Below are 144,179 nucleotides of genomic sequence, written 5' to 3' on the forward strand. Positions count from 1 at the left end.
CTGGGCAGTGCTGACACATTCTTCACTTCTGCTCTGTGCCTCCACCTCTCTGGGTCTATGCCTGAAACGAGTTTATTTCTGGTTCGACAGCTGCGCAAATGCTGAGCACTGAGTCAGGACTATGCTTCCTGTGTCCCTTGCATGTAGTTACAAGGAACCTCAAGTCAACAGTTTGGATCTTTCTTGTTGTAGCCTTGTGTAATTCATCCCCAAGACTGTGGGCTTCAGGCAGGCAGGATCTGCTCAGTGCCACAGAGCACAAACACACAGTGAAATGGAAAAGGTCTGCTGTCCACAACTGCTCCTCCCCTCTATCAATCGCTGTACTGCTGCTGCATCACAAGCTTAGCATCACCACCACTCCTTAAAGTGCACACGGTACCCATGGGGAAGATCAGTAGTCACCAAAAATTCCATGTGTAAACAACTTGAAAATAAACCTGAATGTTTATTTAACTCTATCTTAATGTTCAAAAGAAGACATTTTATATCTGAGTGTATTTTCAAATGACAAAATAGTTGTGCAAAGTTACTGGTGCCAGACTTGTTCAGTGAAATGGTGGTCTAGGCATAATTTTCAGAGTAAAATTTTCTTTCTCAGTATGATATGGTTATGAGTGTTTGCCAAAACACTTTGGAATTGTTATAATTCACACAGAGCTTAAGAGATAGTTTTGCTAATATTTTTCATCCTTTTCAGATGTCTATTTAGTTCAAGATTTTCTACACTTGCTTATTTGTAAGCACAGCACCAACCCTGTTTACTATAGCAACAGAACTTCAATAAACTTTATGCTTATTTTTTTTAAAAAACCAAGCAAAACTAACATAGAAGTGCTGTGCTGAACCAACACACATTGAATTCAAGCCTTTCACATTTCATGAGAGATTTGCAAATGCTGTCCTATTGAAAATCATGCCTAGGTGTCAGTCAAATTCTGCAGTTTCAAATCTGTTGGTTTCAGAGATGGAACCTAAAGACAAAATATAGGTGCAGATCCTGATTCTTACATTTTCTTTCCAACGTTCATGTATTTGTCAACATATGACAATATAAGTAAGAGTGTAAGACTTCACCAAGCCATAGTTGTAAATAATAGGACAGTAATCAAGCAACTTTCTCCTTTCTCCTCCCCTTGCTGTAGATTTTCACTTGGTCAGAAGTGACTTTACACAACAAATGTGCTCTGTGTGTAAGGTCTGATTTTTCTTACTCTGTTCCCATGCCAATTATTTTTCTAGCAATAATTTTTTGTGTTTCTTTTAGAAAGAAAAGCATCAGTGAGTTACAAAATGAAAACAAAAATCCAACTTCTTGTAGTTTGGAAAAATCCCAACAACACTGAGCAAGCAGCAGCAGAGTGGAGGAGCTCAGCTGGCTTATCCAACAGTAGCCATTTGCTTTAATGCAAGACACGTTTCTTTTGTCCGTGTGCAGTGAGTATCCTCTAGAATGGATATGAAAAGTAATAGGGAATTGTATGATTTCATGGTGACCCTCAGTGCCATGCTTTGAACAGACCTATGTTGTTCTATGTTGTCAGCTGTGGAGTGGGGCTCTCTTCAGTCATCAAAGCATTTAGTAGAGTTTACAGTCTGCTGTTTACATTATTGGCCAGTACTTTACTCTCCTGAACACAGTTTTAACTATTCCACCACCCCTGTGATGAGTATTCTTTTCGGCAGCAGCAGTCCTCACAGCCTTGGAACATTGTTTTTGGACACAAACATACACAAGTTATTAGAACACAAGATCAAAGGAGGTGTCCCACTGTCTTCCTTTCAATGCTCCCATTGTGTTTGTATGCTGAAGCCTGCTAGAGAGTTAGAACCAGAGAAGGGGGAGAAGGGGGGAGGAAACCTTTGTACAAAGGTACTTGTCACTGAGAGAAGCCCATAAAAGATGATGTGAGAAAAGACACCAGGTGGAGTATAAACCACCCTTATTGTTAAGAAATGCAAATAAAAATCCTCTCCTATATTAAAACTTTCTTGTCATTTCTTAGATGCTACAGGAAAGGTTCTGAATATTGAAGTCATGGCAGCACTTTTAACTTTGCTTCTTTTCTTTTTATGTGTAGCACACTATACATGATGTTGGCAAAAGTTATTTTTCCTCTTTCTCTGCATATTGTTACAGTTGTTAGCAAATTTCATCTCAGCAAAATGTCCACTGGAAAAAAAAAAGCAGAAAAATTACACCTTAAAATATCTCAAAGATTTTGTTTTATGAAGGACATCCACAGTTTTGGATTTGTAAATAAGCTGCAAATTCATTTTATTTGGATAGGAACTATGTTTTCCTTAGGGAAACTTTGACAGAAAAATTCCAGGTAATTTTGTATGATCTTTGAATTCATTTTGGCAGATCTGCAGTCAGGTTCCAAGCAAACAGATCCTAGATCCAACACCCAGTAAAACATACTGAAAAAAACAGTTGCTTCTAAGTTGATGGAACAGCCCTGGCCTAGCTTCCCTCAGCTATAGAGAGATACATGGTAGCAAGAGTCTCTCACTTGTTGTAAGCAGCACAAACTGCTTTTTTGGTGGGTTGGTTTTTTTTTCTTTTTTTTTTTGCCTTGCCAGTTTCCTAATGAGTTGAAATCTGGATTATTGAGTTGGCTATGCAAAGTCCTTTGAGAGAGAAGTCACAGATCACAGGACACATGAACCTATCCACATCATGGATTCTTCCATTTAAAGAATTCAAAGATTCATTTCCCTGAATACAATGAAAAGAAGATGTGATACTACCTGAAAAGGAGTATTTTAGTGGAGGCAGTACAAAGGACAGCTAGCTTTCTCTTGGTGGTTGTAGTGGAAAATATCTCATCTACTGAATCAGCACTTGTCACCCTGAACTACCAGCACTTAAACCCAACAGCTATCTCTACCTGAAGTGTTTTCTTGGTTTGAAGAGAGGTAATAAAAAAAATACTTTGATAATGGAAGTTTTTTTCACTGGAGTAGTGGTTTAACAATCTGAGACTATGAAGTTTCCCAGGACTGTCTCTAGTCAATCATTATAGGCTCTCAGAAGATGTACAGGGATAATCTTGAAGAAAGCCTGGAAAAATTTCTCATGGTACCTCAGCATATGCAATATTTGGCAAGTGATGTAGTGAATGTGCTCATTTGTGATAGACATCTTTCTGCTGCACAGACACTGTTTGAACTTGCTGATCAGTCTTTCTTCTCCCTCTAGGGTCAGGGCAGTTGCTGACATCCTAGGAAAACCCAAGGAAAACCTGTGAAACAAGTATGTTTAGAGTTGAAAGGATGCCATAGTGCAGACTCATGCCAAAGCTTTGAGGCAATAAGCCAAGATTGCAAAGTTGTTAAAACCAGTAGGTGCTAATGCACCAGGCTGGAAATATGCCTGAGGCAAAAGTGCTGAAAAAACTGCCAAGGACACAGGTACCAAGGATGAAGACCCAAGTTAAAATAGCGTCTTATGACAGGCATCCCATTTGTGTGCGTTGGGAATGAGCAATCAAAGCACTCATATGATCATCAAAACAAAATTTAAATGTTCTTAAAAGGATTGGTCATAACTTTGAAACTAGGATTGTGACATTAAATGCATCAGGAGGATAGTGACTGAGACAATTGTTGAAGAGGAAACAGGGCTGTGGGCAGTTCTTTGTTGATGGAGTAAAAGGGGGTTGGTTGGAAGGGGGCTGAAGTGGAGTTTGAGTGTGGTTTGTGAGCATCTGTGATTCTGAGAGAGATGAGGATAAAAATTGTGTATCAGCTGGATCCTGGAAATCTTGAGAGCTTAGATATGTTTTGTGTTGTCCCCAGCAATGGTGCTGAGAACACCAGAAGCATCTTTAGAAACATGCAATTTTATGTTTTTCTTTTCTCAGCTGAGCAACATTTCTTAAAAGGCTTCTGTACAATATGGACTTAGATTATTTAATGCAGAGGAGTAGCCACACAGCTTGCAGTTCAGTGCCTGTGTGCACATTGTTTTTCAGAATTACATGGGGTTTTTCCACTTTAAAAAACACATGTCAACCCTCACTACCTCTGGAGGTGGTATGGTATGACCTGCATGCCATTTTCAGGTGGAAGAGAACAGCACCTGATCGTGGGAGGCCCATACCTGACTTCTTTCATCTCCAGCTGGATAGAAACATGGCAGGAGGAGGGAAGAAAAGGAAAGAGATAAAGCAGAAGAACTGGAAAGCAGTATCCTACCACTTGCCCAATCACCCAGACAGGAATATCAGCATGATGCTTTCATCTGCCATGTACCCTCCTACAGAAGCAGCAGGCTGGAGGGAAGGAATGCTCTGCTGCCATCCTGTCTCAGACACCAAGGAGGACCCTATTCTGCTGTGGGTGTCAGTGCTTCTGGCCACAGGGACTTTCTGAGTGTGACAGTGAAGCCAGCAAAACGAGGAGGTGAATCCCATCAGCTATTTACATTTGGTGTGATGGGCTAATCTGTAGGTCCATGTCGGTGTGTTCTCTGACTAAATATATACCACTTTAAGCCCAAGTAAAGTCTTAGGGTGGAGTGCAACATTTCTGGCCTCTAAATAACTGTTTTAGGACACTTGCTTTCATGTAGCCTTATATCATGTTTAGTTATCTTTAGATACATGTCAAATCTGAACCTTTTAAATGCTGGTTTACTTTACCATACACTAGGCTAGCATGGATTTTTACTCACTCTTTTGTAGTTAATATGCAAATATAGAATCAAACTAGACATGCTAATTTGGCTGCTATGATTGCATAGAAGTACTTCACTCTTGTCAGAACCAACCTTCAGGAGTACACACAGGGTTCTTCTCAGTGTAACCAATGCTATAACTCTTGCTATTGCAAGTATTGTCATTAATTTTGCTATGCTATTGAATATTGAAAATTAATTCCCAGAGTGGTCTTATTCACTTGCTCCTTGGCCAAGCTACATTTCCTGTCATCAACTAGTTTATAGTATAGCAGGGTTCAAAAGGGTTTTCCATCTTCTGAAGAAGTAGAGCATAGTCAGCATTAATGAAAGGCTAATGAATAATACTCTACGTCATAACTTTCTAGCTTTAAGAATTCCACTGAGGTCACTGGGTTGAATTAGAGACCCTTTAATCATTAGTACTGTTCTGGGAATTGTGTACTTTACTCTGATGTTTTACTAAATGTCACTACTTAACACACTTCTGGCTCCATGAAAGGAAAGACAAAAGGTTTGTATACCTCGAGGTCCTTGTAGTTTGAGAATCATTATAAGTCTACTGAGTCAAATCTTGAGGTCCCTGTTTAGTTACACCATGCTAAATCCTCCTGAAATCAACAGGAATTTGTCTGAGCAAAACCATGCTAAGAATCACAAGATCTGACTCTTCAAGAGTTGCTAAAACTTTCTCTTTCCGAGGTGGAGGAAGAATTAGTTGCAGTTGTGATTCATACTCAGAGTAATGTAACCAGCCTGTAATTGTGTTATTTCTGTGCCCAAGCAGTACAGTCATGAATCCCATTGTACAGGGAGTCAGTTGTGACATTTGGGGTTCTCCTGTCACATTTGCTCTCCTGTGAAAACCTTGGTTTTGCAGGGTACGTCATTGACTGTATTTAAAAAGGGCTGGCTTTAAACTCTGACAAATGTTGCACATGTGAAAGAAGCATTGGCACAAGAGTGACTGTGTTAGAGCGCAAGTCCCTTCGTCTCCATAAGTGGGACACAAGTGGACCTCTGTAATCTGCTGTGAAAGCAAGGGCTTCTTCCCCCAGCCACTTGTTCAGACCTGCTGAACTCATGACATTTCTAAGGTCTGGTTTTGTTCCCAAGAGCTGAATGATGGGACATCATTTCACAAGAAAAATGGATACATTTCTTGTACACAGTGGAGATAAGTGATAATAAAAATAAAGTATTTCTCAGTGAAGTTTTAAAAGGGTACTTGAGTACATGCCAAGCGGAGAAGAAAATAAAATTATTATAATTTTGAATTTCTTCATACGCATCTCAGAGTTTTTACAAGTTTTTACAGCTTAGGTGAGACTCATGCCCCAAGGAGTCTGCTTCATCTAATTCACTTTCTTCCCCTCTTTCTCCTCCCCAAAAGAAGAGGCAATCTTCAAAAGAACAAATATGTCACTTTAAATACACAACATAAAAAATGGGCCAAATAAATTATTAAAATAAATAAAAAAGAGATTCATAGAAGATGCATGTTATTAGCCATTTGACAAGTGATTGATGCTGTCACAATGGTTGCATTTCGCAATGCAAGTGTTTCCTCTGCTAGACAGCTAAATAGTTGAAATAATGTGAGAAATGACTTTGCAGTCATCCGAAGAACAATTTGGCTTTAAATGGTTCATTTAATGGCATTGCATTGGCTGTGCTGTGTAGTTATTTCATACCAGACCTTCACCACATCCATGTGCTTTGGAATTTCTTCTAAAAATGAGCTCCAAGCCTGACCCTCCTCTCCCCGTCCCAATTCCCTGCAGAAGTGTTACTACATATGCTTTGAATCTTTATTTTTCAGATGAGCTCCCAAGTCTAACTCCTTCCTCCCTGTGCTTAAAACATATGGATTTGAAAGCACAGATGTGGCCTTGAAGTTTTTGGACCAGGCCCATCTGGGTCAAACCCTACATAGTTTGACTAGTAGTTTCTTGAATAAAATTCTCAGAAGTCTTCATTTTTTCTTGTTCTGAATCTACTACGCACTCCCTTTTATCTCTCCTAGTTGAACTACAAGGATCTCAAGGGAGATGTGATTTTCATAAACAGAAAAATAATGACCAGACAGAAGAAGGAAGGAAATTTTTAATGACTGTGAGAATTGTCTTTATGAAGCAGTAAGTTTCCTTTTAGTTTATGCTATATGTAAAAAATACACCATTCATAAAATGGAGTAAAAAGGGAGATTCTTTGAAAATCTCATCTACTTCAATAATTAAAAAAAAGCTGAAGAATACTTAGTCCTCCTGCTGCCAGCATTTTGAGTCACTGTGAGAGGGTTCCGGACCTGACCCTGAAAACTGCATTTTGGCATTAACAGTGACTTCATTACGATCACTTGTGTGCGAAGGGATGCCCGTGAAAAACAGTTTGCAGGACTATGTCAATAGAACAACTGCTTTTCCAGACACGCTGGCTTCCTTCGCAATCCAGACCCAGCCAAGCAGGCACACGAGGGGCTCAGCACAGCGCCCGAGCACAGGGGTGCGGGGAGGCAGCGTGCGGACACCCCGGTGCGGGCTGCCCGGTGTCCGGATCCCTCGGCATCCCCGAAGAGGCGGCCGGGAGGCGACCCGCACCCTTGCGGGGACGCTGCTTTTGGGCGGGCGGGGACAGCGGGACCCGCGGGGGCAGAGCGGCCCCTGCGCACCCGCGGAGGGCGGCGCTGCCCGGCGGGCGGGCGGGGGCAGCGCCGCGGATTGTCCGCCCGGCGCCCCCGGGGCTGCGCGGGGCGCGGGGCGCGGAGCGGGACCGGCCCCGCCGCCCGTGCCTGGCTGGAAGTGAAACGCGCCCCGGCTGCTCCTTTTTCTTTTTTCTTTCCTTTCTTCTTTCTTTTTTTTTTTCCTTTCTTTTTTTTTTTTCTTTCTTTTCTTCCTTTTTGAGCCTCCAAAAGGCTCACTCGCCCCTTTCATCTGCCGCCGCGGCCCAATGGGAAGGCGGAGGCTGCCTGCAAGTGGTCTAATCTCAATGAGGTGTCAATCATGTTCCCCGGTGGGTGAAGTAAGGTCTTTTGTAACCGCCTCTGTCTTTGGGAAAGAGAGGAGAGAGGAGGAAGGCTGGAGCGGAGAGGGGGACGCCGGACCATGCTGCAGGAGAGGAGCTGAGATTTGAGCTCGCTTGTGCTTAGCAGGGAAAAGCGGAGCACATGGATTTCTAAACACGCTGGGATTTTATATATCTACAAAAATAACAACAAGCGAACCTGACCCTACTGAACACAGTCAAATGAATCTTAATTGCAGATCAATGCAGAGAGATGGGGAAACTTCACTCGAAACATGGTTAGTTCCTTTCACTTGCTACTTCCTCAGCCCCTTCCCCTTTTCGGATTTTACTCGGTTTGTTGCTGTGATTTTATACTGGTGTCTAACGATCTTCCTTTATTATTTCCCTCACACACTTTCCTCCGGATCTGCCTAGCTGCCGTTTGTAAACCCAGAGAAAGTCCAGAAGGTAGGGATGGCTCCTTATTGCTAGTAACTTTGAACGCCTTCCTCGGGTCCGCCTGGCTGCCCCCGGCCCCCTGCCCTCTCCCCTCAACTTTCCGCCGCGGTTCGCGCTGCCCGAGCCCACCCCGGCTCCGGCCCCGGCTCGAGTTCCAGCCCCAGTCCGGCTCCAGCCCCAGCCCCACTCCAGCCCCAGCCCGGCCGGGCGCGGGGACGGCCGCGGGGCCGAGCGGGCTCTGCGGGCTCTCAGCGACGGCATTGTCTCCTCTTTTCTAGGTGATAGTTTTGCGGTGAACGCCTCTCTGGCTCGCAAAGGGCTGGAGGACTGGATGGTGAAGCAGAAATACTCCGGGGGCAGCAGCAGCGGCGGCAGCAGCTCGGGACTCCAGCAAGGCTGCCAGCACCGGGCCGTTTGCAGGCTCTCCAGCGCCAGGGTATGTCAGCTTCCTCGCTGCCCCCCCGCCCCTTCCTTTTGAAATAGTGAACAGCAAAAGCTCTTTCTACATCCCTCTTTCCCTCCCAAAGGGTGGTTGTGCAAAGGAAGGTTTTCTTTGCCCTAATGTTGCTCCAAGAGGCTGCCCCGTGGGTGGTTTCTTTCTGTCCTTTGATGAAGTTGGGAGCTGCAGAGCAAACTTGGTGAGGGTACAAAAGCCGGAGGAGTAAGGGAACCTGACTGCTAGTGTTAGGGCACTACGATTAGAACAAAACCCTTTACAAACGCGAACAAACAGAATCTCTGGGAAAAGCCCAGCACCCATCCAGTATGCTCACGCTTGTGAACCCTGTTTAGTGCAGAAGTTTGCCTGTGACATTTTGGCAGGAAAGGAGAAGTCTCTGAAGAGTGTATCGTTATTTATTTGCTCTTTGCTAGTAATGTGTGGCTGACTTCCTCCATAAGAGTTACTGCACATGTCACTTGTCCTGGCTGTTCCCACACTGGTCACTTTCTAGCCCTTCACTTTTCTTCAGTCCTCCATGTAAAGCAGGGCTGGAGGAAGTATTTGAGTTGCTTTTTTCTTTTATTTATCCTTAATGTTGTCTCTTTAAACAAAAAGGCATGATGGGAGGTAAACAGACTTAACAATTCTTAGATATGGTCCTTGTAGTGTTCCAGGGTATGATCCAGAGCTTATTCATGTTTACTGAAAGACTCTGACTTTGGATCAAGCCCTGAAAGCTTCATCACTGGAGAGGTAACCTGAGAGATGGGGAGATTGGAATCTGTGCTTCCCAGCAAGCAACATGACTCTGAAAGCACAAGCAGAGCAGGGCCACCAAACCTCCTGCAGGCTCTTCTCTTTGTTAGCTACCAGTTGTATTGTCAGAAGCCTGGACTTCTTGTGTCTCAGGAAAAATTAACTTGCAAGTGAAGAATACCACATTTTTTGGTATGATGTTAAAGTGAGTAGAGGCTGTGTAGTATGGAAAAAGCTGCTGATGACTTTTTAGAGTCCACTAGTATTGTATTTGGAGGAGGATAAATTGTGAGTCACTAGAAGTAAGGCCAAGGGGGTAAGATATTGTTGTGTTTTAATTGTTGAGCATAATCACCTTTAACTTGGTATGGTTGGTTGAAGTGATTTTTATTGTGCTTTACTTGGAAGCAATATGTCCAAAGAAAGAAGTTGTCTTTGGTAATAGTACATATGTGTATGATACAGATGTGAATAGTAGAAACACGTGTTTTTAATTATTTTTCAATTATCACAATTTTTGTAAGTCAAGCTTTTTAGATGTGTTCTATCTTTCACACGTATATTTTCTAGAAAAGCTCAGTTTACCAAACTAAAACCAGAGGTTTAAAGTACGAGTTTGTGAAGTGTATTTTCTTCCACAAAGTTAATTTGCTACCTGAATAGAAGGAGCAAATATCTTTTGTCAAAGAAACTTTCTATTCCGGAGACTCTTCAGTTGTCAGTTTCACGAGGTCTGCTCAGCTGGAATGACAGTAGAAAGTGTTTCTCTTCTTACTCAAGAGGAAGTTCTCCTCATGATGCCTCAGCAATTAGCAAGCCATTAACTAAATATTAGTCTATGGTTTTAGTACATTATAAAACTGTAAATAGGTTTAAGTGTTTTTAAAAGCACTGTTCCCATGAGGCTTTTTACTGTCATCCTTATAGAGCTGTTTCTGAATGTTCAAAAATATTTGCCATTTATTGCCTAATATACTTGGAAGTGTCTCTATGCATATGTAGCCTGCTAATTTATTTAGTTTAATTGTCATCCTGTCACAGGCACACTGGGACAGCTACATTAAAGTTCCTTTAATATATCAACTTTTGGAATATAGGAGGATGCATTTCTAATCTTACATTGGAACCAGATGTGCCATATGTACAGTCATTTTGACAAGGATTATGGAGTCACAGCTATTGACTCTATAACAGAGATTGCATGACTGCTTCTCTTCTGAGATCTCTTTGATCTCTTGTATAATTATACCAAGATAAAGTGAATTGTAGCTCTTGGTTCTTTGTTCACCTCAAGATATAGACATAGTAGTGACTTCCACTAATGGTTTACTCATATGGAATTGTGTGGGACACTTGTGTAGTCCCAGCATTAACCAATGGCTCTTCTGTTTACCACTTCAAAATTCATCCTAAAATGTTCAATAAGCTTACAAGGCTCTGTGAAATGGTACAGTTTTATTGTGTCACAGCTGAAACTTTGGCTTCTCAGTAAAACATGGGGTGTTTGCCCCCAGATAGGTCCTAATGGCTGCATTTGTGATTTATGGCAGAAAGAGTTAGATCAAACACTGATGAAAACATCTGCATTTGCAGAAGCATCCAGCTGAATTAAAAAAAAAATAACAGCCCTAGAAATACTTCTCCTACAGGGAATCCTTAACCAGAGCTTTGTAGATGGTGGTTTTGTTGGTTCTTAGGGCATATTTAGTGAAATCCAGTTCACTCCAAACACCTGTTGATGGGAGAGGAGAGCACTTAATTTCCAAGTCTGAAACTGCAAAGATTTGAATAATTTTTACCAGAACTTGGATCTGATAGTGCAATTTGTCTTAAATTACTCTATATAAGACAAAAATTCTGTCTAGGTTGTAGTTGAAGGCAGTTTTCCTCAAGAGCAGAGGCACTGAATTGTTTTGGTGAAGTTAGTCATACAGGGGAGATGACACTGAAGTTCAGGGGATTCATGCAGCGGAATGAGTGACTAAAACAGGAAAACAATAAAGTTTCATTTGTACTTCACTCTAGAATGATTGAATTTCAGTAGTTGTGGAGGGGAGGTCTTTACATCAGTTCACTCAAGGGCTGTTTAACTCAAGGAGAATTCAATTATACAGCATATTTTCTCTTCCTGAATGGAAGTTTTGAGAGTTTCTTGGTTAGAGCAGACTTCCCTCCGCTGGGTGTTGTCCATATTGTGTCCTATCCATCTGTGTCTCTCTCCTCCAAGTCACTGAAAGAACAGTAATTAGTGTCCAGCTATTGCCAAATGCACCAGTCATCTGAGAAGGGTCTCCTAGTAAACTGGTGGGTGAAGACATGAGCCAAGGGAAGGGGAGTGTGCCCAAAATATGCACTTGTGGTGCGTATGCAACTGGCCATGCTGGGCTGAGAGCTTTGATCTCATTAAACCATTGCCACCCGCCCAGCAGGGGCTGCTCTGCTCTAAATGTTTTAATGACTGTGGAGGCTGAGAGCTGTGCTGCAGCCTTCCACACCATGTAGGATTAAATAAAAAAGGAATTCTGATGCATCCATGAAAAATACGAGGTCCAGAGTCAACTTCTAGTTTCAAAGCTAATTGAAACCACTGAGGTTGTAAATCTGTTAGAGCAACTGAATACACATCTTTTGCTGCTTCATGATAGAGTTGCACCCAGAACAGTTTTCTGGTGCTGTGAATTATCCTGTATAATCCTTAAGCTTAGATTTATTCAGTGTGTTTACTTTTACAAACTATTTTTGGAGATCAACATTGTTTGCAAATATTCACGTATTTATTTGTTTAACTGAGAAGTAGTTCTGTTCTAGAGGGGCAAATATTAAATATGACATTTCCTTAGTTCAATTTACTTTTATCTTCAAAGCCATAAGAAATTTTACCAGTTTCTTGTGTGTCTCATTGACATCTGTACTTGGTAATGGAAAAAAATAATTAACTTTCAAACCAACTCTCAGTGAGCTGCATTGAAGGTAATCAGTTTAGGTAAAATAGAAAAGACTGTATCTTACCACTTGTGTTGAGCTCTTTGGTGCTAGTGATCCTCATATTCAACCCTAATTAATGTTAATTAGAGTTGAATATCTGGTTTGGGACTAATACAGTGTGAAATGCTGAGGCACATCAATACTTCAGAGGTGGGGCTTGTTCTCCATTTGTTCTGTGCGTGTAACTGCCAGTGACATTAATGGGCATTCCTTGCATGGCTGAGAGGAGACAACACTAGTGTCAACTTCTCTGCTCCTCTAGTGTGATCAATCTTAAATAAAAAAAAAAAGCCCTTTCCAGTCCTCCACTGCTGAGCAGTGTGTGTGTGTGTGTGTGTGTGCATATTAAAAATACATAGCCTTCTGGAAGACACATCTGAGGAGGTCCTTCATCCAAAATGAAAATAATAAACATGGAAGACTTTTTTAGTGGTACGTGCATACTGTGACTTAAAGGCTGTTGAAATGGAAGATGTAATTGTAGCACTACTTTGGGGTGATTTCCTGGGTAGAATGACATCTGGAAGATTGCCTTCTTACTGATATGGTGACAAGAGCAATGGAAATTCCTGTGGATGCTATCTTGTGTAACTGCTTGAAGAGATCTTTTTGACTGAAATATTTTCAAGTCCATTAATGTCACTATTGTATAGATAATTATTCTTATTGACTCTGAGGATTAGAATAAACAGACTCAGCGGTGACAGATATTGATATGGCTAAAAATATTTTAATAGACAAAAATATTCTGTATGGCTTTTAAAATAAAATTGCCAAACTTTGTATTGAAAGACAGAAAAGCAGAATCTTATTTAGTGTTGAAATTTAGTGCCAACAAACCAAGATAATTTAATTAGTGGTGTGCATAGTATTATCTTGACAGCTCTGGTTTGGGAAAATTATAATATGAATATTAACAATCAAAGAGTCTCTGAAAGTATTAGTGCCATGGTGATGAGATTAGTGAATTGGCCAATACTCCAGCAGAAAGCTGGATTCCAAGGGAATTATCCTTGAATGATACCAGTTGGTGCAATTAAAAGCCACAATTCAGTTGCCATATGGAAAGTGTTAGGCATCCTTACATGGTTTCAAAGTTATGTGCCAGAGGTTAAATTGACATATGAAGAAAAGCATAAATTAAATATTTTGTGTTATGAAATTAAAAGTTGACTTTGCTTCAGCCATATGGAGGAGGTGGATGGAAGACAGTCTGCATTTCATCAGGGCTTGTTTTATAGATGTTTCAGATTTAATGTGGTGCACTTTTAATTTGGCATGTTGATTGGAAAGCCGAATGGCCCGTGAAGTTTCTGCAAATAGTCTCATTAAAGTAACTTTTTTTTGATCTCTAACAACCCTCTCTCTCTCACCTCCTCTAAAGTGGAGCTACTTAGGTTGGTATTTGTAAGAAGAAAGCATATTCTGTGTAGTAGCTGACTGAAGTCCTCATCTATATCTTTTGGGCTATGGATAGTCCCTGTTGGCTCAGTGAAATCTTAATTCTTCTAAATGAGAAGGCCTTGGTTCTTGAGCACACTTTCTTCTGTAAATTGGGATGAAAAGTAACAACAATATTTTATATTATTTAATGTCTTAAGTGTAAATAATGTAGTTGAGACTTCACACCAAAACTTTAGTTATAACAAAAATGGCACACTTGCAGCACATGATTGTCGACATATGGGAATGTTTCTTACACAGCATTCATTAACAAAAGGGTTTTCTGTAGGTTTTGAGATCTGTAATAAGACCCAGGAGGATCTTGGTAAGTGGCTATTTGCAGGCACCCATCAAAAGAAGATCTTAGTTGACTTTTATGGTTTCTTTTGAGTTGGGTTATAAAGAGAAAAGAGAAGTCTCTTGAGTATTGAAACTTTGTATGAGTTAGTTTTTGCAAAGTTGGGAAAGTAATTGTTCAGTGGTGATATTTAAATCAAAATGGAACATTGCTCCCAGTGCTGCAGATGTTGGCCTTTATAAAAATCTTTGCAGATGGATTTTGTTTTGTGAATGTCAGCAGCAAAACCTGGTTGGAAAGTAAATGGGAGATGTTCCCATGTATACAACACTTGAAGTATTTTTATTATTTTTTTTTGTAATGGAACCACTTTTCTAGTTAATATACTAGTTACTCTGAACACTTGTGAGTTTTTAAACTATGTGATATTTATAGATATCTTTTCATGGAAAGTGAGGCATAGTTTTAACTAAAAAAAATGATGTGATGAAATGGTCAAGTATACTTTCTCTGTGAATTTATTTAGTCATATCTGCCAATACTGGCAGGAAAACTAAGCTTGTATTTACTCCTACAGAGTAACTACAGCACTGGGAGACTGAGTTGGACTGTATTCCATTCAAGAATTACTAACCAAGTTCCAAATGCAAAAATCTTCATTGTGTCTGATTTCTGAGCCAGCAAAGTATGTTTGTATTGCAGTATCTCATGACATTTGTCTTGTGGTGGTGGAGCGCCAGTAGTGTTGGCTGTGCTGAAAGGGCTGTGCTGGCTTTTAGCATAAGCTAAAAGAAAAGGGAAATGATTTGTAAAAGTTCAACTACTGCTCTCCTGGTCTCTCTGCAAGGGGGGCAGTTGAACAGTACATTTGCTCTTTGTGAGCTTCTGGATTTATTGTCATGAGAGCAATATGGCATATAAATTTGAGTCTTCTAATTTGAGAAATATCAATGACAGAACATGTGAGAGATCCTTTTTTGAGTTGGAAAGTTCTGTATAGTTAGTGTCTTCCAAAGAGACTGTTGTCCTGTACCCGCATGCCCACTGTTTCATAAGGAGTGATCCGTTGGCTTGCCATGCGAGTTGGCTTTCCAACAGGCTTATATCTGCAAGAAAGTGCTGAGATAGATTCCTTAACCCCTGTAAGTCCCTCCCGTGACTTGATAGGTGCTCATTATATGTCAGAAATTCTTCTAGTTTAGTTGTACAGAATCTAATTGTTTGAGGAAGGGAGTTCTGAAGTCTCAGGTTGGAACATCCTGTAACACCTGTGAAGTTGAGTGGCACTGTCTTCATTTGTGTTTGTCAAAGTAGAAATGAGACAAAGAAGGCCAAGGCCCATCTGGAATTAAATCTGGCCAAGGATATCAAGGAAAAGAAGAAGGGCTTCTTCAAATACATCAGTAACAAAAGGAAAACTAAGGATAATGTGGGCTCATTACTAAATAGAGAACCTGGTAACAGAGTTGGAGAGAAGTCAGAATAATCAAATGCCTTCTTTGCATTGGTCTTCACTGACAAGGCCAGCCCTCAGGAACCTCTGACCCAGAAGACCAGGGTAAAAGAATATTCAAAGACTGACTTTCCCTGGGAGGAGTGGTCAATACCACAGAGTGCTTGGCAGCCCTTTGGAAGCCCTTTGGAAGCCCTTTGGAAGTTAAGAGAGATGGACAGAGAAGAACTGTCCGAATTTCAACGAAGGCAATGCACAATCCTGCACCTGTGGAAGAATAACCCCACATATCGGTACAGACTGGGGGCTGACCTGCTGGGAAACAGCTTTGCGGGGAAGGACTTGGGGGTCCTGGTGGACAACAAGCTGTCCCTGGGCCAGCAGTGTGTCCTGGGGGACAAGAAGCCCAATGGGATCCTGGGATGTGTTAGGAATACTATTGACAGCAGGTTGAGGGAGGTGATCCTGCCCCTCTAGATAGCCCTAGAGTTCTGTGTCCTGTTCTGGGCTCCTCAGGACAAGAGAGGCACAGAGCTCCTGGATTCCAGCAGAAGCTGCAAGGATGATTAAGGGACTGGAGTATCTCTCTTGTGAGGAAAGGCTGAGAGAGCTGGGTCTGTTCAGCCTAAAGAAGAGACAACTGAAGGGTGACCTCAACAATGCCTGTCAGTGTCTGCAGGGAGGGTGTTGAGAGGCTGGAGTCACGTGCTTTTTTGTGGTGCCCTGTCCAGCAATGGGCCAAGAGGCAATGAGCAGAAACTGACGTACAGGAGGTTCCACCTGAACATGATGAACTTCTTTACTCTGCAGTGACTGTACCCTGGAGCAGATTGCCCAGAAAGGGTGTGGAATGTCCCACACTGGAAATGTTCAAGAACCATCTGGACATAATCCTGTATCACATGCTCTGGGATGATCCTGTTTAAGCTGGGAGTTTGGACCTGATGAGCCACTGTGATGTCTTCCAACCTAAACCATTTTGCAATTCTGTGGCATGACCTATTGTATATTACAGGGCAATAAATGATCCTGTTGTTTAAGTCTATAAAACTTCTAGTGGAGTAAATATTTTTGCTCCTCAGATGACCAGACAGTGGCCACAGTGCCATCAGTGCCTGAGAAGCTCCTCAATGGCCAAGAAGAGCCCTGTAAAAAATACAGATAAAAGGTCCCACCACATGCTAACATCTCAGCAGGTGTAATAGAAGACACTCTGGTTCCCTGGTTCATACCAAGGTCACTGCTAAACAGATATGAGGAGTTGTTCCTTAAACCTGAAGCTGTTTGTAAAATTTAATACTTGTAACAAGCCTCACCAAGCAAGCAGATTTTCAGCTTTTTGTTAAAGCTCCAGTAGTTTTGTAATTTATTTGGTCTGAGAATTCGGTGGAACCCTGAAACTCATTGGGCTGACTATGAGAGGGTATCTTGCTTGCTTATAACTTGAAAAGGGCCATCTGTCAGTCTTGCTTTCAGTTTGAACGGGTTTGGATTTCAATGCAGGCTCAGTGGCTTTAGTCCCTTGTATCATTTGCAATAAGAATACCTTGAGAATGTGAGATCCTACCTTAAATGTGGGAAATCACTAACGTTTTGAGGAGAATGTGAGATCCTGCCTTAAATGTGGGAAATCACTAATGTTTTGAGGAAAATTTGCAGCAGAGAACTTTTAAAGTGCCTGGAATATTCAGCCATGTATTCTTGGACTTCTAACTAACAAATGCAGGCAGTGTATGTTGCTTTAGCTCAGAGGTGGATTGGCATGTGGTCAGAACAGTCTGTACACTGTCCATCCAGAGAAATACTTCGTATTTTGTGATTAGGGTGGAATTTAATGCATTTGGGGGCATTACTGTGGCAGCTTTAAAGGGATTACGTATATTGAGGTTCCTATTAAAGTATAACATTGTGATTCAAGATCTGTGAAAGAAAATCATGCATGGGTGTTTGATCTTGGGGTGCAGCCACACATGCTGTGAGGCATAAAATAAGGGGATAGACTCAGTAGGGAAGTGACAGAACAAAGTACTGTCTTGCAGGAGAAATGGGATTTGGGAGCAGCCTCAGATCTTTTGATCCATACTCTGATGCGAATGATGAGTGGTACGGAGGTGACAGATTTGTCTTGGGGGAGGAAGGAGAATGGTGGGTAGTGTGTTGCATTGCCCTTGGAGATAGTTTTATGTCTGATTCCCCAAAGGTTTGATAGTGGTGGGTAAGGACTAAGCATCTTCTTGTCCTATCTTAAAAAAATCTTTTATAGTTCCAGGACAGTTAGTTTCAAGAGAGTTAGGTAAAGAAGGTAGTAGCTGTAAAGCTAAGCCTTATCCGTTAAGTGCATATAAAGAACAAATGCCTGTTTGGGGGAGTGGGAATTTTCTCTGAGCATAGGGCGTCCCAGTCCTGAGCTCACAGAATAACAAGCAGTCTCTGTATTGCGTAAGATGCTGCGGTTAAGCCTGTATCAGTGTTTCTGTAATAAACTGCTCTTTTTGAAACAATAAATAATAATTTTGCTTGTGAACTTTCCAAGTCTCTCTCTGTTCATATAGTGTACGTGTGTGTACTCTACAGACACTCATTCCCCTGTAAAGAGAGAACATCATAGTCTAGCAAACAGAGTATCTGTCATTCCAGCTGAGCAAAGGTCTAAGGCAATAACCCAAAATATCCTGGAAGAAATTCTAAAAAGCATTGAAGAAATCAATCGTCTGATCCTAGAGGAAGGTCTTTGATGTAATCCGGGTAAGTTTATACTGGGAGCCTGCCTATTTCTTTATGGTCAGCCCTAGACTTTCTATGTGAAAAGTGGATCAAATAATTTCATAAGCTCCTGCTATAAAAAAAGATGGTTGATAATTTTCTAAAGCATACACACTGTTTAAATGTAGATTGTGGCTTTTAGCAGAAGCCCAGGTGGGGAGGAAAGGCTTTTCAAAACAAGTACTTACAGGAAAATAAATAATACTTTGATATTTTTTCCCATGGAAAAACTGTGCCTCATTTAGCCATCCTGAATATTTAATTTTATTTTGAGGATAAACTTCATAGGTTATCTCAGTTAAAGCCATTTTTATTTATGCAAAGCTTATGTGCAAGGTCTTGTTCCTGATGTGGATATGTATGTAAAAGTAGGTTTTTTGGAATACCATAAATAAATTACATTTAATGTATATTTTTAACTGATTCAGTGCAGTTAGGTAAGACTGCTTTTACAATTTTTAAAAATTCTGCATTATTTCTCTGTTGTGCAAAACCCCTGCTGCAATAGATGAGAAAGTTCTCATTGCTTTTAATGGTTTTGTATTGGGTTCTCTGCCACATCAGTGGAAGATGAGGGAAGGTTCAAGTAGTGAGACTAATAGTCTTTTTATCTGGCAGCTACATTGCTGGTGTAATGGCAATGTATTTTCCCCTGAAGATGCAGTTTATCTGATCATTTTATGACAGGTTCACAAAAGTTTTTCCCAGCTGTACTGCCACTTAAATTCCCATTTGTAATTAGCAATGTAATTTTGCAGATAGGTTTAAAAAGCATGTTTGAAAGAGGCTATTCCCACAGTACTGCTTAATACCCATTAAAATGGCATATTTTTATTGTATGAAGGTGCTTTTTTATCTAATTAGGTTGGTTTGTTATAATATTGCAGCACTGCCTTTTTTTTTTCATTTCATTTGTACTGAAAGGCAGTTTTCAATTGTTTATTTATGACCAATATGAAGCACACAAAATCTTTAATTCTGAACTAATGTGTAGCATAAAGAAGTAAATGATATCTCTTCTTATATAAGATATTTTGCAACGCTTTGCCTTGAAAGACAGTTGCTCTTGGATTAAAACATGGTCACGTGTAACAGAAAAGAAAGAAACAAACCCCAGCATTTGGAAAAGAACTATTCACTGATGCTGCATAAGCTTCATGGGAATTTGGTCATCAACCTTACCATGGCACTCTTTTCCAGATGTGTCCATTTATTTATTTCTTTATTTAAAATACCATTTAGAAAAGGAAAGAATGAAAATTTGTGTGAGAATTGTGTGATGAAAGTCAAAATTAAGACATGTTGAAGTAGTTCTGTGTCCTTGGACATCTGCTGTTACCCAGGAGGGACTAGATAGACTGTAGCATGCAGGTGTTGCTTGTGCATATTCATCAGACATACGTGTGCTATTTAAATATGGAACAAAACTCTGCTAAAACAATTTAACCTTCATCTATGACCACCTCTGATTGTCCCCACTGTGGAAAGACAGAAACCAAAGGCACTGCAGTGGAAGCCCCTTAGATTTGCCAGTAATTGAATAACAGACAATGGGCAATGTCCTGTGGGAGAAGCAAAAAGACTGCAACAGTGATCTGCCCCTCCTCCTGTGTTTCTGACGGCAACATGGACAGTCTTGTCTCCTCAAAAATGAGGAGAATTTCACCACCACTGAGAAAAGTAGGAAAAATTGTCAAACACAGAAGAGCAGAATGGTTAGACAAGAAGAATGCTATTCTTGTGCCTTTAGGGGTATGTTTTAAGAAAGAAAAAGGTCCTGGCCTACTGTACAGTCTGAGTGACTCCTGATATCAGCAGGAGCCCTGTCCAAAGGCAGAGTGAGGTTTGCTCCTTCCACGCTCTCAACTGACATGGAGTCTAGTCAAAATCTACTGTTACTTCGTATCAATTCCAATGTCCAGTATCAGAACTGGATAGCCGGTGCTGCCTTCAGTTAGAGATTGTTTTCTGAGATGCATGCTAGTCTGAGAGACATGCCAGGTCGGGGTGGATTTGCTTGAAATTGTATTGGCATAGCTTACTGATGCCAGTGGGCTGGGTGCTCATAGCTGATGGCAGGGCTGGGTGGAGGAAGGTTACTCTGCTGGAAAAGCAGTCTTCTGATGTTCAGTTTTATTTGTCTGTAAATGGGGAGGGGAAAAAAAAACATGAGTTACCTGGACTTAGCCATCCACAGCCAAGTATCTTTCTTCTCATGATGTGTCATACCTAGCTGCATGCCAGACTGTATTGTAAGCTTTGTGAAATGCTCGTTTGCATTGGCCCTTCTTGCAGGGTGATGCCTTCCTTCTGTGTCAGCAGGTAGAGCACCCTTTCGTCTGCTGACCGAAGTCTGCATATGGCTGGGCTTAGCCAAACTTTGCATGTCTGTTGGAACTACCTGCCTGTGTTGTACAGAGAGTCAAATGGTACATGTGTTGCCATGCAGGTTTTGACTGTATGGTGTTGATAGGACAGATTTTTGGAGTGAGTGATCTTTGTGGAATAGAAAGGGTTACGTTGTTGAAGTTACACAGGCGCCAATCCACTGGCACACCGCAGGTGATCTTGGAGTGAATGTTGTTTAAAGCGCCTGTCCCACGGTTTCACAAATGTGCTCTGACCAGAGGATGTTTTTCTAACTTCAAAGGGCTTCTCGGGCTGGCTCGGTGCCTCACAGACTGAGTCCACAATTTCTCTCTGCTCGTGATGTGTTCTAACCATGTGTGATTTTTTTTTTTTTTGGTATGTGATGTTTTCTTAAAGCAGCATTGACCTGTGTTCAAGTGAAACTTGCTCTTAAGCTTGTAAACACAAACTTGTCGTGTGGGCAGTTTTCTTAACTTGATGTGTGTATTTTTTTTTAAGAGCAAGAATAGACATCAAAAGGAGGAGTAATTTATAGGGAAAAGAAATAAACTTTAGCAGTCTTTTCAGTTGCACCATCCAGAGGCTTTGCCTTGAAGATCAAAGTGTGGGTCCTTTGCTGGCCATAAGGAGAAGAGTGTGTTTCCACCTTGGCACTGTTAGTGTTACAGTAGGGGACTTTGTCTGAAATGTGCCTCTGCACCAGGAGTGTGCAAAGGGGGAACACAAGACAAAAAGGAGTAAAATGTGGAAAGAACTTAGGACACTTACCAGTGATCCAATTTTTTTTCTTTTCTTCTCCCTCTTTTTAACAATGATATACTAAAATAAACTTTTAGGAACATGTTTATATGGTTTTGAAATACTAAAGGCTTCTTTTTCTTCTGTAGTACTCTATGGTATAGTTTTCAGAAGGGGATTACATTTGCTTTTTAATGCTGAGAATTAGAAATGGCTGGTACTTTGTGGGCCAAATTCTTTTACTATTGAAATCCATTAACTCTGCTGAGAGCAGGACTAGACCCTGAAATATGTGCTGAGGTACATTCTTCTGCAGTGGCTATGGTTGTGCATCTGGGAAGATGTAGTTAGTGTTCGCTGGATTGCATTGGTGGAAACTGCTTTTTTGCAATGTTTTTTGCATTCAGTAAGGCATAAAAAGTAGGCTAGTTTGAGGTTTTAAAGTAATAATTTTTAACAGCAGCAAAACAAACCTTTTCCTCAAAGAAACCAATACCTTACAAGCCAGACTATAATATACTCTGGCAAGGGATTGAGAAGTATCATCTGCTGTGGGAGTAAAACATCACACTCTGAGTGGTGTGCTGTGAAGAATGTATCTCAGCTGAGCAGTGAAGTTTTGCGCCTCGTGAGTAACAGTACTGCAAACTAGCACTTAATAATTAATCCAGCTTTCAGAGGCAGCTTGATCCCAAGGTCTTCATCCAGATGAGATCCTGGAGAATTTAGTGATGTCTAGGACCTAAGCCCTAGCAGCAAACAACCTGTGCTACCCTGCCATCCCATGATTATCAACAGGAACCATCCCACCACATTTATTTTGGCTGATTTTAAAGCAGGTGGCCAGAATGAGTTCCTAGTTTCAAAGTCACAGCTGCTGCTTTGAAATTGTGTAAGAAGGGCTTTGGTTTCTTAACACAAAATAACTGAGCTGCTGTTTAGTATTAGAGCATCATTATTCTGGGAAATGCACTCTTCGTTTTAAAAATATCTTCTGTATGGAAGTTCAAAGTTTATACCTCATGATTCTAAGGTCAAAGAGCTGAAAAGCTTCCTTGTTTGACTGATGATTGTAAATACTTAAGGATTCCTCTGTGACTTGAAATGAAAGGAACCTGGAGGTAGTATTAAATTGACAGCAACATTAGAAACACAGAGTTACTGCAGGGATCTCTTGTTTGTTGGTATTAAATAATTGGGGGGGAATTTTTTGGTAACTATAATTTATGACTTTTCTCCTTTTAACTTGATGTCTTTGTGAAAATTACCCCCAAAATGTTATATGTTTATCATTAAATCAATTAAAAGACCAAGTGGACTTTATACCATCCCAGTAATGATGCTGTGATTAAGTAGAAGGACATGCTCTATTATAAATCCCCATTTCCTCTCCTTGTAAAATTTTATTTTAAAATGAGACTTTTTGTGTGACTTTTTCAGTAGAGTCAGCAACAGTGTCAGCAGAATGGTGAATTTGTGTCGCTGAAAGTATAAAGAGAATTCATGAAGGAGTTTGTGTTAAGCATAGTTTTCTTTTTTATAAAAAAGGATTCTATTCACTGTGGTTTTTTTCTTCTTTTGTATTCCTTGCTACCTTATGATATTATAATGTTTTTTGCCTACTTTCAAAATTTCATAGGTATATATTTATAAAAAATATATGTCACGTAAGCCTTTTTCTAGTGTAAGAGAAAGTACATTTTATGCAGGGTACACAGCATGGGGGTTTTCTGGGCCTTCAATCTCATTTGATCCTGTCTCACAAGAAATATATCAAACAGGAATGAGCAAAATGCAATCCCTTCAGACTGGGTGAAAATGCACTCTTAAGAAAGAAGACAAAAGAAGGTTGGTTAGAGGAAAGGCTAGACTTTTTCTCTGAAAGGAGGCCTGAAAAAAGCAAGTGGACAGAAAAGAGAGTGTTTTTTCAGTTTATGTAGACAGGCTTGGTGAAGGAGGGAAAGGGCAAAATTAGGGTTCATCTGGTATTGGGGACACAGTCAAAGAAATTAATGCAATTTGCATGCATAGGATTTAACAAAATAATTGACTTGGTTGTTATAGAAGAGGTCAGAATGGGCACATTGGAAGTACAGGCAGTACAAATGGGATATCCGGGCTGTGCCCTTAATCCTTTTGGCTTCAGTCATAAAATCATTTTTGCTTGTATTTTTATTTTTGTGACAGTAATTACCAGTAGCTCAGTCTGTTGGCAGCTGCTTGTTCTAGCACAGCACTTCTTAGATTTAGCCGTTAGCACATGGTACTGGACCTTATTTTATATACAGGTATACATGGCAGAGAGATCCCTATGAAGTTAAAGCTCTCCGTGGTTCAGACACAGGTTTCCTGCATTCCTTGCACCTCTGATAACAAGGTGTGCCTTTGCTAACTGGTCTGGCTGGTGTTGCCCCTTGGGTCTCTGCTTAGCAATTGGGATTTCCATGGGGAGAATGTCAGGCCTGTTGTATTTAAGGAGATAGGGTAATAGGTTAAATACAGCTTTCTTAAGCGCTCTGGATCACAAGGTAGTAGGCTTTGAAGTCATCTGAGATTAGAAGACTGGTCTGACGGCTGGGATGTGAAGCTGGGAGGTGTTTGTGATGTGGGTGGTCAGAGACAGGTAGCCATTGCTGTGATGCTACCTGGTCTCTGAGACTGAATTTATGGCTTAAGAATGAAGTCCAGGAGCCGTGTATTTCAGTACAGATCCCAGCTTCAGCAGTATATCCTTTCTAAAAGTTGCTTAAATCTTCATAGAGACACGAAATAACGAAACACTTGCCACTCATTTAGTCTCATATGTCTTCTCTTAGAAACTACGGATTTTATCCACTTTTCCCCACTTTCCCACCAGAGAAATATTTACAGTTCATTAAGAACTTCAGTGCCAGCTGTCCACTTAATTAATTGCTATGCTTTTATGAACAAACCAGGTATTTATCACCTATGAAGTAAGAAAAGAATGAAAAAGAATGTTTGAATTCCCCTTGAAGTTTATAGAATCTCCCCTTGCAAAATAACCCAACCTGTTACATTGTTTCTTTTGCTCTACAGTAATCTTCCTGCAATGTTTCAGAAAGGAGCCTTTCTGAACGGTCCAGCTCTTGTCACAATCCAGTGGCTTGAGAAGTCTAATTCTAAAAAGTTTATATTAATCAAAGCGGGTCTTATATATGCACAAAAATGACATTTTCCTTCTCGCTAATTGAATGAGGGCTTGGATGGTGGTGAGACAGAGCTGAATCTCCCCTCTTGTGGAAGCCTGTGCAAGGACACGTGCATTCAAGGAATGCAGACTTCCTGCTCATTGTGGTACCTTGCTCTTGGTAATGCACATAGATTCAGTGCAAGAATAACAGGAATGTAGGGATAGAGAGTATAGCTGGCATATGTATAAATCATAATAGGTGTATAATATAGGATGAGGAGAATGCCAGACTTTTACCACTGTTGCTAAATGAAATGGACTACACAGACATAACTAAAGCGGGAAGGGAAAGGTTTGTTAAAAATTCGACTGAAGATCAGCTCTACACCAGATAGACTTGAGACTTTGCAGGAAGATGAGCTTTTTTCTTCCGGTGTTTGCTTGAATAATGAAATTACCCTCTCTTGAAGGTTATTCTTTGGAGTAGCAGAGTTTGTACATGAGTGAAACGCATGTCAAAATGTTTACAAAGAACTGAAGTGGAGTGGTGAGTCAAAGCAATAGGCTTTTCTTTGCACTGGCTTTGTAATGGAGAGCCTTATAATGAGGGTGAACTATGCCTCCTATTCCGGTGGGCCTTTGTGCTATCTAGAGCACAAAGTGTGGAGCAGGTTTACAGGTTAATTAACACCTCTTTCCTTCTCCTTTGGTGCTGCCTGTGATTTGCCACTCACGGTCATACTTAGCAATGGTGACTGATGGTTAGTGATGGGTACTCCCAAGCTTTTTAGTTGTTGCAGCTAAATTCTCTGCTGCGAAGTTCGAAGTTCGTTTGTTCTTTTAAACAATAGAGAGCAGTTAAATGTGTGGTGCTGAAGAGGCACTTAGTGTCCTGTCAGCCTGGCAGCAGCGAGCACACTCCCACAGCTGCTGTGCTGCAACAAGACACATCCCAGCCTGTAGCTTCCCTGCTTCCCACTCCTTGTTAATATGAGAATTGAGGCAAATTCTGCCTGTCTAAAGGTTTTTGTGGCATCTCAAAACCTATTATTATGTATTTAAGGGTGATTTTTCTGAATATTGAATTGTAAGGATGGTTTTAATCTAATAGCTCTGTGGTTTTGAAGAGTTTGGTCAGTGTGGCTGGAATCACCATGCTTTAGTCTATGTGTTGAATACAAGGCATTTGTTGTTGCTCCCCCGCTTTGGACACTGCAAGTTTTCTTTGTCACCTATTGTCCACAGATCACACTTTCTCAACAGTTGCCCTTTGCTTCATTCTTTCCCTCCCAGTTCCTCAGGTCCCAATACTATATGTGTTAGGTGCTTCTATGTTAATAGCTATTGCCTTTCTCTTAGCTTGAGTGGTTCAGAAACTAAATCTTGGTGAGAAACAAAGCCACGTGGTGGCCTAACTAGCAGGGTGCACATTTGGATGTGGAACACCAAGAACCCCTTTGCCATCTTGTGCTATCACCCCAAACTAACATCTGAGGTACATACACACCACATCTACTGCCTGACTATACCTTACCATCCCATACCTGCTGTACAGCTATACAGGTTGCTAACAAAAACCACGTGTATCATAGACATATTTTTGGAGCTTAATAAGTATCTCATCACACCTCCTATGTCCTTAAGTGCCTGTTTGTGAGTTGAGAGACAGTGGAGCACAGCCCAGCTCAGGAGCAGAATCATTTTGGGAAGAGAACAGTGCAGAGGCAGTACTTGCTGCCTTCCTTGAGGCAGAGTGGAAATTGGAAAGGAAACTGTAATTCAGTGAATCATAGTCATCTCTCAGACAGCTCCAGGGCAGTGCAGCTCTCAGCTGCTGCCTTGCTCGCAGTGGATTATAGGGTCATAATACAGCCCACTATGCTGAAGCATAAAAGCAGTAAATTTATCCTTGGGAGCTGCTTTGTGTTGTCTAGAAATGAAGAATTCCTCTGTAAGAATGTAATACTTTTTATCCAACTTCCCAATTCCCATGCTTCAGCAGTATATTTATCTTCACCATTTTCATGCTGTGAATACAGGAAGGCCAAGAAACATGTATAAAGGACTTCCTTTACAGCCAATGAGATGTGCAATGTAGCATCCTATAAAGTTAACAGGGATTAAGGTGAATGACCATGTGAGTAAGGGAGGCATCCCATCAGGAAATACCTCTGTTTCTGTGCAGAAACTAAAGCAATACTATCTACAGACTTTGAATTACAGCCTTGGACAGCTAAACAAAGCTAATCCCCAAAGATGTTCTATTAAACTCATTTCCTGTGTATGGAACAAATATTGTAGGAGTTTTGAAAAACATTTTCCAACCATTGTTAGAAGAGAGTTGGTTTGTGAGTTATAAAATTCTGATCTGGGTTCAGACTTTCCCCATATTTGTGGTTTTGGTTTGAGTCTGGGTCTTGTTAGCAGGGATATAAATGTTAAAATTCACCCATGTGACTGGAGATGTTCTATGTTAGTGGTGTAAGTCTCACTTTTTCAGCATGTCTTTGTTCTAGAAAATATTTCTTTCTGCTGGAGGCAGATCCTTTCTTTTACTGGGCAAATTCTGAATATTCAGGCAAATACAGGCAACTTGACTAGGCCTAGTAGAGCTGAAAATGTAGTCTTAATTGTCTATTAAAAATAATATTTTTCTCATCAATTCTCTTGAAGTCAAAACTTGTATGTTCTTACAGAGAAGGCAGTCCTATTGTTCTGTCTTTCTAGGAAATATTTATTGTGTTGTTTCTTGGTTTCAGTTTGATAGCTTGCTACATTTCACTACTCAAATAATTGAAACTAATTAATTTCTAGATGGGAAAGGGTTAAACTAAATAATGAATATCCTTGGTTTTGGAGAACTTTGGGTGAAAGATGAGCACTAAGGACTAACTCCTGCAGTAAGCAGAACCTTTAGAACCATTCTCACTTTAGGTAAAAGAGCTGTCTGCTCAGATCTGTTAAGCTGGGTCTGACTGGGCAGTATGTTTATAGTGTGGGAGGTTAGGGCTCTAAATTTGAATTCTTGTCAGAAGACATGATTTATGAATGGCAGTGAGAATTAATTACCCAAAAGTGAACAGAACAAATTAGCTAGATGTGGAACATGCTTTCCCCTGGGCTGTCACCCATTGCATCTGTAGCTTGATGTGGGGCACTTAATATAATTTCAGACTGGCTTCATTCTGAGCAAAGGCTGATAATGTGTGAACACGTGTGGTGGTCCTGGGAAGGTGGCAAGTGAGCCCATCGAACGCTGTATGGTGTCTGTTTTCAGAGAGAGTTTTAGTGCTGACTTTTGTAGAGTTAGGCTCTGGCAGTTATAATTGTGTAGTAGAGAATATTACAGAAAGAGTGATTTCAAATACTTGGCACTTTGTCATAAATTTAATCTATTTACATATTTCCTGTACCACTGTACAAACAAACCAGTGGGCAGAGTCCCGAAACCATTTTCTCAGGCAGAGTTCCAGTTGATACCAAAGAGGTCAGAATTAAAATAATCATTTGTTTGAAAGCATTTGAATGTGACCTTTAGAGAAATCCTTTTCCTTTTGCTGACTTTTGCACCCCTTATTGGCGAATTACTGAAAATCAGTAGGAAGTTTCAATGAGTGCAGGCTATGGCTCCACCTGAGGTGTTACTTGCTCTTCCTTTTGGATTATCACAGGGAACATCACTTCCTAGCATGGATCTAAAGTATTGTTACTCTGTCACATTGAATTTGCAAGTGCTCCTCTTAGCTCTTTCAGATGTGTGGTGAACTTACATGTATTTTAGTGTAGATGCTGGGGCCAGACCAAGCCTGGTAGCGTTTTGAATGCATGTTAGAGATCTTATCACACAGGCAGTATGTAATATGTGGTTCTCTGCCACCACTTCAATATTCTTTTGTTCCCCAAGAAACCCCAAAAAAGCCAATGAGTGAGCTTGAAGAAATTCACAGAGGAGCTGAGAGTGATGACTGAAAGAGCAAATTATTTCCTGCTTATATAGGTAGGGCCACTGATAAGAAGGCTTCTTATTATTGACATAGAATTAAAATTACTTTTATTTATCAGTAATTTATTGCTTACTTGTGCAGTTTTTTATTGTGATACATTGTGTTTGCACAGCAGCTCTTCTGGAATATCTATTGCAATGAGTTTCCACATGTAAAAATGCCAGTAAGTACTGAGGTAATGACCTAATGGGAAATTAGTCTAGATTATTTGATGCTTGTAAAAAGGTTACTTAGAACTGTGAAGGAATATGATCAGGAATAATAGTGGGGGAACTTGGGAAAAATTGTGTGTAAAGACATGGTAATGGAGGTCTGTTTGAATGGGGAATAATTATTGGAAAATGGTACAGCTTTTAGTTCCACTCAGAATTCTTAAAACTGCACAGTTTACATCCCTTAACCTTTTTGAGTACGTAGCAGAAAAGGTTCTTCAAAGTTGAGTCCATTGAACTCTGTCCGTTTCACTTTCTTCTACTGAAAATATGGACTAATCCTGTGCATCTATGACAGCAAAATCGAAATTTATGAGATTTTTATCCCTTCAATGAATAACTTGTACATGATACCATTCAACATAGAAGTGTTGTTACTTTAGGTATGGCTTTAACAGATTATGTTGATGGCAGTTAGTTATAACTCAGGGATTTGTCCTTTATAAAGATTAATGATCCTTGAAATAATAAATATAATGGAAATGCCTACCCTGGACGTTGTTTTCAATTCATAAACAGAATTGTTTGTGTAAGAGCAGACATCCTCCCCTGCCATTTCCTATAATAGAGCAGTAAGGTTTTGGTATCTCAGAGGTGCTATTGGAGAGAAAAGATCCCTTCATGAGGAACATGTATGTGTTGGGAAGGTCAGAAAGAGGGTGATGACAAGCCATTTTGCAATATCACATTCGCTCATGGCTTATGGGGAGGGCTGCAAAGAGCTTGAAGCTCTTAACACATCTGAGAATTGTTGACTTTTGTTCTGATTGCCATCATTCAGTGGGCAGAAAACAGTTCAGCAGACACAGGGACCAATAGCTTGACTTCTGTGGGTGGGCATTGTTTTGGGGGAGAACCAGTTACTTAGAAATAGGTTTGTTACAATATAGTCCTAGCAGTAAATTAATCATGACATTAAGAGGGAATGTATGCATAGACATTACTTCACAGAGTTGTCATAAATTCTGCTCTTGCCATATTTTAATTTCCAAGGCTTTTGAATCTTAGACAAGGTGCTATAGATGTAGTTATTAAATTCTACGGAAATATTTTTATTGGGTAAGATATTGCTTGATGATGTAGCTGTGAAAGCCAAATTCAGAGACTAGCAAAAGGTCCTTTATCCAGCCATTTAGGAGGAAAAATACCATTTTGTAAGACTCACCTATTATTGAAATTCTCATTTTAATATTACCTTCTTTTTCCTGACTGTATACATGTGTAAATATATATATTCTTATTTATTTATATTGGTCACAGTCTTGACAATGTGGGGTTTGTTCTCTTTGTTACTGGGTCATCAATAACATTGTCATCAATAACACATAAGCGAAAACATTGATTTGGAAATAGTGATTCTGACTCCTGTGGCTTAGAAGACAATTCCTACTGTAGAGTCACCTGAGGAGATGCTGCCCCTTTTCAGCTTTTTTGAATACTCTTGAGAGAAGACATTGGGTAGGATGTAAAGGAAAAAAATGTTTAAAAGTTTACACAGTGTATTTCTTTCAGCGCAAACGTTAACGTAGGTGGAGGCCGAGTTAGACTAAATATTGTTGAGAAAACAGTATCTAGTTCCCTGCATTTCCAACGTTTTTCCTTCATGTCCTTGAAAGGGAAAGCCATGTTCTCTGCACCTTTCTGTACCAAAACACATGTTGCTAATTATTTGGTTTCTCCTGGAGGCTGTTCTTTTGGATGGTGTTTTGCCTTTTCCTTTTAAGCATATGGTTACAGCCAATGTCAGTGGAAGCTTAAAATAGGCTGTCTGCATTGAGGATGTATTGGCAACCAGGCAAAGAATGGCATGGCACTGCTGGAGGAGTTAAACCTCACCTCCTCCCATCCTGTCCGTGTAGCACACTGTGCCTGGCTAGGGTGGAGGTGTCTCAGGATCAAGAACCTTTAAGGCTGATATGGGAGGTCTCTGGGTCAGAGAGGCTGTGGACACACTGGTAGCTGGCTGCTCCGTGGAGTGCTGCCTGCATTCCCTTATACCCCATGGTAACTATAAGGTAATTTGAGGCAGCTTATGCCTTTATTTACCCCAGTGGAAGTGTTGACACGAGCTATTACTGGGGAATGCCTGCCATGTAGCCATACTCTCAGATGTCCTAATGTTGAGAAACTAGCCTGAAGCACTTCACTGAGATTCCTCCAGTAAAATTTCATGGCTTAGTCATTTACTCCATAAACCCTGACAGCAGAGCTGTATCAAATGGCAAGGTCCTAGAGCTTCTAGCTTTGAACAAAATTTAAGATTTATGTTTCCAGTTTAATTTGATGTAATAATAATTTATATAGTGTAAACACACCAGATATATGTTCTGCTGCTGGAATTAATCAGACAAAAGTCATGTATGTAGAATTCTCCTCTTAATCTTTCTCTTGAAAACACAAGCTTGCTCCCAGTTCATATTTAACAGCCCTGGTTAAATGAAGTTTGGCACAAAACAGGTGTAAGCCACTGTCCTGCCCCGCCAGCACACCTCGGTCCTGGCTTGGAGAGCCAGGATTTGGCCTGTCTGACCAGACTGCCAGTTGTGTTGCAGACACTTACTTAGCAGCAACTGGAAGTGAAATCCTTATTTCATTCAACATTGGCCAACTGTCAGATAATAACTTGCAGCCATCATAAGATTGGGCTGGATTTGGAGCAGCAGCCTTTTATTGAATGACACCATTTTCGTTTTGGATCTGCTGAGCCAGCTTGTCCTTCAGAAGCATTTGAAAAATGTGAGTGGTGGATAAGAACATGAAATTTCCCTCCTGCTTCAAATGTGTTTCCCTGTGTCTTGTTCTCATACACACTATTGAAGTCTTGAGTTCACTGTTCAGTCTGTAGTTCTCTGGTGCCGTTTGGCTTCAATTTCCATGAAGGATATTTGGAAACCAGTGATGATTTGGGAGGGGATGAAGCTCTTGTCTTACAAGACCCTTTCCCAAAGCATGCAAATGGTTTCCTTTCTTGTAAGGAGCAGACAAATGCTCTGAGCCCTTGAGAACCACCTTTGTTCCTTGCTCTTGACACACACAACTCAGGACATTTCTGCCAAGAGTTTTACTTGCACTTATGTTAGTGGAAATATCTCTGATAAGAAGCAGTTGTTGTTGCAGTCTTGTGGCTTCAACCGTGAAGGATTTTAACTTTTTTTTTGGATGAAGACTGCTGATCCATTTGTTGTTATGTAAAAATGTGAGTGAGGGTTTATCTTTTCCTTTGAGATGTATGGCACTGGCTCTGCAATTGCTTCCAAGTTTACAAAATGAGTCTGTGGTTTAGACCTCTCTGATAAACATTTTTTGTTGCCGTTGCAAAGTTGGATCAGATTGTTGTTGTCATAATGGTTGGTGCACTTGGCAGCTTGCATTTTAAATAATTAGGAGATAAAATTGGACTGTGCTTGAAATCCAGCATGTCTGGTATTTTCTTGCTTTACTTAGTGATGTTTTTAATCCCCCTTTTAACTTTGAAGACTAATGTAGAGGCAGTTAGGAACTGAGGGTTGATAATTTTTTTGTCATTTTTGAAACCTAGATCCAAGCCAGCTTCTCTTGCAATATTTCAGTCTCAACCTCCCAGGACATTTTGAGATAAATCAGTGTCTTTATCAAAAGAAGTAGGCCTTTTGTGGTGGTAGCTGTGTAACATTAAATATTCATTCTAATTTGCAGAGTTGAGACAATTATTCTGAGGTTCCCCATAAAGTTTACTTTGGAATGTGAAGCTTTAAAAATATGCTGCTTGTTTAATTTGAATTATCAGTAACCAGTAAAGGAGTTTACTGCTCAGATGCATCAGAATTAAGATGTTTTGAAAAGCTCGTTGAAAGGCAGGCATTGAGGTGTTGAGGGGTTTCTCTCCATTTTTTTTTTAAATCTTCCTCTCTTTTTGTTGGCCACAGTGCTATGAGAATGGTTAGGGAAAAAGCAGAGCAAAATAGAAGGCTAAACTGAGAAACAATCTTCCCACTTAAGGAATCCTTGCTGCATGAATTGTATACCTTGGAAATGTTCTATATAGAATTTTGAATCTAGTCACACTGAGGAAAGAGATGCTCATTTGCAATACTGCTCTGCACCTCTTAGAAGCTGTTGATTCCAGTTCTGGCTTAGAAGTGGATAGATTTTAGCAACTGGAAAAGTAATTTTCTGTATCATTAGAATCATGTTCTTAACAAAAAAAAAAAAAAGGACAGCCTTGGCCTAACTGACCACAATTTGGCAATATACTCTGAAATCAACACAGGATGAACAGGACAAAAGTTATATGATGTGGCTAAGACTGTATCTCATATATCCAGACTTGGGAAAGGAACTGTATTTTGTAATTAACAAATATAGACTGCAAGCATCAGAGCCTAATTCATATTTTTATTTTTATGTTAAATTATTGTCTTGATTTTACTGAGTTACCTCCTTTAGCCCAGAATCAATTGTGAAGAAGGAGAACTAGAAGTCTCTCATTCATAGGCTCTGGTTCATACAGCTACAAATGCCACTTTCAAGGAAACAATTTTTTGTTAGCAGTCTGCCCAATGTGCACCAGAAGGACAGTTGTGACACCTGCTCTCACTTCACATTCTCGTAGGCATCTTCAAACTGAAAACATTGAAATTCAAGGACTTTGAAGTCAACTTGTTTCTTTTATATTGATGGTCCCTCAGGTACGGAACTGAACGTGGTGCCGTGGCAGAACATAACCCTGCTGTCATCTGAGCTGAGTCTGTTCTGAGGATAAACTGACTGCTCAATCTGCTTTCTTTTAAAGGATCTAAATTCACTTTATTGCTTTTACAGTTGATTTTCTGTATAGATTGGGCCTCTCAGTTTTTTCCTCTGGGCAGCATATGGGAGGACATCCAGATGCATAGGCAACTGGCAAAGTGAATTTGTTCTGCTGCTGGTGGCCTTAATGAATTGTGTCTAGATTAATTAGCTGATCCATTTGTGGATGCAGTGTTTGGGGAAGAAAGTAAGTGGGAGTGTTGTGAGCCAAGAGTTAGGGCTCTTGCCCAAATATGAATAAGAAAACGTACACTAGTTGATATTGAGAGCAAGTGTGTTCCCTCTTCGTGCTTCTTGTGCATTCACATACACAGTTTTGAATGGTGAAAATAGAAGCTTAAAGAAATCCCACTGAAATTTGAATGGTAAAAGTATATACATAAAATCAAGCTGTTTCCTTGTGAAATGTGACTTATGGAAAGGAACACCCAAGTTTTAAAGTTCCTCCTTCAAAATTTATGGCAGCCTCAGCAACTTTTTTTTTTTTAAATATGTCCGGATCTGTTTCGGGGTTTAACTTTTTTAAAAAAGCACTTAATACCAAGTATGTTTCACAACTTGATTTAATGTAGCTTCCATGTGTCTTGAATACAATAGTAACTTCTGAAACCAATATTTCTTTAGAGAGCAGTAAAGTTGTTTCTTCATGACACCAGTAAGTAGTTTTCTTGCCAAGAAGTATATTATAAGATTTATTAGACTCTCCACTGCCCTCCCCCAAGTAACCCAGATTTTAGCTTCAAGTAAAGCAAACATGTTCAAAAACTGCTCTTTAACTTTAGGCTAGGCGGATACAAATAAAATCCTCCAGGGGTACATTACAACTAAAAGATTCACAAGCCCTCCAGGGGGTTTAACTTTTAAAGTAGGCATTTCACAAGTATTTGTTGCATAAACCACTATATGCTCCAGGCTGAGGTTCTTGTAGATTTTTATTTTTTCTAAATATTTTTTAATATAAGACATTCAGCAATAAATGTATTTTTGTGAAAAATAATATTCAATCTTTGCTTAGAAGCGAAGTTTTGTTCTTCAGAGCATATGTTTTCTTGGTTAGTATTTAATATCAAATTTCTTGGACTGTTGTGTTAGTCTACTCAGTACCTTGAGGTGCTGCTGTTGGAAATGGGGATCATATATTCCAGTTCACTCCTTTCACTCACTTTTCAAAACGGAATGCTTTTAGTCTACTGCAATTCCATCTTTGGCAGTTGGTAAAACAGATTTTGGAGACTGCAAAAGCAAGGGACAGCCATTTGTACATTGGTGTCCCATAACTGAATTGACCAGATGGAACTAGGAAAAGAGAGTATCAGAAAGAGGAGATAGGTAGCCTTTCAGTTTTAGGAGATCTGGCTCACATTCTGTGTCTTTCAGAGACTTCCTTGTAAGCTTGGTCAATCTTCTTTCTGTATTATGCATGTTGTTCATCCTTCCCACAAAGACAACTATCCTTTCTTTATTTCTTTCTATTTTTAACTCCTGGGGCAGAGCCTCTCTATTCCAGTTCTGTAATGTGCATACCAGTGTCTACAGTTTCATCGGGACTTTCAGGTGCTATGGAAATGCAAATGACAAATAAGTATATGAGAAATTGAAAAAAGTAATGTAAGATAAAAAAGAATCCTTTTAAGATTGCAACAGGAAGAAATATAAGGTGTTTAATCCAACCTTGATTCTTTCAGAAGTGAATGAGGAGCTGTAAGTCAAAGAGATTTTGGAATAGAAGCCCTTGAGTATAATAGGCTACCAAGTGACAAGAAAATGTAGGAAAGGGAGTCTTGATTATCTTTTTAGACACCTTGATAGGTGGAATGTTGTATTTAAATAAGAATGATGATCAGTTCGAAGTCGAAAGAGTAATAGAAACACTTGTAAAAGGGAAATGATGCGTCTGTCAGAACAGTGGTATTCAAATCACCAGACATGAAGGATAAAGACAGAATACCAAAAGCTTCAGAAAAGCAGAAAGGAAGTATAAATCCCAGCAAATTTCTTTCTTTCTAGATCTGAGACCCTTACAGAAGAAAAGGGAGAGCCCTGATACATGTAAGAATGCCTTCTTGAAAGAGGGGTTGAAACTGATATGTTGTGTATATCAGAGTTGAGAGTCATGTAATAGAAAGCTCTTTGATGGACTGTCAGTCTGTGATGGACAGACACAGTCAGCTTGTATCCAGAGACACTTTGATATCCAAAGGTAGGAGAATGACTACTGGACATTACTGAAGTGAAATAGTATTTATCTTTAGACTTTAGTGTTGGCAGGGCACTTGAGAACACAAGCTCTAACGTGGCTATTCTTTGCTTTCCCAGAAGAGACAAGTTGTGCCTGGTTTTTGTGGGAGCATCCTTATCTCCAACAGGAACTCCCCAAGCTCTGGCAAGAAGGCAACTATGTTTCTACCAACCACTACTTTCAAAAATGTAATTCAGGAGCAAGCCTTGCTTTAAAACCCCATTTTGAAGGACAAAGAGTAAGCTCTGCCTGGACTATAGTTTAAACATGTCTACCCTGACTGCGTGAAGTTCAGTGGTGTCTTGTCCGACTGCCCAAGGACTCTGCTCATGCTTTGCCTCGCACAGAAATTGGAAAACTGTCCATGAGAGAGCAGATTTGCTCAATTATTGATTCATTTGACATGCTGTGTCATTTTTAAGTCATATTTTGCATAAAACGACGTGGCTGGCACAGTCATGGGGACATCAACAGTTAAACTTACTGGCATAGTAACCTGCTGGATTTGTGCACAGCATAAATATGACTAGTTTTGGTGTCTGGACAAGTATGAAATTGTTCCTGTTGAGGGCATGTACTGGCTAGGGAGGAAAGAGGAGGCAGTAGAAGGTTACCATTAATTGGAATTGTTTGTTTGTTTGGGGTTTGTTCGTTTGTTTGTTTGTTTTTTGTTAAGCAGAAGCATGCTACTTGTGATATGTCTCTGCTTTTGCACATCCTGACTTCTGTGCTCCAATTTACTTTTTCTGCACTGGAGGAGTTAATTATATTAACAGGCTCATCTTCAATTATTTATCTTCAAGGATGTTTCTGTGTAATTTCTGTAAGTATTTTGATGTCTGTTGCAGATCCTCTTTGAGGTTTTAGTGTTCTGTGTCTGTCATTTCCATTTGCATTCTTGCATTTGGGCTTGACAAATTATATCCATTTCTGTTGTGGTTTTAGCTGATGCTGGTTTTCCATTTTATGGGCCAAATGAAGTCCTTGGACGTATATGTGCAGTTCCCATTGATTTCAATAATTTCTGTATTTTATTTATAGCCTTTTTAATCCTGTATGATCGTGATTTCAGTATGACAGTAATATCCAAATGTTGCCACCTCCTGCTCTCCTGTGGCCTTAAAAAAGTGAAAAAGAGCTAAATTTGTTTCATATTTACACAAACACTTTGGGTATGAATGTGTGAAAAGGAGAGATTTGTTTCAGAGTGCCTGAGGCTTTTATGTCTCATCCCTGTTCTTACAACTTGTGCAACTTTTGCAAAGTCTAGCTGCATTAATTGCAAAGCAAATTTGGTTATTAGGAAGTAGTGCTGTTAGTCACATAATATGCAGGAATGAGATAGTTGGCAATAAGAACCGGTATTGTTTCAACTCTGTCTCATTGAAAATAACTAAAGTGAAACATAAATTGCATAAATAAAGTTGCTAGAGGGCCTTTGAGGGCATCATTGTCTTAGAGCAGCTCATTCATTGTTCGTCTGGTATGGAAAGAACTTCTTGAATTTGAGAGGACACATGGACTATAATTCAACCTGTCCTGCTTCGTGGGTGGAAATAAAGCATAGTGACTGTTCTACGTGTTTGGATATGCATTTCTAGTGTCTTAATGATCCTCTAGGACTTTATTGGGGTTTTGGAGGTTTTTTGTTTTGTGGGTTTTTTTACCAGATACTTACTAGAAATAAGAGGCACTAATGAATTCATTTTGCATTTAACTTGGTGAGTGTGTTGTTCATGACAGTCTAAAGAGCAAACATTTCTACAAACAAACTGGAGGTTCAGGGCATAAGATCAGATTTTTCTCAGTCTGGGGGAAATTTTTTGGAAACTTAACAGGGAAAGTGGAAAAATATCTTACATATCCTTCTGGTGAACTTTGTTATCTCTGTGAATTCTTTCTGAAACAGAAGGAAGCCAAGACACATTTGTAGCCAGAGAGGTGGTAGGATGCTGTCCCAGCTTTGGCTCCTGATAGCTCACCAGCGCCTCTATGGAGTACCCTTATGGCTGGAACAGTTTGCCTAGATTTGATGGAAAACCTAAATCAATTTTAGATTGCAATATCCCTTCTCTGGGACTCAGGAAGATTAGGAAGGGAGGCAGGATGATGAACCTTGTGAGTTTTCTTTCTCTATGGGTTTTTCTTCATGTAAGTGTGATACGAAGCATTTCCTTACCAACTACAGAACAGCAGTCAGTGCTGTGGCTACAGTTGGACCTCATTTTTGTGTTGCAGATCCAGCTAGTCTCCTTCCTACATTTACTTACAGGAGAAAGGGAAAAGATTGACCTCATTTTGCTGCCCACCTATTACCTTGAACAGACTGCACTGAAATCGGAATAGTGTGCTGTTGAATTCTTGCTGGTTGATTTCTGTGGAAAGCTTTCAAGTCTCATTTTAAATTTTCTTCATATTTTTTAAATTTCTTTTTTCCCCCCTTTGATTCTTCCTTTTTTTCAGTAACTTGAAATAGGGAGTGTAACTTGAAACTGGAAGAAAAAATTTGCTTTGAGAGATCAAGAGTCTTTTAAGCAGCTTACTGGATCAGCAGTTGCAAAGTTATCATGAGGCCTGAACTCTTTCTCTGGGTTTAACGGAGGCAGCACAGTGCAGGAGCAAACATCACAACTCGGTATCCTCAAGGGAAGACTTAGTGCTTTACACATACAAGCAGAACTAAATACTGTACTTTGATGTACTCCCTTTTTTCTTTTTTTTTTTTTCCCACCTTTTTTTTCCTTTTTCTTTTTTTTTCCTTTTTTTCCTCCCCCCCCCCTTTCTTATTAGTTTCAGCCTGTTGGGAAGAAGTTTTTCTGCACTCCTGGTTAAGATGTCCCTTGATGATTTTTGGGTCTCATATCCATTATATAAAGCTGAGAAGAAGGACACTCCCTGTGGATAGTCACCACCCTAATAGCTATTAGCCATGGATTTGTGTCAGTGTGAGTTTTATACAGCTCCAGGTGTAAGACTGTAGTTATCACATGTCAGGATTGTTGCAATGTGTAATATTTGATGTTTTCCTGGCATTCATGGCAGTGTTTAGTGAAAACAAAATGGATGCCCAGTGTCCATGTCACAGGGGTGGGCTGAGCTGTTGTTCTGTGTATTGAGTTAGACTCAGAGGGTCTCGGATCAGATAAGGTATCACTGCTCAGGGGTTCACGCTGTGAGCACAGTGAGTAGTTACTACAGCACACTGTACGTTGTCACTGGTCAGAGTTTGCTAGTTGGTATTATCTGGGTGCAAATCTGAGTGTTGACAGGTAGCCATCATACAATGGACATCACTCCACTGGAAACATACTTCTAAAATTCAGGATTCCTCATTCTATGTGCTGTCTTGAGGTAAGAGCACAGCAAAGACAAGGTGCTTCAGCTTTACCCAAGGGCTGGTGACACAAGGTCAGCTGCAGCCAGGGGGTGACTTTATCTAGTTTACCGTATACTTAAAAACTTTGTTTCTCTATCTTGGATTATCACAAGTGTATTACAAAAAATGAGGCAAAGGGCTGGAGTAATCCTCTGGGTTCTCAAGGTTATTCTCTGTGGTTGCAGACAAACGTGCTTTGTAAGCACAGTTATAAACTGACCAAGATCCATTAAAATGAAATAACCCAACAACACTCCAGGGTTTTTGACTGCTGTGGAGGACAGGGGAAGGAAAAGATTGTCCTGTTTTCTTGTAGAAAAGGTGTTCTGTTGCTTACACTTTGGTTAGCAAACTAAATCTAATTTTACCCCAATCAGTTGTCTAGAAGTACAGAAACACACCTTTTTAGCAGCAAAAACAAGGCCTCAGAGAAGGAAAACTAATGGCTGATTCATAGAAGCATCAGGTTTCAAGCATTGAAATGCCCTGGTGCAGCAGATCTAATCCTTGCAATGTCTGTGTTTGTCCTTCAAAGGTAAATAAATTAAGAACAATGGATTTCACTGGCTGGAAATCTGTCATGGGAGTGTAAAATTTCCTTTTATTCCTTTTCTTTTTTTTAAGATAGTAGGATAGTTTCCTTAATAAATACAAGTTGCCCTGATGTCCTTGATTTAAATTTTCTTTCCTATTCTCCACTGTGTAAGGTATGTTGAAAACTTCCATGATATAATGCTGTGGAAATGGTAGCAGCTGAAATACATGTGTTTGTCAACATAACAAAAAGATATTTTGAAACCTTTTCCAGGGTTGCTTTGGAAGGGAAAATTTTACAGTAAAAAGTCTATATGTATTCCTTGTGATGTTCTGCAATGCCTGCAGTACTTCTTCATATTCTAAAATCTGGACTTAACCGAATTTCTTACTGAAACCAGTAATCTTGCTTAAACAATGTCACTAAAGATAGTGGGACAACCCAAAGCTGATTTGGGAACCTACTGTGAATTTTGTTTTCCAGACAACATGATTTGTCAAAATAGACTCTGTCACAAAGTTTAATTTCAAGAAATGTCACATTTTATTCAAAATTGCTGAAACATCTGATTTTATGTGTTTGAAATGAACGTTTATTTCTAATGTTTGAGCAATTTTTTTATTCCACTATTTCATTTATAGCAAGGAAACATGTATTGAAATTGAAACATAACTGTTTGAAAATTATCTAAACAGATCAGTGGATGCTTTATTTGAACCAGGAAGAGGTTTACGGGGGAAAAAAAATGTTACTCTTGACTGTTTTCATCCTTTCTTAAGATGTAGTTTTTCTGAAGTTTTCAAAATTATTGTCCAGCTGTGGAAGTTTGTGACTCACATTTAATCTGTAGAATCATCATAGAATCATAGAAAATTGGGTCTAAGGGACTTTAAAGACCATCTACTTCCATCCCCTCTGCTACAGGCAGGGACACCTTTCACTACACTTGGCTGCTCAAAGCAATTTTGCTTTGATCTTTCCTTGTGTGTAGAACTATATACTGTGAACATTTTATAGTTTGTTTTTTAGCCAAAGTAATTGGGACCTACAATAACTGTATATGCAGCAGCACTGTAGTGAAATAATGCTGTGCTTCCCATGTGCAGTGCAAATGTTGCCTCAGATCCAAAGACTCACGTGACAGCTCTTCAAGAAGGTTTAACTATACTTGGCTTTAAAGGGTGTCTTAGCTAATTAGTGTATTAGAACTCATGGGCCACGGCTTGTGAGTTCAGAGCTTCTGCTAATTAAGTTTTGAATGTAATTTTAGTTAAACTATTAAAGCTTTGTCCCAGGGCTGTTCTCATTAAGCAGAACTCCAGCTCTCCTGGATTTTCTTTGTTCAGAGCTCTAGCAAGTGTGTGGAGGCACATCTGGTATTGGCTATGGCATTCACATGGGTCTAAAACTGCTGCAAAAGAAACAATGCAGTGAAATTTATCTGGGAAAACAGTGAGATCACAGCATAACATTTCCCTAGAGAAAAGCCTGAACCTTTTTTTATGATCTGTCTTAGTACTTAGTATGGTACGCTTAACCATCAAACTTCAGGGTGTATGAAATCCCAAAGGATGGAAATGGAAATATTTTTTTGTTTAGTGAGGGCTAGAGTACACCAAGATAATTATTTCATCTCCTCCTCCAGGAAACATTTAGGGGCACTAAGTCATACTGAGTAACATGTACAAAAAAAGTACTGTAGGTAGTTACTGCAAAGGGCTGTGGGTTCATGGGCTATGAGTGACTTGAGTTATATTGAAACCTTGCAAAACTCTGTTGTATTTCTGGTGTAATAATATCACTTTGTTTACTAGCTTTGGGCTTTTAATTAAATTTTACAGGATACATACCCACAATACGGATTAGGCCCATTATGTTACTTGGGAGGAAAAAAAATATTATCAAACACAAGGCTTTAAATTTGGCAGTTGCTCAAATTTATTTTTTCTTAAGACTTAATAGCCATGTCCAAATGAACATGGCAATTTCTTTAGAATAGAAATGAATATGCTGTTTTGTTGTATCCGAGGTCTGTGTAATAGACTGTGACATTTCCTGCTGTGATACCAGGTGGAAAACCCCTTTCCAAAGGCCCAGCCGCGGCCGTTCCCAGTGGCCGATAACGCCGCGGTGGGTGGGGGGAGTGCAGGTGGCTGCACTTTAACACCAGTGCTGCTGGCTGCCACACAGTTAGGGAAAGATAAAACCAAGGAAGAAACTTAGAAGCTGATGTTCTGTGAAAGTGAATGGAAGTAGTTCCTTGTAATTAGAGGCAAACTTTTTCCCTTTGCATCTCTATGGAGAGTCCTACGTAGCAAAAGATAGTTCTTGCTGTGTATCTTCATCTTCAGCTCTTTGGTGCCCACTCTAATGCCTGCCTCTCCCTCTGCCCCTTCTAAACTTGTTTTCTTTCCTTGCTGTTGTGCAGCATGTCTTCTTTGTAATTATTATTTTTTTCCCTCTGTGTCTGCCTTTCCCCAGATATTTCTTTTACCGTCTCTACTTCTCATTTTTCTTTTCTGTTGTCTTGCCTTTTGCTTATGGAGCAAGAAGCTGCTGAAGTGACAGCATAGTTTGGATGGCTCTGCTGGGGCTGCAGCTGCTGGCCATGTGGTGGTTCACCACTTGGAGGGGGCTACCAGCTGTGAAGCAGAGAGGGACGACAAGAGTATGTATTTGGTCTGCCACACATGAACACTTCGCAGCAAATGGTGCCCTGCAGCTCTGCTTGGCAGTCCTGCCCTGGGAGATGCTGACAGATCATTGCCTTGTCCTGGGTATAGCTTTACTGGGGTCTTCAGCTGTGCTCATGTGAGTATGATGAAAGTGAGTTTTCTCTCAAGTGTTGAGTTTGTCTTGGAGTTCTGAATTGAGCCAGTCTGAAACTCCAAATGAACTTCAGAAGCTGTGCTCTTAGAAAACCATAACTCAGGGTACTCAGCTCTCAGAGAACCTTTTGATTATGTTCAGTGGTGGTATTTGCCCTTATATCTGACTAGTGGACTTACCTTCTTAACTTCCTTTCTTGTCAATCATAGTCCTCTCAGTTCTTCCTGGGGCAAGAACTCAGCCCAAGCACCAGGTCATTTCAGACTCCAACTCTTTCTTCCTGTTGTTTCTCTGACAGCACTTGTCGAGACTGTGGCATGTTTTACTCAAATTCTGGTTTTCTTTTTTACCAAGGAGAAACCACATCATTCCCTCAGCTGGCTTGGCAGACTACCACAGGGATTTAGCAGTCTGAAGCTCTTTGAGTCTTCTTTTACTGCTCAAATTTTGAACCCTTTTATTTATTATGTGTCAGGGAAGAGTTGTTGCTGAGTTGTTTCTGAGACTGCAGAAAGATAGCTCAGCTCTCATCCTGTGAGCCCATGGGCTGGTTTTGTGTGTTTACTTCACCCAGATTGGCAGTACTGAGAAACAATTTTGTATATAAGGTTTGTTTATTTCACCGTGTATTAATTTTTCTCTTCACATATCCCAGGTTAAACATCAGAAAGAAGAGAGTTCATTGTGGTTTAGTTTGTCCTGTAATAAGTCTGATCTTTATTTGCATCTTTGCTATTAATAATATTTGATTCATTTTGGGGGGGAATAACAAGTTTTAATGACCAATACAACTTGGTGAATATGAGACAAACACAAGGTATGAGGTAGATCCTTGCATGATGGATTGCATGAATTGATGTATTTATTGGATATTGCATTGGGATGAGACTAGAGCTCTTGGAGGCAAGAAGCAATTTGGCTCTCATTTCCTGTCAAAGACTAGCACATGTGGTTTATGGGAAAAACAAATGCATTAGCAGATCTATGTTTTATGTAAAACCTGGTTATTGTATGCTTTAATTAACTCTAATTAGTTAGTGAAGGGACTGGAGCACAAGTTCTACGGGGAGAGGCTGAGGGAGCTGGGGTTGTTTAGCCTGGAGAAGAGGAGGCTCAGAGGTGACCTCATCACTGTCTATAACTACCTGAAGGGAAGTTATAGCCAGGTGGGGGCTGGTCTCTTCTCCCAGGCACTCAGCAATAGAACAAGGGGGCACGGGCTTAAGCTCTGCCAGGGGAAATTTAAGTTGGATATCAGAAAAAAATTTTTTACAGAGAGAGTAATCAGGCATTGGAATGGGCTGCCCGGAGAGGTGGTGGATTCACCATCCCTAGAGATTTTTAAACACAGATTGGACGTGGCGCTGGGTGCCATGATCTAGTAAATGAACTAGAGTTGGACCAAGGGTTGGACTCGATGATCTTGGAGGTCTTTTCCAACCCAATCGATTCTATGATTCTATGATTCTAATTGTTATTCCTAAGGAGTGTGATGTCCATATTGAGGCAAAAGTTCACATTAATTTGGTGGTGAGAATATAACTAATAATAACTGTGTCTAAATTTTCTCTGACATGATAGCCTGTGACTGAGTGCTACTGTGGCTGGCAAAGAAACTATTCTTTGAATGGCTGTAATTGTGGTCAGAAGGGGCCAGTGTACACTTGTGTGTCATCCAGACTGAGGTGAAGCATCACTTTCCGTGGGAAAAGAGTGAATTGGAGCTGAGCTTGTTTCCTCAGGTTTTTCATCCTTGTATTCCTTCCCTCCACTACAGTACAACACCACATATAGCAGTACGGAGCAGGGCTTCATCAGCTCAACTTCTGTGAGACTGCTCCTTCCTGACTATGCTCAATAAAGAGCTGTTTCTTATGATGTTATAGGCATATCATTGATAAATATGCTACAGAAAAATAAAATGCCTCACTGAAGTTGTTTTGGGAGCCTCATATTAAGAAGACCTCTCCTAAAGCCATGGACTAACGCTTCATTTATCCATATTAGGTCTTTTAGCCAATATTTTCCTTTTGTCTTTCATCACTTTTTCTAATTCTTTTCTTTCCAACCAGCCTCTAACCTCAACCTGTATTGGACATTCCTTTTTCCCTTTCTTTTCCATGTCTGCTCTTCTTTTCCATGTCCTGGTCTCTGAAAAACTGCAAAATTTCTTCTGTGTCCTAGGGCAAAATTATTATTACTGTAATAAGAGATTTCTGCTCCAGCACCACCAAAAGTAGACCTGAGTCTGCCTTTTCTCCCGCTTCCTCATAAGCATAAAATATCCAATATAGAGAAGTGGGGAAGAATAAAAGTTTAACTTTTCTTTGAATAATGCTAAAACTGCTTGGCATTGTGTCTGTGTCTATTCAAGAAGGATGAAAAAGCAAGTATTACATGGAACATTTTATTATACTTCTGTAATCATGTACAGCCTCAGGGTCATCATTCTGGAGATGGGATAGAGGGAATTCCATATTATTTTCAATTTTCTATGGAACTCTTCTGTGACTGGGAATAAGTAGTTTCACTCTCTTTGGATCTTTTTGCCCTAGTACTATGTTTATTTATGTCTCTTACCTCCTAAGATTGTGTATGGCAGGATATATCTTCCACTTGTATTTAAACTGGGAATGTTTGGATTTTTAGACACTTCCAAAATGCACCTGTAATTTCAAAGTTTGCTTAATTGTGTAATCATCTGCATTACTATGGTCATAAAGTTCTCTGTTGTCTTAACCATGATTGAATCTATCATATGTTTTGTTCATTTTAGAGGAAGTAGTCTTCCTCTTGTTTATATCAGATTTGTTTTGTGGAATTAACCGTCTTCCTTACCAGAGTAATTTTGATGGCTTAATCTCTATGGAATTTGATTTAAAAAATGTAATCTTGTTCTGGTATGTAGCACTTCAGTTATGATCTGCACAGCTGTGACCTGGGTTTCCCTTATGCCTGTCTTACTGCCCCTGTCTCTGGCAATGCGAATTTGGCCAAGTGTGGTTTACAGTTAGATTTCATGCTCATTACAGTGTGACATGAACTGGTAGCTGGCTGAAATGGGCATTCAGGGACTTGAGAGCCGGGAGGCTTTCTAGTGCATTCAAAAAATAAACACTGTGAGGACGTTTCTTCATCAGATAGAGCTGGGAACTATAAACCTTGGGAATTTGAGAATTATCTATGTCCATATCTGAGCACTTAGAACTAAACCAGGGAAGGTGTGAGATTTCAGCCTTAAGTCATACCTGTCAGGGGTTAATGGGAGTTGAAGCTGGGCTACTTCCTTTGCAGCAGTATCTTTTTACATACATGCTTTTAAAAAAACCTGCTAACCAAATACAGTCTGGCCCTTGCTTAAAAACTCATTCTCACTTGCTGACTGTCCAAATCTGCTCATGTACCATTTGATATCACATGCAAAAATCATAACTTCCAGTGTAAAAGGCCACACATCTATCCAAAGAGCAAAGTTTTCCAAGAGTCCATCTCCTCCATGACACCCAAGCTGAGAGCTCAGAATTACACCTACTTGGAGACATTCCTTTGCAAATTCAGTTTCCCTTAAATTTGGTATTTGTATACAGATGTGTCCAACATCTTATTAATACATAAATAGGTGTATTTGGAAAGACATAAACATGAAAAATATTTTCTTTAATATTTTTCAGAATTTGCCTTTACCACATATGTTGCTCTGTTCTTTATTTTTTTAATGAGGACATCTGATTGCTTGTATGATTGGCCCAATGAAAGGAAAACTCAAAAAAGAAATGCAAAAGCACACACAAGAGGATAAAAAAATGCCTTTTTATGAATTTTCATTTAGGAAGATACTCTGCTAAATAAGGGTGCAGATTTGTCTACTACAGACTTCTGCTGTGACTAAAGTTGTTAGAGGAAACCATTCTCTTTTAAATCAGATGCATGAATGAGTATCATTCGTGTCGAGAAAAGCTGTTCGCCAGAAGAAAATTGATTTGTAAGAATTCTGCAGGTTGTGTGTGAGTTCACTCATTTTAGAGTACATGGATTAATAATCCTTTCCCTGGGACAGGTGTAAATGACTGCTCAAATCAGTTTGAGGGATAGATGTAAAAACCTGTTTGGTTTTAGATTTTACAGGGTGTGGTTAATGGTGAACAAGCCTCTGAACTCTGTTATCCTATTGCAAGTCCAGGATGTGCTAGAAAACATGTAGTGCCTGAGCATATCTCTAACCAGATAAGGGTGAGAGTTGTTTTTCCATTTTTTTGCTTTAATTAAAGATTTTTCTTCCTAAATTATACAACAATTATTCAATCATCTTGTTAGTTAAAAAAAAAAATTGCTCAGTGTTTATAAAAGGGCAGGGGAGTTTGACTCTTACCTTTCATGTAACCACAGCAGATGCTGCTAAAGATACTCCGCTTCCCAATGAAGTCATTTACCTTGAAGATGAGAAGTGGAAGCACATTGTTTAAACAGCTGACTTGATTGCTCAGAAATGAGGCTGACCAAAATGAGCTGATGACTTGTATCTTAGGATTAGGCTATTAAACAGAACTAAACATACAATAATATCAGCAAAAGCTATCTGGAAGAATTAGACCTCATTGCAATGGGGATGTTAAGAGTATTTCTTTAAGCAAATAATCATACTGAGTCAAGCAGGAATGAAAGTAATGCTGTGATTTGCCTGCAAAACTACTGTTAGAGGTCAGAAATGGAAATAAGTGTGAAAAACAGCAGAACACCAAGAAAGAGGGTACTGTGGGTATGAGTGTCATCTGTAACAATGAATAAGAAAAGCAAGTGTGTTGCATATGACCCAATATAGAAAATTATTCTGGATTTGTTTATGACCTGACCTAAAAAAATTTTGTAAATTTTAACTAAGGTGGAAAAATTGTAAATACTCAACTCAGTGAAGCTGAGGTCAAAACCTGCAGTATCTACTCAGATAAAATCCCATAGCTGTCTTTATTCTAAGACTTTCAGCTTTTAAAACTAGAAAGTTCATTACTAATTTGTCAATAATTTTGTTATTTAAGAAAAATGGGCATAAGAAAATTTCCGTATTTTATAGTACTCACATGCAGAATCTGTATTTAATTTATGGTTACACTTTGTCTTACCAGCACCCCTTGTCACAGCTGCTGAGGCGCTGTGCAGTCCTCTGTACTCCTTGTCATGTCTGCAGCTCAGTTCATCTTGGCTAACTTTAGATATTTACAAGGTAAATGTTGACATCTGAGCTAGTCATGCTGTCTCCTTTCATCAGTGGAAAGAAACAGAAACTTAAGTGAGGTCAGTTTTAGCACTGTGACTGTTTCTGGGAAGCCACGTGAGCAGGAATGTCTGATCTGCTGTTTGTGTTACGCTGAGCAGAATGAGACCTCCTCTCTGGCTGGCTCCTCTGGGTGGAACTGATATATATAGACCAGGGGTGAGAATTTTCTTATAGCATTGAGAACGTTGTTATTTTTGAATATATAGCAGGAGGTAAGTAAGGTAGGATTAGCTGCTCAGTGTCTAGCTGCTTTGAAATTTTGCAGTTAGTTGTGCTATTTTAACCAGAAGAGATATATCAGGTTTACAATGGGTAGACTCATGTCCACTGTGTGTGCTGCAAGTCACTGCTGGTTCCAAAACTGCAACCCTCTCTTAGGAAACAAAACCCAAACCCAACCATGTTTAATGGCTGAGAAGGGAGAAACTTAACAAAAGAAACACTGTGATAAAAATCTGAAAGAGGACATGTATGAAAGGAGAAGAGCTGATGAGAGAAAAAGAAAAGGAAGTTGCTGACTGTCCTTTCTTTATTCATTGCTGCTTTAAGGAAGGCCTTTAAGCTGGAGAGCAAATTGGAATGTCAGCAGGGACAGGCAAGCATTAATCTCATCAGTCTGAAAAGGGGTAGATTTAGTAACCTTTGACTGTGAAGCTTGGCCTCAGTTGCACTTTAAATGTGGGTGTTTAAGGGACAGTGTGTTTGTGTGTTCATGTGACAGAGAGAGAGAAAACAAAGGACCAAGGACTTTGCAGAACCAGAACATGACAGCTGCTATCAACAGTGGGTGCTTCTCCTCTACAGATAGAGAACTTTTGTCCATTGATCATCTTGTTCACTGTGTTTTCAGTGTTTGCCTGTGTGTCACAAAACTGGATAAGCACTTGCAGTACTTCTCAGCTTTGTGCTAGTTATGACTTCTTCCATATCTCTTTGTATCTGCTTTTTACATTGAACAAATTGAAAATCCATGTATTTTCCCCAGCAGCACAGTTCAAAGTAACAGCTTCTGTATATTAGAGATGAGATGTGCTCTGGTAGGAAGATGTGTGTTTGTGTAAATAACCTGAAGAACTTTAAGCTGTTTGTTTGTTTTACCAGAACTGAAATGGTTGAAACTACTGAGTGCTTTTTTTGCCATATGTATAATTAGCATAAAGAACAAGTAATAACCCTGGACAGTATGCTTTGGAAGGGTTATTGGCCCATGGTTATAAAGCAGGTGAGGATGTAAGAAATCCTGGGTTCTGTGATTAGCCCTCCTGAACTCTGTAACTTCTGCATGCCTTGCTTTATCTCTCTTGAAAATATCTTTATGCGTTTTCAACCCACATTGCCCCCTGTACCATCCTATCACTTGCCATTGCTGCTTACTATCACAGGTTTTGTTAATGTCTGTAAAGCTGTTTGTGGTTACTTTCAGTCATGGATTTCAATACTTACTTAGTATCTTCCAGGTGGCATGGTATTTAAGGACAAAATTTTGTCTGTTGAATAACTTTTCACTTGAGAGTGAGTAATACTGCTGCATGAGACTTTCTTGAACAAAAGATGATGGCAGCCCTTTGCAGGAAGGAAGAAGTCTTGCCTGTATTTCAGTGACATAGATAAGAAGGGGGAAAAATTCCTTCCCTGAATAGTTGTGCTTGAAGTAGGAGGAGCTCCTATTACTCAGATCTTGAGCTGCTTTATTGTAGCCTGGTCTTCCTCTTTGATGCCTTTTTTTCCTTTAGAGCCTTGTAGTTAATTAACTCACTTGATTAAAAGCAGAATGTCCAAACTCATGGGTCACCACACTTGGGAAGTTTAGATGTCCTGTTTAAAAATAGGCCTCAGCACCTGATATGCCTTTGAAGACAGTGGGAGCCGGTCCTGCATGAGCTGGCTAAATATAGTGGCAGCCCCACCACTTGCTGGAGAGATTAATAAGGGGAAGAAATTCCATTTGGGCAGGTAGGGTGCAGCAGAAGATCTCCCAGCTGTGCTGTGTGGTCATGTTGTCTCTTATTAAAAGAGAATTGCTTTGATTTTTATTTTTTTCAGTGCAGCAGTATAGAGAAATTTGCTTTGTCACATGTCACATTGCAGAGAAAGGACTTTATATCCTTTTTACCCAGGTATTACTTGGACAGAGCAGAAATACTTAAATATTGCCCTTTTGCTTCACAGTTACTTGCAGAGATCAGCCTTGTGAGCAACCTTCACTTAGTGAAATAGAAAATTAAATGATCCTAATTGCACAGTGAGCCTTAACTCCATGTTTCAGGTGTCTTTCATTTTAATTTTATTTTTATTACCATTCTACACAGACCTATTTTTCATCTCATTTGTATTATTGCAATTTACTGGTATCAGCTGAAAGGGAGAGACAATGAAGGTGAAGTTAAAAGAACTGGGCTGGTAAATTATTTAAGCTAAAGTTTAATTCTGAAAATCTATTTCGTATGTTCCTAAGTTTAGGCACACATTTTAACTGTGTGAGATTTGGGAAGTTTTGTCATATAGCCACTTATGAACATAAAAACAAGTCACCAACTGTCCAAAAAAAGGAGAAGGTAATCCAGTGAAAAGGCTGAGATCTGAAATGAGAAATAGAAACAGTGGGTAAGAGGAAAAAGTGAAGAGTTTAGCTTGCACCAGCCAAAAAACAAACAAACAAACAAAATAAACCACCCCAACATCAAAAAAACCTGTGACTGAAGGGGCGGAAGAGTCCTACTGAGGAAGTTTTGATCTGTATGATCAATATAAACTTCCTTTGCCTCACTGCACACTTAATCTTCCAGTTTTGGACAGGGTACTGCTGTGTGTAAGGTCCTATCATCTGCCTTAAGTCTACAGGCAACACCAGAGCTTCTGGTTGCTTCCACAGTACTCTTACATTTCAGAAGAGTGAGCAGTTAAGTGTCCAGGACAGTTTGGAACTGCATCAAACAGTCATCTTCTCCTAAGTAGAAATGTGTAAATCCTTCATATGTCACTAAAGGTGTAAAGTAAACTTAGTATTGACTAGATTTCAACACACAATTCATTACTGTGGTTCACTGTCATAACTCAGATTCATCAAAGATCAATCAAACACAACAAAAAAATCCAACAAAGGAGGCCCTAAAAAAGTGTCAGAGACGACACTTCTGGAAGTGTGGCACCTTCAGCAACTGAGAAAGAGATGGTTGAATAGTTTCATGATATTATCGCTATACAGATCTAAAAATATGTTGATATAATGTCATTTGACTGTATCATTGCATTTGGTGTGTAGTGAACAGCATACAGGTACCATGTTCTCCTTGTAATTATAAAGCAAGTCCCTTGGGAAAGAGCTAAATCTGAAAAGAAATTTTCTAACCTGGATTGCTAGGATTAGCATTTGAAGTAAGTGGTATGAGTAAATCTTTCACCTTTTTAAATTTGTTGATTATTTCATCTCCAAAAATCCGATATTTAGAAACACACCTACTTACTGCATACAGATGTTCTGATCTGGGGACCCTCTACAGGTAATAATTTGGCCTCTTTGAACATAAAAGCTTTGATTTTCCCCACGGACTGCTTGAAGCTGAAACAGATGCCTCCCTGATCAGGAGGGCATGATGATGAACACCAGACTGTCTAAATACTAGTGAAAGAAAGAAAGAACAGTGATATGAAAGGGTGGGGAAAAACATACTTTAACAGACTTGTTATGGCCTATGTATACATGGTCAAAGTATGCTGAGAATTAACTGCTCAAGCACCCATGACACGATGGTGGCATTGCTCTGGGGGAGCTCTGGCCTCTGTTTCCTCCCAATAGATGTAGGTTGGAGGCCTGCAGATCCAGCATTTCAGGTGGGACTTTGCTTTAATTTCTGGACTCAGATTAATGAGTAACGGTTGCTGATGGAAAGTGTTTACCAATGTCACCTTCTCATTCCACACTGAAATATTGAAGTTGAAATACTGCCTGTCCAGGAACAAAACCCAAAAAAATCCCAACAACAACAGCAACCAACAACAACAAAGAAGAAAAAAAAGATATGAAGCTAATTTTGTTTTGTCAATATTGTTGCTAAAGGTGGGTGGTTTCAGTTTCTGCAGAGAGAGTTAGACTCCAGATGAGTACTGCAACTGAATGGAGAAGAGGCTGAAAGAAGCATGTATTCCATGGGGACCCTCAAATAATTCTTGCCCCTTTCTTAAGAAGGAAAACAAAAGTGTATTCTTCAGCTCTGCTGCCATTCTGTCCATTCTCTATTTATTCCTTTAGTTTGGAAAAGATGGAAGAGCTCTTTCTAACAACCTGTCTGCATTGGGGAAAAAGTAAATGTATTTTTGGTACTTGAGCTGCCACAGCAGTGGCTTGTCTTTGTAGAGCCTCATGTGGAGCTGCTCCCCTCTGCAATAATTGAGTGCAATTGGGGCAGGGTGGTGCTGATTCCTGTGGGAATACTTTTTGTGTGGAATGACAAGGAGTCATTTGCACACAGGACAGGAAGGAGCCTGGTCAACACTCACAGGCTCAGTTAAATGGAGTTCAGTGCTTAGTGTGAGGGTTCCAGCTCATCGCCAGGGCATGTAGGCATGGCAGCAATGCAAATAATTACTGTTACTGGCCTGGCACATTTCAAGAGTAAAGAGACACGGGAGCTAAAACACCATATTAAGTTAGAAAGTGAGGCAACAAGGAAGAGCTTCACAGACAGTGCTGCATAGGGAGCACATAAAGGATGTCAGGCTCATCTGCTCTCAGGGGTTATTCCTTTGTGCAATATGTTTATATAGAAGTTCATTCTCTCCATAAAAATCTACTTGTGTTTAAACATCTTGGACTCTTTTAAAGTTTTGCTGTTGGAAAGCTTGAATAGAGGAATACTGTTTCTTTTCAGAGTATGCGCTTGTAGCATCTTCTGGATACTCAGTTGCTTCAGTTTTCTTAGTAGTTATATTCTTTCCCCTTTTGTGGAAGAGGGTTCAATATTCTAAGTGTTTTATATCAATTTTTGATTAAAGAAAAGAACATATGGTTGAAAAGTGTGTGAATTTCAGGTTGATCTGGTTGGTGGTTATTATTCTCACATCATGTCTAATAATAGCTTCATTTTTATACAGATATTATTGAAACATAAAAAATACCCCCAAATTCAGGTTTCTTCAAAACCATGTTGTCCTTCTGCATGAATTTCCCTTAAAACCTGTCACCCAACTCTGTCCCATGAAATTTCAGAAAGTAACTTTTTTCAAAAGATGTTTGGTCTTAAGAAGATATTTTCAGTTGTCTGTGTTCCTAAATACAGTAATTCCCTTTCTGAACTCTTGAGCTGCTTTTGTTTCTGTTGAAAAACTTGGCCAAATCAGATTTAAGAGAAAGACAAGAGAAGGTCAAGAGGGACAGAAAGTATTTAGTGGTATCTTTTTGAAAGTGCTGTACAAAGATACTGTTGGATCAGTCTGTTCATAGTTTGTGCTTCTGTGTGGTTTTGAATGTGTGTATCTCATGAGTTTACAGTAAGGAAATTACTTCTTTTAGCAGGAGTTGTTTCTTTGGAGCCTTTCCCAACTTTTCTTTGGGTCCCAAAGAAGGTGGATAGAAGCTTTTGGAAATTTATAGCATTTCCCTATGCCAATTGTAGGACAGATAGGTAAATCCTGATAGACCAAGACAAATTACATTCACTTGCCTGTCTGTAAGAGACACTAATATACTGGAAAAATATTTCTTTGCCAGCACCTTTCCCACATTGATTCATCTCATTCCAGCAGCTTAATCATGGCCATTTAAATGTGCTATTGCAGATATTAATGCAGTTTGACACATCCATTTTCCATACACTTGGGAAGGAAATCTCTTTCTACTGGTCCCCTACTTCAAGACACAAAGCAAAACAAAACACAAAGGAATGTTATGTGATTGGTACCAGCACTGGTTGCTCTATTTGTTTGTAAGTTCTTGTTCTTTATGAAATAAGCTTTAGTGGCAAAAGAGGCCTTTAGACAATCTGGAGGGGATATAAAGAATGTGTTTTGTTTATACTCAGATAAAATAATTGAGCTCTTCTGTTGCTGCCTGAAAGCCATGTCTCCGGTTTCTGGGACCTGTTTACTGTGTACTGTACAGAGCCTGCAGCCTTTTTGCAGCAGATCAGGACTCCCCTGCCTGTCTGCCTCTTCCTTTTTTATGGTTGGGTTTTTGAGCAGCACTGGTATGCCCCAAACACCTGCCAGATTTGCATATCATTCTTGCTTGGCTTGAGCATCCACTGCAAAGTTGGCACATGAACTGTGGAGAAGCAGGGCTAGTGTTTTGATTTTCCGCCAGAGCCTGATACTGAAATAGGCAGTGGGAAGGAATCCAGTAATTGTTGGCCTCTGATCAATGAAAACTGTCGTTAGGCCAGTAAATCGTCGGTATGTGGGCTTAGTTCTATATATCATCTTTGGGCTGGTGTCACCCTGACTCCAGGACGAGAACATTATCAACATGTCATCAAGTCTGCCGGGAGCTTTTTATTACTTTTTCTCCCTTTGATTTATATCCATTCTCAAATTTCACACAGGTCAGGTTTGACAACACACTGGAGGGACGTTGAGGGGATTGTTTCTTTGGTGCAGAAATAGATTTACCAGCCCCCTCTAGAAGGGAGCCCCTCTCCCTCTTCTCTGTACACTCCAAATTGGTCTTCCTCTGGACTGGCAGTCTCCTTCCCTTGTTGCTAATTACTGTGGTAGGAAGCAGAGCCTTCCATTATCTCCACTCATAATGTTCACTGGGATTGTGGTGAGACAACACTTGATTAGCTTTGGCCTTGTCCATGCACAGCAACTTCAGTTTAAATAAACTGCTACTTTAATTTGTATTGAATGGTGAAGACTCTGTTGTGGGCATTAAGGACTCTGGCTATCTTTTTTGTTTGGCTTAAAATTATTTGGAATCAATTAAGCCAAATAAAAATAAACCACATAAAATCAATGTTCACGCAGCTTTTTTGCACTTGAACTCTGTTTAAAACTGAGCCTCCAGTTTAAGGTCAGCAGAGCTTCCTCTTGCAGACAAGCCCTTGCCACTGCTGGTGCTGTGGGAATAATGCTGGAGCAGCTCCTCTGAGCAGTGCAGATATACCTGCTCAGGCAAAACTCTCCCCTCTTCCCAGTGGGGAATTTAAATCCATCCTGGCTGCACAAGCTGCAGATTCTGTGACTTTGTTTATATTTTTCTAAACAGGTAAACAAATGGTCATAGCTATATGTGGATGTGGGATACCATAATTTCTTCTTCAGGGTAACTTACTGTGAAAATAAAAACTTTTGCTGCAGTAACACCTACAAGAGGGTACGGCTAAAGTGGTAGCAAAATGATCATAATTGGGATGAAGACCTAAACCTACTTTAAAGGAAACTATGAATGTTCTAGGTGTAAAATACTGGGCTTCTCTTTAAGTTGGAGGTGGTGAAGTACATGGTGTTTCTTTAGTAATTTTCCCCTTCTTACTAACTGTATGCTGTATTTTCAAGGCCAAGTAAGGTTATTTCTCAGTTGCTGCTCTCGAAAATGATTAGTGTTTAAAAGTATGCAGTATATGCAGTGTAAAGCCTATTGTAGCACAAAGGTTTGAATTCAATTCCTCTTGCATGCAAGTAAGGACTGAAGTCTGGAAAAAATCATAACTGAAAAGAACTTGGCCAGAAAATATGGATGTTGCTTGCTAGATTACAAAAGCAAGACAGCACATCCAGAGTTAAGGCTGAATGCCTAAGTGGCTGTGGTATACCAAGGGATTATATGCTGCTGTCTTCTGCATATAGGCACAGTGAGTCTGGATATGGTTAACAGTCCAGGCTCTGATTTTTCCCAGATTTAGCTGAACTCAAAATGTTCTGTTTAAAATAACTCTTAGTGGATTCCACCCTTGTATGTAGGATAGCTTTATTTAAAGACAAAATTAGATAAAAAGTTGCTGGTTATGGTGAATGGCTGAGTGGCTTTTCTGGAGACCTTTTATTCTAATGAGTAAGTCCTCATTAAGGGACACTGTATAAATCTGATCATGGTCTCATTTCAGCAAAGCACTTAGCGTGTGCTGGAGTATGGGGGAAGTCAGTGAGATTACTTACTTGCTTGAAGTTAAGCAAGTGCAGTACCAAATTGGGATGTGCGTGAGCACAAGATTAGTTGCTACCCAAGTACAGACCTTATTATTCAAAGTTAAATATTTTGAATTCTTTTTTAATCTGCTTAATGGGAAAGTGGGTAGGCTGCCTTGAAACTCCTTTCTTGCCAAATTCCATTTCTTAAATCAAAGCTCACATTTGAGTTACATGACCACAGAAAGCATTATAAACTAATAAACCTCAGAATTTGTTTACAGTTGTGTAAATTGAAAAACAGACAAACTGGCTTAAGATTTCTTTGTTCTTATTTTTCCTTTTTTTTAGCATTTGCTTTCAGGTTCAGGCCTTTGAACTACGTTCTTTTCTTGACTGCATTACACTCTTCCCTAGGCTGAGCAGGCAAGAGTGCTGTGACAGCTGCCTATACTGAAGTACACAGCTATCCTTGTTACCCTGTATGCCCAAACTCTCTGCAAAGGAGCTCCAGTTTTGTGTCAGTACAGTTTAATATGTCCAGAGTGACTTACCTCCCTGCCCCAGTCTGTTATAAGGTTTAAGTGTAGCACTGACTATAGAGGGCTGCATGGATGATTCCAAGTGTCCCAGTGTGCTGACTTGCTCTGTGTACAATTTGGAAACTCGTGTTGTCCTCGACTCTCCTCCTGCTTTGGTGAGATGAGCAGAATGCACATTGTAAGCAGACAACTAAGGCTCTGTGTGCAAGGGCATAACAAAAACAAACACAGGGATAGTATGTTAGGGGGTAAAGAAAGAGCAGAGGTCTCTAAACAAACTTTCATGTGTTATCTCCAGCAAAGCTGTAAGAGAATTCACAGTGTGAATTTGTGTATGTGTGTGATCATTGGCTTGAGCATGTGGGCTTTAAACTCTGGTACAAATTGTATTTGTTAACATTGTCCCTTGTCCTATATTCTATTCAGAAACTGAGATTTTGAAACTATGGTGGTTTCCTGTTCCATTTATTTATTTATTTTAAAACTTTCTTACTCTTTAATGGAAAAGACACCAAAGCAGAGGAGAAGGAGCTCTGCCCATCAAAACAGGCCTATGGAAATATCCCTAGCTAAAATAAACGGAGCTTTATTGGGCACTTTTAGGGTTCAGTCAGGATGCAAAGGAGTAACAAACTCAGCAGCTGCGAAGTTTTCCTTGCAGGCATTGTGTAAGAGGCTCACAAAATGAAGCTGCTAGAAGGGATTGTGCTGCCACATTACAATTGGTAAATATTGGGATGCAGAATTGTTTGCCATAAAAGCAGAGAAACTTGAGCTAAAATGGTCTATTAGTTCCATGAGCTAATGGAGAATACCTTGGACTTCTGTGCAAAATCCATATAGGGACAGCCTATATGAAACCCCTTAGTCCATCCTAGAGTAGAGAATTTTTGAGTTGATGTTCCAAAACTCTTCCAGTCACTGTGTTTTGTGATCTGAGACAGGTTGTGTTCATGTTTCCTAATCAAACAAACACTTGTCACATGTTAACAGACACTCTCCCCCTAGGCTTCCCCGCAGTATTTGAGTCTACTATTTCCATCAATTCAAATGAACCAGAAAATTGCTTTAAGTTCTGTTCCTGTGCACTGCAAACCCTTCTGTATCTTGTTTGCAGAACCGTTAAGCCTACAGCAGGTGACTTTTTAGGGACGCTGTCCTCTAGCTCAAGCTGCTACTTCTGCTTTGGCCCTGGAGACCCTGAAAAGGCTGTACAAATAAGGATTACAATGAATACCTCAGCATTTAATTTTTCCATCACTTTGGTGTGTCTTTCAGGCCCTATACTTCCATCCTGATGTATGTTTTCCTAGCCTACCTTTATGCACTTTTCCCACTCCTCAGGGATTTATTTTATTGTTTTCTAGCTTGCCTGTTATAGATTATTGCCTTTGAGCTGTGTCCATGGGGTTGGTTACTCCCTTCTGCTTTATATGCAACACATCTGAGGGTGATGCCAATCCTATAAACACTGATGTAAGAAAAGCTCATGTAGAAACTTTGAGGATTGTTTTGAAATGGTTGCTTGGGTAGTACCAACAGTGCATGACAGCGCAGGGGAGCCTGCTGGTGGGTGCACTGTCAGCTGGCCACGCTGGTTCAGCAGGGTGACACTGTTTGCAGAAATTTGTTGAGACGGACAGAGAATCCATCTGCTTCTTTTTTTTCCATAGCATATAGGGTTGTAAAAGAGCTTCACTGAGAGATGTCATCCATGCATTTTCCTCATATCCAGTTTTCTTTTGAATTTTTTCTTTGTTTTTTTTTTAAAGCAGCTCCATGTATATATTAGGTGTTGATACCTAACCTTATTTTAAATATATGTGATCTGAGGAAAGTTCATTTACATGCTAAAGAAATTTTTCTCACGGGGATGGTGTTCTTGGTGCTTTCTGGTGTCAGGCAGCAGCCTGTCTCATTTCTTCCAGATAAGCAGTAGAATTTGTCCATAATTTCTCAGAAATACCGGTCTCCACTGGTTATCTGTCTGCATTGTACCGCAGTTTGTCACACTCTCAGCAGCTCATTCTCACTTGGATGGGACTGTGGCTGTTGGAGCCATATTGTAAGAAAAAGGCAACAGAGAGAGGGCTGTGAGCTAATAACCAAATCCTGCAGATGCACATGCATGTGGTCATTTAGAAGGGAAGCCCCTGCAACTCCAAACCTAGGAATATCTTTAAGAGTTAGGCCCAGGTCATTGAAACTCACAGTAATGGCCATGGCTTTAGTCTTTTCGTCAGGTGTTAAATGTTTGCAGGCTGTGACCCTGAATACATATGGAATGAAATATCTGGGCCTGTTCTTTGTCAACATACATCCCATTTTCTATCCTGCTGTAGTCCTTGTGCTTTGCCTTTTTGCTTCAGTCTTTCTGATTATTGCCTTTTCACTGCATGTGCTTTTATATACCTTGGCCTCATTTCTGTCATCAATTTAAATCTTGTCTATATTACCATTCAGGTTTCTTGTACTGCTTTGAAGTTTGTTTAATGAGGGATGATTAACTTTAGTATTAGTGTGATATGATATTTCATTTATTCTGATATCTTGTATCTTTTAAAATTTATTTTAGGCATTCATTTGAGGTGATTGATCCTGAAAACTGTTAAATTTACTTGTTTGAGGAGTCAAGTTGTTTTCTAAAGAACTATTAATTTAAGTAAGCTTTAGTGCCTGTGTGAAGGTTTTCGTGACTGGGTGCATTAAATTTCTTCTCTGCAACTCTTTTCCAGTCTTCTTGTGTCATTAAGCCTTGTCTTTAACTTCTCCCAACCTCAGTATATTTTGTGTTTTTAAAAACAGCAATAATAAAAAAAAATATATGTAAGTTCTCCTAGATTTCTTACTTTATCTTCTTCTGTTGTCATCATCCTGGTTCTGCGTGAAACTGCCTTGCTGCTTCAAAAGCAGTCCATTGGTATTTTCCAGTAATAACTGCAAAGTAATAGTTGAAAGGCAGATTGACAGCAGTTTGTTTGGGAAGAAAAACATCTATAGTCCAAAGAGAGATCTTCAAGGCAGAGCATATGGTCCCGGACATATAAGGTCTCCTTCCATGAAAATCAGTGGCAAAACTTCATTTACTTAAATAGGTGATGTTGCAAATCCATAACGTATATTTTGTATAATTACACACATCAGTGTAGAGTGACTCATACATTAAAACTTCTGTTCTAACTGTTTGAGGAAGGTATGTGTTTTCCAGTTCAGTGAATAGGTAAGTTAGTATGATGAGATTGTTGTCTCAGCATGGAAAATGCGGAGGTGAGCTTTGAGGTTCTAAGCTGTGCTCCTCCTTTTCCAAAGTACCAAATGCCCTCTTGCTCCACTCAGTCATTCCTCTTTCTCCCTCTCATAACTTTCCCTTTTAGAAGAGGAAGAGCAAGACAGGCATTTATATAAAGCCAGTAAATAGAATAAAGTCTGTAGAACACTTACGGCTGGTCATGGTGACCAACACTAGCTTAGGTATTCTCATTTTTTAGGACCTGAAAGTGGAACAGATCTAAGAAATTAAGCAATTGGTTAGGGATAATTGTTGGTCAGAAGGTGTGCTGGAACTATGTCTACCTTGCTTCAGTTATGTCTCTCAGCTCCAGAATAATTCTTCACACTTTGAGTAACCACTTGCCCCCAGACTGAATTGTGCAATAGAAACCTTGATTGAAATTGATAATAAGATAAAAAGTCTTTCAAGCAATAAAAGCTTTTTCAGACTCTGTGGGGAGAATTAACCAATTCTTGTTCTGCTTTTCCCATAGGAAACTGAAGGTTATGCATTTGCAATGTTGCATCTTAAATTCTGTGTCCTTCTGGATCAAATCTGCAGTTTTTTGAAAATGCCAGCATATCTTTAATTGGAGAGCAAGAACCTTTGTTGAGATTTATGACTGAATTTTTATCTTAAAGCAATACTTTATCTATTCTACATGGTTGCAACCCTGAGCTGGGGCACTGTTAGCACTAGTGCCTGGGACAGCTGAACTAAATCTTAGTAGCATCAGGAGGAAAAACTGATCAAAGCTTCAGGTCATTTGTAGCCTTGTGCTTACTTCTTGTGTATCAGGAATTTCTTGTTTACTGCCCTCTTTCTTCTTTGTTTGCAGTATTTTTCTTTATGGTCAAAGAGGAACTGTAGCCTCCCAAGAGGTAAAGGAAACAATGAGGAAACTCTTCAGTGACTTAGTGTGGGTAGACAACTATTTAGGTAATGAGGTTCATTAAATATGGTGCAAATAGTGCTGCAAATGTCTCCGTCAGGCACATGGTCCTTTAGAAGACTTTGGAGGCAGGATATTTCCTTTCATCATCAAGGCTTTGTCGAGGTGCACTCTTGATTAGGAGCACGAATGTCAGGCTGTCACTGCGCTGAGTTGGGAAAGCGTGTCTGAACAGATTCCCAGCAGGAAAATCACTGAGCTACACTTAACAGGTGAAATAAGATAGGAACTGAGAGAGAAAACCACTGTTAATGGCAGGCAGATGACTGGGGAAGAATAGTTGGGAAAATCCTCATTATTATTATTTGTTTCATGATAGATGTCATCTTTTCTCATTGTATAGTGTTTTCTCAGGAAAGACAGTGCATGATAAACTGAAGGTTCTTTTTAGCACCATTACTGAGATGCTGCATCAGTCACTGGTGCAGATATTTGGGATGCTCTATGTAAGGTTTTTTGCAAGGTGCTTTTCTCCATTATATGTTTAACAGGTGTTAAGACAGAGTGACTGTCCTTGCAGACAGTGAATACTATGGATACTGCTGTACTCTCTGGCTACTCACTAATCTTAGACATGAGGATGAATCCAGAACAATACAAGGTAGTGGGAGTTAAGTCTTTTAATCACTGAATCTTAGAATATGCCAAGTGGGAAGAGATCCACAAGCATCATCAAGTCTAACTCCTGGCCCTGCTCAGGACACCCCAACAGTCCCACTATGTGCCTGAGAATGTTGTCCAAATGTTTCTTGAACTCAGGCTCAGTGATGAGACCACTTCACTGGGCTGCCTGTTCCAGGGATCAGCCACACTCTGGGTGAAAAACCTTTTCCTGATATCCAAGCTGAAACACACCCTCCCCCTCACCCCCCCACCCCCGCTTCGTACCATTTCCTTGAGTTCTATCACTGGTCACAAGAGTGAAGAAATCAGTACTTGACTTAAGACCAGTAATTTAAAACTGAACCCTTGTTTTATGGCTTTTTGATTTTCACTGCATGTAGACAAAGAATGACACTCTAGCTGTCATTATTTCTTAATAGAAAATGTATGGGTGACACAATTTTCTAACACAGGGTCTTCAAAACACAAACCTTGATGCAGAGGCAAAGTGATGTGTCTGGTGTCCATGATCACTTCTGGCCATGTTATGGTGTCCATAAAGATTGTGAGGCTTATCTGCCCGTGGCTGTCAGGGCAGAGATTCCCAGTCTAATGCTCCCCTGTGCTATTACATTCATGGGTTACTATGTTATTTGGAAGTATTGGCTTATGCCTAAAAGCATTTATGCCCTCTCTGTAGTGCAGTTAGAATCAAAATATGTCCTTGCAGCCAAGTTCAAAATATGAGCTATTGCACACCAGACCGTGGACAAACGTTGCTTATATTGATATCATTTCATGGGATCTTTAATACAGATGTTTTAATCTCTGCTTATTGCTTTTGACTTATTTGCTTGTGTTGGCCCCTATGTGTACTTTTGACCTTGTCCGTTACTAGATTTCTAAAGGACAAAACCTCAGGTGCAGAGAGCAATTGGGACATTAGACCATGTGCATGGCAAGATAATGGCTATGGTGCACTTGAAATGGAGGTGACTCTTCGGTCTTTGTAGGATAGTGAGAACATGATGGCTGAAAAATCCTTCTTGTTGAATCACCCTCCACCATCTGGGACAAGCAGGGCAGCTGTGGTGCTTTCCTGTGGCTTCTTACCTCTTCCTGGTGTGTGTTCCTGGTTACCAGAACCAGCAGACCATGTAGCAGAGCTCACTGTGGCCGTGTGCTGTGCTGTGGCCGTGGGACTGACAACCATGGCAGCACCAGTAGGGTGAGCAGCTCCTGGGATGGGGGATTATACAGCAGCGTGGGTTTGTAGCAGCATAATGGTGTTGCCTTTGTGCATGGTTAATGGATCAGCTTCTTCAAATGCCTCCTAGTCGTTATTTCAGTGATTTTTAAATAAAAGCTTTCCTTTTAACAAAGGATGTTGCTGGTTCTTTTTAGTGCACCTATTTCCAGAAATGGTTTTCATTCTCATCTGCTTCTCCCTGCCCTTTTTGCTGTATGATTTGTTTCTTTGGGGTTTTTTTTGTTTGTTTGTGCCGAGACCTTCTTTTCCTTTGCAATTTGATTGATCCTCCTTCTTTCAATTCCACATTGGCTGGCTGCATATGGAACCCCGCCTGGCTTTAGCTGAGACACAATCGACTGCACACAATTTCCCTCTGACAGCTTGTACAAGAGCAAACATTTCCGAAGAGCTGAAAGTCTAGAAATTCAATCAGCGGAAAACCTACTGTGTGGAACAGCTTTGCTAGTGCTACAGCTCCCTGCTGGGTAGAAAAGCAATCCAGTTACAATAAATCCTTAAGAGTGGAGTCATTTGGGTAAAAGGAAAAACAAAAGCTGGTTTATACAAACTGATTGGAGTCAGACGTCTTGACTTCCCATTGAAAAAAAGTCAAAGCCTAGGCTTGCTTGGTAATTTAAAGGGGAGATTGGCTCCTTTTATCTTTCTCTAGGGCAGAGTTCTTAATATTTTGCTTGTGGAAGAAATATAAAGTGTTTTCAACTTAAGTTAAAATATTTACTTTGATGCTATAGCTGACTAGAAAATCAGTTGGTCTTGAATGCTCCTGCAAGAGGTAAAGGCACAATTTTCTTTCCAGCCACTCTGATTTTGTTCTACTGCAGTTACAGAAATGTGAAACTAGGGTAAAACTGGGATCAAAATCAATGCTTGCATGTCCTGCCAGGACAGCTTGGGCAACAGTTTGTGCTATGCTGCTGGTGTGTCATGAGCCTATGAAGCTGTTGATGCAATCTGGGCTGCCTGACAGACTTCCCTGACTGAAGTTAAGAGTTGTGCCTAGTGAGAGAGGAGTGATCTGTTTGTGTTAATTTTCTTTTATTCTTTAAATACAAGCTATTAAAAATTAGCAGCATTAAACAGCATTTGACATTAAAATAATGTTAACTGAAATGCCAGTAATGACTGTGATTAAATATTTCCCCTGGTTTATATTTAAAAATTTAAATTAAGATAGCTTGGGGTAATAAAGTCTTCTTGTTTTCCTTTTTTTCATAATTATTTGCACCACTCCTCTTTGTAGGCCTTTCATACTGGAGTATATTAAAAGGACCAACAGGCTAGATTTGAGACAAAGAAACAATCTTTTTAAAGTCAAAGTGAACTGTCTGGAAATGCTGAGATTTCCTTCTTCCTTTAATGCCTTTCCAGTGTTTACATAAGACTAGGTAAAACTTTTCTGGGCAAATGTGAATTTTAAAATGCTGCTGTCCCTTTTACAGCTGCATGGGATCAGTCAAACCTGCTGTTCTCCATATAATCTGCACCAGGCTGTCATCTCTTCTCCCTCTGTTCCCAAATGTGTCTGGTTGTGGTGGAAAACATTAAAGATTGTATAAACATTGTAAAGGATTTCCACTAGCCTTTATGTTTAAATAAGATGCTATAAATCATAGCTAATGAGAACAACATCTTACCAAGTTGGAGTTAAATTGGTTTATAAAGGACAGTAAGGTGGGGTGGTAACCTGATAAGATTCTTATAACTCCAGTTTGTGTCACTTGCTAGTGACAGCCACATGATGAAGGCTTTGTGGACTTGTGATGAAATTGAAGTACTTTAAGTTTCCCCTACAGCCTTCTCCCACCCTCTACGGGAAGAGAAATTGTCTGTTGTGATCTCAAGTGATGCCACTTTTGTCCAAGCATTTTGTGCTAGTCACTGAATTGTGTTTCCTATGCCACCTGTTTAAAGGGAGACTGTTCCTCTCCAAGGGGAGCACATTTGGGACTTGTGCTCAGAACAGGGAAATGATGCTCTTGCAGCTTTTGACAGCATCCAATATCCTTGGTTTAGCTGGCTTTGCACAGTGCTGGTTTTGGCCTCTCCCGTTTCGTGTGAAGCCTGATGCCAAGGCCAGCTTTTGTCAGAAAGAAGAATCATGGTATAAAGTCAAGAGTATTGCTATAGGTGCAGATTCCTAAGGTAAAGCATCATTAGCTTCAGGAGGAACCTCAGACTGTCATTCATTTATTTTGTAATGAAAAACCTCAGTCATTGTGTTGCTGTTGTGCTTCATCTTATACGGAGAAAGCTCCAGTTCTGTAAGCAATAGTTACTAAGTTTTTTGTGTGGTTTTTATTTTTTCTTTTCTTTTTCTTCTAAATATTATTTTGCTATTTTTTCATCCTAAGGGCCAAATTATTTTGCTGTCACAAAATAATCACAAATAAACACAAAAATCCCAAGGCATCAGTTTGACTTGAAACCAAAACCAGGCCTAACCAGGAAACTGAAAATATAACACTTATATTATATTCTGTATTTCATGTTTCTTGGGGTTTTTTTCCTCACTGTGTTCTGGTATGTGTGAGATAGGAGTTCACACTGGAATATGCTATTTGACAGTCATAAAAAGTGCAGGCAAAACACACAGTTTACTCCAAAGGCAGTTGCTGACCCAAGTGCTGCCTCCTGGTAGCTCAGAACCTGCACTCTGATGGGACTGGATGCCGCCAGTGCAGCCACCACAGGCATGAGTGGGACTGGGAGGACTGTGGAGCCTTCTCATGCACTGAATAGTCCTCGTAGTCCAGAGGCCCCAGATCCTACAGGTGCACTATTTTGAGAGTTTAGTAAGCTTTTGAATTAATCCAATAGAATTTCAAGTCTTCTGATTCCATGTGCTTATCCCTAAGGGCTCAGTAGTGTTTGTTACTTTTGTGTCATGCCCTGTCTTCTCCTGGCACCTCCCAGCTTGGCCCCACTTGGCCACAAACTTGAGTCGAGTTACCTGAGCAACTTTTCTCTCCTGGTGAAGCTTCCTGATGCTCTGAAATGTGGTGGTTGATGACCTCAGTAATACAGTATTTTACTTATAAAGGCCTGAGGCTTGAGGATGCCTTCCTTGTTATTCCCTAGTGGAAATGACCTATCCCCAAACAGTGAGACAGGAGAGATAATAAGGAATAATTTTAGAAGGATCCACATTTTACCCTCAACAAATCTGACAGAAGATTTTAGTTCTGGTTTTTCTAAACTGTTTACCAGTGTGTTTGAGGGGATAAGTATTCTGCAAAGAAGTTGTGCATGGGAGTATCAGCAGTTAAAGTGGGGAGACTTGAGGTGTTACCAGGAAAAGTGTCATGCAGGTGCAAGTGGATACAAAGTATAGCGCTTGCGAATAAGCAGCAGTGAAAAAGTAATAATTTCACATATTTTGCTAGGATACCATGATTTGTATTTGGATGATTCAGAAGAGACTATGCATTGTTGTTATTGCAGTAGAGCTGACTTTCTCTTCTTCCGTCTAAACCCCTGGAAAAAAACCAAGCAGAACATGCCTTCTTGTCTAAAACCCTTAAAACTCTTTGCTTGCTAGTTGTTAGATGAAAGAACATGTGTGTAATGGGATAGATTCCCACCTCCCCCTGATATTTTCTTATTGTTACGAGCTTTGTATGAAATCTGCAGTACGCTGTCAGGAACTTTTTTCAGACTTTTATACAGTGACTGCAGTGGTGGATTTTTAGGAGTTTGTGTATGAGGGAGATCTAACATCATTGTTGTATTTTCATTTGTTGTGATTTGATATCCATCCCAAAGGAGGGCAGAGCACCACTGAGAGGGGTACTGCCAGGTGTGACTTCCTACTGCTATCTAATTCTGTGATCACAGAACACCCGATTCTGCAGTCCTCTCACAGACAAGTCTCCCACTGATTTCAAGGGGAAATTTGCCTGCATCAGGGATAAAAGAGCGGGCCCCAAGTTGTGTACAGTGATGCAATCTGATCCTCCTGCTGTGGAAATTGATGTAATCGCATTCTTGCCCTCCCCCCTTTTCTTAAACCTTCTCCCTACCAACCCCTGGTGACTGCTGGGGGACTTCTCATCAAATGGAGAAGGACGATGCAGCTGTGTGATGAAGGAGCAGAGGAGGGGAGGAGACCTGCTGGAAAAATTTATGAAGGGTTGTATCCTAGATGTAACCCTAGAAAATAGCTAAGATCATGGACTTGCCTGCCCTGAAAATTACAATCACCTGCTTTTGCTAAATGAGGGAATGTTCTTCACAATGTGTGACAATTGTGACACATCCTCCTCCTATGTTGAATTACAGTGCTCAGTGAATTGAGCAATCTCATTGCCATCTGTATGCATTCCGTGCAGAGGGACAGGGTTAGCTTTTTCTGGGGCTCTCTGTATTGTTATTGTTGACGGTTTCTGCTTTTCAGCAGCGCTTTTGTGCCCTGGCACAGTGCAGGTTGCTTGGGAATAGTGAACCTCGAGAATGCTGCACTTTGTTGCTGAGTGAGCCAGGCGACCTCTCAGATGCTTCCCTCTGCTTTGCCGTTTATATGGGGTTTGGTTTTATTTTTTTCCTTTGGGAATTCTAGGCTCAGCTGAATTTGTTCTGTGTTTTGCGGAAAGAGCTTGTTAAAGAATTCCCTGATGACTTTGAAGTGAACTATTTATTTTCTCTCAAAGCTTACTCAGTGTAGCCATTTGCCCCCTCTCCTCTGTTTTTTCACCCCAGTGTTTCCTGAGCTACAAGCATTCTTGGAATATATTAGTTGTAATGAGTTATGTGGGCATCAAAAGTTTTCTTTGAAACTATATGGCATCAACATCTGTTAGCTCTTAGAGAACAGAGACACAGACAAAGGGGCTGATGGGGGTAGGGAGGAAAAAGATATTAAATTCTGGAGTATGAAGTCTCCATCTCAAAAACTCAGGGGGAGGGGAAGGGGAAATCTGCTAAACTCCATGCTTTGATGTGGGCCGCTGGCCCTCCGATTCCATTTATGGGAATGTGCGTGGCAGACGGGCCTGCACAGCTGCCTGCCCTGCCTGCTGCCCTGCCCTGCTTCCCTGCTCTGCCCTGCCCTGCCTGCGTCCCTGCCCTGCCTGCGTCCCTGCCCTGCCTGCGTCCCTGCCCTGCCTGCTGCCCTGCCTGCTGCCCTGCCTGCTGCCCTGCCTGCTGCTCTGCCTGCTGCCCTGCTCTGCCCTGCCTGCTGCCCTTTTATGCTTTGCCTTACCTGCTGCCCTGTCCTGCTCTGCCCTGTCCTGCTCTGCTCTGCCTTCTGCCCTACCTGCTGCTCTGCCTGCTGCCCTGTCCTGCTCTGCCCTGCCTGCTGCCCTTTTGTGCTTTGCCTTACCTGCTGTCCTGCCCTGCCTGCTGCCCTGTCCCCCCTGCCTGCCCAGCCCACCAAAGCACTCCCTGCCAGTGCCTGCCCAGCCTGCAGCATAAATCCTGCCCCAGCCTTGTTGCTACATTAACATTTTCTACCAAAATGCCGGGTGCTAAGTTTTCAGTTATGGAGATGGGGAATCAGAATTCCTAATAATATGGGTAACTCTTAAGTAACAAAAAAAAAAATGTTTGGGAGGGAACTTTTTGATTTGCTTGTAATCCTCTTGACCCTGTGAATCAGCATGCAACTGTTCATCTAAATCAGATTTTTAAATGGTGTGCATCTGTGGCTTTTTATTGCCTGTAATTAAAAAGCATGTGTTTGTTTCCATGTATGCAGCCTCAGTCAGCAGTCAGGCATGGTCACCAGTGCTGGACTACTTACAGGAATATGTGGGGACTGGTTCTGCTTTTTTAAAATCTTTTTCTGCAGAGCCTCACAGTGCTTGTCCTACCTACCAAGGAGCAGAGGAGAAAAGAAATCTATAGGTCTCTCTTTTCCTCCTGTTGGCTGAGGTTTTAGCCTTAATGCTGATTGTATTGTGCTTCACTGTGACTTCCTGGCCCATTAAACCCCCGACCAGTTATAAAATGATTAGTTGACATACCTGGGCTCCGGGGACAAAGAGGTGGTTTAAAAAGGAATGTGAACCATCTGTTTTGCCAGCACCTCCTGTTGACAGATTTATGGCTCAACATTAGCATATGTGTCCAGGGTCACACACCTGTGCTTCCTAAAAAGGTAATATTATTTAGCAGGGTATGTTTTCATCCTGAGGATTCAGAGCTCTTTGCAAAGGTGGGCACCAAGAATTCTGTTTTAGAGTCGAAAAATGAAGGCACAGAGAGATTTAAGTGGCTTACCCTGCACCACACAGTGAGTCTGTGGTGGAGCAGTTATTGAATCCAGGTTTCCTCCAGCTGCATAAATATACGTCACCCATTAGCAGGAAAAGACTTGGAGCTATAAGCGTAATAGAAGAGCATTGATTATCATTCTAGGGGAGCTTTAAGTCCGTGTGCTGTATGAAAACCTGAGCCATGTAGGAAGACAGACTATTCTCACAAGAAAGGTTCAGAATGCAGTATGGTAAAGCTGTAATGATCATTGAAATCAGTGATCACATCTTAAATGAGCAAGTTATTCTGTAGTCAAGCTCTGTAGCCATTTTCTGCAAGCCTGTTTCCTTGTGCATGCCTGGATACAATCACCTCAGTGCACTTAAATCTGCCTGTTGAGAGTTTCTTGGTAACCAAATCTATCATGAAAGGAAGTTGAACAGAAAATCACATTTATTACATAGCTACACCCATCTGTCTGCTGTGGTGAAGAAGCACAAAATTAGCAATTTGGAGGAGTTACTGAGCTTCTCCAGACTGGAATGAAGATGAAGATTTGTCCTCTTTCATTCACGTTCTTACACTTGTTCAGTATAATCTATGTTGAAGATAAGGTCCTGGGGGACATGGGACAACTGATTTTTCAATCAGCAAAGAGATTACAGGATAGTTAGAACAAAGTAAGGTAAATAGCTGAGTCTGTGGAGTGGGTTCATTTATTCTTCTGAAGTAGCTTCAAAGTGAATTTAAATATAGCAAAAAGCAGTCATTTCTTGTTTCAGTCCTATTTAATCTCAAAGACTGATGATCTTTTTTTGTTGAAGATGGCTGGACCCTTCAGTTGAAAAGTAACTGCTGATTCCATACATCTGTTCTTACAGTTGCTTTCAATTACATGATCTCTTATCTGGCAGAAGTCCTTGAAAAACTGTTTCATCCTATCACCTTAAGAATTAGAAGCAATAATAGTTACAGAATTTCAATAATAGTGCTAATGGAAGATGTCACTTTGCAACACCTAGCAAGGGTTTCTAAAGATCCATGAAATCTAGGGTTAAAACATCATAAACCCAGTATTGTTGTCTTGAATAATCTAAATAAAACTGCTCACCATGTGGATCTTCTAAGTATCTACAGGTCTTTAACATACATTAGATAAAAGTGCCTGGCATTTTAAGCTGCTATTGCTGTGATGTTTTTTCTCTATAGATTATTTTTTAATATATACAGGATATAAATTAATTTATATTTACAAGCATGCTTATCTTCCACAGTACATTGAATCTCATGATGCAAGTTAAATGAACAGGCAGGCAGCCTTTGTTGAATGCAGGTTATGCTGGCTGACTGCCAAAAGAGGATGCTTGTTTGCCCACTGCAGTTGAGATGGCAAAGATACTTGCCAGTAGCAGGTTTCATTATTGTCACAACCTGATTCTCATGGGCTGGAGAAAAGAAATACATCAGAAAGATGAAGAAAGGAGTTTTGTTTTATGCTATGGGAAAGCCTGGTCCATGTGTTTGACTGGGGCAAAAGAGGTTCAACTGTATGTTGGAAGAAACTTAGAACAAAAAGTACCATATTTCCTTTCTTATTTATTCAGATGTCCACTATAAGGCTTTTGTGTAAGAGTCCCTCTTCTTTGCACTTTCATTTCTTCAACAGCCTCATGTTCATATTTCTATGAATGGGATATCCTTAAAAGCATTTCATACAAGTGTTCCTTGTACCCATTTAAGGGTATGTAACAGAGATATAAAGGCTGGTGACATTTTCTGCCTCATAAGCCTCTAATTGTCCATGATACTTTGTGGCTGGAGATTAATGTGGGCTCTTTATTTTTTTTGTCTGTCCTGTCTTTATTGTCACAGTATATTTTACGAGCAGCTGGAATTGCTCTACAATCATCAGAGATGAGGCTGCAGGGGCACCAATTCCTTCAAATTGGTGGATACAGGTGCAGTGATTTCAAACACTGTAACCATATTATTATGGCTGGGTGTTACTGCTCCTTAAGCTGAGCTGAATGGGTTTATGTGTTTCACCATTATAAGTTTGGAGCTGGTAGATTAGTGTCATCTCTGTGGTAGGGTACCAGAGTATGAATTTTGGTAACTGCTGTGTTAGATCCATTGTGTCCTGCTGTCTCTGTTAGGAAGATCCTAACTTTGGGCCTAGAGTTCAACATGGCAGATAAAGGCAGTAAAATCCTAAACTACAGCAGTGAAACCCATCCAAGATAATCTATCAGAGATCATAGAGGAAAAGTCTGTTTTCTTAACAACTCTACCTGCTGTGATTAGATTATGAAGAAATTTTACCTGAGAAAAGCTTTGTTGCATGGTGGAGGAAGAAAAACTCTCCTGTAATGAAAGAGCATGGGTTCTTATTTCAGAGAGAGAAAACATTGTAGAAGTTGAGCTTGTTGCTTCTGCTGAACCATCAACATTATTTCAGTTTCAGTGTATTTTAATGTCACCTTGACTTCTTCAGATGTGAGCTTCTTTATGCGTTTTTTACAGAAAGTTGCATCCTAATGAATTATTTTTGTTATTAAATTATCCAGAATGGCAAACTTGAAAAAGTAAAACCTCATGACTGCAGAAGAAAAGGGGAAATAAGCTGTAGAAGAACAATATTAGGCTTAAAACAAGGCATAAATGTGTATTGCTCTATAGTGCTTTTCAATACAGTATATGCTTTAATTCTTAAATGTATTTGCCTGGTTTCAATTTTTCATTTTAGTGAGGTTTGGCAATATATACTTTTATCTGTGTGAGGCCTGGGTTTATAGACTACTTATGAGCAGGGAAGGAAAGGAAGCTCTTGTCCTAAATAGAACACTGCAATACAGAAGCATATCATTTATTTGAGAAAGCTTATAAGAGGATCTTCAAACATTTTTGAAAGAGGATAGTAGTGTGAAGTCTTTACTTCTAAGTGCAGAGAGAGTCAGATGCATACCCAAAGCACATTTGCCTGTAAGTATTGATTGCACAAAATTGTCTACATAAATGTCTACTTTTATGTATGTTTGGCTGCATGGATGTGTATGCACAGAAGCTGCTAATCTGCCACAATATCATCTCCACGTTTGTCTGACTATAGCAGTTACTTTATTTACTTGATTATTTATTTTATTTTTAAGTTTTAAGCCTAATTGTAGACCTGTGTTTAAAGAATGATCACCACCTCAGATAACTGAATATTCACTTACACCTACATTATCCTAAAAGAAATAATACCATTTTTTGAAGTATGAGAAGGCTTCCTAGTACTGCAGCCTAGGCTTGAGCTGGTCATAGTTACACATGGCTATGTCTCTAGTCCATGGGAAATTTCAGATACTCTAAGGGGAACAAGGTTCTTTTCATCAACTGGTTTTCAAAAAAGTCTTTTCCCTCTTTCTTTTCAAGTCTGGACAAGATTAAAAATAAAGTAAAACAATAATTATGACTGCTTTGAGGGTTGGATGGATTTCCTGAAGCATCTTCAATAGACAAGGGTTTCACGATCTGCTAAGGAGTTGCTGTATGAAATTCAGACTTAATTTGGAAACACGTTTCCTGTGAGTGAGATGGAAGGATTAAGAGTGGCCACTAGGCACCTGCCAGGGCCTTCATTTATTTGAGTGAAAGGCCAAAGAGCATCCTTGTTCTCTTGAGTCTTTGTTTCCTGGGATTGTTGTTTCTACATCATGAACTGAAATTTGTGCATAGGTGACACAGCACTCTTGTTGGCACTGAATTTAAAACTATTATAAAATCTACAGAAGTTGTTAGAGTTGCCACATATCTTGTCCCTTGCAGTCCTGTTGTGAAATGTGTTTCTTCAACTTTGCTTGTTCCAAAAGTCCTGGAACTTTATTGCATCAATATGACAATAAAGAAAGAAAACCCCACATGTTTTAGTCAGATGGTTAAAAATAGGATGAAGGTTTTCTTGGTTGACAATTTGTCTTTTTGCATGTGTTGTGCAAAAAAAGAGAGATGTATATGAGTCTTTCATAAAAAATTCACTAATACAGGAAACGTGTGCATATTTTCTGCCAAAAATGTGGAAAATTGAGTATCTTAAGGCTAAATCAAAAGATTTTAATGAGATGTTTGAAGAAGGAGAGGTAAAGCAATGTGTTTCTGCTTGAGAAGTGCAACACCTTTTAGAAAAATGTTAATTAATGCAATATTGACCTGAGATGTAACACAGAGAGTAATGGGGCCACAAACTTTAAAAATGTGCTTGTTATCATGATAACCTACTTAAATCAAAAGTTATCCTTTGATTTATCTAATTCATCTATGGATGTAGCTGTCGCTACTTACACTGGAGCAAAACTATGTTGAAGACTATGTTAGTCCAGGTGCAGGCTGCTAAAATACACACTCTGGTCACAATCTGTAGCTTTGGCTTTTACATGCTGTGTGCCATGGGGAGCAGCATGGAAAGGCAGAGCCAGGGCAGGTAGGCAGAGTCACACAGTTGAGCAAGATTAAAGGAATTGGTAGGCATAGGGGCTGGGAGGTAGGGCCAGGAGATGTGATCACAAATATGACTTTGTGGGGCCTGAAAGGTAAAATCAAGGACCTTCAATGTAGAAGCAGAAAGGGATCCAATAAAGGCATCAGAGGAATAAAGTGATGTAGGCAGAATGATGGGTGAGGATTTGGATTGCAGCGTTTTCAGATGGGTGGTGAGAAGGAAGTCAATAGCTGGAAGCTCCAGAATGAGTGCCTGGCATTTGTCTCCAGAGACCTGTATAAGTAAAATACTATGCAGAGTTGTTAGGGCAGATGTTGAGGTTAAAAAAAATAAAATTTCCAGCGAGTTAGAATTCATCAGAGACTGATTGTGCAATGAAGATGGGAAGCGAATGACAATTGCCAGACTTGTACCCAGCTAAATAGAAGCCCTGGGGTGTGGGAGCTTTTAAAGATTTTTTTTCTCCTTGTATGTATACTCAGCAAGATTTCTGAGGGAGTTGCACTAATTAATTCTTGTCTCCACCCCACCCTCTGAAGTCTCCAAGCTGAGCACAGCAGCACCTATCAGAATGGGGCATATGGGACACGAGGTCCTTCCTGCCCAGGCTGGGCAGCCAGCTGTTCTGAGTTTTGAAGCAGATGTTTGAGCCTGAATCTTAGTCATGTGGTGTGATTTGTGTTAGTAGCTAACAGAGGCCAACTTATTTATTTGGGAAACTCCTGGTGAGGTAGAGACACTTACTCTAGATGGGTTCCTGTTTAGCAGCCCATAGCAATGGCATGCTGGAATAATCCTATGTAAATGTTTCTTTTCTTTATTCTTTCAAGTGCTTGCTGACCTCATTTTTACAGTATTTCACAGGGTACATCTGGTTTTGGTTGTTTTCATGACTCAGTGTTCCAGTCTGAAAATGCAGTGCTGTGATTTAAAACATCGTGTCAGAACAGTGATATATGACTGCCTATGGCCTAAATGTTGCTGTTGCTCTCAGCCCCCGATGCTGCCATGGGCTGGGTTCCTGCCATGGCGCGGGCACCAAGGACTGCACGGCAGAGCCTGGCTGAGTGCAGAGCCACTGCTTGGCTTCTCTACCCCCTCAATCCCATGGGTGCTTTGTGCTCGAACACCATCTTCCCAGTGTCAGATATTCCTACCCGACTCTAACATTTGCTTCCCACTAGAATTTCTTGAGCTGTGAGTTCTGTTTTACACATTTGCCCTGTTCCTTTGCTCTGGTCCACTCTGTGAATTTGGGTTGCTGTGTTTTATTCACTTCAAGGCAATTCATACATGTCACTGGGGAAATACTCCATTATGCAGTATGAGCTGCAGACAGAATTGTTTTCTCTGATGCTTTCTGAGATTTTGTACTTTTCTGTTGTGAGACTTTATATGCACTGCCCAGAGACCTTTTCTCAAGCAGATGTATTTTGCTGCTTATCCAGGTTGTGGCATCTGTCTTGGTGATGCTAAAAATATTCAGGTAACTCCCTTGCAGTTTTTTTGACAGAAGAGTTAATGATGTTAAGATGAATGAGAGAGTATATTTTTTTCCCCTGCATTTTTTTTCCTGTAAAAGCCCACATGTTTTGCAGATACATTCCTGTCTATCAAAGATAATACATGTCATAATCTTAGTCACAGAGAGGAGCACATTTGAATGGAAGCTGAGGAATTCTGCTTAAATGTGTCACTAAATGTTCAAACCATACTCTCATCAGTTTCAGGATGGATTGTCAATTTATGTAATGTCTTACAGGTATATTATGTTTCAACAGCATGAAAACACTTTTTAGGTTGTGTTAATTTATAGTAATTTGGTTTAAGGCGGAAACACTTACTGGAAATTTGCTTGCATTAAGTTACTACTTTAACTTAAATAACTAGAAGCTAGAGAAGGAGTGAAACTAGACTAGAATATAAAACATATTTGCTTAAGACCCATGTAATGATTAAAAGTGAGAAAATAAGGAAGCTAGCATAATGAATATTAATGCTTCACTCTGCTGTTTTACACTTTCTGTCTTCCACTGTTTTCCTTTGAGTTACTTGATAGTGCATTTTGCATCAACAAATGTATGCTTATTTTTAAGTGAAGTCTTTTGAAAAACCATAAAAATTAATGACTTGTAAGCTTTGTAGAAGATGAGATTAATGACATAATTTTAACAGGCAATGTTTGATACCCAGATTTAGTTCTTTGTAAAATTTTAGGAGGTAAAGGTTACCACTTAGATAGTATTATACTCAGGGATACACCACAAGTAAGGCCATACCTACTCACTGCTGACCAGGTTAACAGAAATATTTTGGTTTTGTGTTTTTTTTTTTAGGGAGCAGGATTCCTGCATTTTGTTAAAAAACCAAACAAACAAAACAAACAAACAAAGAAACAACAAAAAACCCTACAACCCAAACAAAACAGTATTCAATATTTAGCATTGTGGCAGAACAGAGTCACTTCTATATATCATTATTTATGAAAGCAGTCAGAGGTGTGCTCTCAGAGCTGCATGGAAAATGATGACATGGGGGAATTTGATCAAACAAAAGTATACTAACCTTTAGGTGGCCCTGGAAAGACCATCATCTTGCAAAAATATGATAAGTCTTGCCAACATTTTATGTCTTCTTTTAATTCTCTGTGTTTTTCCTCTGTAACATTTAAGGTAATGATTGACATTAATCAGCACATACCCAGAAAAAGAGACCTTTTTAACTAGAACAAAAATAGTGGGTTTTTCATGTTTTTTCTTTGTTATTTCCTACCTGGAAAACTAAATCTAGAATGATGGCTTTGATAGCAGCATTGTGAAATGCAGTATCCCAGCATTCCGGGCCAGATTGCCAGCACTCCTCAGAGCCCGTTGTCCTGTGAGTTCTAACTTCAGGGCACCTGCTTGTGAACAGGCAGTACTTTCAAGGTTTCTGGGCTAGCTATCCAGTAGTGTTTGTGAAATCTAAATTGTAACGTGCTGTTGCAGAAATTGATACTGAAGAATTCTTGAGATATGTTTTTGTGGCTTAGTAACTTTGTTATAACTAATCTCAAAGAATAACATTTTGGCATGTGGAAGGCAAAGAACCTCTGTCAAATTTTAAACAAAAAGAGGTGAACTGCCTTTCTCTTGATCAAATTCCTTAACAATAAAGCTAATGAATGCAACCAAACATTAATTTTCACAGGTTATTCCCTTACTGTACAAAAAAGTCTCTGTACTGTCAGCTTTCAGCTCACAGATTGATAGTGAGGGTGCTGGCTTTGTGTTCCTGGTGTGTCTCTGCAGGTGAAGTTGAACTGGCTGTGACTGCTGCATGCCAGCTTTTTGGGCCCGTATCCTTCTTTGCCACAACTGTTTATCAGTGGCAGAGGGTGTTAGTGGAGGATCTAGGGAGTGAGACTCCAGTGTAAGGTCAGCGGTGTTCTGGTGATGCCAAGGCCTCTGGAATGCATGAGAAAAGGCAGGACATGAGGAGACCTGGAGCTGCTTATGGTTTATCTGGGCTGGGATGATGGAGATGGAACAGTCAGGTAGTAAGAGAGTAAGAATGCTCTTCAGGGTCTTTGTAACTGGGATTAGCTCCAAATCCCACTGATGCCTTTCACTACTACTTAAGCACCACTGGAGAAATGGTTTTTTGGGTCTGAGATAAGTTCATCTGCATATCTATGGCTTCTGCTTCTGTGTTGTTCTAGATGTGCTGGGGCTGAAAAAATTCATGAATTTTGGGACTGAAGGATCAGGCAGCTCATCAGAATCTGGTGTCTGCTTTTCTTGGGTGACCTCTGGCATACGAAAGTTTTCTATTTGTTGGTGGAACCAAGCAATAATGTTCCTCTGTAGGTATTGAAGGGCTTATTTCTCCTTTATCATTTCCATTTGGAATTTTTTTAACTTGCTTGATTGGCAGAGTATTGAAATGCCAAATATTAATCCACTTTGTAAAATTATTTAAATATGAACATTTCTTTTTCTTTCCCCTCTACTGTCAATTCATCTCCACTAAATTTTTGATGAAAGGTATGTCCAGAGCTTTGTAAAATAGCACTAAATGCATTTGATTACCACTCATAAAATGATTGACTTCTTTCCTGGAAAACAGAATCTCATTTTAAACTAATTCTGGCAATAATAAATGCATATTGTTAACACCTTGTATATAATTGTCATTAATTTTTGGTTTTTTCTTCTAAACAGGATTTATCTGGGGAAGGCTACAGAGACACTATTGGTGATGAACACTTCCATCTAGAAGGTATTTAAAGAACAAAATATCTTGGTTAACATAAAGGGATATTGGAGTAAGTTAGTGAACCAATTGGTGTGAGGATGTGTGTATTGAAAGCACAGTTCTTGATCTACTGATGTGTTGGTTGTCCGAAAAAACTGTTAGGATGAAAATAAGATATTATTTCTGTATCTGCTACCACTGGTATCAAAAAAAGTCACACAGTTGTATCACAGGGACCAAGTGTTTTAATTCAAGGTCTCACAATTCTTTTCTGGGTACTTCTGTTGACATTGGTAGCAATTGTGAATGTCTTGAGCAGAGGTAGCAAATGCAGTCACTGACAATGTCAGCACTGGGCTATGTGTTTTACTTCACTCCCTTCTGCATTCCAGACTTAGAAACTCCTACATTAATTTCTAGTACAGACTAGACACTCTTACTCAACATATTTTTCTTGAATATGAATGGAATCATGATTGCCTTGGACAACTCTTTACCACCTCCTCCTCTGTGAGGTGGTTGAGATGGAATCACTGTTGTGGTGGGAATGGCCTTTGGGGACCTTGAGTAGGAATGCTGTATTCTGTGTGCCAGAGAACACATCTGAGGTATCTTGAACTTCAGTTGGGCAAGTAGGGTTTGATGAGATTAGGTTGAGGAGATTAGTTTGTTACTCATTCCTTTCAAGGAAATGAAACGTCAGAAACTGTCTAGTATAACAAGTGGTTGCATGAGATGTATTCTGTATTATATGGTATTGGAAACAATACGCCCAATTTATTTAGAGCAATGAACTGTGTCAAGGTTAACCTGGAAATTTATGCCCTTTTATAATCCAGTTATTTGTTTCTGGTACTCTGTTTAAACAGAACTTGAAAGATACTCTATGTTAATAATGTCTTCCCTTCCAATTCCTTACCCATGAAATGTGTTAATATTCCATATTTTCTGGATTCCATGTATCTGTCATCTCTGTAGTTTACAAAGAGTATTCCCTTCTATATGCTGTAACATAGGAGCTCAATTTCAACTGGTGCTTGTGGGATACTGTTAATCACAATAGCAAAATATGCTTGCCATGATGGAGATTTTTTGGGTGTTTCCACATTTAACTTCACCACAGTTTTCCTATCTACCCACAGTGCAACATAACACTAATAAAGGGTAGCTTTTTAATTTTAGAATGATAGGAGAAACTGCTTCACACAGGATATTAAATGTCAGCAAGGTGAATAATTTCATTTTCTTTGTCTCATTCTGTCTTTCCTTGCTTCTAATTATTTCTCTCGGTTATGTAGAATTGTCTTGCATAGCAAACATAATATTCAATATGTAATATTTCCAAGCTAGTCAGCAGCAGGATTGTTTTTATTAGAGTGTAAAACCTTTTAGGTTGCTGTAATTCCAGTCTTTCAGCAGTTTCATGTTATTACTTCCAATGCATCTCATTTGTTATGAAGTAGCTGAGTAGTGAAGATCAGATTTAGATACCAGCAGGTGGTCCATCCTTTGTGTGCTGTCACTGGGGAAGAGATGTTCTGTGGCATCTTTCCATCTGGGAGGAAGATGACTGTTCCCCCCCAGTGCTTAGGCAACTGTGTGTGGATTGTCAAGGCTTGATCCCCATCCCTTCTGCTCTCAGATCTCAAGGCTATGCTTGCCATCCTGGGGACAGTGTTAGTCACTTCCTATTTGAATGGAATATTGAAAATCTTGTTATTATCAGACAACACTACAAGCATTATGTTAAAGCACCCTTATTGTATGACTTCCTAGTTTCTACTGGCATTATAGTTTTAATGACTGTGCTTCGTACTGGCATAAAATTGTGATATTAGCATAAAGTGAAGCTGAAACGTGATTTGAGATCTTTGTTAGAGGACAGTTTGAATTGCGTGTGACAGAGGTACAGGATTACCACTGTCATACTTCTCCTCTGCAAAGAAATATTTCTGTGGCAAAATATAATTAATATCGTAGAATATAGAATAATCTTTCCATTTGAAAGTCTTTTCTGCCTTTATTTTGCTGCCTCGTGATCTTTATATATGTACTGGTATAATATATGTGCTGCATGATTATACATTCATGTGTCATAAAAGAGCACCAAAATTGTTGATGGCCAGTTTCAGAGAGCTGTAACCTGGAAAACAATTGGTTGGGCCAAACTCACAGAGGACATGAATGGCAAAACAAAGGCTTGAACCCAGCTCTACCAAATACCATGCATCAATGAGCTATATTCTGCCTTCATAAATACATAGTGGGGATGCAAAAAAAAAAATGGAAAAGAAACATTTTCTCAGATTTGCAGAAAAGCACAACAGGTGCCACAGTTCTGGTTTCGGGGAAAGTGACAGCCTTTGCACTCAGAAACTTTACTGGAGAATAAATCTGAGTTATTTAGAAGACTCTCACTGAAAAGACAAAGTGGCAATAAGAGAAATAATTGAATTCCTCAGTTTGTTTTACATAGCCAAGTTCATTACCTTTTTTTTCTTTCCCTCTCTTTTTTCCCCCTCTCAGCTGTCTGAGCAGTACAGATAAAAAGAACTCTCTTTGCTGGATTTAACTTCTGTGTTATGTAAAGCTTGATCAAATCCTTTCGTCTTAACAGACTTAACTGGCCAACAGCAAAAGGCTCGGGATTCTGGGATTAAGATTGTATTTGGTAAGAGGACTGGTGCATTAGTGCTTTCTTTTGAACTGTACAAAGAACAAAGTAAACATCAAAAGCATTAAGCCATGAGAGCGGATTGTTGACTCAATGTTGCTGCATGACAAGAGGTTAGAACTCAATAGCGGCAACTCTGTTTACTGAGTGCTGTGCAGAAAGAAACAGTTTGACCAGTATTGTCTTATACCCACCACCTGCCTTTGATTTTGGTGCTGGGCAAGTCACTAAATTGAAATTTTTGGATTTTCTCTTATGTGGTCAGTTAGTTCCTTAGATAAGAGACACCAATGGAATCTGGAAGCCTCAGTCGCGTATTACTCTGACTCTGTTTTCCTTCTTCCTCTTTTATTACTAACTCAACAATTGAGCATGTTGGATATAGGTTCTGTAGTGGGTTCATGTGCAGCTTTCATTCCAAGTGATTTCCCACTGCATTTCAGACTCCCACTTGCCAAACTTAGAGTACTTGGGAGATATTTTCCATTTTATATCAGCAGAGAAGTTAAAATGGCAGGCAGGTATTGAATGCAGCATCAAACAGCAAGTCACTTTTCTGTCATGAAGAACACACAGATGGCTCAGAAAAATATCTACTATTTGTGTTCAATAATGACATCCAAGTTCTCACTCTACTCTTTAAGGCACAAGTAAGCGTCTAATGAATTGTTTGAGAGTCCTGCTCTTGTTTTCCAGAACTTTTTTCCTCCTTTTGCTGGACCCTTTGGGAAATTTTCACAGCTAAATCTTGTAGACTGGGAGAATACTCTTATCTTAAACACTTCATGTCTTTCTGAAGTGAACAGGTGTTTCTCCTTCTTATCACTCAAACATTTAAAAACTTTTCAGAAAGTTTAGTTCAGAAATAAAAATGTCCTTCTGATGCAGAGTGATTGCATAAAGGGGTAATTTCCTCCTTGTCTCAATGTAAGCTCTTTTTTTGCCCAGTGGGATACAGCTGTCAGTCTACTTCTGCTGCCTTTTTGAGTTCACAGTGAAGTCTTGAGCTTCACCCTGAGCTCAGGGTGAGATATGTGACCCATCAGGAAACACCTAACCTATCATCCCAAATAGTTATGCCTTAATGTCACTTCTCATGTCACTCTTCTCCTGAAAAGTCTGACTGAAGTGTTTCTACTAATCAGAATGTTGCATCTCTGGAGATCAATCTAGTCCTGTACCTGTCAGAAGAGCTGCCTCTTACTCTGACAGCAATCTGTTCCCTGTTTCATTTGTCAGCCAAGGGTGATGTCTTGATTATTAGTCTCTCAACAAAGGACTGGAGAAGATCCAAGCCTTCCTGGTGCCTTATCTGAACATGATATCCAAAGTCCTCTTGAAAGCAGTGACAGAACTTGGCCTGAAAAAACAAACCCAGTTTTTTATGTTTCCCAAATGGGTTGTGTCCAAATCCCTAGAATTAAGATGTTCCTTGTTCTGGTACCGGAAAAGACAAATTATTCAGGTCATCTTCTTGCCCATAAATATTAGAGAACCCTCAGCAGAGTTCAAAGCACATGTTGTTGCTGAAAAAAAATCTAGCATATCTGTAAAAGAGCTACTTGTTGTACTTTTCACATATTTGCATGACATGATGGAATTTTCAAACCTGCAAATAAGGCATTCTGTATTCAGCAAGGCAGTAAAATAATTCCTTATATTCTTAGCATATCTAAATTAAATATTATTATAGTTATATTACTATATGTTTTTTTCAAGTTGTTGCTAATGTGTCCAGTCAATCCTTCATCAGGGGCTGCAGGTGAAGGGGAGAGCATGACAGGAGTATCCTTCCCCATTGCACCCCAGAGTAGGGCAGCTTTTATGTGAGATAATTGCCTTTCCCCCATCTCTCCATTCAGGAAAAATTCGGTGAAGGCTTTAGTTCCTGGAGTTGTTTCTAAAATTGGTAATTGGAAGAATATCTGTTGGGTTGCCAGCTCAGAGGAAGGATGGCAAGGTATGGTACTTGGGCCCAAATCTTTTATAAACTTGTCAGCAAAGGAAAACTTCAACAAGCATTTTAACTTGTTTTAGCTAACCTTCTATTTGCCCAGGAGACACTTTTTACCATACTTCATTCATGTTTTAGCTCTAATAAACTAATGTATTGTTCTAGGCTGAGCTATGGTTAATAAATGGCAGTTATTTCAGACTCCATGCTTCTCTCTAGTTAGTGCCTTCAGTTATGATTGTTATTTAATTTGTTTTCTGAAGCTTAAAAAATTTTTGTATATTATATACATGAAATTTCATTGTGTTTATAGAAAAGGCGTTGATTACATCTTGCACACAGGCAAATTTGCTTTATGTCAGCACCATTTTTATTACGTATCTAGTATTATTGATGCAGGTTTGGTGCTTTGCAGAAATTTAAGGTCCCTTCTCTCTCGGGTTCTTAAACCAAATCACTAACTCTATGAACAGAGTGCTAATGATTCCACCTTGAAAGTGCTCTTGTGGTTAGCCTTCTTGGATGTTATAAGGGAACTCTGCATTTTAATGACTTGTTGCTAATCCTATGCACTTACCATAGATTTGCTATGCATGAGTATATGCTATGTGATCACCTCAGACTGGTGATCACTTGCTCACTGGCTGTATTCTTTCAGGTCTCAAGAGGTTTCTGCTTTATCCTTTCCTGCTACTCCACAGGGCATGAAACAACTCTGAAAAATATCTCAAGCTACAGGGTGACCCACGGGCACCAGTCAGCAGTATCTGACAAGCAGCAAGTCCCTGCTGGAGCTGGCAGCTGATAAGCTGGTTACTGTGAACTGGAAGGAGTACCGAAGGACGTGGGGGTATGGGGAGGAAGGAGCAGTGGAGAGTGCCAAGAGAAAACTGCTTAGTTTGGCAGTTAGAATAAAAGTCACCAAAGAACATGAGACTGGTAGGATTAGCAGAAGTTTTCCTGTGGTTGTGCACAGATCCAGGAAATTATAAGAAGCAGGTAGGCTGCTTGCCATGAGTGGGAGGAAAATCTTACGGCATAACGCACTTTAAAAAAATATAAAATTGTACAAGTGTTTCTTAACATTAGCTGTTCCAGTTGAGAGGGGTTGGTATTTGGATCAGAAGCTTTTACTTCTAGAGCTGCTGTTTCAAGTGCAGCCAGGTCAGTAGTGATGAAAGACTGTTGCCATCCAACGGTTGCCCATGGCCTGTATGTAATGAGTTAGTGGTCTCCAGGTGTTTCCAAATGAACCTTTACAGTGTCTAACAGCTCCCACCCATGTTGGCAAGGGGAGCACAGAAAGGCAGTGAAAAGTGGGCTGTTAGGACACCTTGGAGGGTGAGCTTTCCTCCTCACACTGAGCTGCTGCTGTGTGGAGGGTATGTGCTCCCCTCCCTGTGTTGGGCTTGTTCCCTGCATGTAGGGTATCGCTCCCTGTGGCTGACACCCCACCAGCTCCTGCTGGTTCTGTCTAATAGGTTTTGATAAATGATGTGTTTGGTCTCTGGTTTTAGGGTGTTTTGGGTTATAACCTTCTGTCTTAGACTGGGAAGGTCATACCTGGTGTGTGTAATGGTTTCACATTGATCTCTGTGTACACCTCATTCTACAAGGCTGGGAAGTTGTTATATTGAATACAAGCAAGTTGCATGTTTGATTCAGGAACACAACAGCAAAGCTGAGAATGCAGCCTGGGGTTTTCTGTTTTTTAGAATGTGACAGAGAGAGAGATCTTCAACACAAGAAAGCCTTCCAAACTTATAAATGGTCTATATTCTTTATGGTGACTGAAGAAAGCCAAATCTTAATATTAATTTAATTGTATGTAATGTGTAAAAAATGCATCAGTTACAAACCAAGATAATGAAAAGGGAAGTGAATAAGCACCTCAAAAAAAAAAAAAAAAGAAAAGCAAATTTGATCCTTAACGTTTTAAACATGGAAAGCTTTAAAATAATTTTATGTGAATGATATTTATAATAATGTTGGTTTTCCATGCTCTTTCTGTCTACCTAAGACTGGCAACTTTTCCTTCTTCCATAGAGAGGCTAATGCTCTTTCTGAGTGGTCAATAAAAATAGAATCAATTGACAATAAGAATACTCATTTACTCTCAGAACTCTGGAGTAGTTGTGGACTGTGGGTATACCTGTTGAAAAATCCATGTTTGTGGATCTTTCAAGATGCTTCTCCTGTAGCATGTGAGAGCCAGACCATCAGGGTCAGTGTGGGAAGCAGAAAAATTAAAGGCAAAAGGACGTAGCTCAGGGAGATCTCATGAAAGACAGGAGGGCTCATTCATTTGCCTTCAACTTCCCAAAGATGAGCAAAGCATCGTGGCAGTGCACAGGCAACAGTGTTGTCACCCAACTGGTTGTTTACATTGGTGAGCAAAGCTTGTGGGAAGCAACCTTGTAGCACAGATGAGATAGTGCTGGGAAACGGGTACCAGGAATATGAGGGTCGTGGTCTGTGCATATGGTTCGTGAGGGATGGGCCTCAGTAACCTGGACTCACTGAATCAGTCTTGGACATTGGTGTTTCCCTTGGACTGTCAGTGTTGTGATTTGGAGCAGGAAGAGCTGTAGCACATACAGGCACAAGCTGTGCCATTGGCGTTGGCTGGGTAACAGTCACACTGAGCACAGAGGAAGGCAGGGCTGGGGCACAGCTCTGCTGGGCTGGATCACAGCTACCTGTGTCTGTCTGCACATCCTGCTCTCTTGCCTTGGTAGTGCTGGCTGACCTGGGAGGTGGCATCTGCCATCAGATGTGCCTTGACAAACTGATGGTCTTGGGTGTATCTGTGAGAGACAGATGATCCAGTGTGCATGGTGCAGAGATAAAGCTGCATTACTGTACATGGGCAGCAGTATAAAAATGTACTTAAACTTTGCCCAAGGACATCCACCACCAAGAACAAAGAATGAAATATGGGAACAAGTCAGGAGTTTGAAAACAATCTCTGGAAACATGATGAATACCAGTGGTTTCATTTATTCTACTTGAACAAAGGTCCTTTTCTACTTTTAATTTCCCAGCAATGATTATTACCAGTTATTTTTCTTGTAGCTTTGACCACAGTTCATAGAGGTTTTATTAAACATGTTTTTGAAAAGTGAGTCAAAATGCCATTCTTCTCTGACTCTCTTGTGACTCTCTTCTTTCTTTCTTTCTTTTTTTTTTTCTTGCAGTTTTTTATACCCATATGAAGGCTGGTGCTTATTTCCAGGGAAAGATTTTGGACCAGATAATACTCTCATGCTGGTGTTCATGGAATTATTCCAGTTTTGTGTGCTTGTAATTGAAAGAAATTTTGGTCTTTGATATTTCAAAAGACAACATATTTGTTTGAGATTCCTTGTCTTTACATGAAACACTACACTAATTTTTAGAAATCTTGAATACTGCATTTAATAGGCAATATGTCCTGCTGCAACCCCCAAACATTCCTAAAGTTCAAATTTTCTTGTGTTTAACTCAGCCATGACATGGCCAGACAACTGAGATTGAGTGCTGCCTTTTCTGGGTTTCGGTATCTTTCTGCAATAGGTTTTTGTTTAGATTCTCTGTACATGGTCCTGTTAAGGCTCTTTTCTCCTGCCCAAAGGGATTTCATATCCCAGAGTGTCTCACGAGAGGATACACATTACGACAGAATTATATCATTCTTGCATTTCTGGGACTGAATTTAGGAGCCATTGTTTTATGTAGATGGCTTGATAGAAGCCTGACCCTTGGGGCCAAAGAGTTTTAGCTGCAGCAACCTGTCCTCCTGCTGAACCTTCCAAACACTCAAGTGTGTAGAAGCAGACCTATGGAGGCAATTTCCATGACAAGAATATTGCTTTGCAAGTTGCTGTTCCAAATTCAAAGTGTGTATCAGTCAGGGTGCTTTCGTGTGTTTCAACTCCACTTCTGCTGCAGTAGCTACAGAAACCCAAAGTTTTACCTCACCAGGCAGAACAAGTGCCCTTTGTTACCTAGACAGATTACAGCTTTTTCTAAAGTCTGCTCTTCATAAAAGCCCAGCTTGAACAGTGGAAATTCTGACTTGCCTCAGATACTGAGGAGACTTTTATAGTTTCAAGTAGCTCCAGGGTTATATTTTAAAAGTTGAATTTCATCACATGTTTCAAGTTTGGTGGAAAAAAAAAAAGCATGATATTTTTAGCAGAAAAAAGTCCCCCCACACCTTTTTTCTTAACAGATGTTTCATCTCAATCACATCCAAACCTCAAAGCACAAGTAGCAGTCAACCTTATTCTCCTGTGGAGAAAGAGATAAAATGTCATTTGTTTGGAAGACAAGGCTTTTTTGGTGGTTTTTCTTTTTTTTTCTTTTTTTTTGTAACCACAACTAGTTTGTGAGTAAAAGCAAATAATAAATGCAGCACTATGGGGTTGTGGAAATGAACCTGAAGCAACATTTCTACTCTTGAAAGAGCTTGGAGTCCAGCTGCTTTTGTTAGATGGAAAGTCCCAATCTCCAGCCTAATAAAAACAACAACAAACTAAACCAGCAATCAGTTTTTTTCTTGCTTTATGAATCAGATCCAGCAATCCAGGTCCTTTCACCAATAAAATACGTCATCCAAGTGCTCAACTTTGTACCAAAAAGGATTTAAAACTGTAAAGGTAACAGAAAGAGAGGAAGGGAATATTAGTTGTAAAACAAACTATCCAGAAGTAAAAAGCTGCTACACAAGGAATTTTCACAGGGCTCTGGAGGAGTGGAGAGTGTTGCTGTGCCTTGCAGCTGGGGCTGCACACAGGGCTCAGTGCTGGCAGGGGCATTGCTGAGGGGAGCCAAGGCAGTCCTGGACTTTGTGAAAAAGGCGTATTTAGGAGCGAATTACAGTCCAGCCTAAGGATTTGGAGGCATAAAGCTGAAGTGTGGTGCTGCAGACCCTGGTTTTGTTGTTTTAAGAAGCCTTTACAGAAAGTGGAGCCAGCCAGGTGGGGAAAGATATTCTTAGCAAAGCAGGGTTCAGGTGAACCTGCTCACTGTGCTGCTGCAGAACCCTCTGGGAGCTGCACAGAGCACCCAGCTGTCCTGTCCTGTGTGCCTGTGCCCTGCAGGAGTGGCTGTCCAGGACCCACTAGCACGTAGTGATTGCTGCCCAGATTTCAAGATGCTACATTTGAAGGCAAATTCACAGTGACAGTGTCTAGGAGAATATTATAGGATCTTCCACCAAAGGAGTAGCTCAAAGTGGAAAGCTGAATCTTGAGTTGCAAAACATATGGGCTCTCTAGAGCAACAGGAAGGTCTGGCTTGTCCTGTAAGCATGCTCCAGACCATCTCCTCTTCTGCACATCAAGCACTTTGCAGCACAGGGGGCTTCCATCTCTGGTTTAGGTCTTCAGGCTGTAGTATACTTAATGATAACAGTGACCAGATACCTGCCTTTCCTCTGTGGGAATAATTTCTTTTGATGAGATCCTGTGTGCTCTCTAGACTTTGTGTGGTTGGGTCAAGCTTTGATGAATTTTATTTCTCTGCATATTTTGCAGTATGTTGAGTATCACCTCATACCATTCCTTACCCATGTATAAATGTGAAAAGGGAAAGAGATGTATGCTTGTATGTGCACTTGTATATGCTGTTGATATTATGCACAATAATGCTTTTCAGTTGTGTTGTCTCCTTCCCCACCTCTCAAAGTAATATGGAGTTCTGAGTATGGGAACACTGAACCTACTTCTGAATATTAACTATGAAAGAGCTGTCAGTCGTGCAACTGATTCATCACAGCCAAAATAGTGTTACAGTACAGGTTGATGACATTGCTCTCCATAAAAGGTTAGCGTTGTGAGGGTCAGAGTGACATTCTTCCCCATGGGAAGCAATTCCAATGAAATGAGTGTTAGAGTTCAGATACCTTTAGAGGCCCCATTATCATAGCAGAGGTGGTAGAAACATGATTTTCCCACTGAACATCTAAGTTAGATGGGAGTGAGTTGATATCAAAGCCTACAGTATTAATAACATTACCTACTCAGCCCTCATTTGAATAAAGGGTTATGTAGTGGCTGGATTTCTTTCTTCTTTTTCTTCCCTTGTGAATCTCACGGGGAAAAAAGAAACCCAAAGAGACAAAGGAAATTCAAGATAGAATATCTTATGTGAACATGCATATCTGCAACTTACACTGAGAAGGAATTTTCAAAAAGCAAAATTATTACCAGCTACTAACAAAAATCAGTGAATGACCATCTTCAGAGAAGTCTTTATTCTTTTGCTTTAAGTCAGTCACAAGTGATCAGTTGATATCCCCATCTGTCACTGTTCAGCAACAGAATTCGGTGCTTCACAGGCCCCCTCAGAGCTCCAGGGACATATAATATTGTTAGAAAGTGGTAAGTGGTCCATATGACAGTGACAATTTTCACTTAAGAAGTACTTACTCATGTTAAATGTTACAGATACAGCAGATTGCATTCTGTTCATGTAGCTTTTGATATGTCTACTGATCAAACACAAATCCTACTGCTACAGGTATCATCCTGAACTATTCCGACCAAAGCTTAGGGAGATTCTTTCCCATTGTCATGTTCTCCCTGCTCCTTGTTTTTTGTTTTGTATTTTTTGTTTTGTTGTGTTTTGTTGGTTTTTTTTTTTAAGTTAGGGGAGGGGAGTGAGAAATTATATTCTTTGATCTCCAATGAGGAAGGAAAAACAAAAGACTGTTCTGTTCGGGCTTTTGGCTAACACAACAAACAGTGTTTAAAATTTAACTTTGCTTAATTAATTAGTAATTCTGTTTCATGCTGTCTGATCTTCATCCAAAAGGTATTTTGAAGCTTGAGAACTGAACATCAAAGTGTATTGGGTGAAGATGGTCAAGTAAGGCATTTAATCTGGCAGTTTCTGTTGATGAAATACAGCCAGTTGGGGAACTAATTGGAAAAGGGAATCATAATCTGGCAAAATTCAGCAAACTCCCTCCCTTTAGCAACTCACTTCAGAAAGAGTGTGAGAAATCTAGCTTTAGTGTATAAGCATGTATGAGTTACACCCTAGTTAGCAGAGAGAGACCATATTGTCCTTTGTATCTGCATCTTGAGTGCAAAAAGGTTTTTTTCTAAGAAATAATAATACAATCCACCCCACCCTCCCCTCCTGCCTGACATAATGGCCAAAAAAAAGGGCAAGGCAGACCTGTGATTCTGTATCAGGGCTTGAAAATGGTTCTACTTAAAAATGTCAAATAATTGGGGTTGGCAAAAGGAATTGAACCTTTAAGAGAGGTGGTGTTGCACAGACCTGTGAGTTTGACTAAATTTATAATATTCAGATGTTTTCTGAATATTCAAGTGAATTTCAGTTTAGCCACTCCTCAGTGTCCTAGTGGTGTCTTATCATATAGAATTATTATTCGATGCCTGAGTGATTAAGTATGTTTTGGTTGTCTATTTTTGTTGTTTTGTGTTTTGTTTTTTGCAAGCTGTCACAAGGTCTGAGTCACTGCCCTTCAGCTCTACCTTCCCCTGGTCAGGTTCTGGCAGTAAGTCTTGTGACAATCTTGGGTTTTTTTCACCCTATGGTGTGCAATTGAACCTTTATTTGTGTTGTAACCTTCAGCAGGAAACCTCAAAATAGAAGAAAATGACTTCTCTCCATATTTTCAGGTTGAAATACCCATCCCAGACCGGTACAAGGCACTACTAGCACAGCTCCTGCTAAATTGGTTTTGGCTTGTCCCACTGGACTTAGAACAGATAATTAATTTCCCTACAATAAGTTTCAGAGATCTTTGTTGTTTTGAAGGGTGTGTCTAATTCATCAGCTTCAGCTTTTAGACAGGGAAAGTTGAATACATGCTTTTGGCACTGACCCAGCACAAGCCTGTTTTCCTACACACTTGCTCTGGTGCCTGTGGAACAGGAATGTTACTCTCTTCCTGGTGCCATTCTTCTTATGTTCATTTGCCACTGGAGAAGAGGACCTTTCCTCAAGCAAAGTTATCTCCATCAGGGATGCATTTCAATTAACTCAGTGGATTAAAACAAAATGTGAACTTAACGGGGGTGATATTTCTTAATCCATGGCCTCCAGGATAACTTAAAAGTGAAATCTGAATGTGAATGTAATTAATTAAAGGACTTCCCCTCAATTTAGACTTTCAAATGTGGCTGTTACTGCTCTGGATATTGTGCAGTCAGTGAGGAATGTCAGTTATGTTTGTCAAACCTGATTTGCAGTGAAAAAAATGTTGACAAAACCAGACAGTTTAGACATCAGAGACTTCTGGAAAAAAACAATGAAATTAATTCTCTTTTTATCCCTTTAGTTGTCATAGTCTTTAAATTCTGCTGCATCTGTTAGATCTGTAAATGGAAGGGAAACCCCTAACCTACTGATGTCAGTAGGAATTTTACTGCTGAGCTCAGTTGGGTCAGCTCTTTCCTCAATTCCATGAGTCAAATATTGCTACTGAAGTTCAATTTGAGCTGTTATGGAAGTGTTATACCTTCATCTCCATGTCTTGATACATCATTTTTAAATTTGCCTTTCATCCTTCTCCCCCACAAGTCTCAGGTTCAAGGTTTGTTTTTTTCTCTATGTACAGATAATTCTGTTCCTGTGTTTCTGGTAGTAGTTTTAAACAATTGCTGTGGAATCCAGTCTGTCCAACATGAGAGGAAGGCTAATAATATTTCACTTCAAAGGTTTGGTTTCATGTATGCCAGATGCTGACTTTCATAGATGTCATTTTTGTCACCTCTCTGATTTTACCTTGCCATTAGGATAGGGTTAAGACATCACTGCTAATGTCCAGTCATGATTTATCATTGTGGAGTTGCATAGGTTCTCCCACAGTTCTGCTTTTTGAATTAAGGCAATGTAATAATCACATACCTTTTGGAATGGTTGTCATCACAAAGAGGCTCTGAAGTAGTTTGTCTTTAGCCTGAGTTCTCCTAACTGCTGTGCAAATTTGGGGTTGGCAGCCATGACTTAGACCTGAACATCCATCAGATTTGCATCCTTCTTTGATTCTGGCCACAGGATCCTGTTAACGCTAAGTACAGTTGAAAAACAGAGTGAAACTGTCCTTACTCTGAGAAGGAAGATCACTTGATAAAGAGCATGGTGCTTTGCTGGAATGAGCCTTTGAGAAATGTGGAATGACAAACCACCTGGGTGAGAGTGAAAGTTTAAACATTCACTTTTCCACCTGAGTGCAGCTCTATTTTGGTGCTTTCATTTATTTCTCCGTTATTCTCAGATGCAGGATGGAGGCGAGAGAAGAATGGTTTGACTGCCTGAAACTTACTATTCTATGCTCATTCAATACACACAGCACAGCAGTTTACCTTATTTCTGGCATATTTTGGTGATTCCTAAGGAGCATTTTGAATTATTACCCCTTTCCCTTAGGAATGAAAAAAAAAACTGAAAAAAAAAGAAAAAAGATCTAATTCTTCTGGCATGAGTCTTACTATCTTTAAGCTAGTGTTCATTCTCTCCCTCTCTTCCTCCCCCACTTCAATTAGGAACAATTGCATGGTAGTAATTAACAATCATAGAGAGAAACATCTGCTAGTACACTTAAGCCAGTCAGTTTGTTTTCATGAAAGAATGGTATTTCACAATTTTTCCAACTTAATATTTTTCCTTTATTGTCCTTCCAATTTCAAATATTGTCCAGACGCATTTTTATAGTGTCTTAAGGTTATAGAAGTGAATACAAGACCATTAATAATGAACAAGGAAAAAACATAATAAAGAAAACATATGCAGTATTTCAATTCATGAAACATTCTTTTAGGGAACATTGTTTTTGAGAGCATATGGTTATTCCCATGAGAAGCAATATATATACTTCTTTTCCCCTCCAGTTGTGGATTCCCACAACAAGGGTATTTGTCTATGTAGCACGTTTTCTGTGTCAGAACTTGTTATCTGAGCAGGGAGGTAAGTAAAGAATTTTTGCACAGATGATATACTGTACATGGACCTATTTCTGATGGCCTAGACTTTGGAAACACAAGTCTATTAATTCTCCACACTCCTTTGAGATAGCTATCTTGTCTGGCCCAGTTTAATATCATTGGCAGAGCTGAAAGGAAGCTCACATTGTGAATATATCTGAACTTTGGCATGCAGCTCACTGGTGGATCTCTGTTTACAGGCTGCCAGTTTTAACTGCCCCAAGCAGACATTCTCATTTTATTTATAAGTGGGTTCAGCATGTGTTTGTATCCTTCATGAAATTGAGCACATGTCAATAGTCAAAACTAAGTATAGAAGCAAGATACCAAAGACTTATCTTTCCCTTCTCAGACAAAACAGTATGTATTTTTAAATGTGCATTGGGTTTGGATAAGGCACACGAGGATATATGAACAGACACATTTTTTGATCACTGGTAAATACGATTTTAATATCCCATATTCCCTTTTAAAGTTTCCTCATTTAGATCTTATTTTTCTTTGCTGAATGAAACTTGACATCAGGATGAGATCACCAGATCTCCCCATTTCATTTGAGCTCCAAAATGAGTAACTGATTTCAAAGGATAATTCCCTGGAGCAGCAAGGCCAGTGAGTTCTTCAGATCAAAGGTCAACGAAGCTCAAAGAGGATAATTTCTGGCATACAGTATTTAAACTCTCTCAAGGAGTGTACTGCAAGATGTATCCCCTCCTTCCCCAATAGCTGAACCCTTGTTTTTTTAAAAAGACTAATTTGTCAGTGCACATTTTTTCCTCTAGTACATAAATTATACATGAAAGCAAAAGCTTCCTATCTGAATACACAAATTGTACATCCAGACAGGTTATTAAACGTGCCAGTGGAAGGGCTGTTCCTGAAACCAGAAAGTAACTCTGTGCTGTTCCTCTCTGAAGCACCCAGTGGACTGTGGAACTCTCGTGCCCTTTGGATATGCCAGTGGCTTTCATCACAGTGCAAGAGTGTAGTGGTGAAAAGGAGGGAATGCCCTGTAAGATACTTTGTTTTGACAGAATAACCCAACAGAGGGCATTGGGGCAGGAAACAGTCACCTTGTGCGGGATCTGCTCCTCAGTGCTCTCAGCCTAATGTTGTTTGCTATGCCATTGTCATTTTGGTTGCTCTGCCTAAACAGATAAAAGACCACTGTAGAAGTCTTTTGGCAATTACATACCTTTAAACATTTAGAAGAATGTGTGACAATAGCGGTAGATTTTTTTTCCAATTGGCTGTCCACTGTCACAACAAAGATAGGGGCCATACGTGCTCAGCTTTTGTTTATTCCACATTCTCTAGAGCAAGATTGTGAGGGATTGCAAAAGCCTCTCTTACAAATGTTCCTGTCAGCTTATAACTGGGCATAGAAAGGACCAATGACAGGGATAAATGAACCTCGGGTAGCTATGAAGAACCACTGTCAGTGTGATAGTCCTTGTTACAAAGGCCCATGTTATCTTTTAATTTCTTGTTGAATTTAGAAGGAAACAAGGAAGCTGGACTAAGGTAGACAAACAAATGTTGGCTTTTGTTTTATGGAGGTCTTTTTGTGGCCTTAGCTTTGAACTTCCAGGAGTGTTGAGTTGTATTTATGGACAAAGTGAGTATAAAGCAAATGGTGCTTGTTCAGATACATTTTAAAGTTATGTATTGTAAGTAATATATGTTTTAATATGTGCCTTAACTATGATAAACACTGTACAAAAACCTCCTAAGAAACAGTCCCTGCTTGTCCAATAATAGCAAGTTAAAAGGATCAGGGAAGAAACTGCTGCGAAGCCAGCTTTGTCTTCCTTTGTCTGACCTTCCTACTTAGCTTATGGTTGGTGTAGGGAATCCTAACATGACTTGAGTGAAAATCAAAGGGTATCAGCATGTCAGTTTGTGTATATAATAAATACTGTGTCTGCTTGCATTTGTACAATGCAAATTACATGTGTGTGTTGGTGAGCTGGTGTTAGCATAACATCAAAACTGCAAATAAGTTTAGAAGTTGGGAAATTCCAAAGGTTACAATTTCTACCTCATTCCCCCTTTCTGTACTGCACACCCATCATTGTATATCACAGTTTTGAAAACAAACAAACAAATGTAATACAATAATGTTAAATTTAAACAAAGAAATGAAACTAGACAATGTGATATGTATTGCAGTGTGGCAATGTGACTGTTGTGGCAGAAATCTTGGCTTCTGGAAGTTCTGAGTATAAAGATAGGATAATAGAAAGATATTGTTTTGGTTTTTGAGGGGGTAGAGGTGTTGTTTGTATGTTTTGAAGCTGATCTATTTTAAACATGAAAGAAAGTCTTGGGGAATGGCTAAGAGAGTATCTTAATTTCTAGCGTGTTAGTGACTTGCTTTCCTGGAAGAGTGCTTGGGAGGCAGCTTAGCAGTGTGGAACACCAGCAGAGCCACAGAGTAAACACAGCATGAAATGGATCACCCTGAACTGGAGGGGTTCATGTTTCCCTTTTTGTAAGGAATCTGAATTGACTGAACTGGCACTTAAGTGAGATCCTACTTACAAAGGCATCCTGAAGAAACAGTTCCTACATAGCTGCAGTGCAAGAGAAAAAAATGTTGACATTAGGACCCATGTTCTCACATTATCCGCTGTTTTAGGGGGAGTAGGCAGGATTGTTGCTGTATATAATGGAGTATGGGCATAACATTGTTGTCAGAGGTATATGAATGTGTGAAAAACCATATCTAAAAAGCTTGAGAGGAGGGTTAAAAAAATCTGTGTATATTTTCATAACACTAATGAATATAGAATTGGTTTTCTTCAGATATAGGGTTTCCTCATGTGCAAGGCTGTGTGCCTGTGCAGGAGCCAAAGGCACAGCTATTAAGCTCCTAGGCATTTGTCTTACAATCCACATGAGAAGCATATATCTTTCTGTTATACATCTGAGATATGTTATGATATGTTGTGATAGATGTTAATATTGATGCTCTTTATGGCTACTATTGATTTATGCAAGTGCATGATGTTTTAACTTGAAACTTGGGTGAAATATGCTTTTTCATACATACTTGAAAAAATGCAGCTTACCCTTTTTGTCAGGTAGTGCTACCTTCTTGGAAGGTAGTAAGGTTAGTGTGTATTTGAAGAGGCAAATTGGGACAGAATGAGGACTTTATTTGAGCTTCATTGCTTCATTCACTGCTGGTGAATGTGATGTGATTTTGCAATATGTCACTAACTTTCAATATTTTGCAAATTATTCAACTTATTTGTGGTAACAGTTCTGCTGGTTTATATTCTCATAATATTGTGTTTGAACTTCCTGTGACTCTAGTGATGTTTGTAAGAGAGGCTGTGTACCAAAAGCTGTTGTTAGATTGTCTGCTGAAATTATCCCAGATGTGTAGTGAACACAAAAGCAAATCAAGTATAATGATCCTCTCATACAAGTTTGCTGAAATCAATTTCACCCTAAATATAAAGACAGATTTGCAAATATAAGACTGCTTTGACATTTCCTTATAAGCGTTTTTCTCAAATATGCTTTTCACAGTGGCTTTGCCTCCAGAGAAGACAGATGGAGTTTGCAGTGGAGATGAAAAGAAAGCAGAAAAAGAAAGTGACACACGCACAAGTTCCAAGAAGCAACTGAAATTTGAAGTAAGTCCTCTGTATTTTAAAGTTTCACTGTACTGACATAATTATGGTAGAAAAATAACCTGTGGACCAAATAGTGTCATCTGATGCATGTTTGTTGCTCCCAAGGATTGTGATGGGTACAGGAGGCAGCACAATTGGCACAATTCAGTGTCTTACTATTGGTACTTCTTAGGAGATGATTAGTGACTTTTATTTCCAGCTATTGATAGAATCAAATGATGATTGTTCCTCTGTAGGATGCAAAATGAATAGTAAGAAGAGGTTTTTGGTTTCACCTTTTATCTGTTATGCCAGCTACCATGTTATCAAATCTTAAGATTGACCTTCATGGACTACTGCACTTGGTTAAATCTGCCTGGTGTAAAAGATGCTTGTGAAAGCTTCCGTAATGATCGGTCTTCTGTGCCCAAAAGTCTCCAAAGTGAAGAGACTCTGACATGCTGCACAGGAAATTCATCTGATCACATGGCAAGAGGAATAGAAGGGCAATGAGTTCAATGGTCTGTTTCTTTGTAGACTTGCAAACATCATACAACTGCCAGGCATTGTGTGTAGTTGCTGGATTTTGTTTATACAGGGAATGATTTAATAAATATGAGTATTAAAATGTGCTGTCATCCAGCTGGTGGGTTGTCTGTCTTGGTGAGGAGGGAGATATTCTAGTACTGGCAAGAAACAGCATGAATTTTCATCTCTGAACTGTACCAGACATGGCAAACTTCTGCCTTTCAGTGCTGTCAGCCTGTCACAGTAATGAGCTTTGCGTTTCCTCAATTGCTGTTTAAAAGACCATGCAGCCACCTTGCAGCATGGCTCGAGTGTTCATTGCCTTCTCTAGAGCAGACTGAGTAGTCTGGTACAATTCCTTTTTTACTCTTTTATGTCTGATTAAGAGAAGGTAGGTTTCCCATGGGCAGTCCAGGTATTGCTAGGTGCTTGTGTGCCTTCTGGGAAGAGATGATTTTCCTGCCTTTTTTTTTTTTTTTTTTTTTTTTTTTGCACAGTGCTAACTCTTTTTCTAGGCACATTTTATATTCTACCTTGAGTAGCAGACATTTGCAGACCGAGAAGGCATGATAAATTGCAATTAACAGTGCCTCGATATTTGAATGCTGGAGGACACCTGTCAACATGGTTGGTGCCAGAGTAGCTGCAACTCCGCTGTGCCGGCAAAGTCTGCGTTTGTTCCCAAGTAGTTCTTGGCATGCCATAAAGGTTAGCACTTGGTACTCGGCACCGTGACTAATGCAGGGAAGGTTTCCATGGCTCTTAACTAAGCAGAGCACATCCTCACATCAAGATGTTATGTTAGGCAATGTGGGTCAGGGAAGTATTAATATGTGGCAAGAAACCAAGTATTGGTATTTTTTCTCTTGTTCTACAAATGAAAGTTTTCCAGCTATGTAAGCTAGGAGCTAAGAGATTGGTAAATGTTTCAAAGGTATAAAAGAATCAGAAATGCAAGTGTTGTGACAAGAGGTCTAAATCTGAGGTGGATGCGATTTGGCTTCTAAAGGGGCCGGTAATGTTTATGTAACACGAAACTGTGTTTCCACAGTGGAGTGTGGGGCATTTGGCAGCTCTTCGCTGGGCTTGTTACAACCGAGAGAAGACTGCCTTTGAACTCGGCAGGGGACAGGGGTACCGTAACTGCTGTAGGGAATTGGTTTCATGTCAGATCAACCAGGTATTTTGAGATCTATCATGCAGAAGTTATTTGGAGCTGTTTATTTCACTTGCATACAGTGACTTTCATTTAATTGCACTGTAACTACTCTGTTTTCCCTTTTTGTGGCTCTGGATAATTCTGATTGCACAGGCCTTGAGAGACAGCAAACAATTTGCACCCAGGTGACTGGAGTCAAAGTGCATCCTTTGTTCTTGACTGAAGTCTTGGTTTTGGTTTGCAGATTTTTTTTCCTCTTTAACAAATTGATTCTTTCAGGCTTTCCACAGATCACACTCTGACTAACAGAAGCACAGTTAAAATACAGAGCAGGCACTACTCCCAGGTCATTCTTAACTTGCCAGTTCACGGGCAGGCTCCATTTCAGGAGCTTCAGTGGCATGATGCTGTACTGCACTAACTCTGACAATCTTTGCTTATCAAATATCTGTGTCAAGGACTGGTCTCACTGGTGGAGATTTGTGTCCATGCTGTATTAATCCCTGCTCCTGGCCCTGTAGTGTGTTGTCTTTCTGAGTTAAACAGTTTTCCTTCTCACTTTTTAGTGGGAAATCTTACTGTATTTCAAGAGCTTCAGGGAGTAGTTTTCTTGTACCTTTTTCTGTTTTCTACAATGTCGTAGAAAGCATGTTGTGAATTCTCTGAAGTGTAGCCCAGAGAGTTAGGATTGTTATGTGATTGTGATGAGACCTCTTCCTTGTGGTGAACCAGAGGCCTTTCTGGGATATATCCTGAAAGCTTTCTCCCTCGAGGGAGGGAGAAAGGAAGAAAGCAAGCAGCCTCCTTCTATGGAGAGTGTCCTCTGCAAACAGGCCTTTTGCTTTAGGTAATCAGCTGCTCTTTGCATGTTTCTTAGGAATTGCAATGTGATGTGTCTGTAGAGGAAGATAACAGGCAAGAATGGACCTTCACACTGTATGACTTTGATAACAACGGAAGAGTCACACGTGAGGTAAGCAAAGTACAGCTGCCCCTTTATGTGCAGCGTTTGCTAATAAAAGAAGTGTTTTATAACAGGAACACTCTTTCTTCTATGAAACAGAGGTGTCCTGCCAACTTAAACAGCAGTTTCCATGGACCCTTCCCTCCTAGAAACAATCCCACCAGCAGTTTACTGTTTTCAGATGTACTGTACCATTTTTTAAGCTGGTTGTTGTTTAATACCTGAGATTAGCCTTTAAGAAATAGCGCTGGCATTTGAGGAGGAAAAATATCTGAAACAACTGAACAGCTAAACACACTGTCAAAATAAACCCTTGCAAATGTATATTGTTCTTGCTTCTCTCCTGCTTCTCCAAGTTAAGCTAACCAAATAGCAGAGTTGCTTGCTGACATTCTTTCCAATAGTACTAACTATACTGCTCTATTGTTTTCATGAATATTGGGCTGATCTCTGCCTTCTCCCTCCAAGTATAAATAACACTGATGACGTTTGTTGGAGACCATAGTAAATGGCTGTCAAAGCATACCTGACTTTTTATTATCAGGATGTCTCCAAGTCACATTTCCTGTGCAAGTGAGAAGCCACATAAGAGGATTAGGCCACAGTCCTTTTTGGAACTATTTCTACCCAAATTGAATAATATTTCATCTAAAAGAATGTCTTTTACTTGAAATTTACTGCCATGTGCTGTCACTGAATTTTTCTGAGGTGTGTTTACTAGCTCCCATGCTTTTAGATAATAAACTGGAAATCAAAGGGTTTTTCTCTCTTAGCTCATATGCTGGTGGCTGTAACAATTGCTAAAAACTGATTGAAAGGAGTAGTGAAAGCACTGAAAGTCTGGTGGCCTTAGAAATCAACTGAGGACAGAATTCTTTCCTGTAAGACTGAAGCAAATATCTTTTGACATTTATGAACAAATTGTCAAATGTGGTGGTTGTTCAGGGGTTTTAACATGTGTTCAAACATCATTACTAGGCTACTTTTATTGTCTCCACTCTGATAGTGCTATGAATACTGGAGTGCAATCTATGCCCCTTGTGCAAGAGAACAAGCAGATGAAGGGTTGCAGGTGAAGTACAGAGTTTCAAATAGGAAGATGCAAGATACAGAGAGGGAGGACAAAGGGGGGGTGGGGTGAGGAAGTGGTATTGTATTTGTTAATATATGGGAAACAGAGACTAGAAAAATGAAATAACTTGCTCAAAGTCTTACAAGAACCTAGTGGCAGATTGAACCCAGGTCTTTTGAGTCCCAAGGCTATGACTTCACTACAAGATTATCATGACTCTCAAAAGTAGGGGAAAAACACATAAAACCCCACACACATGAGTGGCTTTTACATTCAGGCTTGGAATACCCATTAATGTCAGTGGGAGTTCCATGTGCTGAACATAATGCAACTATGCTTTCAAGTATGTATACAATAATTATTTGTGATTTTGTGGTACACAAAAGGGCTTAATTTGACTGTACTTAGAGAATATGTTACAGCCAAATTCTACCTCTCCCTTCTACAAAAGCAGACTGCAGTTTAACTGAAACCAAATCTGTGCAGGGCTTGAAAATTATAGTACTCTGAGGTCCGGAGGTTGATACATTCAGTCTTGAACCTGTGCCAAAAAAAATTCTTCTAACCAAGGGACCAAATAGGTTGATAATTTTCATCTCTTACTTGTGACCAAAGATAGAAACAAATAGTATGCACCATTGTGGATGTTCCTATTTATGTTACACACTTCTTTGTCGTTGTATTTAAAGAATAGGCCTTCATATCCACAGAGTTTACAAAGGAATCCACAGTGTTAAATTAAGTTTGTAAGAGACACACATGTGGGTTGCAATTTTACAAGTGGGCTGAATGTTTTTTTTTAATATTTGAAAATTGTAAATAAGATACTTATTTAGCTGATAAAATTTCCTGCTGGATTTTACAAAATGACAAATCACTGTAGGATCAAAGTCCATCTTAGTGAAATTTCTTCTGGATCATAACAATGTCTTCAGAACTTAATGTTGCTTTGATATCCTCTTCGAGTCTGTATGACTTATTCTGTAGTCCTTATAATTAGAAATTCACATCTGGTCATGCTTCTTGAGGAGATACACCCATTATGAAAGCATAATTATTGGGATGACAAATTATAAATTAGCATTACTCTATGTTATTAAACTACTGCTTTTTCTGTCATAGAAGATGACAGTTTTTCTGTTCTTTTGGTTTAGTGGGAGATAACTTTTCCTGCTCTAATATGTATATAACAGAACTTGGCTAATAATGTTTCGCTTCATTCCTTAAGCCGTAAGAGGACAATTCATTATGTACAACAGGCCTTTTCAGAACTGACAGCTGCACTGTAATTATCTTCACACGAATATTTGTAATCGGACTTGAAACTTGAATAATTGAACTAATGTGTTTTGATCCATGAGGTTTTTTATTGAGCTCTTTGAGTGTAATTATACTTCATAAACACTAGCTTGCTTTTTTGGGTTTGTTTGTGTTGTTTTGGGGGGTTTTTTTTGCAGTCCTTGAAAAACTGAGTTTCTTTGGTGAGCGGCTGCACAGGAATAAACACACAAGAAAGTTGCTTGTCAGGACTGAAAAAAGGAATTTGTTCCATAGTAGTTTTTGAGTAGATAGCAAGTGAAGCTCCTTTCACGTTCCAAATAAGAATGATTCAAAAACAAATGTGATCAAACAGAGCAGATGTTGCAATAAAAATATCCTGCTGTATGTAAAAATCAGAGTACAAACAAAGTACAAATGAGACATTTGTATTTATCTTTTTCCAAGGGAAAGGTAATGAACTGATATTGATGTTTCTCTTCATGCATTTTTAATGCTAAAAATGTTCTTTGTGTCTTACATTAAATTCCCAGTTTTGCTCTTATGCTTCCTTTGTGTCTTGTTCTTTCCCTTTCTAATTTTTTTGCTCATATTCTCTGATGAATGACACGGTTTTGAGGTTATATCTGCAGTCAGAACTCAGCACCAAATTGTTGACTTGGGGAAGGATATTGGCTTTTTGGGGGCTACCATTTCTTGACCTGACCATTATCTTGAAAGTTGTTGGCTTTCACTATGTTTGCCAACCTCACATTAACTCAGGATACAGAAAGAGCAATGGACCCAAGAGATTGAGGAGCAGTGCCCATCTGTATCAGAGCAGCTGTCGTTTCAGCCATGAGATTCACTGGATTTGTGCCAAAAAGAAAAATTAAAAGAAAATATGATTTTCCCTTTTGGTTTTAAGGACAGTCAAAGAATTCTCTCCAAGAAAAGTTACTGAATGTTTTCTTTCAGTGTCTCTAAACTCACAGTGGAGTTTGAGGTGTTTGTGTGTTTTGGAGTTTTGTTTTGTTTTGTTTTTTTTTTAGGCTAGGCTGGAGGTTGGGGGTTTTTTAGGCCCCCCCCCCCCCCCTTTTTTTTTTTTGGTGCAAATATCTCATTCTGTTAAATTAATTCTACTGGAAAAGCCTATGAGTTTCTTTCACAGATTCTATGGTTTGCTAGCCAGTCCTTTGACAGTAAGTATGATAATATGGGAAAAATAGAGTTGTCACTGTATCACTATTATTTCTTAGCAACAGAAATTACTACCTAGAATAGGGACTTCCTTAGTCACATAACTTCTGTAAGGAATGAGAAGTACTTCAATGCTCTTGTTCTGTTTTCAGACCCATTGGTTTCTCTGAATGTTCTAAATTACTGCTACTCCCCTACTGAGAACCTGTAAAGTATCCTGCAGATACGTGTCTGAGTGCAGCACACATGTGGCCTGAACTGTTCACTTTTTAATATGTCTAATGGAAATATTTCTGGCAATCTATTAAAATTGCTTTTTTTTAATATACTTTCTTGTATTAGCTGCTTGATAAAATAGGATGGGGAAAACATGCAGATTAACACTGATAAATCCTTTACTCTGGAAAAACCAACTATGGTGTTCAATAAGCAAAACACAAATAAATCTGAATATGGCATGTGCTGGCTGTTTGGATACTACCCAGCAAGCATTTGTTTTCCTCTTTGTGGAAAAATATTATAGTTTCAGGTTTTTTACTTGATTAAACTAGGTATCCCAGTAGAAATTCTGCATCCCAGAAGCCCTTCAGAAGTTACTCATGCAGCATACTTCCTCTCTAAATATAATCAGTTTGCTGTGAAGGAGAGAAATATTTCAGTTTTTTTGTTAATTCGTGTTTTTCTTTACCCATTTTATACAGTATTTTAAAAATCCACAATGATTTGTAACTAAAAATAGTTTCAAAGTACATTTCAGTAAAAAAAAAAAATCCAATTTCTTTTTATTTTTGAAAAAGTGAGCAACAGTAAAAAACCTATTCTTGTTTATTTTTCATGTAAAAAGTTTGTGAAATGTGGGATGAAACTTTGTGTGTGGGAAGTGCCAAGCCATCTTAAGCAAAGCAGTTCCAAAATCACATGACTAGTAAAACTCGTACCCCACTATACAGAAAAGTTAGATTCTTTGGTAGGTGGGCTCTGAGTCAAACTGGTTGGTGTATCAGAAGAGAGGAAAATTTAACTAGCTTTTATTCTTGATCTTTGTTGCCAGATTTCTTGTGGACAGTGAAACACTCAGGTTGGTGGGTAGAAAGTAAACTCAGAAGATTTAGGAATTTAAGTACAGATAATATTCTGTGTAGCACAGCTTTCAAGGGAAACATTAATTGCCGCAGGCTACTGGTAAATGAAAATACTTTGGGGGGTAAATATACATGTAACTATAACATACAGAATTTGACACATGTATTTTAATGGTTTACTAATTTGACAAGAAACCTTTACTATATTAGCTGCTAAAACAGGGCTGTGAGAAGGTAGTTTTAGTCACAGTTCAAGTCTCATTGATGAAGACCATTCCCAATAATTCCCAGTGCCTCAGAAATTCATATTTTACATTTGTGAAGCAATAATGGAGAAGCAACAGGGTATTCAAGCTGTCCTGTAGCTGGTACCTGCTCAGCGAGGACCTTGGCAGATGACACAGAGTAGAGAATGGCCCAAGAAGCCTTGTTTGACCAAATAGGGATTGTCAGTTTGCTGAAACTCCCAATCCCAAATCGGGACCACAAGTAAATGAATCCTGTAATAAAGATGTTGTTGTCAGTATTTAAAAGATCGGCATAAGCATTAAGTGGTTACTTATGGGTATCCCTGACCTCGATCTTGGTACATATCCAGTCTGGCGACCACGATCCTCCAGTGCTAGAATGCAGAGCACTTCTCATTGTCGTGGAGGAAGCTGTTATTAAACATGTAACAAAATGCAAAGGCAGCAGTGGGTAAACCCACAAGGTGTACTGATTCCTCTGGGCAGTCTCTTCAGCCGCCTGGACATTAATTTTGGGTTAATTTGGGCCAGTTTGGCTGAGAGCTGTAAATAGTCCTGATGTTATAAGTGTGTGCACATATTTCTGACTTGCCAAGTATGTGTCACACAAATGCTGTGTCTGGCCTTCCCTGACAGCCTTTGGGAATACTTTTTAAACTGCTGAGTCAAGCAACTTGTTGAGAAAGACGCTCACAGAACACAAGGGGCAGATTGTAAGTCATTTAGCAAGTTAGACCTCAACTCTGGAAAAAAAAAATCCTGTAAAAGAACAGAGGGGGATCTGTTGTCTTTGCCTATTGAAGTTAAAATAGACTAGATGTACAAACATCTGGTTTTACAAAGGAGGACAGATTATCATGAATGAAGGAGTTGATAACCTCTTGAAATCAGCCTTGTGTGGAAAGATGACATGTTGGCTAACCAACACTTGCGAAGGAATGTATAGGAAAAGCTCCTTTCACCCGAGTGCAGAGTGTATGAAGCCCCATTAAGAATAAATATGGTGCTGAAATATTCTGCTGAAGGAGAAGGTTTGGTTTATTGAAGTTTAGGGTTATAGCACAATGCTCCAAGGACATGACTTATGGAGGGCATATAAAACAACAGATAAGGTTTGTTTGTCTGTTAGTGTGCTTGCTTGGGTTTTTCCTCATAGATGAAATAAAAATCCAGCCCTACAATGGGTTGTTGGATATGGCTCTGTCTATTTAGAAGTGTGGCTAGTTTTCAAATTAGAGTGGAAGTGGGAGAAGTGAGATGTGTTAAAGAGCTGTCCAACAGATTGTCATGGAGCAGTCTTTCCCTCTTTCAAGCTTTGGACAGTGGTTGTCATAGCATGGAAAGCAGCTACAGACATTGTAGTAATAGCACATGTAGGGAGACTCTTGCAGCAATGGTAGAAAAAAGTATCAGTGGAGAAATAAGATGGAGACTGCAAATTCTGCTCCCTTTTTATGAATATATTGTCTTGAAATCATAAGCCTGGAAAAATTCCCCTGAGTGTAGAAAAGTTAGAGAGGGTACATGTTAAGACAAAGTCTGGACCCTCTAGGATTTAGTTATTTATTTTGCCTTCTGAGATGGAAAATTATCTACTGTGAAATCATTTGTCCTGGCCATAAGGTCAGTATTTCCCTAAATTCTCTATGAGTAGAAATTAGTATTTCTGTGTCACCTTTAAAGCTGGTAACATAATGAGGACTATGTGGTATATTGACTATTAAAGTATTGAGACCCATTAGGGCACACTAAACCTTGAACTGCCATTGTTACAGGTGTGACTCCTGGGCAAAGGAAAAGTTGTAGATGTTTTGAACTTTTATAGACCTGACTCATAATCCTCAGAACCAGATATACTTAACAAAAGGTGATTTAGATATTTCTTTCTGCTTGCATGCATCTGGAAAGAGCTTAGATCCTAGGATAGTTCAAGGAAAAGCTAGACCTGCTTGGAGATTCTCAGCTATACAATGAAAGGGCTCTTTACAACCAACAATGGTGATAATACTTTGGCCTTAGGTTGGTGCCCAAGATCAATTTGTGTAACATCCCTGTGAGGAAAAAGAGTGAGTCAGAGATCTCCTTTTCATGCTGGCAATTTAAGGTAGTAACCTATCTGAGCCTGGCTAGATTAGATCAACCTGAGAAACCTTTGAGCATCACTAGCTACTATAAACACTTTTTTTTTTCCTGTTTGAAACAAATGGCTTGTTAAAATTGGCTGGTGTTCTTTCTGATATAGCCAGATATGTGTTCACGTCCCATTGCCTGCAAAGAGATCTGTGAAGAATGTTCTGTAACAGTCCTGACTGGGTAATATTTGTAGTTCAAAAATGTGGGGTTAGAACTGGTTTGAATTTTGCAAAATAAGCTAGATCCCAAAACACGTATGGTAGGGTGACATTCACACACCATTTATTTTGAAATGTAAGGTTTAAAGTTCTACAATGTCTCTTACTGTTGTTTTTTTTTTCTAGATAATGAACCATTTAACTATCCCAAGGGGTGGGGGGAAGTAGGAAGACTGTAATGTCCAAGATTTCCTTCAATTGCTGTATTTGTTTTGGCCATGGGAACTCAATTTTTAGTGGAGTGTGAATGGTTATCCCTGGGTTCTGTTGAAATCAAAGAAAAGCAAAGGCAGAACACCATTTTGCTGATTCACAGTCTGGGAAACCTGAATATCTGTGCTGTTATTATTGTTTTGATCTCGTTTGCCCCAATTCATAATTCTGTTCCATGAAGATTGTACGTTCTGTGCAAGTTGAACTCTTTTAAATTCAGGGACTTCTGAGGATATTTCAGCATTTATTATTCCCAAGTCCAAAATATTGCAAGCATCTAAGCTGTAGGTTCCATGCCATTTTCACAGTACTTTGTCTTTTATGTTTCAATCCAACTATAGGATATTACCAGCTTGCTTCATACCATCTATGAGGTAGTTGATGCATCAGTAAACCATTCTCCGAGTTCCAGCAAAACTCTGCGAGTGAAACTTACTGTGGCACCAGATGGCAGCCAGAAGAAAAAGAGTATCTTGCTAAATCATACTGGTAAGGATGTGCAATTAGTCACTGGAAAAAAACCCAAAGGATTTCTAGCATCCATTGAAAATTCATCTCTGTATTTTTCTAATATAAACAAATATATGCTTGAAGGCAAATAATTATGCGGGTATTTTAAACCCCACAAACCTGCTTTATGATCTTGATTGTAAAATTACCTCGCTCCTTTCAGTGTCACTTTAGCACATTGAGGTTCCATCTCCAGACTGATGGCTTCTTTTCAGAAACAGCAATAACCTGTATGTTGTGTAATTGTCTTTGTGTGCAGCAAAGCAAATATAAGGACTTTTGACTGGTACAGCTTTAATTCTGCTGATATTACAGTGTTGGTGTGTCTAGAAGCAGGTGAAGCAGTATAAAATATTTTTTGCTATTACTTTTGCTGGGTAAAAATAAACAATTAAGTATAAGTAACACATATGAATCTATGCATAAAAATTGCACATTTTATTGTGCTGGTAGAGTGCCATTATAAAAATGTGATGACTTTTCCAACTTATATTCACTGTAATCATAGTTGTATCAGCATAATTACTTCAGTAGGTAAAGTAGTACTAAGTTGAAATACCTAGAAGTATTTAAAGTAATACTTCAGTAGAAAATGTGGTCTTCTTTTCTAAAAAGAGAGCCTTGTTACCTCAGTTTTAATAATACATCCACTCCATCAAGTGCAGACATAAGCAAATTCACACTGCTGGGGAACTGTGGGATGCATCAGTTCAGCATTGAGTTGCAAACTGCAGAGCCCTCCTGAGGGACAAGTGTATCAGTGTGAATGTGGCTCCATTTGGGCTGCCACAGGGTGTGCAGCCTAACCCTGACTGATGTCCTGCAGGCAAGGTTATGTCTGCCTGAAATCTGTTGTGTGGACAAGAGCTGGTTTGATAAGGTCACGTGACACGATACATTGCAGCTTGATCCACCGACAGGAAAAGATGTGTTTGCAATGCAGTGTGTTAGTTATGCTGATCAGCAGGGACAGTAATGTGAGAATAATGTACTTTCCCTTGGCAGATTTGCAGAGTGCCAGGCATAGAGCTGAAAACAAAGCTAATGAAGAAGCAAGAAGCTCTGAGAAGAAGCAGCGAGCTTCTCTCAGGTAAGGGGAAAGAACCCTGACTCCTGACAGGCACTGAGCATGTCTGAGGAAACCTCAACCACTGATTTCTTACTTGTTTATTTTATATTTAAAAATCATATTAAAAGACAGGAATAACAGGAGTTTTTATTGTGAGTCCATGAGTGGATTCCATGGGTGGGTACTTTATATATTAAAACAAAACAAACAAAACCACAAAAAAATAATGACCCTTTCTTCTTCTGTGAGCTCTTTGGAGGATGTGTATTGCCTTTTTAGATGCCATCTGCAAATAAGTGAGGTTTATAGCACAGCTTTTTGGCTAAAACTGTCCTAAACCCTTTCCACCTTCTTAGTAGCCAGCTCCTGCCTTTGTCCTCTTTCCATTTTTTCACTTGGCAGCTCAGTTAGTTCCAGGCTTTACTATGTCTATCTTGGTTATCAGGTCATAACCAGACCAGAATGCTAGCAAGTCATCTTGGTGTATAGATTTGGTATGGTTTTGGATTTTATGTTTCAACCTAACAAAGAGGGAGGTGTTTGCTGAAATGTCACAGCAATGACATTGACTCATTCATTGCATTTGTTTCTTCAGCTGCAAAATTAAAAAATGAAAAAAACGAAAAAAACACACACACCCAAAAAAACCAACCCAAAAAACAAAACTAAAAAAAAAACTAAAAAACCAACCAAAAACCCAAACAAACCACTTTTGGCTTTCCTTGAGTTCATGGATATTTGTTTGAATACATAACAAATTTATCAGGACAAGGAGCGTTCAGTCTTATTAAAAATGACAAGAGAACAGTACCTCCCTATTTTGAATAGAGAAAAAATGCTAGTGAGTTATGCCAATGATCAAATCCCAGTACAATCAAATTTGAAATTAAAAGAAGAATAAAGTTACTATTAATCTTCTGTCAGCAGTTCTGTACAAAATCTTCTGTACAACTGAAAAACACTCCATGGTTTTACTTGCTGGCCCAGATGTGGTGTTCAGATTCCCTTTGCCCATTAGCAAAGCTTTGCCCTGTGTGAATTCAATAAACTTTTTGTTTGATAATCTAATGCAAAAATCCCCTTTCAGTCTGAAGTCCCTCTCTCATCCAACTTAAAGTCCTGGTTCTGCAAATGTGGTGTTTTTTATGAAGAGCAGGCACTGCCAATTAAATCTATGGTCATAAGAGCATCAAATGTTGGGACAAAATGTTTGTCCTTCGCTTAGAGGCTTCATAGACAGAACAAATCTGTATCTTGGATTGAGCACATCAGCATCAGACAAGGGTCAGCATCTGGCTGCTTTTGTTGCAACCCATTAAATGTGGACAGGACAGAGATTGTGCTGTTCACAAGTGTACGTTGCAGGGGTATGTGTGCACTCTGGCCAAGGAAAGCAGGAAAGCTGCTGAGGCTCACATCAGAATCTCATGATATTAATGCAGACACTTCACCTCTGAAAACAGCAATGAAGATTTGTAAGAATTGCACACATTTCACAAATTCAGGAATTCTAGGCAAGGTGTGATTAATATTCAAGATAAAATGGATAGAAATATTTTTATCCTGAAGGCTGGGAGATAGATGGGTTTGATTTTTCATCTGCTGGAAGCTACAGGAAGGAGTTTTCACCTGTAGGGCTAATACAAGTATCAAGATAAGTAGCTAGATTCATGGCTAGATAGTGTGGTTCTCCCTGACTGACTTAAACTCTACTTTCTGGTGAGCAAGGCTTTCAGGAAATGTCCCTGTATTTTTCTGCCCTGTGCTCTGTCCCTGCTCTATTCCCCTTTCCTGCTGTGTTGTTGTATGCTTACTACAATCAGGATGACACTCCAGCATGGGAATTTTAGAAAGGGCTTTCATACACTCCACAAGCACTTCAGCAGATGTCATTTTTTATTAAAACCAAACCCAAACCAAACACCAGTAACAACACTGTGTATTTTCACACAGTCCTTGGTGCATGGTTAATGCATGCCTGAGTCTTCCCATGTGTGTGCAGGAGAGCACTGTGGGGCTGGATGCCAGACACTTCAGTTCTCCGAAGTACTTGAGGTTCTGTTTGACAGAGGAGCACATCTCTCATCAGTGTATAATCGCTTCACTGTGTATATTTGCATGGATGTTGCTGACCGTCATCTTGCATGTAAGAAAGCTATTAAAATGTAGCGTTGTGGCAGTTCTTCTTTGCTGTCTTGGTGAAAGATTGAATTTATTACAGTAACAAAAAAACCAGGTTCCCTGTTAACTTTGTTTCCAACAGACAGTGCTGTATACAGTGTTGCTTAACTGTATTGGATCAAACCCAATTATGTTCTTTCTGGGTGTGCATTGTCTTCAGTACATGTGTGCAAGGCCAAATGGTTTCCGTGGGTGAAGTTGCCTGGCAACTTCGATTAGAGAAGTTTAAGCCCCAGAGATCTTTTATGTTGACCAGCTAAAGTCTAACAACCGGTAAAGGTGTGTCTGAGACAGGAATGGAAGTGCATTGGTTATGTATCCAAAAAATAAAGAATATCTGGACATTCCCTCTTTTTTTTTGACAGTACCCCATCTCACTTCTGCAGTTCAAAGCTGACTCAGAGTCTTTAAAGCTTACCTACTTTCCAGGCAGACTCTCCTCCATTCAGGAGACTCTACCTCTATCAAAGTAGAGCAAAAATGATCTTCCAGGTAGGTCAAGTCTTGCGACTTTATCAAAGAACCTGTAGACCTCTGTCTGACAGAGACATGGGCAGACTCAGTTCTGAAAAGTCCCTGAACAGTGCTGTGCTACACCAGGAAAGCTGTCTGTGCCAAAGCTCAATGGGATCAGCAGCCTCTGGAAAATTGGAAAAGTGTTAATAGACTGAAAACAGAGTACTGGACATCATACAGTACAATGCCCATATTTAGCAACTGGTGTAGGATACAAGGCCACATTCTGGTCTTAGGTTGACATCAGTGCAATTGCACAGAGAAAGGGCAAAGCTAACTTTGTGGTCTTGCAGACTGAACTATCTGAATGACAGGCAGCCACTTAATCAAGAGTTTTCTGCTTATCCTGTTTGTTATATTGAAAATATTGTTCATATTTGAAGACATCCATTTGAATTGCTGAATTAAGTTGTTTTGCATTATGGGCTACAATACTGTAAACCTCTGCCTTATTTTTTTCGGCCTCATAAATGAATGGTATTTCAGATATTCATTCTCAGGAAATAGTTCTGCTATAAATAAAATTGCAAAGCTGAGCAGGAAAAGGAGTTGAGATTCTAAAGCCAGCGTCTGATCTGACTTTATTAATCATATTTTGGAAAGCAACATTTACCTCTCAGTGTCCTACCAACACCTCTTCTCAGGCTCTCTCTAGTTCCTACACCTGTGCCTTTGCCTGCCTTTCTGAAGCAGATACATATGAATATTTATCTGACACAAGTCTTACCCCAGTGGTTTCTGGCAGTGGTAGGGATGGTCATGAATCAAAAGTCAGATCTTCTTTGGTATGTCCAATTTGGTGAATCAGTTGAATGGTTTGGCCCTCAGACAAAATGTAATAAACCCTAGGAGCATTTTTATTTGGTTTTGCACGCATGATGCAATTTGAAAGCCTCCTTTGCTTTGCAACATCGGGGTTGATTTATATGAGGGGAAGGAACAGTCAGTTCAGGCCTATCGACTTAGCAAATCCAGTCATCCAGAATTTCAAGTGCTTGTTGTTCTTTATGAGCAACTCCTGTCGCTTCAAAGGGGCCATTAGTTGTTGGTTTGCAGATGGTGATAACAACTTTAAAGAAATTCTGCTGAATTGTAATTTTGCTTCCTGCTGACAGATACCACCAGAGTGAGAACAATCCAGAGCAAAGTGGGTGCTATCGTCACTGTGTTGATGAGAACATTGAAAGGAGAAACCACTATTTGGATCTTGCAGGAATAGAAAACTACACATCAAAATTTGGGCCTGGTAATTGGTGTTACAACTTCATCATCTTTTCTTTCTTCGGTTGCATGTTCCATATCAGGGACAGTGAATTGTGAACCTGTGTGATTTGCCTGTAGTCACTTGCTGGAAGGAATAGGACTGTGAACACTGCTAGAAAATTACTGGTGAAGGTGGTATCACAACAGAGTGGCAACATGCTGCAAAGCTGCTTTGATGTACTTGTTTGTGTAGCTAAACTTGGAGGTGAGCCTAGCAGAACAATCTTTACATCTAAATTATTTAGTCTATGGGTGAGGCAAGGATTGACTTTTGGATGTTGGAGCTTGTTTCCAAGATGATGCCAGCACATATTTTTTACTCACTACTGACCGAAAAATAGAAGAATGTGGAGTCATACCTGGAATTTTGGCTTCTGTCCCCAAATTAAAGAGATTTGGATTTTGTTCCTTTCCCTGCCTTCTGCCAGGATTTTACTGTTCAACCACAGATATTTTGATGACCAAGAGAAGGGAATATAAAGACTTTTGCACACATACACACATCCATTCTTCTATTGATAGACACATATATTTGTGTCTGTATTATTTACTAGTCAGAAATATTAAATGTAATTAATCTAGACAGCTATAATTGCATTCACTTCCTTAGGAAAAATTTGTTCTGCTGAAAATGCTATGCCTGCCAACTGCATGCTACTAATTAAAACTTTGAAATACTAGATGACTAACTCAGCTTGTTATTTCCTAGGATCTCCTCCAGCAGCTCAAAAACATGACCCACCAGGCAGAATTGTGAATCAAACTAGATCGCGTTCTCATGAGCCTGAAACCTTCCACGCTCACCATAGGAAATCTCAAGTGGTGGATCCAAACCACATCAATCTGGCTGAAAGTTCGTATGCCAAGATTGCAGAAATCCAGCAGAGGCTCCGGAACCAAGACTCAAACAAGCACTTTGTGAGGTCTCCCAAAGCACAGGGCAAAAATGTTGCCCCTGTGCATTCTGGAAGGGCAGTTAGAAATAAACCTTTCCAAGGGGTGCCCATGCCAATGGCTTCCCCAAGTGCACGGGTGGGCCAGAATCTTCCTTACCTTCCCTTGCAATCTCAACAGATTCACAAGAAGCATAAGCAGAGGGCAAAGGAGAATCACCAAATGTGCAAAACCTTTCAGTCTCCAGGGACAGTTGTGGAAAAGGAACATGTGAGAGACCTGCCCACAGTCATTTTATATGAAGGCCAAGTTGGACAAATGATACAAAGACATGAACACCATCACCACCACGAGCACCACCACCACTACCACCACTTCTACCAGACATAGAAGAGATCCCACCAACATCCTCCAAGAATCATCCCATATGAAGGAAATGCGTTCTTGTGACACCAGAACTAAGGCATTACTATGAATAATATTATTATTACTCCATTAATATTCAGCTTGCATATATTTTAGAGGTTATATGGAACTCTTGAAACTTACCCTATTTATATGTTGTGGAACCGCATAGCTTACTTAAACACCTTGTGGATTTTTTTTTATTATTATTTTTTTTTTTATTTTAAGTGGCTTGTAAAACAGCAAACAGCCATAGCTTTTTGAGCTGTGATTTAATACAGGTCGTCAACGCACTTCTTTACAAGTACTACTTGCATTGTAATAGGAAAGATACTTCAAACACTCTTGCAGACATCTAGCTTACCACTCTGCTGTATGTCGGCTGATCGCACACAAGCCTTTTATCAGGGGAGCAATGTTCCAAGGGTTGGACTCCAGAGATACTCAGATAATGGAAAATACAAACAGCTGCTACCTCTAGTATTATTCAGATTTTATTTTCTTTTTATTGATTGTAATGTGCTACAGGGGGGGAATTTAATATACTGCATTTGTGTAGCCTGTTTGTGTTCACATCCTTTCAAATTATCTTAATTACAAGGAAATATTAGCTAAACTTGTCAACAGGGCTACATTTGTATGACTTACATGTTATTTTCTTGGAGATTCTTCACTGACACAAGTACAGTCTGTTATATACTGGGTAATATTTAAATATACTTCTAGTTTTGTTTTTTTTCTTGCTTATTCTCCACTCTCTTTGGGGTAACCATATGAAAAGAGGAGGATGTGAAACGGGGTTTTCCAAAGCATCACTAGACTTTAGTGCTCGGGCCATAAGTATCATTCACAGGGGTTTGAGAAGGAGAGGGGTTGTTTGGGGGGTTAGTTTTGTTTTAAATCCACAGTTCTTTTGAGAAAGAATTGAGGAAAATATACTTTCTCACTTTAAATGTTGGCAAATATATATAAAATATAAATATAAATATATATATATAAATATGCACACTCTCAGGTACATTTTGTTGTGTTTTAGAAATCTGTGGTTTGAATATTGACTTTTTTTTTTTCCACAACAGTGACTTTTTGGAAACATCCCATGGCATTTTCTTGGTGTCTCCACTTTAAATTTCCCAAGCACCTACCAATTTGTGCTTGTCCCATTTAAAGACAATTCAATATGTATAAAAAGTATCATTCACAATTGTTCTGGCCTCTCCTGCTTTTTCCATCTCAAAGGGCTTCCATTCCATGAAAGAGAATGAGACCACACTCAAAAGACCTTAATGGCTGCTGAGAAATTTGAAGGTCAAAAATAAAATGGAAAAGTGAAAAAATAAAAGGGTCAGTACACTCAAGTTTTGCTTTCTTTGGAGCCCAGATTTATAATAGATTCAGTTGGTTTTTGTACAGATCACCATTTTGCAGGCAGAAAGTGACTAAAAAAACACCTACATTTCTTTTGGAACATTCAAGTAAAGAACTCTCACATCAAAACATAGTTGTTCTATAAATGTATTTGCTTTTGGTTTTAATTATTTTTAATGTTGTGGTATTTTGTCAATAGTATATATTGTAAAATGTAACTATCCAATATTGATATAAGCCCTTTATTATTAGGGTGGGATTTTTTCTGACTAGAGTTTTGTCAGTCCAAAATGGGGTATTACCTTAGTGCTGACCAGTTTTAGATGGATGTTGTCCTTTCTAAGAACACAGAGACATCACCTTTTAGAGAACAGTGGAAAGCCTTGCCTTTTGGTGGAATTGGAATAGAATCACTGCTTCATGGTAATCAGGTCCATCTCTTGTCTCCCTGGATCAGCAGATGTTTAGACTTATTGTCCTCTTTAAAAAATCTTGTTTATTTTTTTTAAATTGTTAACAGTGTGTTCTGTTAAATATAAAAAAAAGTTTTTAAAATGTGTTTGATCTGTGTGACAACTATACTGTTCTGTTTATTTTAAAATTCCTGAAGTCCAAAAATATTTATATGCAGAATTTTCAGTGTTGAAAATATGAAAAGGCCACAAATTTGGTTAGTTACCACTGAGTTGTTCTAGTCTAAGCCTTTTTTGCTGCTTGTGTATCATTCTTTTTCAATGTATATATAATTATGGACTGAAAAAAAAAAAACACAAAAAAAGGCATTTATATGTCTAGTAGAAGGAATAAGCTTATTTATATTATAGTGTTAACAAAGTCTGATGTATTCAAGTGACTTCCATTATCCCGCATGCAAACACACAGTGTACATTCCATCTAAGGAGGGATGCCATGCTATTTGTTTTGAAGAAGTAATTAAAGCTGTTCTCTTTTCAGTAAAGCATATGCCAGGAACACTGAGAGGTGGAAATTGTTTCTTAGTCAATTTTTTAATGTAGATTGTTGCTGAAAACCAGAAAACATTCTGGAAAACTCGAGTGCTTTTAGGACTGTGGGGTTGTCTAAGAAAGTCCAGCAAAGGGGTAGAAATGTTCTTTCACCCAAAGACATTTTGCTGGAAAAGATAACAGTGCCAATAACAAAATCCCATCTGACTGAGAAGTGTGCAGTACCAGCTGTGCCAAGTGAACTCTGAAATGGAACACAATTGATTATTGGTTACAGCCTTGCATTGATTTATTTTGGTTTATTAAATTTGGAGATTCGAAAGACAAATTCTGCCTTGCTCAGATTCTGTGAAATGCAAATACATTTTAATAACGTGGCATCCCCATATTAAAACTTTACACCAGCCATGTATGAATATACAGTATCTAAATACTGTGTTGCAGTTGTGTTATGTGCATTAAGTGTGAATAACATGTAGCACAGTTTCTTTTCACAGAACCTTAAATTTCCGTATCTTTTAAATATGTTTGCTTTTCAGTATTTTGTATAGTAAATATAGATGGTTTTGACTAAATGCTTTATTTATTTAACAGCAAAAACTGTGCCAAGAGAACCCCCTGTTAATTAAAGTTTTACTAGTTCAGAAAGTATATTTCCTTCTTTTTGTTGTGGATTTCAGGGGCTTATTGCAATTGCTCTCACTGCTAGTAGTTCCCACTGATGAAAGACCTTGCATTAACATTTTTGGGAACAGGATCAGGAAATTACGTATGGACTGGGTATGCTTTGGTTTTATATTTAAACTATCAAGTTTCAAAGTTAAAATTCTTGTCCCCTGCTGTTAGACCTCTATTGAATAACTGATTTTTCATCTTGTTATTAATTCTGAAAACCTTCTTTAAAAAAAAAATATTATTTTAGGTTGTTCAAAACTGTAGATGAATCAAAATTTAAAATAGATTAGTTTCTGGTTAAACAAAACATTTCATTTCCAAGGGCAAAAAAAAAAATCAGAGTTGAGTATATTGTTACTATTTTAAAGTTAAATGAAGTCACACTAAGTCATTTCAGATGAAAACTCCAGCCTTTTCACTTATTATTTCTGTTTTTACACAAGGCAGTTCAGCAAAATGAAGCCGATCCCAAAAGTTGCCTATTTGCCGAAAAAATTCAACTGAAAAATTTTGTTCACCTCTACCAGCTGCAATTCTGGGGAAGACAGTCTTTTGAAAAGAAGGATAGCTAAGCCTTTCTCACAACTTCATGACCACCTAATATGAAGTAAACTATGCTAAGGCTGTGTAGGAAAATCTCTGCCCCAGTGAAGTCTCTGGCAAGACTGCCAGGTTCCCACTGGCTGCAGGGTGCCTATAATTTCATTCCAGGAAGGCAGGTTTAAAGTCTACATAATGTGCAGACAGTATTTTCAGTATTTATTTTTTTATGCATCTTACTGCTGATGGGTTTGTAGTAGCTAATATTAAATGGAAGTTTTACTATAAGAGATCAAGCTGGTAAATTAATTATCAGCAAATACTGGGCTTTATACTGCTGTCACTGAAGAACTTCAAGACAGTTCCAAATGTCTTTGAAACATCCATAAGTCATTTAATTATTGCTAGAAATGAAGACCCAGTTCTACCCTTGGATGTTGAGGTACAGATTCTTCTGGCATATTGGCAGACCAGCCCTTGAAGGCCATATCAAATTAAAAAACCAAATGACCTCTGTAATGGTCCTACTCTGGTCATCATGAGGACAGAACAGAAAAGTTTAGTTGGAGAAGTACCTTAAAGATATATGTTTATGTATATATATGTGTGTGTGTGTGTGTGTGTCCTCTGGCAGAAGTTAGTGAGTGGAGCAAGGTGGATTCTGACAGAGGTGATTTTTTTTGTAAAGGGACAAGTACTGAGTCTGGCAGTCTACAAGTTGCCACATCAATATACAGATATGATGAGTGCATACTGTTCTCCATATGTCATTGTGTACCTCAATTATTGAATGACAGATTTCATTTGTATTCCAATTAACAGGAAAGTTGGGCCCCTTGGGGCCTAGATTATACTTGAGAAAAATTCAATATGCTAGAAAATTCACAAAAACATTCACTATAATTTTTGCCTGGAGTACAGGCAAGAATGTTCATGTTTGGAAACATGTCAGCTAATCATATCTCACCTTTAATTACCTTGATGCAATTCATCAAGATCTGAAAATATGTTTCCAAACATGACTAATTCATGGCTTTGCTGGGAACCAAGTCTTATTCAGCATCCTGTGAGTTGTCAGACTCCTTTTTTTTTAAATGTGTCAAGCAGAAACATGTTTGAAAATCCATAAAATAAAAATGAAACTTAATGTGTTTTCTAAATAGCTTCTGGAAGAAGATTTCTTTCCTAATGCACTGAGCAGTAAAACTAGACTCAAATTATGACATAATTTATTTTCTTTGCATATTTGAAAGATGTTGAGTTGATTTGATTTGGAAGGGGCTGTTTTGGGATTTTTTTTGTGTTGTTGTGTGTACATCTAAAATGTGTTCAAAATGGTCTAAAAGGAACAGTCAGAAAAGCAAATAACTTTATATTGAAATTATTCAATAGACATTTAACTGCATCTTACTTGAAGTTTGGATTATAGTTATTAAATAATGAGGTTTTCAATGATGCTTTAATTTACTTTTATATGTCTGTATAATTCTAGACAATTCAATCTAAATGCCATAAAATTATAGGAATAATATGGATGAGGTCTTCTAATTTCTTTGTTTTAAAGTAACAGAACTTAAGGACTATTCAGGCAGATTACTGTGAGGGTTAGAGCTGTGAAGAAAGAGTGAAAGGGAAGATGGAAAGATTTGAGAAATGTAGGGATAGCATAGAACTGTCCAAAAGAGATGCTGGGGGAGACACACAAGGGGCAGGAAAATGCTGTATGGAGGAGGTATATTCATATTACTTTTGTGAATCTCTTATGGTACATTTATTGCTCAAAAACAGCAACCATAGTTCATGGAATGCTTTTCACTGGGAACACTTGAAAGACTTTCTGTTAGATGTTAATCTCCAGTGTGCAAGGGGAGGCACAAAGAAGGAACATTGCAGGTAATCACCACTGGGGCTGTATCAGAATAGGGAATGATGCCCTGGTTTCCTGAGTCCCTGTCCGAGACAAGGAAAACTTTTTTTAGAAGCAGAGGTGTTTCTACAGATGTTCTGAATATTCTTTAGAACATGTTTTGGAGAGTGGCATCATTTCTTTTTGATTACAAACACATATAAGTGGGCCAAATGTTATCCAAATCTTCACTGTCCTGATTCTTCTAAACACTAAGCAGTAAGTAAAATATGCCTGTGAAATCTACTGACACAACGGATAATCTTGATACCACAAGGAATGGCAGACTGGGCCTATTGGTTGTCTCCTAAGGCTCCTCTGGGGTCTGACAGTAGGATGTTCCAGAATTTTTTTAGGCATGTTGAAGACATAAAGTTAACGTGCTTCATAAATTTGGCAGTGGGCAAACATTAACAATATCAGGCATACTGGCAATGAAGTGCACTGTGCTTTCTGGTTTTTGGGACATGTCTGTGAAGTGAGGTTTGTGTCTTCCTTTGGGTGCCTAGTCCATAGAGAAAAAGCAGATGTAATTACTACCAGCTAAGAGATGTATTCTGTTGGTATTGTGTTTTGTGGGTGACGAGATGGGGCTCAGATCCTTCTGGTGCTCAGTGTGTTTTCTTGCACTTAATCCTTCCCGTTCTGTTCTATTCATGAAATACAGCATGCTGAGGCTCTGTGAATTTTCTAATAAAACACCTAACAAACTGGGCCAAATTTGTCTTCAGCTTCATAAATGGAAGCCAGAAGAGCCCCATGCATGTCTTGGAATTTGGACCTTACAAATGCAGTTTGCTATATGAGTCATCATTTTTTCTTGTACTAATTTCAGATATTTGATAAGCTCTTTTTATGGTTTACAAGTTTAAAAAGACAAATAAAACTTTGTAGATTAAAATGTTGGTTTGGAGGTTGTATTTTGTCTGTGCTTGCTGATGGTCTGTGTGTAGCCTTTTTTTGTGGGCTTCAGCTTAAACCTACAAAGTGACTTTGGAGTGGGTGTTTATAGTTCTTTGCTTGCTTGTTCACAGGGTAAGACTGTTGATAGATGAATAAAGTGCCACTTGAGGTTGTTAACAACCATGACTGGTAACTCTAGTTCAAGTAAGATAAACAGTGAAATGCTGTGGCAATTAGCATTAAGGTCTCACTTGGCCAGTGCTGATTTTTAAAGCCGTAGATATGGTGCTTTAGAGATACCCATGGCTGGAAGGTCTGGAGCTCTTCTCATCCTTTCTCTGAGTGCTGTATGGAGTCTGTGGTGTGTGCACATGACATTTCTGCATACTGAACGTGCCATTAGGAAGCAGGAGTACAAAAATTGTAATGTTTCAGTCCAAAGCAATTAACCCTCTCACCTTGCAAGGAGTGGTGAGGGAGGAAAAGCTCAATTAAAGAGACTTGCAGTTTCCAGTAAGTGTGAAAGTAAGGGAAGCAATAAGCAGCACTGTGGGCCTCACATTCCTCCTGTCTCTTTACAGCCTTCCCAGGAAACATTTTTTACTTCTGATGTCTATAATCACAACCTGCTGTTTGAGTGTGCCATCTGCTAGGGCCACAACCCTCAGTGGCTCTGTGCATGTGACTGCCATAGGTTTCAATGGAAAATTTGGGCAGCTTTACTGGATCAACAGATACAAACAGAGGTTCTTCAGTTTATACTCCTTTGGAATTGGGGTTCAGGGACACTGATCAGGTATAGGTTTTTTATAAGAACTTTCCTGGTCTAATAAATGGATGCTAAAATCAATTTAAAGATACAATCTTGACATGGAGCCATTTGAGCTATCAACCATGAATTAAAGGAGTAAGTCACTGTGTTTTCAGGAGCAGGGCAAGACTTTCATACCCTACTCTGCTAAAAACATCATCACTGCAGCCCTTTGCCCTATAATTGATTCAGGAATTCAACATTACAGGATATTATGTGTCTGCTCTCTCCAATATTAGTTAATGGATCTTGTTTTACTTGGAGCCTGTGGTCATACAGATACTGCTTCTATAGCCCACAACTGTAAAGGAAATCTTCTGAACAGCAGAACTCACCAGGAGCATCCTGTGTGCCCTGCTACTCTTCTCCCCAAGGATGTGCAGGATGGAGTTACTCCAAAGCAATGGTCTGAAATTTTTGTTTCCTGGCACACAAGAGGTATGTTCACTATGTTTGTAACACCAATAGAGAAAACAGAAGAGACAAAATGATTCTGAGAAAAGTAACTGTTCCTTTTCCTCAAGGAGGGCCATCACTGTCTCATAGTATCCAATCATTCCCCTTCAACCCCAGTTCACTGGGTTTCTGTGGAAGCTCTGGGACATGTGACAAGCAGGTGCTCATACTTGGTAAGGCCTGAGATTCCAGAATGCTCTTCCATCCCTTTAGTCAGCTTGGAAAGATATCACCACGAAAAGAACTTGACAATTTTTTTTGCTGTTGACTTTCTGTTGTGCCCTTTCATGGGTTTAAAATCCACTTATCTGAAAGTGTGCAGTTACATTTTGTCCTTTTTCATCATTTAAATGCATCTTCTTGATCTGAAGAAATAAAAGCAATTTAAAAAATTAGAGATTTTGTTTTCATATGTGCTGCCAAGTCTGATACTGCAAAGTAACTGCTGAATTGGCACAAGCAGTTTGAGAGAGCCAGCAGATTTAGGAAGGGAGAAGATAAACCCTATTATGTTTCTTTGCCAAAGGAGAAAAGAAACGATATTGACTTAAATGTGGGAAATTTAAAAGGGGCCATATGTTCTCACTTTGTGCTTTGTTTCTAATAGATAGACAGAAATCTTTGAAGTGTGGATTGGCACAGTAGGGTGCATGCTTCTGTAGAGAAAAGATGCTAAATGGGGAGGATGTGAGGGGGCACATGAAACTCTATTAGCCATGCAACAGCAAAGAGAGAAAGGCAAATCCAATGATAATGTACATCTGTTTCAGGGAATTTATAAGCTTTGAACATTTTTTATGTGCAGATAAGTGGATCCTTTTCTTACCATAACTTAGAACTTCAAAGCAGATTGTGTGGATAATGCAAATTGCTGAAATATGAGATTTTCCTACAAAGAGGTTTCCAAAAAAGAAAAAAAATATTAAGGCTAATTGATGCCACAGTCTTTTATGTACAGTGTAAAAACTCTACAAAAATTGATTTTTATGAACTAAGAAATTGATGAAAAAATATTGAAGTCTGCTGTTTGCATTCAGGGACTGTAGTTTGAGGTTCTGTGAATTAAACATTTGTCTTCGATATCACTACAGCAATATTGTAACATAAATTAAGATATGTAGCCAAGCTGTAATTGTATCAAAGTCTGCCATGTCGTAGGAATGTAAAACTCATGAGTGTGGCATGATATGCAACACCTGACGTTAACATTACTGTCAAGGTAGTGAAGCAGGAATTTCTAGGATATGAGAAAAAATGATTACAAGACACAAAAACTAATGGGGTTGGAGGCAGGAGGCAGAGGATACTGATATGGTTAACCTCGGGAGCAGATGAATGTGCCACTTCTGAACTGCTCAGAAAAATGAGTTGCTCTCTGAACTGGGAGGTTACAGACAGGCTGGGGGATGTCGGCTGCATTCCAGCTGGGAGATATGAATGTCCCAGCTGAAAGGCCGTGGCTGTGACACTCTGTGCAAGAAATGACATAAGTGACAGGATTTTGAAGACACTCATTTATTGCATGTGGTGCACAGGGGCATTCCCTTCCCCTCAGGGCAGACTCAGACTAGAAAGCCAGCTTTGTCCTCCTTCCTGTGCCATAAAGAGGGGTGCTGAGGCTTCTCCTGATGCTGAACACAGAGGCAACCAGGAGTGGGAGCTCACGCCTCATTGCTGAGTCTTCCCTCAATACTGGCTTCATGGGCCAGCTGGGCATCTTCAGTGGATGGCTTTTTTCCTGCCAGGCTGTCACAACCTCAGTTCGGGTGATTGTTTTTTTTCTCTTTTTTTTTTTAATTTCAAAACCTTGCACAATCTTGATCACTTTCTATCACAGCAAGAGATGACCTGGGGAAAGTGCCAGGCCTCCACGGGGTGGGGCCGGAGGGTGGAAGCTCAGAGTGGGAAGACCTCAGCTGAGATGGGAAGCAGCACCAGCTCTGCCCCCTCATGTCATGCTGGCAGTGACTCAAAAATGCTTCCCCCCACCCCAGCAGGTATGATTGCCCTTAAAAGGGTTGACTTTTTTTCAGCATTTTGTCTCTGGAGGGTAGCCTTATGATGGGATGAACACTGTCAGGCTGCAGGATTCCTCTCCACCCCTGCCACATGACAAAACTCCCATGGGGTAATGACACAATTGACCTCATGTTTTGAGACGAAATGTTCTGGTTTAGGCAATCAGCAAGGGCTGGCAGAGGGTTAAACTTGAGGCAATCCTGCCTTTTCTATTTCCAACCGTACCCCAACAGCAGGGAAAGGGCAGTAGGCAGCGATGTTGAAAAGAACAGCTGTATGCCATCAGACTAAAGATAGAAACATGAAGCATGTGGACTAATTAAGTTCCCAAGTGGCAGTGTACAAAGTGTACAGACCAAACAGAACAGTGCCTTCTGCTTGTTTTGATCAACTCTGTTTCTATCACTTTGATGAAAATAACCGCTTGATTGGTCGCTGGCTGTGGCTGCCAAGGGATCCCTCACACCCTGAGCTCTGTAGGTGCCGCCCTCATTGTGGCCATTTCACAACCAGGGAGTAACTGTGGCTCCCCATGTCTGCAAGGGGGGCCACTGAGCACTGACTGTCAAGGGAAAAGCGTGAAGAATGTTCAGAACTTTTGAATTTAGTTTCTTGCCTTTTTTTTTTTTCTCCAGTCAGATATAACATTAGACACTTTCACCCTAAATAGGATGAAGCGGGCATGCTCTGACCAGCTTAGCACAACAGCATGGACTTTAATTTTTTATTTTTCCTGCTCTGATGTCTTTCAGTCACCTTTTTGTTTTTTCCCTTCAGGGAGCCCAGCAGTGTCTTGGTTAGCTCTGTCAGCTTGCTTCCTAACTGGTTTGTAGCCCTGGTAACTTTTGATGTAGACTGCATATGAGCCAGAACACAGCCCCCACCACCCCAGGTTTGGGGTTTTTTTCCTATAGTTATGAGTAGAAAACTACCTTAAGGATAAATATGAAGAAAAAAATTAATCTGAAAATCATTTTCCATGTGGAAAATGAATTTGTGATGTTTCAAAGTCTCTTATGCGCCAACAGGAGGCAGAAGGGACACTTTGGGACAATAATCCCATGACCTGCTCTAGCAAGTTCCAAGAGAGAAAGGCTTGGCTCAACTGTGATTTTTGCAGGTTATAAGTTGTAAAGCTTGAGGGACTGGGAAAAGTTTGAATTTTTTACTTGTGATGATGCTCAGACTGAAAGATGAAAATGCTCAATTTCAAGTGTAACAGCTCTAAGTTTGCTTCAATTAAAGCATAGGGCAGACTATGAATTTGCTTTCATTCCAATACAGCATCCAGTGAACTCTGAAATTTAAATTTAACTCTATTTTAATTCTAAACTTAATCTCTCATCTAAATCCAGGAGCTTTCAGAAGCTACTATCATTGATGGTACTTCATTTGTCATCACCAGTACTGAAATTATGATAAAATACAAATACACTTTCTTTATTATGACCTTTCTTTCCAAGTTGTTCTTGGTTTAATCCTTTTACAATCCCATTTTTCATTCTCAGAGATCTCAGTGCTCAACATGAACTTGTTTAACTGAAATCCACAAGTAACTGACTCCTTGAGGGAATTATGGATCAACAAAGCTACATCTTCATGCACAGAAGACCTGATGTCCTGTAAGTTGCCAGTGCTCACTGGAGCACAAAAAACATATTGTCAAGGCTGCTGTGCTGTTGTTGAATCAAATAAAATGACTGCTATTCTTTACAGTAAGAGCCTAAATTGCTTATGTATTTTATCATGATTGAGACTTACTCTGCCAATAGAGGATTAAACCCAGTTAAGTCCTTAATCATTTTGTTTGATATAGTAGTATTTCAATTATCAATAAGACTGTCAGCTCTAATTTCCTATAGTGGCCACTTACAGTACATTTTTTTTTCCTCTTCCTTGTTCACTTACTGCTAAAGGAGTTCAAACATCTAATTCCTACTTCTGAGCATATCAGGTAAGGAGAATAATGTGTATTTTTAGATTGAGAGGTGTGATAGTTCAAAGTGTGATGGTACTTCTTAGCTCTTTAAAGATATGTGAATTGGTTTTCTCCCTTAATTGCAAGAGGCCAATTGGGGAAGGATAAATGAGAGTCTGACCTTACAGTGGCACTATATACTATAGTTTTAGTGCCAATTAAAAATACAACATACCCACTGTTTCCTGGAAGGTTTCAGAGATATCGGAAATATTTGACAGAAGTGTTCTGATCACTGCTGCGTAATGCTTGTTATCTGTCACTGTGCAGGAAATGGACCAGTTTCCTTAACCAGGGTTTGCTGCTACATGAGACCAGTAAATTAGGCTGGTAATGAGCAGGTTTATTTATGAAATTTCCAGAGAGGGCTATGCCTCATAAAGGCCCCAAATCTGCATTACCAAATATTACCAAATTAGGTCATGTTAGCAGGTACTTTATCTTGGCAGTACAGCTCTGACAGCAGCCAGTGCATGTGTTTAAGGGATGGGCTAAACTTGTGAACATTGAGAAGTTACTTCCCAAGGCTTTTCAGCAGAGACTGCCTTGAGGTGTGCAGCAAACAGGTGGTCCTGTCCTTTCCAGCTCCCTGTTCTTTGTGCTGGGTGGTGGTCTCAATATTATAATTCTGGTGATTCTTTTCATCCTTATTAACTGCACGGTATTTAGTCTTCCACTTTTGCTTATGTTTGTGTTTTAGTCTTCCAACACAGAGTGGAATTCCAGGGAGTGAGAGGGATGTTGCTCTTTCCCTTGGGGAGCTGCTGGGTGTGTTCCAGCAGCACAGGGGTGTGTCAGAGGGTCCTGGCAGGACTGCAAGGAGGCTCTGAGGAGTGCAGGAGCAGCAGAAGCTGCAGCCCAGCCTCGTGGTGCTGCTGCCCTTCTGGCTGCAGCTCACAAAGTCCTGGGGCTGGCTGAAACCATGCCGAGAAATAAGGCTCGTTCAGGCTGGGGAACTTCCCGAGCTTGAACAAATCCAAACTGGTAAAAAAGTGGCTGGTGCTGCTACAGACAAGGGCATAATTTGTGATGAGATGTAGGGATCTTAAACTGGCACAGCACTGCTTGAGAATTTAATCTGCTTCCTTTACCTTCCCATCTCCAGTTTGCTGCTACACAGCTTTACAAAACTAATAAGGGCTTCTTGCAGCTGAGCTAATACTGAAAACTATTTCCTTAAGAATAGGCTAATGCTTAATGAGAATATTTATGGTGATTTGACCAGGCCTAGTTTTGGGCTCAAGTGAAAAAGGGATAAATACGGCTTATAGATGGTGTATTTTTCAGTGTTTGGCCTGGGAAACAAAGGGATCACACAGGATTTCACCTGGCTAGTCCTTATGCCTCCAAACATTTCTTTTCAAAAACATCTGATAGGCAACCTGGAAAAGAGGCTATAGAATGGGACTTGAGCACTAGCAGCAAAGCTGGAGGGAAGAAATGAGTGTGTGGCTGATAAACAATACTCAATAATGTTCAACCTTCAAGCACAGCAAGGCACTAAATTGTTGTGAAATTTCTGTAAGTGATACAAATAACATTGAGAACACTTTTTTTCTGTTAAACATTTTAATCCTGGCACCCTTGGCCAGTTAATAATAGTTAAACCAGAAAGATTCACATGTGTCTTAGAGATCAACAGAGAGTTCTCTAAGGTAGACTGAGTCAGTGCTTTGACAAGGAGGGAATCTCACTGGAATATTGTTGAAAGCAGAGAGCAGAATAACAATGAGTGTCAGGAGCACTGAGTGCTCAGAGGAGTTGAATGCAGAGGGCAACAGTGACAGAAACTAAACTCCAAAAGACAGAAATACAAAGGTTAAGTCACACACACAACTTTATACAGTCAGAAGGTGCTGCAAGAATCTGTCAAGTCTGTCAAAAAAGCCTGTACTAACAATGGTATTTTTAGGCAATATCGTTCTCCTCAAAATCCACATTAATTCATGAGCATCTTTTTTTTCCTTGACACACAAAATATCTGGAGGAAAACCTTTTCTGTTCTTCTGCAAGTGCCTGTCAGCCAAGGGGAAGGGACTGATGCTCTGAGGCTTCCACTTTCAAACCTGGCATGTTTCAGGAACCATCTCTGAAAACTCAGAGCTCTTCGGTCAGAGACAGCCTTTTTATTTGGTTCTCTCTAGCAGCCCGGGTAATTTTTTTTCATTCTATGTGTATTTTCATTGCATAAGCAGAAAGAACAATATAATCATCTATTGAACAATCTTTTAAGCTTGGTATATACAAACTTGCTCATTCTGCTGCTCAGCAGTGGTTGTGAAGACAGAAACTGTACCATAAAATGGGCTCAGGTGTTTGTTTTGTTTTAACCACTTGAGAGGTATAAACTATCTTTTAGATTTTTTCAATGTTTCAAGTTCCACTGAAGGTTTACAGGTTTTGGATCTTTACAAGAAACTGGAAGAGATTTCTGGGTTGACCTGTGTGAATTATTTGCTCTTTAATCTTGGTCCATTTTTAGCTTGGTTTCTGCATCTTTTGAAGTAATTTTCAAGACACACTTCCTCAAAATACAGGCTTAATTTTATTTGGTGCAAACTTAACTAGATAATGATTGCTTGCTGTTTTGTGAAGATAGGCTAGCAAGGATTGTCTCTTTGCTTCCTGCACACTTTGAGTCAGAGGAGATGATAGCTTGTGAGAAAAGCTGGTTATGTTTCATCCACACGCAGTCACATATGTGAGTTTTTGAAGAGCCATCTCCCAAACCCCAATTATTTACGTCTTTCAGAGACAGACATCAAGACAGTTTGTGCCAAACTTAAATTTTAGGTCAGTCAGAACCTCACAGGTTTGATTAAAATGAAAGCAAGGTAGACAAGGTTTAGCTATTAAACCTCTCTATCCCAATGCTTAGTTGTCTGACAGAATTAGGGTCACCTGGGCTCCACTGAGTAATGAGAGCAGGCAGGCAGCTGCATGGGTGTCTTCGGGCAGCAGAGTAATGGAGAGCCCTGGAGAAACTTCTGTGGTAATAGAGGGCAGTTACAGGATTTGTCACACAGAACCCCAACCAAACTCACAGTAAAATCAAATGGCATCTTTCCTTCTACTCTGACAGAAGCTGGATCAGGCCTCCCATGAATTGTAATGAATAGTTATATTAATCCATTGCTATGTAGCTGTGAAAATCCTGCAACCCCTTCACTGGGATGACGGTGCAAGGCTAAATCACCATGGATATTCGATTGCATTCTGGCTCATGTAGCTGTAAGAGTATTACCAGGCAGCATTTTATCTAAGAAGAGTGCTCTCTACAGTACTCACAACAAATCTCAACTTATTGAAACTCCAGTGATTAAATGTTTTACAGACCCCTGCAACATCAGAGGACTCTGTGAAATAGGCATGGCTGCTTTCAATATGATCTCATAGGGATCTGATTACCATTTTGGCTCTCTTCTCACAGTCATTCAAGTGGATCTTCAAGGAAGTGTAACCCTTTCACTTTCAGATTTTCTTGGTATGCAAAACACTTGCTTAAGGGTAAAAGCTTTGGGTACAAAACCTGTAACACTGGAGAGAAATAGCAAAGCTGATTGTATCTGTGCTGGTCCTGAGCACACCATAGCAAGAAATGAATTTAAAGTAGCTGCATGGTTTGTTTTGGAAAAATTGAGGTCCAAAACTGAAAATAAAAGGTCTCTCTACAGCAGAAAGTCTGGACTAAACACATTCCTGCTGAATTGGTTGTGGTTAAGTGTTTGACATATGTCCTTCTGTTGGCACCAATTATTGATAAAATTCTGTTTGAAAGGAGTAGCCAACACTACAATATATGTAGAGTCTACTCACATCCAGTCGCTCAAAATGTAGTTCCTGCAGTGTGACCAAAGTTTTCATTCCTCTCCTTTTGGAGCAGGCACATTACAAATGCACATCAAAGAAAATGAGCTCTGTTCTTACTTACAGTCTAGGCATGTTCCTGACAAACCACATCTGATGAAGTCTTAAAGAAATAGCACAACCAACACTGCCAGCAGCAAAACAACAAAAGGGCTGGCCCCTTCCACCAATGAAGGGAGCCTGGTTAATCAAAGGATTTTGTACCAAGGAGAGGAACTGTGTACTTTACATTGAGGCAATGCACTTGAACGATACATATGCAATGACCTAGCTCGGCAATATTCGAACAAATCACATTTAATTACGTATCTTTTTTTCTCATGATATTCTTCTCAGTTTTACTGCAGTCTGGGAAATCAATAACAAATGTTCATTTTGAATGTCTCTGTTCTCTGGCCTTGGACTAATTATGCACATTCCTTCTGTCCTTATAAGGACAGGGCAGCTCTTCACTTCAAACAATGTAAGAAAACACGCAAAACCCCCTCCCTTCAGAGCATTCAAAACAATAGGAATATGAATTATGGACCAAATCTGGTCTTTCCTATTTTGGTGTGCAGCACCTTCTGATAAGGTATGACTGGCCTCCTCCCCAGGGTTATTGGCACTTTTTGTGTCTGTTATGGTGCTGAGGAAATCAACTTGACCAGAGTGAGTTGCCGAGTAAAGCACCCACAAGGAATGGGGCCAGCTCTGTTTTATTGCTGGCTATTTGCTATCAAATAACATCTCTTATTGCACAATTCGTTTATCTACAGTGTAGGAATGACCATTCTTTTTTAGATCCTTCCCAGAGATCTGTGAATGAGAAACACAGCACATGCAGAGCCATTACCAGCATTAGTGAGGTGATGCTGGGGGTCATGACACTCTCGTGTGTAAAGTCACAGGTATGAAACAAATAAGCTCTTTAAATAAAGTGTGTGTGTTCCTTTAAGACACTGCAGTTTAAGCACTAGAGCCCATATCTAACAGTACAATGAGATGAGACTTGGTTTTTAACCAGAAGCAAAATGTTTATACAAGTTTGGTGAAAATAGCAAAGATTTTCACATATTCATGGGGAAAGCAGTAGTATTTCTTTAAGGGGAAAAAAAAGAGCAAACTACAAGTTCCCTGGTCTTGGCAAATCATGAGGCGTTTTTCATTTTGTAACATCAAAGTCGGCTCCTCTTCTTTGATGTCTTCGCATGCTGTTTAAGGTAAAGCATGAATGAAGAAATGTCAATCTGCAAGGTGTCCATGTAGTTTATGCTGAACACTGAAGAGGACTTGTAGATAAAAGGCAAACACAAGGTTTGATAATGAATGTCCAACAAGGAGGTGTGCATATCTAAAAGGAAACACTCAGCTGGAGAACAGCTCTGCAAACCTCAAAACTCTGCTTAGCCCAAGTTTAAGAGATTAAGAAAAAGTGGATTTTTTTAAAAGTGTAGAACCAAAACAGGAATTCTGTAAAAAATCCTTGTTGTTCTATAAGAAATGAATGTTCTTTCAGTGGCTTTACCTAACAATAACAAATGTGCCACCCACTGCGCTTAATTTGACAATGTGTAATTTTGAGAAGATACAGAGTTAATACTGGGAAAAGCATCAGAGAGGAAAGTATAAACCAGCAGAGTGCATTTTGGAAATTTATAGTGGCTGCTTTGTGGTCCCTACTGTCTCAACACTGACAAAAGCTGTGTGTTGAATCAAACAAAGGAAAGTGTCAATTATTTAACTTGGTTTATACCCAAGATCTAGAGACTGCAATGGAGTGATAGTCACTTGGGGAGGCTAAGCAGTTTTGGGATGAAGAGGAAAGCACTTTCTGGATCCAAACCAGATACTTTTCATGAGCAGAACATCCCGTGATGTTAGTGGAAAATTAGCTGTAGGAAAGGGTGTTACTACTGTATCTTCCTGCTGCTGGCACTGAATTTAAGTTTCCTTTCCATTATTCCTGAAGCTGTAAAAGGTTGGTTTGATGAACTGTGTGTGCTTTGCTTGATTTACTCTCAGAGCAAGTGCACCGGGCGCGCTGCCCTGGAAGACGGAGCACCCACGGGGGCTGCGATGGGAGTGTGGGCTCTGTGCCAGTCAGTATTTTCTTTGCTGAGACAGCTCTGCAGGGTTTGAGTCTAAAATGTATCAACATCTTAATATTACCGTCTGTCTGCTGGAAACTAGGCTGAGACTGCAAAATAGTTTTGATTAATGAACAGGGCACAAACCCCCTGCAATGGGTGCCTGTTGTGATGGGGTGTATCTGAATCAGTAATGGATATAGGTGAGTGTCCAGGCATAGCCAGGCTCCTTTGGTGTGTATTAACCTGGATGACTTTAAAATGAACCTTGCCGATTAAAATCAGAAATATTTATCAGAACATAGAGATGACTGAAGGTTTTGTGTGATAGTCTAGGGATAGATATCCACAGTCCAGGAAAAAAGGAGGTAAAACTCCATACCTTCAGTCAAGGCACTTAAATTCTTTATCAGGCTTTTCTTCTGTCAGTTGAGAGTAATCATAAGAAAACAGTACTTACTAGCACTTGGAATATGGGGAACAGACAAGCATAAAACTTTTTCTGTTTAAGAACAGATATTCTTCAGAGCTGTCCAAAATTCCTTGGAAACTTTGCAGCCTTGGGATGATAACTTATAAAAGAAAAATGAGGGTTATAATGCATGGGAGCATTGGTATCTGTTTTCATTCTTATATGAGGGACATCATGTGAGAAGATAACAATATTAGTAGAGAGAATACCAACATTTTCTCTGGAAAGCTATCTATGACTCCTAAGAACCTTCTCTTGTATTTCTTGAATTTGTCTTCCTCTCTGTTCTACTTTAACAAAATGATGTGCAGAGACAAAAGTGAAATCTGGATAAAAAAGGACCTTTTCTTCCATCCAGATGTCCTTGTCAGATTCAGATTATGTTGGCTGAAGAGGATTAGGAGAGGAAGAGAACACGAAAAGTCAAAAGTCAAGACCCAAAAATATTTTTTCTCTGTTAAAGTGAGGCAAAAGTGAATGGAGATTATCTGACTGAGTAGTGTGAGCTGGATATAATACATGCTGATTTACAGAGTAGAGATGTATAAAAATGAGATCTGGCATAATTTTAAGTCTCAACTGTTTAATAATTTCTGTAAACTTGGATTTATTTATTTTTCTTATAGTTTTATCATCAGCTTGTGGATTCCATGTCCATTAGAGAAATACTTTGTAAAGTTCAAGAGTGAGAAAGCTTCTCTGGGGATGGTGTGCAACTGAAAAAATCCTTCTGAATGCCATTACACACAGGTAGGACCTCACTGAGCCATCCCCTGCCAGAACTCCATGACCTTGTTTTGGGGTTCAAAAGGAATATGGGAGCAAGAAAGAAGATCCTTGTGCAACAGTCAGTACAGGAGCAGAACTAAAACACTGATCATTATATAGGAGCAGAAAAATAGAGGTTGGCATCTTTATTCTTGTATCAAGCTCTCCCAAAGGTCTGTGATCAAATCTCATGCTTTCAGGTGCAGGTGCTCAGAAGAAGAAATGTTTTTTAATAGTCTGACTGATTAGGCCAATGCCACAGCAACAGGAGCAGCTGAAATAACGTGTCTTGTCATAAGCTGCCATGCAATATTTGAGATTTTTCACTTTGAGGTCTAAAGAAATGGCTGAGGTCTCTTGCTGCCATTCAAAACTTAGGCTTAATTTGAAGTGCAATTAGATTGGATAGTTTTAAAAAAAATAAAATTATATAAGAAAAGAAATGACAAAAATATTCCCAAGACATTTTCAAGGACTTCAGCCATGTTCCTAGGGCAGCAAGGGGATCCCACATAGCCTCAAGTTGACTTTAGCTGCCTCTGGTGCAGGTGCCAGGGAAGCTGTCACAGAACGAAATTCAGCCCAGTCTAGAAAACCCTTCTGGGCTGCTGAGCATACTCAAGTCTATCCTGTCACAAAAGCACTGAGCTGTAGCCAGTCTGTGTTAAGAAGAGTTTGGTTGTCTGAATGGAACCATCACACCTCTCCTGGTATTGTAGGTATTCTCTTCACTGTGAGCTATGCTAATATGCTGAAGAAATGGATCCACTATTCATAGAAACTCAGCTTCCAGCAGAAGACAATGTTGACCTTAGTATTGCATTTACAGAAGGAAATTTTTAATTCAGTTTTTTATTGTTGTTTTTCTAAAGAATTGCATTTACTTAAAACTCTGGCATGAGTCTGACAGTATTTTGCCACAAGTATCTTTTTAGTCAAATTAAGTCTTATACAGTCTTTATCTTTGTGGTTGAACTGTGACAAGGAACACCTCCATTTACTTTATTTGTCTGGTATATATCCAAACATTTGTTGGGAAATATAATTTTTGAGAAGAGAGATTAGCTTTCAAGCTCTGAGTCTTTTAAATGTCATCTCTGTGAAAACTACTGACAGTCAGTAGGTGGAGAGTTAGAGTTGTCTGACAACAATATTCATGGGGAGTAACTTCAAAATGCAATGCATAAGAAAAGAATTTCAGGACCCTCAAAAGACTTTGGAAGTAAGAAAGTTTTACTCCTTAGCACTTGTGCAGAAGGAACTGTATTTGTTCTAGGGGGCTTAATCATCTAATTTTGGGATGATCCTCTCTGAGTTCATTTCTCCAGGCAAAGGGAATTGAAATAGGACTGGCAGGTAAGGGATGATCTTGCCATTTGAATGTATAAAAGATAGAAGAACCAGTGAATTAATTAGTTCAAAGTCTATTCTCTCTCTCAGACAGCTGGACTGCAGTATTCCTCAATGGGGTGCCACATTGCTTCAGCTCACAGTGGTGATGGTGGTGAAGACTTGTTTTGTATTGCATGTACTTTAGTTGGGCCTTGAAGCCCTATTTAGCTTCAGTTGTGTGAGGCACTTCACACAAATCTTATGCAAAGATAATCCCTGCTTAGCAGAACAGATCTGTTACAGAGTCTGAGTTCTGTCACACTCTAGCTCTGAAATTCAGGGCCCTTGTCACAGGAAGGCAGATGTTTCTGAGCAATGGCAAAAAAAGTGGGGATCTTCTTACATTTTCTGACACTAAAAGGTATGTGACAACCAAACCCTCCCCTCCTCCCCCATTTTGAAACTTTTATCTGTTTAATCCTTTTTATATAAATTTTAATTTTTTAGCCTTAAGAGTTTTGATCTGTTTCAGGCCTCCCTGGAGAACAGCCATGGTTTTGTTCTGTCCTTCCTCTTGTTCCTTTTGCCTTTATATCCTTCTGTCTTCATAATTCCTTCCTTGTTCAGCTCAGTGTCATGTTGTGCTTCCTGGACCTGTGACTTCCCTCCATGCTCAAAGCATGCTTGTTAATGGAGTGTTCCAATGCTGTCCCCTTTGCCCATTCCCTGAAACCTGCTGCAGCTGCAGTGCACTCCACTCCTGGGAAACTCTGAACGGGAAACAACTCCTGGCTCATCCCCTGCACAGTGTCTCCAAAGGGTTTGCTGCTCTGCTTGGAGTGTAAGGCTCCTTGGATCCACCTCTCTCTCCTATAGTGTAGGAAAATCTGACTGCACTTAACAAGTAATGACTAGTAACAGTAAGAAAGAGTCTTCAAAGAGTTATATTTACATTAAAAGACACAGGGACATTTATGTATACCAGATGGCCCAAAGCAGGTGGATATTACAATGTTAGGTATGGTTTACTGCAATGCCAGAAGAGGAGAGTGATCTTGTTACTAAAGCAGCACCTCAGGGTCCTAACCTGGGCTGTGCTATGACTCTTGTTTTACTGACACTGTACAAATGTATCATGTCAATCACTGACATGAAGAGCTCCCAGTCTAAACAGACAAGATAATTAGAGAGTGCAGTGGATACAGAAAGACTTTCAAAGGTCCTACATCCTGCCAGAGGCAGAGCTGGGACTCCAGCTCAAGGTGTCTTAGTACAAACTGAGCCTCCTGGCTGGGGGTGTTTATGGAGTGTGCCAAGTCTGAAGCATATGTACAATTTTCTGAGTGCTTCTGTCTGAGATTACTCAAAAGGTGTGTGATTGAAATACAAAATGAGCTTTAGAGGGGATCCTGAGATAAATAGCACAGGGAGGGTGGAGTTTGTCTTACAGTAAGGGCTCAATGAGTCCATAGAGAAAGGTGGTGCAGTGGGCAAGAGCTTCTGAAAAGGGAAATCCTGCCCCCGATCTGCTGTAGTTCAATGGAGAATCAATGAACACATGTACATCAACACTTTGGTTTTCAAAAAAAAACTTCTTGAAGGTAACACACAAAAGATTATTGAGGAAATTGCTTTCCAAAGATGTTCGTGGATAGGTTATTTTATTGAAAACTGGTTAAGAGACAGAAAATAAAGGTTTGGATTAAAGGTCCCTTCTCCATTGGTGGAAACAGAATGCTAGTCTACATTCACCACTGGCCTAGTCCAATATTTCTCAGGTTCTGGAATCAGTCACATTCTCTTTTTCAGAAACAAAAAGTGGTCATATGAGTGTCTTCAGCATTACCTAGAAGCAACTGGGAGTATTCTGCTCTCTGTGTTTAGTCAGGAGGGATTTGCAGAGAAGTGGTATGTACATTATGCAAAACTACAAAGAGTCAACTTGGGACCATCCCTATTAGCCTAGCTTAGAAACTTCTGAAGTAAATCCTGAGTTCCAGACCTGCTGGATCTGGATGTTGCAGTCTTGATCTTGGAGCACCTGTCAGCTAATTTGCTTGTGGAGACAGTTAATTTTTACTCTGAATTTTGATTTAAAACTGCATTAGACTGTGTAGCTTTCCACCACTATATTCACTGTACACCTTATTGAAGAAATAATAGGCAAAAAAACTGTCAGAGACCCCAAAAGGATGACTGTAATTTTTAGTTTATTATGAGGAGAAAATACATCTGGAGTGATCAAAGGTAAAAGCTTTGTCCTCCAGAGCAAGAGCAGCCCTTATGATGAGCAGCCATATTGTGGCACACCTGGAGGCGAGCCATGGGGCAGATGCTGGAGTCATGCTTTAAAATTTCCATTTAGAGGGAGTAAAAATGAGAGTAAAGCCAAAGGAGGAGCAGGAGCTGAAAAGAAATAGAGTAGTGATTAAAACAGACTGAAAGATTCCATGCCCAGCTGGTGCAGCTTTGCTGCTGGGTCTCACATGCTGCCACAAGTTTTCAAAACCAACAACAACCTTGTCTCACTACAGAAGGAATAAAACAAACTTTAGCTCCTTCTCAGTGTCTCTCAGAACAAGAATTTTCAGTGTCAATCAAGCTGGGATTTTCTTTTTTTTTGGCAGAAGTAAGAGTTTTCCAACATGTTCTTGAAGAGAAGGGTAGCAATGTAAAATCTACTTCTTTGTAATCTGAGACAATGGCAACTCTATTTTTAAGTATTTTAGCCTCCCAAAATGGGAGCGTGGAGAGCAAGCGGAGCACTAGCACATGGGTCTGTGACACCTACGCAGCTGGAACTGCAAATAAAATGCATTACTTTAAGGAACCTTGAGCCCCAAATGATCATCTGATATCACCTTGTGTCATATATAAAGAGAAGAATACACTAACTTACTTGAATAGAAGAATGGAACATCAGAGCTGTGACAAGAAGTTTCTGAAATTAAAGGAGACAATTGATTTAAAGATTTGAAATTGCAGAAATGTTTTACTACCACAAAATGTCAGTGGAAGCAAAGACAAGAGTGCAGCTTTATTTGTGAGAATGAGAGTTCTTTGTGCTCTTGATATATTTAACAGTTCCTATGTAGATTCAAGCAGAGGAGGCATTCTGTGAGACCTTAGTACAAAACTGGATAATACTACATTCCTTGTAAAAGGTGCAGATGAATGTCATTTAAGGTCCTTCAGATCCAGCAGAAAAAAATCTGCAACAGTGGAGATGTGTGATGGAATTAGAAAATATCTGCTCAGGATGATGAACCTCCTAGAGAATTGTCTTTTCTGATGGCTTCATTCCTTAAGGCTTGTGCAAACTAGGGTCCTGAGGTATGTCCTGGGCTGTGATGGGGTAAGAGTCCAGAAGGCGGGCAGCTTTCTGTGGGCTTCAGCTCTAATTTAAAAGGTGCTATCCAGGGAGTTGGGGTTGGCAGGACACATAGACTCTGTGCTGTGTTGGAGTCTATGTAACTCCTGTTTACCATGCTCTGTTCTGTGGCAGGTCAACAGCTGTGGATGGAGAGGCCCCTGGAGCTAACGGGGCTAAAGTACATCTGTACTGGAGTGAAAACAGTGGCCTGTTTTCAGCCTAAGCACCACCCACTCCAGGTATTCCTGTAAGTGCTAAGAACTAAATATGTGACAATGGTAATAACTGGGTTATTGCATACTGGACATAGCACATCCCACAAAGCTGATCCTTGTGTCTCATCAGTGCTAGCAGCATTTCTGGCCCCCTGCACTCCTTCTGACTCACAGTGCATGCACGCAGACTCAGGAGAGCAAAGCAGATCTGTTCTGGTGCTTTTAATCCTCTGATTCTTTCTCTCCATTCTGCAAATGCCATATGAAAGAAAAGGGAATATCTACCCAACTTTAGGCTTGGAAACTAGGGGAGGCATTTGATTAAGGTGTCATAATACGAGTTCCAGTTTAAGCCACAGAAGAAGCCTAAAATGAGGCTAAAGTGTTCAGAAAAAGCTTTGGAGATGTTTTTTTTTCTTTAGATATGTTATAATTTGACATTAAAGATGCTCCTAATTCTTCAAGTACAGTCAATGTAGACTTCAAAATCATTTGGTTCTATTCATGCTGAATGACTACCACATGGAGTGGAAGCCAGTGAATAACTCTCTTCCCTTACTCTCCTCTTGTTAAGCCCTGCTCACACCCCTTGCCTTGGTGTAAGGAATACAGAACTAAAGTTTCATCAGGTTTAATGAAGTCTTGACCTTTACAGATCCAAATTTGCCTCTTTTTATCCCCTTCTCTCTGAAGCACTTCTTGGTAAAACAACTAAGCTGAATTAGGTTCTATTTTAAAATGGCCTGCTGCTGACAGCTTCAGTTCTACAAGCAGTTGAAAATGGCTGGCAAACCTTTATACAAACAGCATGCAAAACATCACATAAAGCCCAGGGAAGAAATGGCTTTAGATCTAGGGATTATAAAAGAGTGAATACAATTTTAAGATAAAATACAAATGATTAAGTTAATGATGGATAATTTCACCAGTTTGAAAACTATAATTAATAGGAATTAATTGTATATTTAGACATTTAGCATAGCTCCACTAAAAACACTACATCAAACATAATGATATTGGAAGCCTATATAATGAAGAAATGATCCAGATGTTCATAAAAGCTTATAAAGCTTTAGAAAAAAAAGGACTGCATGAAGAAGCTCTAATGATAAAAAGATGCCACTTGCTGTTCTGCTCTTCTTTTAAATACATCCTTTCTGAAATAATGATTATCATTTGCACTTTCATCTTAAGTGAAATAGCATATGGCTTTGGCTGATTAAAGCCCCCTCCTGGTATTAATCAGCATCTTAGTATCATGTTTCTAATGGAGGCAGCAGTTGCCCTGCTGATATTGTAAGCTTTTTAACAACATCTAAAGTCTGTGGATCACTGCTGCTGGCAAGAAATAGCTTTGAGCCTCCTATGTACAAGAGTATTGCAAAGATGTCACTTGCAGGTGCAGTTTATGTGAGCTTCTACAATGTATTAAATTTTAAACATTTGTTGAATCTTAAAGTTTAATAATTACCTTTAATAAGCAGTTGCCAGTTTTTAAAAGAAAATCAGAGAACGTTTGGGCCTGGTAACATTTGATACACAGGGCCATCATGGAACCAGAAATCACATGCTGCAGGGACCTGTTTGTGTGCTTTGATGGTCTATAGATCATGAACCTGTCTTCATGGCCACTGCCCTCGCCTGATCCCACACCAGCAGCGATGCTCACAAGCTGACCTGACAGCTGTGGCACAGCCCCATGCAGAAATGGCCATGTACAATGGCAAAGATTGGTTTAGGAGGGTTGTAGATTTGTCACACCATCATGAAAATGCCAAGGGAGACCTCCAGACAGAGCTTTGGCAGCACATAGTGGCTCATGCAACCACCCAAGTGTGATTGCTCATTGTTGGAAGGACCCTGCTCCTACACTGCCAGGCTGGGGGGAGCTGGGAGAGTTCAGACTGTGGGGTTTAAGGGAGACTGTATTGTTCTCTGACATAGGTATATATAGAGATGAGCGTAGGGGGTTGCTTGAGTCTGGCATTTCCCACAGGGACTCTGCCAGTCCCAGCTCATCTGTGAGGCAGCAGTGGAGCCCTGGGCAAACCTCAGAGTGCAGAGTGTTGTGCAGCACTTCCTGAGCCTGGTGGGGCTCTCCTAGTTCCTCTTGAGACTTGCCGTCACTTACCACTGAGATTTAAGATGCCCTCCAAACTACCTACCAAACATGTTATGTTGTTTTGAATGGTAAACTAAACAAACAAGCACAGAAAAGCAAGAGAACTGATGTTTACAAAAAAAAGTTCAATAAATGTTATTACTTCAGAGATTTTCAAAGGGCTGAATGTCCTGATATGGCTGACAGGCCAGACAGATCTTCAGCACCACTTTTCTATGCATGAGGCAGTTCTCAAGACTTGTTATCTTGTGTGTTGTAGTGATAATAATTTACATGTAGGGATACTTTCCCATATCTGGTATTTCTGCCTTAGCACCTGGGAATCCTACTGGACACTACTTCCATTTTCTGTTTGATATAGCTACCCTAGGGCATTGTGGATGCACAAAATCCTAGTGCACTCCACTTCTTTTCCCTCTGAATTGCTGTATTAAAAAAGTGTAGCATGTAATGCTTAATTTTTACAAATAAATTTTAGTGAAGCAATACTATCAACACTCTGTTGTTGCCACCTACTCCTTCATTAGCTTCTATCTTTCTTTTATTGTCATAGTAACATATTCATCTAATAATTTTCTATATGCCAACTGGACAATTAGTCTCTGCTCTTTTGTAAATAGCTGTTATTAACCTAATGTTTTGCCCTTGTTTTTTGAAGCTGCTGGGCTCACTGGCTATCACCATCCACCACGTTCCTGTGATTGTTGTGACTCACAAGGGAGTTGGATGCTTTGGCTGTTGTGTTCCATTTATCTTACACATTTCTCCTGTAACACATTCCAATGGCCATACTTGCCTGCTGCTTCTGTCCCACAGGTCAATTTGAATTTTGCTTCTTTGGCAGGTGTGTTTGAATTTGAATTTTTTTTCCAATTCTAAAAAAAATGTACAGTTGTTTTACTTGCATTCTTTACCTTTACAGTAACCTAATGACCTGTTTTTTAATTTACCATTTTTCAACTCTCCATTTTGTTTTAGAATCAGCTTCTACTAGAAACTGGTCTCTAGGATCTATTTCTTTTTCTGTCTCCTTGAGTGTATTTTCTTGAATGAGAATACATTTGTGTATTTATAAATATTATTTGCCTTATTGATAACTGTTAACCATTTAAATACTTCAAACTATTTCTCTTTCAAATGCTAGAACATATGAATCATACTCATCCATTGAACACACAAGATAAATTATGTAAACAATTTTGTCTCTTTTTCCTAGTCAGAATTGGTGCTATCATGGCAAATTTAGTCCCCAAAAGAGCTCCTCTTGGCAGCTTAATGTATTTTTATTTAGTTATTTGCCATCTGTAACTTGTTTCTCTTCTACTTCTTTATTGGCTATTGATGAGGTCAAGATGGTGATTTGGCAGTAGCTGCTGGCCACCTGTTTTTCAGCTCATTGGACCACATAGTTGCCACAACCTCATGTAGCCAGTACAGAGCCTGCCTGTTCAGGGGTTTAGTCCTAATCAATTTGCTTACAAGCCACAAGGAAGTCCCTTCTGCCACTGCTCCTCACTGCCAACAGTCTGCCTGAGATCCCTCAAAGATGATGTTCCAAAACAACCATTCTCAAAGGCCATGCAAATTTCCATCAGCCTTTCCATAAGTAACGGGAGGATCTGCTTCCTGTTTTAAAGGAACCACTGACATTGTGTTTCATTAGCAACCAACAACACATGGCTTTTTTGCAAAATTTCCTCTTTGATCATTGCAGGGACTTCATTTTAATTCCCCACTAATTTGACATCACTCTCTTAAAAGAGGAGAACATGGAGTTGCCACTGCTGCACGTCTCGGGAAGTGAGCAGCAGCTACTGCCCCATGGAGTGGGACCTGCATTTGAGAAATGGAAAACAGGGAACACATATCTCCCAGATTTTTAGAAGAGAATTTTTGTACTGGCATCACCACTGAGTTTCTAGCAGTTCTGTGCATTTTCTGATGGTGATAATTGTTTGGGGACAGAAAATATAATTGTATTTTCATTTCTTTTCCTTCCCCTCTCTTAACAAGAAAGTGTTATTCTTAGTGATTTTATAGTGACGTCTACAAACTTACTCATGAAGCATTACCACACTGTGCTAAGTGCCGTAAAATGAGCAGGGTGTGTTTCTTTCAGTGTCATATATTTACTTACAAGTTTGCAGTTCAGCTGCTGAATTCCACACAGAGCTGGTCCTGCAGAGGAAGCAGAGCTGGAACTCCAGCAGCGTACACATTGCTGTCCAGGTACTCATAGTTCCTTTCTTTCTGAATATTTCACAACACAGTCCTTGTATGCCTGTCTAATATCAGCAATAACCTTGAAGACATAAATGTGCCAAATAGTGGAAGAATATGTGCTTGCAGAAAGTTTCAACTTTGGCCAGTGTTTGTTTACTTGGAGGCTGCTTACTACCCAAACCTGTGAACTTATCAGCTGAAGCCTTCTAAGATCTCAAAGGGCAGAAAGACTGCATGTTTTCAGTGGTGAAATGGAGGGTATTTCCTTTAAACTGCATTGTGCCTTTGGTAGTAAGACTCTGCTCTTCACATTTCTTTTGGATTCCTCATGATTTCTTCAGATTCACAAATGTTTGACTAACAATACACACAATGGTCCCGTCAGTCTTTGTGCAGTCTGCATAGATATAAATTGCATGACATGACAATTATCATGCCATTTGGGGGTTGTGGGAGCTGTAAACATTATAATAATCTGATTTAAATATCCAACAAATTAGACATGATTACAGTGAGTTGAGTTCTCCCTTGAATGCAAATGCAGTTCATCCAATTCCAATAGCAATTCCATAAAAGTACATAGAGAGACCATGTGGCCCATAAAGTATTTTTAAAAGGGAAAATGTTGTATATATTAATGAACACAAAATAAAACCTATGGGGAAGTATAAATATACTTTGCTATGCTTATCTCAGGAATAATTGTTTAGATTTTTACATCTGGAACAGCTAGCATTTCAAAAGCTAAATATTTGATTTATACGATTTATTTTATTTATATTAGGCATTCTCCACGTGTTTGAAATTTATTCCTTTGCTCTGGACCTGCAACATTTGCACTCTAATCTTGTACCTTGAAACTGCAGTGCTATAGAGGCCATGCATGGGCCCTGTGCACAACGGCAGAGGCCCTAACAGGCTAATGTGCCTCATAGGCAGGTGTTCAGTGTGTGTCCTTCTCTCTGCTTCTCTGGGCTGGTGTTCATCACCTGGAGTACTGTAGAGTGTAGGAGCTTGGCAACCCCACATTTAGTTGAAATTAAAAAAAATTAAAAAACAAACAACCAAACAACAAAAAGCCACTGCATTTGCCAAAAGCCACCAATTCTAGAATAAGAAAGAGCAGATGGATGGAGAGAGGCAGGGAATAAAGAGAAGCAATGGCAGTACTGATCTGTGCAAGTGTGCACACCACTGCATGTTGTGTTTAGCTGTCTCCTTCACAGCATGTGAGGGCTGTGGAGGGAGTATCTTTGTGTAGACTGGCTTAGTCGTGCACTGGCATAGTCAGCTCAAAGCTGAGGACATAAAATTCCCACTTGGGTTTCAAAGATAAAAGTGCCTGTGGGTAGCTAGGAGTGCCTGTCTAGAGATGGGGTAGAAGCACAGATGGAGGGTTTTAAACATCCATATTCTACTCACTCAGTTTTTTTTTTATTTGTTGTGTGTTGGAATTTGACACATAAATACAGAGCACATCCCAAAGCAGAAAGATGCACCACAGGTTGTATGCGAAATGCCAGGAAGAGCTCTGTTCCATGGCTGACAGTTGAACCCCTGGAGCACAGACAGTGTCATCCTGATAGAGAAGGGACATCACAGTGAACGCTGTAAAAGCAAAACTGAGAGAGGGGAAAGCCCAGGGGACTACTATAGACAGTACAGATCTGTGAATAGAAATCAGAGCAGAAGCTAAGATACCCATTTCCTTCCCATTGTGTGTGCATACCTAGTGTTGTGACTTTCCCTATTTCCCTTAAAATATACTAGCTGTGATGGACAAGCCTAGGAGTGCAGCTCTGTATTTCTCTCAGCCATCTGCAGCTGAAACAGCTGAATGTGTAGATTGCTGTGCAGTTCTGAGGTGATGCCATGGGCATGTGCTGGATAGTCCAGAGAGCAGCACAGGCATTGCTCCACCTCTGAGATGGGGCACAGCACAGCATTTTGCCTGTCATGCTAATAGACCAGCAGCAACAGAAGCTAAAATGAATTAAGTATCAGCCTATTGCATATCTGCTATAAGCAGAAACATTTGCAGTGATCAGTCAGCAGTTTATTGGCTAAGATCAACAACTGAGATAACTACAAATAAGTGGCTTTGCAGCCTTTTCTTCTAGCATGTCTTTTGCAATCAGTATGAATTATTACAGTGGGTTTCAAGAGGTACAAAGAAAGTTCAGCTAACAAGCAAATAGATATAAAAGGAAAGGATAAAGGGAAAGCCAATGTTAATGGCTTTTCCTTACCAAAGACAGCTGGAGTTCATAACTGTATCACTATTAGTCTGCACAGTGTCATTGTCAGTCTGAAGACGAAAAAATCAATGTGCTGTTTTCTTTTTTCTTTGAGAAGAAAAGAATGTGAGAACTAGATTAGGATAGATGAGTTCAAATATCTGGTCTGATGGCAAATAACATTGGGATCAGAGAAATGAAAATGTTGTATGAACTCTGGCCAGAAATTCCACACTTACTAGAAATCCAGTAGTGCTGTTGTTCTCTACTGGGATGCTGTGATTCTCAGTGCTGTCCTGACTGTTCACTTCTCTTAGGACATGGTTTCAAAAGTGAAATCTTCTGGAGAAATCACCCTTGTTTTAGCCAGAACATTTTGTGCCATCACTGCAACTGCTTTCATTTTTTAGAGTTAGTGCTCAGAGTCTTTAAGAAAGAGTCTGGTTCTAAACCAGTTCTTGCTCACAGCCAACATCCCAACATGACCCAAGGAGGAACTCAGCTGGTGATGGTGCAATGTGCTTTTGAGTATGAAGAAAAAAACAAATTCCCAATGATGACCTATGAAAAACAAGTAATTTTCCTTCAAGTGGGGAGTTTTTGACCAGATTACAACATGGATAAAGTCCGATGTTAAAACTTCCTCACTGACCCAGCCATTTCTTTCTTCCCTTGCTGCCCACAAGGGTTGTAGAGGATTGATATTACCCATTGAACAGCTGATGTACATGGCCTCAGAATGCACCATTCCAGCAGTTCCTGAAATACAGCATTGCCAACTCTCGAAAGTTAAATGAAAACCTCACATTTTTTTCTTTTTTTAAACTTCAGTTCCTTGACTCAGTGATTAGGTGAAAATCTCAGTTTTCATTAAAAAAATAAATACTTCACTTTATGAACATGGATAGAGAAAAAACCTGATTATATATATTTTTATATGATCAGGAAATATCAGGCTCAGAAGAAACTGAAATGTATACTTTTTAGAACACTCCTGAGTTTTTAGACTTGACCTACACATTTTAATTCTTTGTTTTGCATACAGAAAGTGCAGAAATTTAAAATTATTTTAAACAGCACTATCATGAGATAGTGATGTTTGAGTACACTTTAATATTTAAAGAATTAGATGAACTAGAATTTAAAAAAAATAATTTTTTGGTTTATTACTTGTTAGATAAATGATGTGATGGGAATATATCATGTTCCTTTCCTGATAGCTAATTAAGAAATACTTGATTTCATGCAATGTAGAAAGTGGACTTGTCAATTCATTATTAATGTACTTATATTTCTTGTCCTAAGATAACTTATCTCCAAAGGAGGAAAGGAAAAAAAGGATGAACTTTTAGTATTT

The 144,179-nt window shown here is 39.6% G+C and overlaps 1 protein-coding gene across 2 annotated transcripts; it reads left to right on the forward strand.

Moving 5' to 3' along the window:
- The first annotated feature begins 7,410 nt into the window (after window positions 1–7,410).
- On the forward strand, window positions 7,411–118,872 carry NKD1 (NKD inhibitor of WNT signaling pathway 1). Of its 2 annotated transcripts, XM_071567411.1 has the most exons (10): window positions 7,411–7,986; window positions 8,126–8,158; window positions 8,428–8,585; window positions 77,380–77,437; window positions 95,526–95,632; window positions 98,176–98,271; window positions 106,027–106,174; window positions 107,201–107,285; window positions 111,077–111,207; window positions 111,934–118,872. In XM_071567411.1, exons 1-10 carry the CDS (start codon window positions 7,962–7,964, stop codon window positions 112,506–112,508), a joined length of 1,416 nt encoding a protein of 471 aa, XP_071423512.1. In that variant the 5' UTR covers window positions 7,411–7,961; the 3' UTR covers window positions 112,509–118,872. The 2 variants fall into 2 exon arrangements, with proteins under 2 accessions (XP_071423512.1, XP_071423513.1); XM_071567412.1 differs by lacking the exon at window positions 98,176–98,271.
- The last annotated feature ends 25,307 nt before the right edge of the window (window positions 118,873–144,179 follow it).

The sequence above is a fragment of the Pithys albifrons genome, chromosome 12 (genome assembly GCF_047495875.1).
Source record: "Pithys albifrons albifrons isolate INPA30051 chromosome 12, PitAlb_v1, whole genome shotgun sequence".
Taxonomy (NCBI): domain Eukaryota; kingdom Metazoa; phylum Chordata; class Aves; order Passeriformes; family Thamnophilidae; genus Pithys; species Pithys albifrons.

Bases quoted from the DNA above. Each gene is read 5' to 3' on its own strand.
- NKD1 (XM_071567411.1), top strand. From the start codon at position 7,962: ATGGGGAAACTTCACTCGAAACATG. The intron at 8,586-77,379 runs GTATGTCAGCTT...TCTTCTAAACAG, and splicing joins GCAGGCTCTCCAGCGCCAGG to GATTTATCTGGGGAAGGCTA. The intron at 95,633-98,175 runs GTAAGTCCTCTG...CATGTTTCTTAG, and splicing joins AGAAGCAACTGAAATTTGAA to GAATTGCAATGTGATGTGTC.